The sequence below is a fragment of the Eptesicus fuscus genome, chromosome 16 (genome assembly GCF_027574615.1).
Source record: "Eptesicus fuscus isolate TK198812 chromosome 16, DD_ASM_mEF_20220401, whole genome shotgun sequence".
Lineage (NCBI taxonomy): Eukaryota > Metazoa > Chordata > Mammalia > Chiroptera > Vespertilionidae > Eptesicus > Eptesicus fuscus.
This window is the reverse complement of record NC_072488.1, coordinates 42,967,119-43,089,014: the sequence shown is the minus strand read 5'-3', so window position 1 is coordinate 43,089,014 and position 121,896 is coordinate 42,967,119. Positions and strand designations below refer to the sequence as shown.

At 38.7% G+C, this 121,896-nt stretch overlaps 1 protein-coding gene and 1 non-coding gene across 2 annotated transcripts; one reads left to right on the top strand and one right to left on the bottom strand.

Moving 5' to 3' along the window:
* Nucleotides 1-10,985: 10,985 nt before the first annotated feature.
* On the bottom strand, nt 10,986-97,083 carry ZNF638 (zinc finger protein 638). The gene is made up of 28 exons (XM_008147479.3): nt 97,075-97,083; nt 80,881-82,396; nt 76,534-76,595; nt 71,024-71,062; nt 69,498-69,790; nt 65,608-65,873; nt 63,224-63,370; nt 60,652-60,774; nt 54,200-54,249; nt 53,934-53,986; nt 49,767-49,817; nt 47,646-47,717; nt 45,410-45,496; nt 45,076-45,144; nt 44,649-44,692; nt 42,137-42,268; nt 41,593-41,721; nt 39,897-39,938; nt 39,548-39,682; nt 37,489-37,614; nt 29,217-29,254; nt 23,864-25,064; nt 23,212-23,277; nt 20,561-21,512; nt 19,669-19,776; nt 13,526-13,627; nt 12,657-12,775; nt 10,986-11,348 (listed from the first exon to the last, which is right to left on the bottom strand). Exons 2-28 carry the CDS (start codon nt 82,192-82,194, stop codon nt 11,277-11,279), a joined length of 5,892 nt encoding a protein of 1,963 aa, XP_008145701.2. The 5' UTR covers nt 82,195-82,396; nt 97,075-97,083; the 3' UTR covers nt 10,986-11,276.
* Nucleotides 97,084-98,274: 1,191 nt separating this feature from the next.
* On the top strand, nt 98,275-98,382 carry LOC114233739 (U6 spliceosomal RNA). Its single transcript, XR_003619889.2, has one exon. It is a non-coding gene; the product is annotated as a U6 spliceosomal RNA (small nuclear RNA).
* The last annotated feature ends 23,514 nt before the right edge of the window (nt 98,383-121,896 follow it).

Below are 121,896 nucleotides of genomic sequence, written 5' to 3'. Positions count from 1 at the left end.
AAAGAACATCGTGACTACGGTGCAGATTGGGAGGGGGGAGGGGGGGAGGAGGTGAGGCTGTAGAGCAGCAATTTTCAACGCTTTTCATCTCATGGCACACATAAACTAATCACTAAAATTCTGTGGCACAACAAAAATATATTTTTGGCCGATCTGACAAAAAATAGGTACAATTTTGATGCATTCACACCAGACAGCTATTGTTATGTTGGCTGTCTTTTTTTTTTTTTTTTTTACAATCTAAGGGAAAAGAGGTCAGTGTCCCTAACTAAATAGTCAGGTATTGTGTGTTTTAAAAATTCTTGTGACACCCTGATTGAACATCGCTGCTGTAGAGAACCAGCAGGGCCGATGGGAAGCTGTCCAAGGCCTGCTAAGTCCATAGGAATAATAAGAACCAACTTACTTTTCAAAAGCTCCCTCTGGCTGCTTTTTTGGAGGATGAAGTGCAAGAGGCCAGAGTAGAGGTGAAGAGACCAGTTAGAAGCTATAGCAGAGGGTGAAGGCGAGACGTGATGATGACTTGACCTGCGATGGGCAAAGTGGGGATGGAGCTAATAGAGCTGGAGGGAGTGAGAGGGGCATTCTGCAGACCAGGTGGAGTAAATCAAATATCTTGCTGCCTCACTTGGCCATTACTAGTATGTGTTGCTGGATAAAGTGATTGACTAATTGATTCATTCACTCATTCATTTAACCAAAATTTATAGGGTGCTTTGTATGTGGCAGGAGTTTGTCAGATTCAAGTTTTAGAGAAGGTACCAAGTAGGGAGTCAAATTTAATTTCATTGGGAAGAAGGGTAAGGTCCTGTTGATCTAGGGAAAGCCCAAATTATGGTCTATTTAAAAAAATACATTTTTATTGATTTCAGAGAGGAAAGAAGAGGGAGAGATAGAAACAGCATTGATAAGCAAGAATCATTGATCGCTGCCTCCTGCACGCCTCCTTCTGGGGATTGAGCCCCAACTTGGGTATGTGCCCTGACCTGGAATCTAACAGTGACCTCTTGGTTCATAAGTCAACGCTCAACCACTGAGCCACACAATTCGGGCTGGTCTATTTTTAAAGTACAGTTTGACTCTATTCAGATGCATAAAGTAATATGAACCTGCTTTAAGGCAGAGCTAAAATTGGATCTAAGAAGCACCTAGCTGCTTGCAAATATGGTGTGACTAAAGTGGTTTGAAAAGAACCAGTCTTTTTTATAAGTTAACCATCCCCCTCACAACTTCTCTGCATCATTTATTCACACGGTAGGTTCCCTTCAAATTCTTCATGCACAGAGCCCCATCTGTTCAGAAATGAGCCCCGGTGAGAAGGCACCTGATTTCATTCCTCTATAAGTAGGACGTGTTTGGGGTGTCTTCTCTACTTAAAAGAACCACGTTCTCTGAGACCACCCCCTGGCAACAGGAAAAGACATCTGATTCAAGCTGAACCAATCTGACGATCTCTCCCAGGAATCTGGAATGGAGACTGTGAGCTGCTAGCCTATGTTTGGCTGGAGCTGGGATGAATAAAACTGGGGGCTCAGAGGAACCATGTGCATGAAATGGAGAACGTTCTGCAGTCAGAGAAAAAGAGATCATAAGCAAGAGATGGGGTGGAAGGAATAGAGAAAGGTTGTTCCTGGATCGCATTCCTCATGAGTCTGTCTATGAATTCTGAGGTGGTGGTCATTTGGGCTCTCAGCTTTCTACCTCTCCTTCACAAAACACCTTCTCCCCACTCCTCGTGAGCAGTTTTTGGGAGCAGAGGTGCCTGCTTCTCTCTATGGACGTTTCAGAGAGCCAGGGCCCTCTCCCACCACTGTGCAGCATGGCCCAGACTCAGCCAGTTGACCGCTCTCCCGGATTTGAAATAAGTCTTTAAGGAGCTTCAGGAAGTCAGATGTGGCAGCTGCAGTGACTGCCAGTGACCAGCCTTTTCCTGCTGCCCTGAGTCCTGTCCATCTCCTACCTGAGGCTGCCATTCTGTGAGCCCCCAAAGCTCTCCTGTAATCCTCTTTTGCCTCAGATATCAAGGCTAGCAGCCAAGAATCCAACGGACTACAGTCTTTCTAGTGCAGTGGTCGGCAAACTGCAGCTCGCGAGCCACCTGTGAGCCGCGGTTTGCAGCTCTGTTGACTAATGAGTTTGCCGACCACTATTCTAGTGGATCCCTTCATAGTTTGCTTTGGGTAACTTGAAGCACAGTCGGTTTCTTGCTGTAAAAGAACCTCATTATGACATTCAAGATGCATTAAGCACCACTATCATCATATATTTCTCCTTGGGGTTATGGTCGGGATCAGTTCATGAAGGAAGAGAGGAAGTGAAGAGTATAAGGAGTTAGAGCTCTGATGTAACCCAGAAAACTCCTCAAGAGGATGAGGTGAGGGGTTTGTGTGTGTGTGTTTTATTGTCAGGGCAATTTTTATGTGCTGGGGTCCATCTTTTACTTGGGGCATCATGAGAGAATGACCAGGGCTGCTACGTGTGTATGCCGCGCAGGTAGTATACCGAACAATGAATGAGACGTGGTGACCCACCTAGACTATGGCAGCGTCAAAATCAGGATCTCTAGCCGGAGGAACTACACAGGCAGGCAGTCAGCTTCATCTCAGGAAGGCCCTAGAAATGAACTCTACTCTGTAGATAGCCTGGCCAACATGCAGAAGATATATATCTTCATGTAGTTAAATGTATTAGTCCTTTCCTTGTAGCTTCTACCTTTGTTGGCTTGATAACTGTTCCCTGCCTAATCCCAAGGTTATAAAAAGACTTACATAAATTTATCTAGATTTGCTTAGATTTTACCTATATTTACCAGTTGAGTTTATTCAATTCTTAAGACTCTCTAGAGTTACAATTTTGTTTCTTTTCTGGTGCCAGGAACCAATTCCAGCATGTAATAATTACAAGAGTTTCACCAAAAGGTTGGTGAAGCTTGGGGGGCTCAACAAGGGTGAGCCACATATGTAGTTTACCTGTGGGAACGGCTAAAACGGCACTCCCCTCAAACCTGAATAGGATTGTCTGCTGCCAGACAGCTCAGGGCATTTTATTGACTCCTGTTGGCCAAACACCTGAACAGCTGTAGGCTATTCCCCAAACTGACAAAGCTTCTGTAAACCCTTTTAAACCTTACCCTTTGAAGTGTATATCTCCAACTTGCCTTAGGACAAGTTGTGTTAAATAAATAGCACAGGGTCCTTAGACAAGTTAGTCTTCAGCTCCTTTAGCTGAAGATCCTCTGACCCCCAAAGCCTTTCAAAATCATCTTTCGTCTTTGGACTCCTTCTTGAATCTATGCATCAGCCCCTTTCTCCAGAATGCTGAACCCTTTGTAACACGAGGAAAAGAACCCTGGCATTCTGGGGACGAAAAGAAATAAGTAGAGCACTTTCCAACGTTAGCAATTTACAGAACTATTACTTAAATCAAGTTTAATACATTTTTGCTTCTGTGAGCTCAGGTCTTCTGGGACCACATGCCTTGTGTTCTGGGTAGAGGAATCTGGTGGGTCAGGATGTACTGGGGGCAGGAAGTGGGGGTGGTAACAGTGTTAGATCCCAGTTACCATATGACCATTGACAGATTTAACATCTCTGAGCTGTGGTTTCCTCATCTGAAAGGTGAATATAATCAGTGTGTGGTGAGGATAAAATGAAAGTAAAATGTATGCCAAGCACTATTTCAGGGTCTTCCAGAATCAGGGATGCCTCTCTTCTCTGGCCTAGATAAGATTTTTATTTTATTTTTTATCATAGCTGGTAAGAAATGACAGCACACCAAGATATAGAAGCTGATCAAAATATTTTATTTATTCTTTATTTCCTATGAAATTCCAAAATGTCCACTCCTTTTCTGCCTTCTGCTTAAAGTGAGGGTCTTTAATTCTCTGTATGGTCCAGGGCTATGGGATGGGCTTGTCTTGCTTGATCTTTGGGGGCTGACAACACAGGGTACCTACTTCCCACAGCCAAGTGTAGAAGGCAGAAAAATGCCTCCACAAAGATATGTTCACTTCCTAAGCCCCAGAACCTGTGAATATTACTTTATATGGCAAAACATGTGATGAAGTTAAGGATCTAGAGAGGAGGCATTTATTCTGGATTATTGCACTGGGCCCTAAATGCAATCACTTGTATCCTGGTCAGAGAGGCAGAGGGAAATTAGGCAAACAGAAGGCGATGTGAAGATGGAGGCGGAGATTGAAGTGATGGGGCCACAGGTCAAGGAATGCTAGGCAGCCAACAGAAACTAAGAGGCAAGGACTGGATTCTCCCCCAAATCCTTTGGTGGGAGTGTGGTGCTGCTGACACCTTGATCTTGGACTTTTGGCCTCCAGAACTGCAAAAGAATCAAGTTGTTTTATTCGCCACATTTGTGACAATTGGTTGGAGCAGCCATAAGAAATGAATACACCAAGCCTCTGATAGCGCAACCAGATCCTGTTGAAGAGGGTCAGCTCTCCAACCTCACTGAGAAATCAAGGGGCACGTTTTGATACTGATTTCCAATAGAAAATAGCAGCAACAGTTTTGTTTTGTTTTGTTTTGTTTTTACCAGATGATCTGAACACCCGACATGATTTTTTGGTGAAGCTTGCTAAGAACCACAGACCCTGGTCACACTCTGGTCATCTCATCTGCTTCCCCTGAGAAGAAGAACTCATGGTAGTGTCAGAGTGTCAGTTTCTTATGGAAGGGGGCTTCCTGAGAATCTACCATAATAAACATTCAGTAAATACTCAATAAATAGAAAAGTGTTTCTTTTTGTCTGTTCAGGCCTGGCTGCTGACACAGCAGAAAGGAGTGTGCTCAGAAAGGAGGGTTGGGGTTCCTCTGGTCTGAAATTCCCCCTGACTGAGCAGGGAGTGGAGAGTGGCCTGTCTGCTGAACTGCAGGGTGAGGTGCTTTGGGACTAATGCAGGACGGTCCATCGGCTGCACAGTCCTCCTTTTGAATTAATTCTAGAGGATGAGGAGTCTCTAGACAGGGTGATGAAAAGTGTGTGCGCATGCACACAGGCTGGGAAAGACAGAAGGAAAAGCAAGCTCATGCTTCTGAGGAAGCAGGAAGATTCAAACGAAGGTGATGGAGTGAAGGGCAGAACAGGAATTACACTTTCTCTAAAGTGAGATGATCTCATCTCCTGGAAGAAGTCACAACATCCCAGGATGCACCAATCTTAGCAAATGTGAGGAAATTTGTTCCGGGCCCCAGCAGGGGGAAGAGTCAGGTCCTGGTGATGGATGGGTCTCTGCTAAGGTGCAGGGTGAGGGCACAGGCAGGGCTGATGCAGATGAAGGGGAGCAGGTCTGAGTGGTCCCTGCTGTGTCAGGGTGGAGATGAGCCAGCGAGCTTCCTGAGGCTCACATACCAAAGGACTCCCGTCAATTCAGGAGGAGATGCCACCAGAAAATGCCTAGAGAATATTCCCAGGAGTGAAGAGGATGACAAATGGTGGCATTTACAGTGTTTCTTCTTTGGCACTTTGAAAATGAAAGGAAACCAGAAGAAGTGAATATTTGACTTATCAAGTTTCTTAGTGTGGCCAATCTGAAGGTCTCCTGATCAGAATCTTCCTGTAAAAATTAGAGACACCGGGGCCCCTTCACTCCTAGACCTACTGAATCAAAATCTCTGCAAATGGCCCAGGACTCTGGCTTTTAAAAGCTTCCCAGTTATTATGCAGAGCAAAGACCATGAACACTGACATAGGTATTGTCAAAGAACAGGCTTCGGCTCTCTGGATCAGAATCTAAAACGCCAGGTGAATGTACTTGTGAATCCAGATGGAGTACATTCCAACAGGGACCGAGAAGACTGTTTGTCTGGAAATTGGCATTAAGTGGAAAACATAGCATTGGGAGGAGTGGGGAGAAGGTGAGGGGTATAATATTCAGCTAAAAATTGTAAAACCAGCAGGACTAGAAAAGAACAATGGCAGCAGTGTAAAAGGATGACTCTGGAGTTGGACCACCTCAATTCAATCCTTGGTTCTCTTTACTAGCTATACGGTCTTGGGCAAGTTACTTTATCTTCCTGAGTCTCCGTTTTCTTATCTGTAAAGTGGGGACTATAAATATATCTGCCTCATAGGATAAGTGCTTTGGTTAACTCTCTGTCAACTTGACTGATCTAAGGGATGCCCAGATAGCTGGTAAAATATTACTTCTGCATGTGTCTGTGAGGGTGTTTCTGAATGACATTACCATTTGAATCAGTAGGTTGAATGAAAATCACCCTCACAATGCAGGTGGGCATCATCCAGTGTTTTGAGGGCCTGAACAGACTGAGTCAACACAGCAGAGGAAGGGTGAACTTGCTCTCTTCTTGAGCTGGGACATCCATCTTCTCCTGCCCTCAGACACTACTGGTGCTCCTGGTTCTTTGGCCTTCAAACTCGGACCAGGACGACACCATCAGCAACCTACTCCCCCACTCCATCCATCCCACCCTAGTTCTCAGGCCTTTGGGTTGGAACCGGAACTACACCACCAGCTTTCTGGGCCTCCAACTTGCAGAAGGCAGATCATGGGATTTCTCAGCCTCCATAATCCAAGAGCAATCCCTCATAATAAACCTCTGCATTTATATATATCCTACTGGTTCTGTTTCTGAGGAAATTTCACTAATAGTGCTTGACACACATGATAAGTGCCTGGTGCATAGTGAACATTCAATAAATATTAGGTATTATTATTGGTATTGTTATTACTGGAATGTGTAACTAGTATTTCATAGAATTAAAACTTTAGAAATGAAGCCACAGATATTTATGGTCTCTGACATCTGTAAAAATGTTAAGCTTAGAACATTCAGGCTGCTGTAACAAAAGAACCTAGACTGTGTGGTTTATAAACAACGAACATTTATTTTTCACAGTTCTGGAGACTGGAAGTCTGAGATCAGGATGTCAGCATGGTTGAATGAGGTCTCTCTTCCAGGTTGCAGACCTCTCACTGCATCCTCATGCAGTGGGAAGGGGCTAGGAATCTCTCTGGAGCCTCTTTCATAAGGCACTCATCCCATTCATGAGGCTTTCACCCTCATGACTTAAGCACCTATCAAAGGCCCTACCTACTAATACCTGGTACTATCACCTTTAGGAGTTAGGATTTCAACATATGAATTTGAGGAGCCACAAACATTCAGACTATAATAAAAGCATTTGAGGTTTTAACAGACGGGGTATTTATAAAAATCCAACAAAGTGATGAAAGATAATCCTTGTTCAAGGAAGCATAACAACCAGAAAGCAGGAGACTGCAGATTAAGAAAATATGCATTTGCATGGAAATCCTCATCAAGACTCGTGCAAGAAAGGCTCTATGTGCGTATTATAGGGGAAGGAAAAATGAGAATGATGATTCTAGTGCAAGGGCTAGCTGAGGTTGTGAGGACAGACTTGCACTCTCTGGACATTAAGTTACGAGACTAGCTCAAAGACAAGCATCTGGGAATGTCTTGACTTATCTAAGGAACAATCCCATCTCTCAGAAGTTGAACTCAGAAAGAAATCTGCCCTAACTGGTTTGGCTCAGTGGATAGAGCGTTGACCTGCGGACTGAAGGGTCCCAGGTTCGATTGCGGTCAAAGGCATGTACCTTGGTTGCGGGCACATCCGCAGTAGGGGACGTGCAGGAGGCAGCTGATTGATGTTTCTCTCTCATCAATGTTTCTAACTCTCTATACCTCTCCCCCTTCCTCTCTGTAAAGAGGGAGGAGGGGAGGGAGGAAGGGAAATCTACTACATGGAACCTAATCCTGACAAAGAAAGAACTGGTTGGAAAGGCAAGGGCAGACGGGAAACCTGGAAGAATCTTCAGGTTGTATGTTGGCCAGGGTGATGACCAGTTTTCAAGACCCAAATGCTGTGATTTCCACAACATGCTGTATTAACCAGGCTCCCACGAGCCTAGGAAACCTATTTAATTCCCTGACCCTGGCAAATACTCACCCCTTCCAAAAGCTTTCTTTCTAGAGTCAGCTGAGGACAACCTCTTGAGAAAACCAGGACTGAACCAAGGGCCTTGCTGCGACAACAGGACAAAGCATGCTGCAGTGTTTCCTACCCAGAGTCCCAGTACTTCACAACTGCTCTTCTCTTGGCCAGTCATTGCCCGATGTCTGACGCAGTAATCAGGTCCTACAGATAGCAACATTTGAGAACTCTTTCCCCTCCAAGGTGATCCCCTTCAAACCGAGGCCCTGAGGTCAATCTTTATTCATATTCAAGTCTTAAGTCATTTTAGAATTGGGTACTTGTCAGAGCATCCTGTTTGTTACACCCAGCATAAAACATAAAGGGAGGGTTAAAAAAAATCATACCAGCCCTAACCGGTTTGACTCAGTGAATAGAGCATTGGTCTGCGGACTGAAGGGTCCCAGGCTCAATTTTGGTCAAGTGCATGTACCTTGGTTGCTGGCACATCCCAAGTGTGGGGTGTGCAGGAGGCAGTTGATCGATGTTTGTCATCAATGTTTCTAACTCTCTATTCCTCTCCCTTCCTCTCTGTAAAAATCAATAAAATATATATTTTTAAAAAATCATACCAAATGGTTGCTACAGTCCCAACGTCTGTATCTGGTAACAAGGCCTTTGTTGATAATCACAGTTGAATTTTTTTATTATTCCTTCCATCTTCCTCCTACCCTCTGCCAGCATAAAGGCTGGGGAGATCTGAGTCTTTGCTGGTCTTGTCTTGACTAGATTGCCACATTTTCCATTGATGAGGACTACTGGGCAAGAGTTGTAAGGGGCACTCCCATGAATCTTCTGGGTTACAAATATAGTCCTTCTTGTCCCCAATGTGTAGAAGCATTTCATGTTCTCCCTGGTAAACAAGACCAATTATCCCACTGGGTATAATGATCTCTTTCCCTTCCTATTAGTTCGTAACGTCTATAGACCATCTGTAGAAGTGTCTATTCAGGTTCTTTGCCTATTTTTAAATTGGATTGTTTTCCTGGCATTGAGTTTTATATTATATATTTTGGGAATTAACCCCTTATCTGATGTATCATTGGCAAATATGTTCTCCCATACAGTGGGTTACCTTTTCATTTTGTTCATTTCTTGCTATATGGAAGCTTTTTAGTTTGATGTAGTCCCATTTATTTTCTTTGTTACTATTGCCCGAGATGTGTCAACGAAAACACTAAGTGAAATGTCTGGGATTTTACTGCCTGTGTTTCCTTCTAGAATTTTTATGGTTTTGTGACTTACATTTAAGTCTTTTATCTATTTTGAGTTTATTCTTGTATATGGTGTAAATTAGTAGTCTAGTTTCATTTTTTTGCATGTACTTGTCCAAATTTTTAAAGTTTGGTTTCTACTTGCTTGTTGTCAGTATATAGAAAATACAATTGACTTTTGTGTTAATCTTGTATCTTACTGAAGCCATTAGTTCTTGGGAGTTTTCTATGTAGACAGTCATGTTACCTGCAAATAGACAGTTTTATTTCTTCTTTCTGATATGTGTCTTTTCTTCCTTTTTTCTAGCAGTGGTTAGAACTTGTAGTACTATGTTGAATAACAGTGGTAGAAGTGGACACGCTTTCATTGTTGCTGATCTCCGAGGAAAAGCATTGTCTTTCAAAATTATGATGCTGGCTGTAGTTTTTTATTTTTTGTAGATCCTCTTTATGAGACTGAGGACTCTATTTTTAATGTATTGAAGTTTTTGTTTTTATCACAAATGGGTGAATTTTGTCAAATGCCCCTTTTTCCTGAGTTTTGATATCATATGGTGGATTATATTGATTGAGTCTCCAATATTGAACCAGCCTTGCAGATCTGGAGTCAATCCCTCATAAAATGAGAAGTAATCTCTCTTCAATTTTCTGGGAGAGACTGTATAAATTAATTCTCTGCTTTTTAAATTCTCTGGTTAAATAGTATGGGCTTGGAGGTATCTTTTTTTGAAATTACTTTAATTATAAATTCAAATTGCAATTATTCAGGTTTATTCAGATTCTCTACTTCATCTTGGCTTAGTTTTTGTGGTTTGTAATTTGTCCATTTCTTCTAAATTGTTGATTTTGAGCAGAGTTGTAAATATTTCTTTATTCTTTTAATCCTGCAGAATTTGTTGTAATATTCCATTTTATTCTGGATATTAGCAATTTGTGTCTTTTTGTTAACCGTGCTAGACAGAGGTTTATCTATTTTATTGATTTAAGGGACTAGCTTTATATTTCATTAATTTTTTTCCATCTCATTTTCCCCTTTTCAATTTCAATGATTCCTGCTTTTATCATTTTCTTCCTTTTGGTTGCTTTGGGTTTGTTTTGCTATTCTTTTTCCAGTTTCTTTGAATTGATTTGAGCTCTTGTCCTTTATAATGTAAGCAACTTCACTCCACTCTTGCAGACTGTGTGGCAACTCTTGTGCTGTGATGAGAAAGAAACCTAGAAATGTAGTATCTGTTCCCTTCACTCACCCTCTATTATTGGTGCACTCTAATCTTGGAGGAGCCAAAATATCAGGTACTAAAATAATTCAAAGTCAGCAGGCTTATTTTTAAGCATGGCCTATTCTAAAATTTATAGTACTGGGCTGTATCCAGCATTTAACAACGCACTGTATTATTATTTTTTACACCCTTATAATTTCTTACAAACCTATTCAGTAATAATTCAAGTGTTTAAAAAGTGATCCTCGTGGTGCACAGAAGTAAAGGCTGCTTTGTCTTTGTGGATTCAGGCTAATATTAAATTACTTGCAAGGAGCTACCTTAAATGGGTGTGAAAGAAATAGTAGATATATCCAGAAACAGAAAAAGTATCTTCCCAACACATTAAAAAAATCAAGTAGAATTTTATTCAAATCTACCTGGGCCAAACGTGCTGCAAACTAATTTTAGCCAGCAAAATTGGGAGTTTTAAGAAATCTTTGACCTGTACATAGATAGCTGGAGAAAGGTTTTAACACATGAAGAATTCCCAAACATCCCAAGCCATAATGGTCACAGAGAAGAAGCCTATCTGCAATCAGATGTAAGCAAGTCTTTAATAAATCAGACACAAACACAAGATGGTATTTTAAATATACAGTAGGAACATTTATTTTAACACTTCTAAAAGATATTTCTCCATGCCTGATGATTTGATATAAAAATCAAACACATCATACTTTCCCCATCAGTCTCTCTACATCAAGGGCAATCAGAAATTTGTACAACATGAATTATTTGCTTCTGAAACAAAAATTACAAATTAATGATAACAAAAATACACAAATCAACTGGACCCTAAACAAATTTCTAACAAATTTTTCTCCAATCACCTAGAGCTTGAGCTTCTTTCTTCAACCTCATTCTGCTCCTTCTCCTTTCTTTGCTTGGCCATGAACTTCTGTTAAAATCAATTTGTAATATACAATATTTATTACATGTTGTTTTGCTGTGCATACAAACAAATCTAATCTATTTCACTGTATTTACAATTTAAAAGAGCCTGATCCTATAAAATAAAGATTTGAAACACAGTGCCTTTCATTAACATTCCTTCCTTCCACTCATCAGTCATCTGATATTAATGATTACCAGGCATCATGCTTTGTGTTTAAGGACTCAGTGGTCAAAAAATAGGTAAGGCCTATCTCACAAATCTTACATTCTAGTGGAGGAAGAGAAACAATAAAAAAAAATAATAATTTTGGATGGTGGTAAGCCCTATAAAGGAAAAATTAATAAGGTAATTGATTAAGGTTGACTCTTATGGAGGAGAGAACATTCTACTTTAGCTCGTTCTTTCTTGGGCAAAAGCTTTTCTGGAAGCTGATATTTAAGTAGAAGCCTAAAAGACGAGGAACAACCAGCAATACAAGTGGGACTGGGAGAGGGCAAAGGAACAGCAATGTAAAGGTGCAAAGGCAGCAACAGGCCTTTTGTGTATGAAAAATAAACAAAGAGCTAAAAAAAACCCTAGAACATAGCAATTCAGGGTTTAAGTCTAGAGTAAAACAAAGCTTAGTTCAAATCATAGGTCTGCCATTAACTAGCTATATGACCTTGGGGTTAGATACTCGTGTTTAGGTACTCTTTGAGACTGTTTCCTCATCTTTAAAATTGAATGATAGCACCAACCTCATAAAGTTGATCAGAGGGGATTAAATAAGTTCCCAGCATGTAAGAACTTAATAAATGTTAGGTGAGTGTCTGTGCCACAAATACAACATGGAAAATGTATAAAAACAGGAGAAACTAGAGCTATATGGCTGAGGATAATTCTCTATAGCACTCCCTGAAGATGTGTATAACTTGGGAAAAAGGGAGGGGCTATGATTAAATCAGGTTAGAAAATGGGCTAATAATTAAGCAGTTCTTTCTAACTAGACAATTTGGAAACTTTAATATGCTGTGTGTCAATGACTCTGCAAGAGTGCATCAGAATACAACTTCCTACACTTAATGAATGAAGTGTCACATGGGACTAGTGATCTGCAGAATCCACTCAGGCAAATGCTGCCAGAGGAAAGAAAGACTAGAAGTTATTGGCAAGGAACAATGAAGAAGGAATAGGATTCCAAACTTAAGAGAAATCAACTAGCGCACACCTTCAGTTCTCCTAAAGGGAAAGAATGTACATTTTGTGTGGACACTTAAGTAGTTTGACTATAATACCATCACCTGAAAATTTTATGGGGAGTTAGAAATTTACCTCTGTATTTTGCTTATGACGTGTACTCTTGCAGTGATTTATCATTGCTCTTTCACCTGAGTAGAAGAGGGAACAAATTGGACAGAAGAATCCAGGCTTCGGTACAAGAAAGTCTAAATCTAGAGGACAAAAAGCGAGTTGGAAAGAGAAAGGAGGAAAATTTATGATACGTCATAGCTATGTTAATCAATTTATCTAAACATAACAAAAAAACCAAGCACAGTATATACTTATATACAAACATAACATACACCTAGGATTGCTATATATCTAGGGATCAAGAGCAATTAAGCTTTTAATTAAAAAAATGATGTTATTTCTTTAACAAATTCTATAACATTCCAGAGCCTCCAGGAATGCCAGGGAAATCCTTCAGAACAGCAATTCATGGAAAAAGAATCGCATAGAGATTCTTTGAAATAAACCTCTTTGGAATCCCCTATTAAAATAAAACAGGAAAGAGGCAAATGATGGGCAACTGTCTGCTTGACAAATAAGAAGCCCCTTCAGATCATCTTAGCTAGCCATGAACAAAGTTGGTTAGCTAAGCTTTTCAGTATATTCTACTTAAATGAAATTTCTGCCTGGGCAAGTATTAATTCAATTATTGCCAGAGCAGTAAACAAAGTGCCAGAAATAAAAAGAGACATATCCTAGACTTCAAGAGTGCAATCAATAAAATTCCTTCCTAAGTGAAAATAGTGTAATAAACTTTACAGAAATGTCTATGTGCAAAACTTGCTAATTTCCACTTTAAAATAATCATCTATTGAATGAGTTATTGTTACTCATCTAACCAACAAAACCTTCATTATGGCACTAAATTTTATTTCTCATGGGTTAGGAAAAAAGTGTCATTATTACTTTACCTTCAGAGACATCAGCTGCCACTGGTGTCCCTAAAGAAGAGTCCTCAATCTTCTTGCGTTTTCGTTCTGGTTCTGAATCCTTAAAGTCAGATTCTTCATCAACTAAAGTCATTAAAATTTTTAAAGAAAAAAAGGTTATTTAAAATAAATTTACAGACTTTGTAAAGCTTACATTAGATAATCCCTTCCTTCAAAGATTAATTTATGGCTCACCTTGTTTAATCCTACCTGACCACTCTTCTAAGCTTCTTTGATGTTAGGACTAAATAGGTAAATCTGTTTAATCTTATTAAATGAACTAGCCAGGCCAGTGGAGCACAGCGGTTGAGCATTGACCCATGAACCAAGAAGTCACCGGAACATGCCGAGATCATGAGCTTGATTAACAGTAGGGGGTGTGCAGGAGGTAGTGATGGATATTTGTCTCTCTCTATCCTTCTCCCTTCCTCTCTCTCTAACAATCAATAAGAACATATTATATATGTTCTTTTATATATATATATATAAAAAGCTAACAGCTCATTTTTTAAATAAATTGTTCCAGAAATAATTTAAAGGGTAATGAAAGAAGTTCGATCAAGTGTCAAGAGTTACCACGTGTATGAAAAGTGTTGGATTGGGGGAAAGAGTGTGGATTAAGGGGAAAAGGACAGGAGCAGAGAATAATTCTGATGCTCTGTACTGAGGCCCTCTGACCATCAAACAAACAAACAAACAAAGAACAGAAAAACAAAAATAACCCAACTGAGCCAAAACTGACAGACTAAGACCCTTGTTAGACAGAATCACAAGTGAAAATACAAATGTTAAAGCCCAGCAGAATAAATAATATGTAAGAAGCACTTCATGTCAGCAGACACTGCATAATATGGTCTTGGGGGAAGACAAAGACAGAACTGGTTCCAAGCAATCTTATTTACTACCCTCAGTAGCTGAAATACTTTACACTGTTGCATAGCACTTGACAAATCCCTTTCACATACACATCATTCATTTAGCATTTATCTCATGTGTAGAGAGGCAAGTCAAATCATTATTATTCCTATTTCTTCATAGATGGAGAAAGCAAAACCAAGAGAGGAAGAAACTGACATGCCCAGGGTTGCATGGATAGTTAAGTGATAGAGACTAGAGCCAAGACTTGTGACTTCAAGTTCAGTGCTCTCTCCAGGAAACTGGGCTACTTTTACTAAATCTGAGGAGACTGCTAGGAATTATGATAGCATTTTTTATTTTTCTCTTATTCCTTGCAGTTTACTGGTTACCAAATCCTAAAGAATCAATAAAAGAAAGACTGTATCCCATTTCTTGACTTGATAGTTAAAATAGCCTCCAGTATCTTCCTACAAAAGTTTATTCCCTTATCAAAGGAATAAACTTTTTCAAACACATTTGCTCCTGAAGCTCCAAAGACATTTATCTCATAATCCTATCTAATAAAAGAGTAATATGCAAATCATCACTCCACTACACTCACAAGCCACACCCACCAGCCAATCAGAAACGGATATGCAAATACATCAACCAAGATGGCTGCAGCCTCGGAGAGTGGCCATGGTCGGAACTGTGCAATTGGAGCCAAAGATCAGAGGGGAAGAGAGGAGCCAGCTGGGGTCCCCTGCAGGCGATCAGAACCAGCTCGGGGTCCCTGCCCAGGGCCTGAGCCTCAATCAGAGGCTTGCAGCATTGGCTGGGGGTGGAGCCTGGCAATCGAGCCAGCTGGGGTCCCCTGCCAAGGGCTGGAGGCTTTAGGCCTTGGCAGGGGTGGAGCTGGAGATCAGAGGAGATAGGTGTGAACTACAGAGAAAACACCTTTTCTGACCGCTCATTGGCTAATCTCCCTGTATGCCACTGGTAATATTCTTAGTAACTTGGGTATAAGAATCCAAAAAGGTGATCTAGGGCTTTTCCACCACACTCCTGGGGAAAAAAACGAAGGTCCACTGCTGGAGGGCTAAGAAATGTCATAACCTGCCCTACACGGTTTGGCTCAGTGGATAATGCCTAGGTTTGCCAACTGCAGAGTCCAGGTTAGATTCTGATCAAGGGCATGTACCTAAGTTGCAGGCTCCTCCCTGGCTGGGGCCCAGGTCAGGGCTCATGCAGGAGGCAACCAATCAAAGTATTCCTCTCACTTTGATGTTTCTCTCCGTCTTTCCCTTTCTTTTCCACATTCTCTAAAAGTCAATGGAAACATATACTGAGGTGAGGATTAAAAAAAAAAAAAAAAAAAAAAAATAAAGAAATGTCATATCCTATGAAAGACACATCTTGAAAATGCCTAAAGAAAGTTGTCATTTTTTCTTGGTGAAGGGACTGGAGTCCGTGTTGATGAAAACACGTTGGTGGCTGCGGTGACTGGCAGTGGCTCCAGCAGCGGGGTGATGGGGCTGGTGCCTTTCCCTGATCAGCCCAGTTGTCTCTCACAAAGGGAGGCCAGACTGCGGCTTAGGCCCGCTCTCCTATGGACATTCCCTGAGGGTTCCCAGTATGTGAGAGGGGGCAGGCTGGGCTGAGGAGACCCCCCCCCCCCCCCGCCAAGTGCATGAATTTCGTGCAAAAGGCCCTTAGTAATAAATAATTATATAATAATTTAAATAAATTAAAACAAATATTTTAAGTTTTAAAAATGAAGTCTTAAGCTAGAAAACATATTGCCAAACATATTGTCTCTGCATTAATGGAAATAAGTTGTTACAGAAGCAGTAATTAAATCATCCTTTCTCTATTCTTCATTCTTCAACTAAGCCACTAACTACGGCTTGGTATCAAGGAGAGGTTATACAGAAGAGACAGACAGAGGAGTAACAGTTTGGGAGAGAGCTTCAAGAAAGAGAGCATGATCAGTAGTAACAAATGATGCAGAGAAGTAAAATAAAACTAAATTTAGAAGGAAAAAAACAACCAAGTTTCACAACAACCCAATGGAGGTTCTCAATACCAATTCAGGAAGGTGGTTACAAAAGAAGCCAAAATATATCCAGTTCGATAGGAAATGAAGAACAGTGGATGTTCTTTCTAAATGCTTTGCTGTAAAAGAAAGGAGATAAGATGGCAGCTAGGATTCTAAAGTTAAGGGCATGGTTTTTTAAAGGGGAAAGTCTTGGGCATATTTTAAGTGTGAGGAGCCAATATAGGTAAAATACAAGCTGGCAGAAAGGGGAGATCGTTTATTTGCTCTGGTAAATAGAAATGAAAGCAAGGTTATATAGTGGGAAATGGACTAGGCGATGCAGAGGGGAGAAAAAGGTTTACATTACAACTGGTTAGGAAAAATGGGAAAGGAAGGAGGCCTATAGATTATGGAGCAACACTGAAGGGCCAACTAAGATCAGATCCAATGAACTTGGACTGATCACAGTTAGTTTTTCCTTAGAAAAGCAAGATGGCAAGAAGGGTGCTGTGAAGAGGATGGTGCAAGGGCTGTATAAGTCACTGGGTAGTTGATGTTTTGCTTGAGATCTGGAATAGTATGCTTTTTTTTCCCTACCCTTTTTAGCATTTTGCTACGAACATAATGGACACAATGACAAATACTTGTTTCATGCTTAGAGAACTCTCTTACACTTAGACAATGTTCCCTATTTGTTCAACATAGTTTTATTAATGTTAAGACATCTGAATTCACTGGCTGGTTGCTTGGCAGGATCCACAAAGCAACAAATCTGGTCTACAAGTAAGAGCTAGTTAATAAATGATTTCCACTTGATACTGCAACATGGTCAGAATAACCCCTTTCAGGGATCACTTCTATAAATTTGTCACATCCTATCTAATAAAAGAGTAATATGCAAATTAACCACCACCCAGCTACACCCACAAGCCACGCCTACCAGCCAATCAGGAGCGAGTATGCAAATTAACCCAACCAAGATGGCTGCAGCCACAGAGAAAGCAGGAGGGAAGCTTGGGTTTCTCTGGCAATGGAGGAAGCCAAGCTTTCTACACATCCTGGCCGGCCCAGGCCTCCGCTTAACGATACAAAGTTTCAATTATAGAAGATAAATAAACCTCAACAGAAATGATGGCAGCCATGGAGCGAGCAGAAGGCTTGGCTCCACTCGAGGCTACAAAGTTTCAATTGTAGAAGATAAATAAATCCCAGATACCAGGGCGTCTGCTTGGGTCGCCGGGGGGCGTGGGCAGCCTGCAAATCACCACAGGCCCCTCGCCCAGGCCGCCCCACACCCCAAGGGAACCCCCACCCTGATCTGGGACACCCTTCAGGGCAAACCAGCTGGCCCCACCCATGCACCAGGCCTCTATCCTATCTAATGAAAGAGTAATATGCAAACTGACCATCATTCCAACACACAAGGTGGCTGCCCACATGTGGTCAAAGATCATGCCCCCATGTGGATACAAGATGGCCACCGTAAGATAGCCAGCAGGGGAGGGCAATTGAGAGGGACCAGGCCTGCAAGGGAGGGCAGTTGGGGACGATCAAGCCTGCAGGGAAAGGCAGTTAGCGGTGACCAGGCTGGCAGAGGAGGGAAGTTGGGGGCAAACAGGCTGGCAGGGGAGCAGTCAGACATCAATCATGCTGGCAGGGAAGTGGTTAGGGGTGATCAGGCTGGCAGGCAGAAACGGTTAGGGGCAATCAGGAAGGCAGGCAGGCGAGCAGTTGGGAGCCAGCAGTCCTGGATTGTGAGAGGGATGTCTGACCGACTCTGGTGGGATCGGGTCTAAACGGGCAGTCAGACATCCCTGGAGGGGTCCCAGATTGGAGAGGGTGCCACCGGGCATGAATTTTGTGCACCGGGCCTCTAGTTCTATTATAATGGGATTGCCTACTATTCTATTATCCCATCCTACCTAATAATAGACAAATATGCAAATTGACCATACCTCCAACACACCCACAGGCCACACCCACCATCCAATCAGAGCAAGTATGCAAATTAACCCAACCAAGATGGCTATAGCCACAGAGAGCAAGGTTTCCTAGGTAACAGAAGAAGCCAAGCTTTCCACCTGCCCTTGCCAGGCCTAAGCCTCCACTCAAGCTACAAAGTTTGAATTATAGAAGGTAAACAAATTCAAACAGAAATGGAGGCAGAACAGAGCTTGAGAGAGCAGTCCAGGGTTGCCAGCGGCAACAGGGGAAGCAAAGCTTTCCGCACACCCTGGCTGGGCCCACCTGCTTAAGCTACAAAGTTTCAATTATAACCCCAACAGAAATGGCTGCCAGCTGCGGAGGGAGACCCAGGCTTGGCTCTGCTCCAGGCTACAAAGTTTCAATTGTAGAAGGAAAATAAATTCCAGATACCAGGGCCTCCACTTGGGTTGCCAGGGGGCGTGGCCGGCCTGCAAACCACCACAGGCCCCTCGCTCAGGCCGCCCCACGCCCCAAGGGAACCCCACCCTGATCAGGGACACCCTTCAGGGCAAACCAGCTGGCCCCCACCCCTGTACCAGGCCTCTATCCTATCTAATAAAAGAGTAATATGCAGATTGATCATCACTGCAACATACAATATAGCTGCCCCCAGGTGGTCAAAGATCCTGCCCCCATGTGGACACAAGATGGCCACCACAAGGTGGCCAGCAGGAGAGGGCAGTTGGGAGGCACCCGGCCTGCAAGGGAGGGCAGTTGAGAAGGACCAGGCCTGCAACGGAGGGCAGTTGAGAGGGACCAGGCCTGCAAGGGAGGGCAGTTGGAGGTGATCAACCCTGCAGGAGAGGGCAGTTAGGGGTGACCAGGCCGGCAGAGGAGGGAAGTTGGGGGCAAACAGGCTGGCAGGGGAGTGGTTAGGGGGTGATCGGGCTGGTAGGCAGAAGTGGTTAGGGGCATTCAGAAAGGCAGGCAGGCAAGCAGTTGGGAGCCAGCAGTCCTGGATTGTGAGAGGGCAGTCGGACATCCCTCGAGGGGTCCCAGATTGGAGAGGGTACAGGCTGGGCTGAGGGACAACCCCCTCCGTGCACGAATTTCGTGCACCGGGCCTCTAGTTTCATTATATTCCACTATCTCTCTAAATTACAAAAGTAAAAAAATCTTTATTCAGATCTAATCATTATAAGGTTATGCCCCTCCTCCCCGCAACAAGCTATTTCACTGTTTTTCTACTTTTCTTCTTCAGTGGTAGATCTAAGACCCCGTGCTGTGTTACTCTCTTGTCCCCCTTCCATCAATCCTGCTTTACCTTCACTAATTTGGTAGGCCTCTTCTTCATCTTGCTCTAGTTCTGTCTCAATTGTGTTTTCCAATGGTGGAGTTGTCCCAATTCTAACTCTCTTGGTTGGCATTTTAGCTTAAAAAAAAAAAAAAGTCTAATTATTATTTACAATAACAATATTTAAATTGCTTTTAATTCTAAGTAACAATTTTAAACCTTTTTTGCAAACAAGGTAATACTCAAATTTGGGAAGGAAGCTCATTTCTAATATAAGAACATTTTATTTAAAAACACTCAGCATTAGTCTAAACATTTTTATTTTATTTTCTGATTTATCTTGTTCCAAACTATACCTTCCTACCTGTGTTCCCTAAGAAGGCTATACATATTTTTCTATTTTGTTCCACAAACCTGTGGAACCTTCCTAGTATTTTTTCTTCTTAGCATGGATAACTCTTTCAAGATTTCCTTATTGGATATTATTTTGATCTCCCTCAAGTCCTGAAGGTGAGCTGACCTATTATCCTATACCCTCAAAATATTACTTAACAGTGAAATGGTACCTTCCTGAATTCTTCTAAATCCAAAAGTAGAAGGGTCTAGTATAAACAACCTTCTACTTACCAAAGCTGGTTTTCCCCAAAATGCAAATATACCATTTAATTCCAATTTTAATATTGGTACTCTAGTTTGCTTTTTGGTTTTGGTATCTTTTCTTGAGGTATAATAACTTGGGGCAAGGGCTACTCTGTAAGAGAAATCTGTGAAAGCTGTATACATTTCCTTGGCTATAACTATTTGTTGGCTTCTTTTATCAATACAGAGTAAAAGTATTAGAAATGCTGCAACATATTTAAAAAAAATTTTTTAAATGTAATACCCTCATAAAAGAGAAAAACAACTGCTTCTAAGTATCTACCTGCTAAGTGCCTTTCAATCATGGTGTTCAGATCTTCTTCCATAACATTCACACTTATTGGACCCACTTGGGACAAGGCTTCAAGTTTTGTCTTCCTTGTGTCCACAGCTCTCTTTTTCCTATCCCCTCTTTTATCTGTGGGATGGTCATTTTTGCTTTGTGCTAATACAACTTTTAAATCATCTCCATCTTCCTCTTCTCCAACTTCATCAACAGTAACAAAATTAAGCTCTTCTTTAAGGTTATTAAAATCTGCCACAGAGTCTTCATCCTCTTCATTTACTTCATCCAAAGTCACTAAGTGCAGATCACTACTGTCATCCTGTATTTCATCTACAGTAACCAAAGTAGAAGGGTCTTCAGGCATCTGGGAAGAAATGAAGCCAATGGAATCACTTCCAGTATTTCCCTCATTTCCTTTAGTATTTAAAGTGGCAAAATTTAAGTCTGCTGATTCATTTAAAGGTAGCTCCTCTACTTCTCCAATTTCATCCACAGTTACCAAGCGTTCCTGTTTGAGAAGATCTTGTTCTTCAGCCACCGACAGTACTGTAACATCTTTAGGTTCACTGTGGGATATGCAATCATCTTGATCAATTAACTCATCTAATGTAAGAAGTGAATTTGAATTTTTTACCATTTCTTCCATGTTTATTTCTTCTTCATCAATAACTTCATCTACAGTGACTAGAGCTTGTGCTAGGTGTGCAGCTCCATCTTCCTCTTCTCCAATCTCATCCAATGTTACAAAAGATAATTCTCCCTCGACAACATGAGGGGCAGAAGTTTTCCCTTTCTTCTTCTTTACATTAAGTTCAGAGGAAGGGATATTTTTGAGAGCTTCTTTCCTTTTTCCCTTTAGTGGATTCTGTTTGGCTTGCGAAGGATTCACTTCTTCTATAACCTCATCCACAGTAACAAATTCATCCAAATTAAATGGAAATAATGGTTCCTGTTGGAAAGGTAAAAAAAAAAAAAAAAAAAAAAATCAAAGAATTGTGAATAACTACTAATAAACTGACTACATTTCAAATAGTCCCAGTAAATGTGCATGAAGTATCATTTGTGAGAATTTCAGTGCAGAGAAGTTCCCTAAAGGTTGAAATTAGTTATTTTTAAAAGTCTGACAAACGAATTAGCTGTGATTCACAAGGTAAACAATGCCAAGGGTAAAACCCTAGTAATTATTGAATCCCACCTTCACTTAATTTCAATAACACTACAATTAATTCCTAAATAATGTACAAGTTTTGAAACAATGCACAAAAATACTACAAAAGCATTTATCAAACAATATAATATAAAGAATTCACTGTTTCATATGTTAACTATCACAATGAAGCTAGAAAGTAAATAGCTACCAAGATAGTTCCATTGACCAGTTTATATGTAATATATATTTTAAGATATGCAACACTGAAATATAAAGTTTACATATTGATAAAGTTATATGGAAAATTACTAAGACCTGGTGGCAAGAATTACTGCACTTAAATAATGCCAATAGTAAAGAAAATAAATTCCCAGCAGGCTTTTCCTGTAACAGTGGTTGGCAAACCGCGGCTCGCGAGCCACATGCGGCTCTTTGGCCCCTTGAGTGTTCTAACGCCACTTCTTCAAAATAGACTCGCCCAGGCCAAAAACCGACTTCTGCGCATGGGCCACGAAGTTTCAATTGCACTGTACATGCGCGCCTGCACGTGGCATTTTGTGGAAGAGCCACACTCCAGGGGCCAAAGAGCCGCATGTGGCTCTCGAGCCGCGGTTTGCTGACCACTGCCCTATAACATTTAGTATGTTATCAATGATAAATTATTAGTACATATAATAATGACATTTGAATATATACCCAGTAATTTGGGGAGGAAGGAATCTGTAAGCAGTTGTATTATCAACTTATTAAGCCAATGGAATAACCATATCCTTACCTCTGTTTCTTAAACTAACATATTCCCTTGCCCCAATAAAATAGACTCAAATTCTTCCCCTACCAGAGGAAGTAAATAAAATGATTAGAAAAAAATTTTTATGAATGGTGGAATCCTAAAATAGCAAACAAACATAAAATGTAGCTGTATGTTTGGCAGTGCAACTGAGTACCAGAAAAATAAATCATAGAGCCCATCCATTTATCAAAATGACCACCTTTTTGGAAATGTCGCAAAATAAGGGGAAAGCTCCAGTCAAGCGCCAGTCTCCTTTTCACATATCATTTTATTCTGTGTTTATAACCTATTCTTGTCAATATGAGATTAAAGGCATTTTCTTACTCTAATTCTCTTTCTGTCCCTGGGTTAACTTTTTGCCTTGCATCAAGAACACAAACTAAGGACTTGTATGCATGCATATAAATAAGGATAACCAATGGACACAGACACCACTGGGGTGGGGTGAGGGTGGGAGGGGGGAGGGCATGTGCCAGGAGATAGGGAAGGCTGGGGGGAGGTCAATGGGGGAAAAAGGATACATATGTACTACTATTTGTAATACTTTAAACAAGCAAACAAACAAACCAAAAAAACAACCACAAACTAGCCTAGTTCAAAGTAAAAAAACAAATTGGTAATGAGGTCCAAAGAAAAGAAAACATTTTATTCCTGTCCTTTGGATGGATAGAACAGAAGGGTTTGTTTTAATAAACTATTTCTCACCTCTTTAGATTTGGAACTTCTACCAGTGGTGCTTTTAGGATTCTTAGTGTTTTGCCCAACCAAAGTCTGAAATATTAAGTAAAAAATATAGGGGAAAAAAAAAAGAATTTACAACTAGGTTATTAGTGTTCTTTAGAAAGAGAAAGCGAATTCAAACAACAAACATTATCCAAACACATTCATTTATGCCAGTATTTACCAGGTATTCCAAACTAAGTCACCAGTTAATAACAGTATAGACGTAATCTATAAGTTGTAGTTAAATTCAGTTTTACTGACCTTTTCCAACAATGTCTAAGTTGGGCAATCAGTAAGCTGATAAATAAAGCTTCAAAGTTTCCCATTCAGAAGCAGAGTAGTAAGTCACTTCAGGAGACTCACTGCAGACTTTATTTTTAAACCACAAAGTTAAGTTTCTGACCACATTTTATTCAAATAATGCTTTCCAAACCTATTAATAATTATGAACTTGAGCTTATTATTCTAAATGTCTATCAGCTTAGATCAATGGAACCAGAAAGGGAAATGGAAGCTTGGGAGCAAAGTGAGGAGATGAAAGTATAAAACAAGATTACATCTCCTACTCCAAAGCTACAACAGGAGAGCTAATCACTTCAAAAACACACTGAGCCATTCTTCCTACCCTCCTCACCTTATTGTTGCTGTCATCCCGTTTCATGATGGAAGGTCTAGCCTCTGTTTCCTGAGACTGTTTTGTAATATCCCTGTAATCCAGTTTAGAATCCTTGTCTTGCAGGGCTGAGATCCTTCCACTGCCTCCTCTGGTAATACCGCTCTGAGTGGATTTGATTTTACTGCTGCTTTCAGCCAACCTGGCACTTGCAGGTTTAAGACCCAATTCCTTGGCTGAAAGTTTCTTTTCAGCATTTATTTGATCTCTGAGTACAGATTTTAGAAAACTTTTCTGGTTTTCAGATTTGGAAGCTGTAGGTTTTGCCTTTGGAGAAGAGACCATACCAGCCTTGATGCTTGATTTACTGCTAGGTGCATTTGATGTAGCCAGCATACTAGTTTTACTAGTTTCATCAGGCTTACTGGCCTGGCACACTCCTTTATTTGGGTATGCCTTGATCCCAGTGTTTTCTGCAGGCTTTTCTTTCATTGGCACCACAATCTTTTCCACCTTCTCTGCAACCATCCTAGCATCATTCTTTTCAGCCTTCTCTGTTCCTATTTGCAGATCCATTTTGGTTTCCTCATTCTCCTCCTGTTCATCCATGTTACTTTTTTCAGAAATTCCCTTTTTGCTCATTGTCTTCTCATCCCCAGTGGAAATTCCTGGTACCAGGGTCTCAACAGAAGTAGATGGTACTATTTCTGAAACAGTTTCATGTTTGTCCACTTCAGCTATAGCTTCTATCATAGCCTGTGTAATCCCAGAAAAGAAGTCTTCTGCTTCAGATGGAGATTCTTCTAGAATTCCTTGGATGTTCCTTTCTTCTATAAATGCACTGTCAGATGTTGCTAATTCTGTTTCAGAATTAATTTCTGCCTCTTCCTTCCCAAAGTCACTGGTATACACCTGCTGATTTAAAACGGACTCCTCTACATTTTCGGTGAATAATTCAATACTGGTTGGAATGGATTCTACAAGAGGAATTTCCACTTTGTCCTCCTCTCCTTGAGTTTCAATTTCCAAGGTTTCAATAGCAAAGTCAGAGTCACACAGTATTTTGTCAGGTTCTTCCTCACAAAACTCTTCCTGCTGTACAGAAGTTTCTGTTTGAATGCTGGGAATAGTTTCTTCTTCAACCTCACTAGGTTTAACAGAGGGACTATCAGCTGCTGTTTGCACCTCACTTTCATCAACTGGATTGTTTTTCAAGTCAGGGCTAAAAGTATTTAAAAACAAACAAAAAAGAACACAAACAAAAACACAAACAAAAATCAAACTATGATGAGAATTCAACCATCATAAATAATCCTGTTGATGCCAATTGTTAAGACTTCCTGATGCATTAATAATAAGCATAGGGAAATCCAGCCAATCGGCATTAAAATGGTTAAGATGTTTTGATGTAAATATGTAAACAATATAAAAATTTTAAAGAGATCCTTCAGTGCATTGAAGATTTCTTTTTAGTTCAAAGGAAATGGCAAATTATAACCATTGATCGGATCCTTGTACTCATTTAAGTTATAATAATTTTCCTTCTGTGTTAAATTTGCATCTTATTATTAGGTCCCATCTTTCTAACAGTGGTAACTGAAATAATATATGTATAGCTCTACAATAAAACTAATAATCTACGCATTGAAATCTGAAACCTTACCTAAAAGGAACAACATAAACAGAAACTGATAGTAAGTCACCTCTTTCTTTTTTGGGGGAATGACACAGATTTGTTTTTAATTTCCCAAGAACTGTATTTATTACTAATACTTAAAACATTCCTTGGAAGTTTTAATACTATGTTGGATATTTAAAGTTAGAGATGAAACTGATAGTAGTATCACCCTAACATAAATATGAAGTTTTATTATAAAATATGTACCTTTGGCTATATTATGAGAAGAAATATGTTAAGAGAAATATTTCCAGTTATAGAGAATAATATACAATTCCAATACGTAACTTAAAAATGTAAGTAAAATTATTCAGAATAAATGGAGGAAATATATGTAGTTGATCTTATTTCATCGTGGTCTTTCCAAATGAAAAGTAATCAAAAGTGTGATTCTATAATTAAACTACTTTCATCGAGACAGAGACAGAATAAACTAGATTAATGCTCCAAAGATCAGACGTAATCTTGAAGGGTAACAAGGAACATCCAAGCTTCTGAAGACAGTGTCCAGCATGTTATCAACACAAATTGAAGTACAACAAATACATTCACTTAATTACATCAGAAGCAGCAAGTTGGAGGAAGAGACCAGAAAGAAAGTGATCATGCCACATCAATACCTCATAGTAAAGAGTATCTACATTTTCCCCTACTTTAAAAAATAGGAGGTGATGAGACACCCCCTATAACATGCCTTGTAAGAGGTGGCCATATATCCTTTATTGAGCACAAGATAATGAGTATCTGTGTCCTGACACGTTAATAATACTTTAGAAGTTTGGAAAAAGTAAGTGCTACACATAAGGTTCTAATAATTGGAGCCAATAAACTAGTCCTCTCCCTAAAGTTGGTAAGTTTAAACTTCCAAAGGAGAAAACCTTTTTTTAAGAGATCAGAAAAATATATCTTGATAAAAAGTGTAAAGGCAAAGAGGCTGAGGAATTCAAGTTAAAGAGCCAGTAACCATAGACCGTAATCAATACATATCTTATTCATTTATATAAGCTATAAGCTACCCTTCGCACTCTGAAAGAGTTTAAATGTTATTTTAAATAATTCACATCCCTTATATTAAAAAACACCAATGGCTGATTTTAAGTGTACCAAATTCTTAGGACTAGTCAAAATAAAACTTGTGGTCATGCACAAATATGACAAAGACAAGAAAAAGTTGTGACATTCAGTTACAGCAGTTACATAAATATGATTTCTCAAAATATAAACTTTTTGTTTTTAAATCACAAGACTCATTTCCAATGATAAGGATTAAATTCAAATTCCTGCCTCATTACAGAACTGTGTATTAACTCTAAAGCCTTTACAAATTAAGGCTATTACAAAAACACCAATCTACTGGTCTAGAAGACTAGCAATGGAGATTTTGATTCCTGGCTCTAGAATACAGCAAGTCCTTCCCCTTTGCCATATTTAAAGTTTGTCAATTTTTAAAAAAAGCTATTATCTTTTCTATAAAATGAATCACTATGCAGCAGTTCCATATTTCAAACAAAGAGCACAGACCTATTTGGAAAATGGCTCAAATCCTATTTGTTCTTGTGCATTTTTATTTTTTTTTAAATTACGGTGCTCTCTTCAAAGAATTCATTTACCAATATCTAGTTTTCTGGCTAATATGGGTAAAAACCTCAATATTCATCCAGTTAGCTTAGAAAGTCATTTTGAAACATCAAATACATGTAATTATTAACATTAGAAGTCAAACAACCAGTCTTTCAGAAGAACAAAGGAAAACAATCATATTCTGGGAAATGGCACACAAAATTGATCCCAGGAAGGCATTCAGGATAGATTAATTTCCCACCCTCTGTCCCACCCCCCATCCCCCACCCCCCATAACACCAGAGTGTCAAATCTCCAGAAAAGGCATACAATAAAAGCTGGGCATGAGAACAAATGGTAACATGATATCATACAATTTACAAGAAACTTTAGACTGAGACTTAACAATACTGAAGATTAGTATTTATTTCAGAGGGCCACCGGATACTTCCCAACATTATAAATGAATTGATGAAAATCTTATCTTGTATCCTTATTTTGAGCCTTAATCACATGATAAATGATGTTACATGGGGGAAGACGAGAACAGGCAAAATGTAGACTTATTATTAAATTATTAATATATCCATGTGAGATTTCCTTTTAGTAGAAAACATATTTAAATATTTCAACTATAAAAAACAGGCAAAAAAGCACCCATGTTTTCTCAGAATCAGTTTACTCCAATAAACAAATGTGAAGTATTTGGGCTAAAATCCACATCTTTTTCTCTAATGTAACATGAGTCAGAAAAAAAATTGAGTGCAAAATGGGAATTAAAAAGTTATTAGTGCTAGAATTTTTTTAATTGATTTTTAAGATTAGACAATTATCTCTAAATTCATTAAGAAATATATTTGATTTTTAAAGTCAAAACAAGAGAGAGGGAAAAAATGACCAAAACACAGATGAAACCTATTCCTGCAGACCTGAAAGAAATTTTGTCAGATGAAATATATAAAACAGAATTTTCAAAGAACCTACTTTACTTACCAGCCAGAGTTACTGTGGCCAAACTATAGGTCTATCTTTACTACTACATGTGGCATTCTTACTTTATTAAGCCATTTATGGGCTTTTATATCAAACATTGCTTTTGGTATTACTTCTCAGGCATATGAATATAATTGGTATGATGTACAACTGAAAGTCTGTGCTGACACATACATCAAATTTATTGCTTCAAGTCACCAACATATTTTAATGTACTCATAATAATCTTTATCATTTAAAAGTCTCATTTTATAAATATTAATTACTGAGAAGAAAAATCGGTAAAACTTCCTATTTTTCTGTTCTTCAGGCATCTTAAAATTAGTTCATCAAATAAAATAACCTCTCCACATTTTAAACACTTTCAAAATGCTCTTTAATACTTAAAAGCTCTTACTACATTAATTCCAACAAATAAGGGTAAATTACTTTAACTGTGTAAGGGAAGAAAAAGTTTAAATCAGTAAATCCCAATGAAAAGTAGTAATAGGGAGGTTATTCATTGGTGGGACAAAGGTGGTGATATGAGTGGATTCATCAGGATGAGAGAGTGACTAAAAAGACAATGTGGTCAAAACAAAGTCACTACTTAGTGTAGATTCTGAAGAACAAACTTTCATTCTCTGAAAATATAAAGCAGCATACATATTACTGTTTTACAAATATCCTTTTCCCCACCCCAGTTGTTTTTAAAAAGTATCAAAATACACACTGAACATTACCTTTTTGGTTTTAAGTCTAAAATTTTTAAAAATTATGCAAAAAGAATAAAGTTTTACCATTGTAACTATGTTGGAAAAGAAAATCTAACATGAAGCATATAAAACTGATCCCAGAGTCGAGTTAAGAGTCTTAGCAAAACATTTAATTAAGAAGTCATATTTATATATTTAACTCAAACTGTGTTTATACAGTTTTTCTAAACAGAAATCTGTAAATACTGAGACAAAAAATAAAAACAAAAATCACCCCATTGGTCAACAAAGCCAAAAGAGAAAACCACAACACTTATATATATACAAAATGAACATGTAAAATAAGAATTTTTTGGTACAGGTGAATAATTACTACAAAATACAGAAATGAAATGCAGTAATTAACTAAATACTAGATGAAAATGTTAGTAAACTTAAAGCCACATACCTTTCTTTTCCTAGTTCTTGGTCTTTCTCAGCTTGAGCCTGTAACATAATTCCACATTTTAGTAGAGCCTATTCTACTGAACTTTAAATATTTAACCCATCAATGCAATGGTTTCAATTCTTAAAATCTAAGCAAAAAAACAAAAACAAAACAAAAACAAACTACACTTAAAATATATTAAAATAAATGTTAATTTTCAGTGTCCACATAACTATCAGGTTCTACAACTTACTTCTATTAAGGTTAGGTTATAGAGAAAAACTAACACATAGCAACTAATGAGAAAAATAAGTTTCCTTAGTGGTGACATAAATAGGAAATAAATTTTTAACTTTAAAAGCCTGGAAATACCACCTCTTTAGCTAAGAATAAAAACAATCAATCTGAAATATCAACATCTTCATTATGCAATTATTACTGAAAAAAACTCCTATTCATAAGGGAAACTAGTTGACTTGAAAAAGTCTCCTACTCGAAACACCTAGAAAAGTTGGACAAAATTTAACAATACTAGTAATCTTTTAAACACATGTCCGAACCACCAAGAAAGCAATGTTTGGGGCCCAAAATGGAAGCAGGAATTAAAATTCAGTGTCTATGTACCAATCACTGGGCTAGGCACTTAGGACACACCACACTGAGTAAACAAAACAAGCAAAAATATATGCCCTTTATTTTATTTCCTTTTAGTTAATTGAATTTATTGGGGTGACACTTGTCAACAATAATATACAGGTTTCAAGTGCACAATTCTACAAGATATCATCTGTACACGGTACTGTGTTCACCACCCCAAGTCAAGTCTCCATCCATCACCATTTATCTCTCCTATACCCTCCTCCATCTCCACCCTACAATCACCACACTGTTATCCGTGTCCATGAGTTCTCTTTTTTTTTTCTCTCAATCTATCCACCCCCAGCAACCTCCCACACAGATGTCAGCCTGCTCTCTATAAAAATATATGCCCTTTAGAGCTTACACATGCTAGCTGGAGGCTTTTTCTGTGGGAATTGTGTTCTCTAAGTTGAGAATTATCTTTCTCCAGATTTTGTCAAATTAAAAACTGAGACTTTTATTTAAAAAAAAAAAAAAATTGAGTAATGTGACCAGAGAATTCCTGGTGTGGGTGTTGGGAGTCCCAGAGATAAGGCTTTCTTTACTGGAGTATCTGGTGGGGTATCCAGACTATATCATAATGATTTATGACTGAAATTAAAAATGGCAGTTGATAAGCTCCATCCAGTGTTTCCATACAGTTTATATGACAGTAGAGGAAATCTATACCAGATACCTTTAACTAGCTAATTTGCTTCTTTATTCATCTACACTAATAAAAGAGAAATATGTAAATTGACCATACACCCACCTGCCAATCGGGAGTGAGTATGCAAATTAACCCAACAAAGATGACAGGGTAATTTGCATATGCAGGCGTAGAGCAGCCAGGCAGGACGGGACGCCTGCTATGAGGGGGAGGGCAGGGGGCAGAGGGAGCTACAGGAGCGGCACTCTGGCCAGAGCGGAGAAGACTGAAGGCTCTGGCCAGAGCAAAGACTGAAGGCGGCGGCCAGAGCAAAGGCCTGGGTCCTGGGTGCTGGAGGAAAAACGGTGCCAGCAGCCAGGAGAAGAAAGGCCTATTGCACAAATCTTCTGCAATGGGCCTCTAGTAAACAGATAAAAGAAAAAACATATAAATGCACACAAGTGTAGGGGGTGGCTATAGGGCACATGTGGCGTCCAACGTGGGGCCTGAGTTCGGGGGAACTACAATTGTCAGGTGAAAGGATGCTCCAGTGAAGCACGTGCAGAATGCAAAAAGAAGGCAAGGAGCGGAATTTAGCAATAACTAGGTGTAAAACATGGGAAATTGAGGATCGCAGGGAAAGAATTTATACGTATCCATGCTTAAGGCTATGCTCCAAACACGGGGCTGTTGTGTGAGGTATCAACAGTTTCTCGATTTACTGGATTTTGTAAGTAAAACCTGCCCATGGTTTCCTGATTAAGGAAAGGTACTCACTGGTCAGCAGAAAAGGAAAGGGGGCTGCTTTAACTGTGATAAACTAGGGCATTTTGCTAAAGACTGCAATACTAGAAATGAAAGTCAAAGGCCTACAGGGAGTGGAAACAAGCAGCCTGGATTATGTTCAGGATGCAGGAGAGGAAAGCATTGGGCAAATGAATGCCGCTCCAAGACTGATGTTGATGATAATCTAATGCCCCCTAGGCAGGGAAACTTCAAGCGGGGCCAGCCCCGGTCACACCAGACAGTAGGGTCCTTATCCTTGACCCCACTGCAGCCTTTCCAGCCGGCTCAGTAAACCTTTATCATGCCACCCCGGGAAGCACAGGATTGGCAAGCTCTCCCTGGGGTGATAGATCAGGACTCAGGCAATAGCAGAAAGAGCCAATTCTACTTTTAAAAAGCAACTATAAAAACAAAAAAAAGGGGGGGGAGAAGAATGTTATGTGTTACATTTTTTGAATGACAATGCAGAGAGTTGTACAGCGGCCGAAAGGCATTGGGCCTCCTGTACAATAGCCTCTGCGGGGTTAGCCTGGTGGAAGGATGCACAAACTGGACAATGGTTTGGACCAGATCCAATAATGATGTGGGGAAGAGGTTGTGTTTGTATCTTTCCAGAAGGAGCAGCGCAGCCAATTTGGGTGCCAGAGCGTTATGTGCTTCACCACAATGGAACCAGAGAAGCTCCTGGTCCCATCATTCAAAAGACTGAGAGTTGCCCCGATGACAGCAAAGCCGAAAAGGAAGATGACAAAGGGACTGAGGTGCCAACATGGGGTCAGCTGAAGAAGTTAACAACTGAGGCCCAGCAGATGGTAGAAAAGCAGGAAGTGGAAGCTACTCCCTCAATCATGTTTCTGGCCATGCTAGCATTGGTTAGCTGCCAGTCTTCTGCAAACTCTTTCACAGCCAAGTCCGAGGACTCTGAGTAAATCAGCAAAAGAAACTTTAATTTAGTAGAAAAATGTTACTGTAGTTTGATTTCTCTCTTATTTCTTTGTTGCACTGGGATTCTTTTGTTAATAGCAAGAGTTTTGTTCTTGATGTTTAAGTTTTAAAATGTTAACATGTCTGTAGTTTGGGGTTTACATTGACATTGTTTTGTTATTGTTTTAATAGCCAGAGTTTTGTTCTTTTATTTATTTATACATATATATATAATTGATTTTTTACAGAGAGGGAGAGGGATAGACAGTTAGAAACATCAATGAGAGAGAAACATCGATCAGCTGCCTCTTGCACACGTGCTACTGGGGATGTACCTGCAACCAAGGTACATGCTCTTGACTGGAATTGAACCTAGGACCCTTCAGTCCGCAGGCCGACACTATCCACTGAGCCAAACCGGTTAGGGCAGAGAGTTTTTTCCTTGATGTTTAAGTTTTACTTCCATTATAGTGGCTTAAAAATTAAAAAAAGGGTGAGATGTAGGAAGTGGCTACAGGGTTAAGCCTGACCTGTTGGCAAAGCCACAAACAAGTCCCAGCTTAGAGGGCACAGCCCTCTTAGAATAATTAAGCTTGATCTTATGATGCCCCTTAGCTCTTATCTGGGTAGCTAATGGGCTGTGGGAGATGCAGCAAGTGCTGCCAAAACAAGTGAAACTCACAAAAACATTGTAACTACAGTGACCACTACCTTGTTTAGCTCTGGCTATAAAATAAAGGCTCAGCTTGCTGTCTGGATCTTTTTCTGTGGCCTTAGCCAGGCACAGGAGATGCACCTAGACCCAGCTTATTCTCTTTGTCTGTCTGTTCTTCAATCCTTCACCGCCCTCCCACAGGCTTGCTGAACCCTTGGCTGTGCTGGCATGGCACACAAAAGTGAACAAGTATATAAAAATGGCTGAATGTATTATAGACAATTGAAGAGCTTTAAAAACACCTCTAAAGAATATCCTCTCTAAAGATTTTTTTCTAAGAAAAATTCAACAGGATATATAGCATCTGCAAAATTGGTATAGGTGTTATTTCCAGAAAGACAGAACAGTAAAACTGAAGATAAGAAAAAAAATCAAAGAAATAATAAGAGGAAAACATTCCTCAGATCCAGGAACACAGTAATCTTTAGACTTTCACAAATTCTTTCAGTCCTGTAAGAAGGACCTAGAAAATAAGTCCCAAACCAAGATAAAACCTTGCTCACTGCACTAGCCCTATGATCGCCCCTGAAGACTTTTGACTCACCAATGTTCTTAACACCTTTGCTCTTCTAAAAACCTCTTGATTTATTCATGGCATTTACTTCCTTCAGATCTCTCACCTAACTCTACCCCAGGTCTATTCCTGACCACTCTAAAATACACATATTCCCATCCATCACTCTCTATCCTTTTATCTTGATTTGTCTCCATAGCACTTCATTGTACTTTTTACCACTTGACATTATGTATAGTTCTTATCTGTTTATAGTCCATCTCCTCCACTAAATAAGTTCCTTGAAGACTGGGACATTGATTCCTCTGTCATCAATGTATAAAGTATGCTGGCACAGAAAAGGAATTAGACAAATATTTGTTTAATGAATAAATGCTAAAAGCTTTCAAAGAGAAAAATAGAATATATAAAGGTATGGTTACACTCAGCCTGCTCAGCAATACTGGTTAGGAAATAATGAAAGAAAAAAACAATCTGAGCATAGGATTCTCCACCTAGGCAAACTATCAATAAAATATGTAAAGGCAAAATAAAATCAGCTTTAAATATGCAGGGATTCATATTTAAAAGTTTACTGCCCACACATATTTTCTGCAGAAAATCATTTGACAATGCACTCTAGCAAACAGTAAAGTAATCCAAGAAAATGGGAGATACAGAATCCAAGAAATAACAAAAATAACTCAGAAGAGCAACAACAACAACAAAAAAATCAAAGATGTACCATTGCATTAGCTTCCTCACTCCCAAGCTGCAAGGGCCGTTCCTTTACCTTTATAACTTTTTCCCTAGGTCCATTCCTTCTACAAATCACTTTTTCTACCTCTATGATTTTATAACTAAATGTTTTCATATATATATATGGTTGGTTTACAAAGAAAATGGCAATAAATTTAGAAAAGAGTTCAGAAGAATAGCTTCTATTTAAGTTATATGACCTGAATGACAAAAAAAGACCATCTTCTTTCAACAAAAAAACAATTCCTAAACTATACAGGAAAGCCATCCTATCTAATAAAAGAGTAACATGCAAATTAACCATCACTCCACTACACACGCAAACCACGCCCATCGGCCAATCAGGAGTGAGTATGCAAATTAACCCAACCAAGATGGCTGTGGCCACAGAGCAAGCAGGAGGCTTGGGTTTCCCCGGCAATGGAGGAAGCCAAGCTTTCCGCACACCCTGGCGGGCCCAGGTCTCCACTCAAGGCTACAAAGTTTCAACTATAGAAGATAAATAAATCCCAACAAAAATGGCTGTGGCCATGGAGCTGGAGAGAGCAGGAGGCTTGAGTTGCTCCCAGCGATGGAGGAAGCCAAGCTCCCACAGCCCTGGCCTCTGCTACAAAGTTTCAATTACAGAAGATAAATAAATCCCAAGAAAAATGGCTGCGGCCACGGAGCAAGCAGGAGGTTTGGTTCTGCTCAAGGCTACAAAGTTTCAATTATAGAAGATAAATAAATCCCAGATACCAGGGCCTCTGCTTGGGTCACCAGGGGGCGTGGCCGGCCTGCAAACGACCACAGCCCCTGAACCCAGGCCACCCCACGCCCCAAGGGAACCCCTACCCTGATCCGGGACACCCTTCAGGGCAAACTAGCTGGCCTCCACCCCCACCCGTGCACCAGGCCTCTATCCTATCTAAAAAAAGAGTAATATGCAAATTGACCATCACTCCAACACACAAGATAGCTGCCTCAATGTGGACACAAGATGGCTGCCACAAGATGGCCAGCAGGGGAGGGCAGTTGGGAGAGACCAGGCCTGTAAGGGAGGGCAGTTGGGGGCGACCGGGCCTGCAGGGAAGGGCAGTTGGGGGAGATCCAGGCCTGCAGGGGACAGCAGTTGGGGGGGACAAGGCCTGCAGGGGAGGGCAGTTAGGGGCAAACAGGGATCGGGCCTAACCGGGCAGTCAGGCATCTCTCGAGGGGTAAGCTGGGCTAAGGGACAACCCCCCCTCTCCCCCCTCCGTGCAGATTGGAGAGGGTGCAGGCTGGGCTGAGGGACACGCCCCCCCACCGTGCACGAATTTTGTGCACTGGGCCTCTGGTATTCTAAATAATGAAGAAAACGAAAACAATGTCATTTTGGGAAATGATTTGGAATATAAGTCACCTCCGAGCATATAAGTTATAGACATGTATTTCCTTCTTTATAGATCCCCTCTTGTCACTATGAATTCTGAAGTAAATCTATATATATATAGAATCCTAAGCAACCGTTTGACTGGTTGCTATGATGCACACTGACCACCAGGAGGCATACGCTCAATGCAGGAACTGCCCCTGGTGGTCAGTGCGTTTCCACAGCATGAGTGCCACTCAGCTGACCAATGGGTGCCAGACACTGGGCTCACAGCTGGTAAACACAGCTGCGGTGGCATGAGCCTCTCCCGCTTCCAGGGCAGCGCTACCACGACAGGTACAGCAGGGCCGGGATGAGCGGGAGCGGTGCCCAGACCGGTCGCGGGCTCCTCCCCGGCCGCCTGCCGCTTCGTGCACTACTACATCCCCCGAGGGGTCCCAGATTGCAAGAGGGCGCGGGCCATGCTCAGGGACCCCACCGGTGCACAAATCTGTACACCAGGCCTCTAGTATCTTCATAATCAAGATGTCAAAAAAAGTAGACATTAGTTTTCAGTACTCAGAATTAAGCTTTCATGCTTCATATACTTGAAACTATAATTACAGAACTAAAGACTGAAATGTACTACATATAGAAGTAACTTACAGATAACAGAAATGGGGAGGACCATTTGAAGACAGGGTAATATAAGAATGTTATAATTCATTATAAACATGATAAATTAAAAACTATTATTTAAAAACTCTGGGTGCAGGAATCATTTTAATTTCATAGTCTAATCCCTAGCTTAGGGCTTTCATTATTATACTAGAGGCCCAATGCATGAAATTTGTGCAAGGGGCTTGGTCCCTACCACTGCAGCCCCTGCTGCCACGGCTTCGTCCAGAAGGACGTTTGGTCTAATTAGCATATTACGCTTTTATTATAGACCATTACAATACCTTGAAGTCTACCTGCCTCTACTATCCAATATGTCTTTTATTGGATAGATAAAATAGACACTATGTGTGACATGCTCAAGTCACAAGGCTAACTTATTAGTGATGTATCTAAGACTTTTACAATAAGCCAAATGGGATCTCCAATCTACTAAGATGTAAGAATAAGATTATGAGTAAGGGTTCAGAAAGTAACGTAGCAATGTTGGCAGAGGTTTTATGTAATTACTGAACTTAGTTGAACAAAGAAATAATTTTAAAATGCATAAAAATAATTTTAAAAACACAATGTTCTGTTGAGAAACAAGAACTAAAAATTTCCAAATTTTTACTGAAATAACCAGGTTAAACAACTCCTTCAATTTGTGCTTGGTCAGTACCTATCTGATGCATTTACTTATAGGTGCTCTATTTAATTTGGTTTTAATGTGAATTTTCATTTTCTTGAGCTACACAAGATTTTTGGCATATTAACAAACAAAAAACATTCAGTCACCAAATATAAGCCCTATTGTTTATCCACTGCTACTGATACACATACAATGAAACTGTTAAAAAACATGAATTTGAATTTCAAAGGTGGACTATTTGTAGTGTTCATACATGTATTATTACTGCATAAGCCAAGAACCTGTAAAATCTTATTTCTTATACAAGAGGAAAGTTTATAGTAAATACAATTTAAATAAATAAAAGAATGAAAAAAGTTCTTTATACCAGGGCAAAGCCAAAATGAACTCAAAGTAGTCTCTGAATTCTGGAGATAACAATATCACACAAATGGAATCACTCTACACATATGTCCAAAATAAGTTTTATGCTAACTTTCCAAAATTACCTCAATTTATTCTCAAATTTATACTGCTCCGTAACACAAAAATTGGCAGTGATTGCAAAACAAATTTTTAAATGAAAGAATCTAAATGCAAACCAGTTTGATTACTGTCCAAGAATATCATTTTTGAAATTACCTTCAGTGTATATCACCTAGCTTTGGGAGAATGACCTTTATGCTTTATTTTCTAACAGCACAAAAGTTGATACAAAAAAAAAATCTTACCTCTAATGAGTCCACCTTTGGAGATAATGTACAGGTCAATACATGGTCACCTATGTTCTGTGGATTTTGTTTCAGAAAGCTGTACATTGACTGAGCAGATTCAGGACTATCTAACTGAAGAATTGCCTTTAGAGAAGATAAAGAAAGGTAAGAATAGTTCCTAAAAACATTAAAAAAAGAATTACCGTATCACCCAGCAATTCCACTATTTGGTATATATCCAAAAGGATTGAAAGGAGGGACTTGAACAAATATTTGTATATTGATGTTCGTTATTCACAACTAGAGGCCCGGTGCACAAAATTCGTGCATGGGTAGGGTCCCTAGGCCTGGCAGGCGATCAGGGCTTTCCTTCCCTGGCTTCCCTGGCTGCTGGCTGGGGCCTTCCTTTGTTCCACACCGCCCCCTGGTGGTCAGCACATGTCACAGCGAGCAATCGAACTCTTAAGTCTCCTGGTTGAACTTCCAAGGGGACACTTTGCATATATATATATATATATATATATATATATATATATACACACACACACACACACACACACACACACACACATACATACATACTAGAGGCCCGGTGCACAAAAGGTGACAGCAACCCAAGTGTTCTTCCACAGTGTGGAATATACAAACAATGGAATATTATTTAGCCTTAAAAAGAAAATTCTGATATATGCTATAACACATGTTGGGAGACATTATGCTAAGTGAAATAAGTCAGTTACAAAAGGACAAATAATGTATGATTCCACTTATATGAGGTACCTAGTCAAATTCATAGAGACAGAAAGCAGAATGGTAGAATGGTGGCTGCCAGGGGCTAGGAAGAGTGAGAATGTGGAGTTACTATTTAATGGAAAGATGGATAGTGGTGATGACTGCACAATGTGAATATGCTTAATGCCTCTGAACTAACATTTAAATATAGTTAGGTAGTAAATTTTATGTGATTTTACAATAAAATATTTTTTAATTTTTAAAAGTATGAATATTTGTTTTTCCAGATTTCAAACATGTGATTTAAAAGATAAGGTTAATCCTTATTTCAAAGTAAACAAGAGAAAACAATCCTTAAAACGTTGCCAAGTCAAGGCAAAATGAAAAGGAGTGTGGCTCAGTTGGTTGGAGCATTGTCCCGACACCTATTGGTTCAATTCTGGGTAAGATCCCTGATCGGGGTGTGTGCAGGAGGCTAATAAGAGAATTCAAATTTTAAAACAAAAAGTTAACTGAGCAAAGTAGGGGATGAAGAAGAACCGAGAATTAAAAATGTCTAAAGTAATTATTTAGAATTCCTATGCCATCTGTCATCTCCCTTCCATCCTATATCACTATTTCTAAAGTACCAAACATGTTCTATGTATCAGTTAGAAGCAGGTCAGAGAAATTAATAAGTAGTTGTTGGTCAATCAGCTACTTTTTATAAAGCAAATATTTCCAACTTTCATATGAAACCGTAATTTTCTAGGTAATATAAGGTTGATCAAAATCTACTTTTAATGGACATGTATCTGAATTAAACATTAAAAACAGAGGGCATAACAAATGTAAAGAAGCTAATGTCTTTTAAGGGAAGAAGCCAAAGCATAGAAGTAAAGAATGATCATTTTATACTTCTTTCCATATAACTAAACAGAGAGACCCAACTCTTTAGGTGTTTTAGGCTGGAAGGGACTTTAGAAAATACCTGGCAACACCCTTTCATTTTACAAATAAAATGTGTAAACCAACTTAGCCAAGGTATAAAGGTGGTTAAAGCTAGATGAACTCAAGTCTAAAACTTCCCCATAAGTTAATGCTCTTTGCACTATTATCTTTCATTTGTTGTGCAAGTTTTATTTCCCCTTAAAACTAGGTTCTAAGAGAGAGAAAGATCCTCTTCCTTCTTGTCACAGCCCAAAGAAAATACACTGTTCTACCATAATTCTGCTATGAGGCTGAGCAATGCTTATAGGTGCTTCAGTTCAGAAGCTGAATTAAAAGTTGCAGACCATAATAATACATGATTTAGTTTTATATTCTTTACAGAACATACAAATAAAAATAGAAGGGACTTCGTTACCTTGTTTTTATTACTCAAGAATACATGGTGATCCACTTTTCCAAACTGAAGTCCAACACAAAGTATACACTGAAGTCCATCTTCTGGCAAGTTATTAAGATGTATAAATCGATTGTATATTTTTTCTATGTTTGCCTATAATATTTTTTGAGAGAGAGCATAGGAAAAGAAAAACAGTGCTGAAGTATCAAATGTATAATGTAAGTATCAAATGTATAACATAGATTAACAGCATTTAATTTTAAAATTAGTGCTAAGGTTTCTTTTCATTTCTAGCAGGTGAACACATAAACAACCAAGGCTTCTATCAATTAAACAAGTCTAGGAAAGCACTTAATGCAAAACTCACCTCTGGATTATTTTCTTTAATCAAGGCTGTAAATATAGCTTCCTAGGAAAGCAAAATGGAACAAGGTTGAAGGTGTACATCATTCCTCATTCATATTTTTAATTAGTCAAGATTTATAATAAAATAGCATTTATGAATAATCATTAAGCACTGTTTCATAAAATTAATTCAGCAAAAGTTCTGTTACTTCCACATCTTTCCTTCTTCTTAAAACAAGTTATGCAAGTCGCAACCTACCCATAAACCTAATTTATCCTATTCCCCTAAGTAGTACAATAAAGATTAATAAGGTTGTACCATTTAGGGGAGGACATTCAAATTCACAGACAAGGAATAAGATATTTAATTTAGCAGATAGTAAGAGATTCAAATTATAAAACAAAAAGTTAACTAAGCAAAGTAGGGGATGAGGAAGAACAAAGATGTAGGCTAGTAAAAAAAAAAATACCCAACAAAACACAGAATATTAAGTGTATAGCAATTTGGTGCTAATTATAAAAAAGCCAAGAGTGGCGTGCATGAGACAAGACGGTCAAGCTAATCGAAGGCTTACATATACAAGAAGGGAACTTTATCTTATGAGACTATGGTTTTTAATACTACTAACATGTATAAAACAATCCCAGTAATTGCACCACATTAAGTGATTCTCAATAGAAGGCTTTTTCAAAATTAGATGCATTTCTACCTTTCTCTAGAGATTCTAACATTTCTGCCTCATGCCTCTTAGCAATTGATAATAGGCCACACAGAAACAACGAAGAGTTTCTAAGTCAGTTAAATTTGAACAGATTCGAATTTTATGTCAGTCTTGGGACTTTGTGGAGAAAGATTTTCAGGGAAACAAAAACGGAGGTAGAGCTAAGTCCTGTGCACCACAGGGTTGTGGTTCCATCACCGGCCAGGCACATGCAAGAGGAAACCAACCGATCAGTGTTTTTCTCTGACATCGATATTTCTCTCTCTCCCCCTCTCCCTTTCTAGAATCAATGAAAAACATATTTTTGGGTGAGGATTAAAAAAAAGGGGGGGGCCTAGCAGGTTTGGCTCATTGGATAGAGTATCAGTCCACTGACTGAAAGGTCCTGGGTTGTAGGTTCGATTCCCAGCCCAGGTTGTGTGTGGGAGGCAACCAGTCAATGTGTCCCTCTCACAATGATGTTTCTGTCTCTCCCCTTACCTTCCACTTTCTAAAAATCAATGGAAAAATATCCTCCAGTGAGGATTAACAACAACAACAAATGAAGGTAAAGGATACAAAGAACTACTTTACTAGGAGGTTTTAAGAAGTGAAGCAATGGTGAAATGGTGAATGGAACAAACAGGGAACAAACTCCAGAAATGTTTAGAATTTAAGAGACAAGATTTAGTGACAAATGGTTTATAATAAATGAGAGAAAAAAACTGAAGATAACTCTGGGTATGACAGATAATGGCAGAGATAAGGATCCAAACAGTGGTACAGACAATACTCTACAAACAATAGTTCACCTTCCCCCCAATCGAACATACAAGAGGAATAGGAGTCCCTCAAAATGGAAGTAACTCTAAAATAGTGAGATGGCAGGCACTGGAAGGACAGAAAGATTCTTTCTCACTGTCTGAGAGAAAATGTGAACCAAAGAAAAAAACTAAAAAATATAATAGGCTACAATAAATTTAATAAAAATGTAATTTAAATGATACTATTATTTACCTCATCTTTTACACTCATGTTTTCAGGAGCCATACTTATTGAGAGTTGATTTCCATCCACTGATATTGGGAAGCAGGTATAAAATTTTATCATAGAATCTGCAGATTTTCTATTTATTTCTATAATTGCCTTTTAAAACAAATTACAAGAATGGAAAAAAGTCTTATTTAAGTTACTTATTTAGTCACTTTTTCTTGAAAATATTTAATACTTAAGGAATCAAATAAATTGAAAAACTTAGTAAATATTTTGAAGATAAAAAATGCATTCCTCAGAAACATGAGGCCAATAAATTCAGTATACTACAACCATAAGCAAGAAATAATGAATAACTGAACTCATAATGCAACACTAAAGAAAAAAACAGATGACATTCTAGTAAATGGCATTAAGAAAAACCTTATTTATCACTTATTATAAAAATTCCTTACCTTAAAACAACTTAATTATTTTGAGGTACTACTTTTAAACCTTTTCTTTGTGAACTTAATGTTTTTCAAAATATGCTTGAAGAGAAGAACAGCTATCTGTTATCAACACTTACCTTTTTATGAGATGATAAAATCAAAATATCCTTTGTATCACCAAACGGTTTTACTAGGTTGTAAACTTCTTCTATAGAATATCCTTTATTTGGCAAATTAGAAATAAGTACCACACACATTTCCTCTGTTTCCTTCAAAACAAATTTAAGAACTGACATTAAAAAATTTTTAGCTGCTTTTATATTTACCTAAGCTTACATTGCAGATAATGTTATGTTAGTATTTAAGTTGCATTTATTATTAAAATTGACCAATTCTGAAAGTTGGTCTGAACTTCAAATTAAAATCAAATTTCCTATCTTCAAGTACATAGAATAATTTCAGCCATACCACCTGTCCTCTAATCAAGATCTTTAATTCTTTTTCTCAATAATGGTTTAAAAACACTAATTTGTCTCTGACTACACTTTCTTCCTTTTAGCTACATATCCTTTTATCTTACTGAATAAAATAATCACTTTTAGACAATATGAAAAAAGCTCACCTGGTCTTTCAGCATCCTTACCCCATAACCCAACCTCCACTACAAAGTAAATACTTTCTTTTCTGCATTCTCTTCTATCAGATCTATTTTATTCTTCAAGATGACTCATCAATGCCAATATTTCCTTTAGTAAATGTTGGGGAAATCCCCAAAGATTTACAATAGTAAATTTGCCAACTTTTGACTTTTCTTTTGGAAAAAAGGTGGGAAGTTATAATTTTCATAAATGAGTTAAGAATGATTTTAACTAGTATGTCAACTGTGTTCATAAATGGTTTCTTCTAAAGTGCTTTAAGTAAATTTAAAATACTCTATTAGTGCTTTAAAATATTCTTCCTAAAACAAAATAGGAAGACATACTACTTCCTACTTGGAAAATGGATCTATCAGTCAAAAGTAAGCTTATGCTTAGCACCTGAATGATCACAAAATTTTAACCAATAAAATCTAAATTAATGAGATTTTAATATATTCATAATACCAGATGTAACTACAGGAAAACAATTAATGACGACTTGATGCACTTCAAATAAAAGTGCAAACCCCACTTGCTCCTCTAAAAACACAACAAACTAATATCCTATCTAATAAAAGAGTAATATGCAAATTGACCATCACTCCAACACACAAGATGGCTGCCCCCATGTAGTCAAAGATGGCTGCCCCCATGTGGACACAAGATGGCTGGCACAAGATGGCCAGCAGGGGAGGGCAGTTGGGAGGGACCAGGCCTGCAAGGGAGGGCAGTTGGGGGCAATCAAGCCTGCAGGGGAGGGCAGTTAGGGGTGACCAGGCTGGCAGAGGAGAGAAGTTGGGGTGACCGGGCCTGCAGGGAAGGGCAGTTGGGGGGGGGGGACCCCAGGCCTGTAGGGAAGAGCAGTTGGGGGGGACCAGGCCTGCAGGGGAGGACAGTTAGGGGTGACCAGGCCTTCAGGGGAGGGCAGTTAAGGGCAATTGGGCTGGCAGGGTAGCAGTTAGGTGTTGATCAGGCTGGCAGGGGAGTGGTTAGGGGGTGATCAGGCTGGCAGGCAGAAGCAGTTAAGGGCAATCAGGCAGGCAGGCGAGTGGTTGGGAGCCAGCAGTCCTGGATTGTGAGAGGGATGTCCGACTGCCAGATTAGACCTGATCCCACAGAGATCAGGCCTCATCGGACAGTCAGACATCCCTCGAGGGCTCCCAGATTGGAGAGGGTGCAGGCTGGGCTGAGGAACCTCCACCCCCGTGCACGAATTTCATGCACCGGGCCTCTAGTTCTAAATATTAACATATCACCCTGGCTGGTATGCTCAGTGGTTAGAGCATCAGCCTGAGCATTGAAGGGTCTCAGGTTCCATTCCTGGTCAAGGGCAGTAACTGGATTTGCAGGTTCGTCCTGGCCCAGTCCACCCAATCAGGGCTAATGTGGGAGGAACCCATTCGCTTGTATAGATGTCTCTCTCTCTCCCATCTCCCATCCCCTTCTGTTCTCTCTAAAAAACAATGGAAAAATATCCTTGGTTGAGGATTAACAAAAAATAATAAAAACTTGTATACTTATTAATATTCTGTTCCTAAATTTTTAGGACTTAATCTGCAGCTCAAGCTTTTGAACTCAACCCATATTTTAAAAGTTTTTCTTTTTCTTTTTATAAAGTGGGGTTTTTTTCACCATGCCAAATCATGCACATTTTTGTTGTTGTTAATTGTCACCCTAGGATATTTTTCCATTGATTTTTAGAGAGTGGAAGGGAGAGGGAGACACAGAGACAAAGAAACATTGATGCGAGAAAGAGACATCGATTGGTTATCTCCCACATGCACCCCGACCAGGGTTGGGATTGAACCTGCAACCGAGGTATGTGCCCTTGACTGGAATTGAACCCCTAACCTTTCAGTCCAAGGGCCAGCATTCTATCCACTGAGCCAAACTGGCTGGGACTCTTGTACATTTTTATGTGGATTTATAGTAAAAGAAAATATACTGCGTCAAAATTTCCTAAACTTTAAAAAAGGTGAAAGATAAAAAAAAGTGAAATATGAAAACTGACCTTGTTATTAACTGTTTCATTTTCTGTGACCACCAAAGCAGCTTCTTAAAATACAAAATAAAATAAGAATTCATGCAGCTGTATTTCATTTATCAAGATCCTAAAATGTACTACATAGTAACTACATGAAAATGTATAAAACTGACAAAAGAGTAAAGAATTTAAGTAGGAAGTAGCTACAGCAGTAACAATGGGTTTTAAATAATACATTTAGTTTTATCCCAAGAACAAAATTTCAGAATAATCAAGAGACAGGGTACAGAGCTGAATCCTAATAGTATTAATTTCACTTAGCTTATGACCGTGGTATTTAAAAGTATACATACATACATACATATATCACATGAAATTAAACACTTTATTTTCTTAAAATTTAAATTTTCTATCTTTAACGTAAGAGAACAAAATAAAATTTCTATTGGCCTACCTGAAGTAGTTTCTTTAGCACTATTTTCAGTGGCTTTGACTTCCATACTGGTCTTTATTTCAGAGTTTTCTGCATGAAACAGTCTGCTTTAATAGTCTAGAAAAACACACTAATATAATTAAACTAATGAATCTAAAAAGAAACTTAGGCTATTTTTATTTTGTCACTTCAACTCTCTTTAGGATGACCTGGTTTAAGTCAAAGCTAACACAAGTTTCTCTTTGAAAACAAAACAATCCCTTTCAAGATTTTTAAACAATAATTTCAAAATATACCTTGAATGTACACCAAGAGGATCTAAAGAAAACATGAAATGACAGCATTTTAAAGTTACCTTGTACAGTCAGAGGTTTATTGGCATCTTTGTTTTTGACAATGCCAGCCTTTTTGACTTCTAGAGACTTCTTTCCACTGGACTTTGCTGTCAAAAGCAAAATTGAACCATTATTCTAAGGGTCTGTTTGGTTATTTAGTATGTTTCACACTAATATATTAGTAAGCAAGTAGTGCACCTTAATTATAAAAGCAGTTATTTTCTACATATTTACTTCCATTTATTTATTTTTTATTGTTTAAAGTATTACATATGTCTCCTTTCCATTTATTTTCAATAACTGTTTACCAATAAGATTTAAAGCAAATGTAAACTGAGATACAATTTTTGTTGATGGCCATTAATGAGCCACAAATTTAACCCTCAAGATGACAGAGGCACATTATAATCACACTCACACAAATCATATTTTATAACTTCTACAAAGGTTCTTTAGTCTATTTGGAAAAATAGTAATACTAAACAGAGCATGTTAAACATTATGTTTTGTTTTTTTTTTTACAGAGAGGAAGAGAGAGGGACAGAAAGCTAGAAACATCGATGAGAGAGAAACATCGATCAGCTGCCTCTTGCACACCCCCTACTGGGGATGTCCCGCAACCAAGGTACATGCCCTTGACCGGAATCGAACCCGGGACCCTTCAGTCTGCAGGCCGACGCTCTATCCACTGAGCCAAACCGGTTTCGGCAACATTATGTTTATTTAAAACTAGAGGCCCAGTGCACGAAATTTGTGCACTCGAGGAGAGGGTGTACCTTATCCCGGCCTGCACCCTCTCGCAGTCGGACATCCTTAGCAATACTGCAGAGGCGGGAGAGGCTCCTGCCACCTCTGCTGCGCTCGCCAGCCGTGAGCCCGGCTTCTGGTGCACTGACCACCAGGAGGCAGCTCCTGCACTGAGCATCTTCCCCCTGGTGGTCAGTGCACATCATAGCAACCGGTTGTTCCTCTGTTTGGTCAATTTGCATATTAGCCTTTTATTATATTATTATATAGGATAGTGTTCCATTTCTTTATAAAGGAAATACATTCTTGTAACATGGAAAGAAAAAAAAATCTTCACAGTAATAAACATCAGAACTGTACAAGCTAGGGAAGGTAATATGAAGTGATAGCTCTAAAAAAAATAAGGAAAACAAAGATTGAACAATTTGTAGGGGGGAAGTGGCAGAGCAGCCTGTAATTATAAGGCAAAATAGGCTTATAGTTGTCCATATGGAAAATAATACAATACTTAATAAATAATAATATAAACATGACACATGAAATTTTTGACCCTGTATAGCTGTCAAAAATGTTTCAATAGAAAATATGTCAATGGTAGAAAATGTCAAAGACCAAAGTACCAAAAATTTAAAGTCCTGTATGTTTTAGATTTTAAATACTAAACTTTTCAAGATGTTATTAGGTACTAAAAGCTATATAAATTTAAAACTTGTGTATTTAATTTTATTGTTGACAGTATTACATATGTCCCCCCATAACTGCCCCCCCTCCCAGGCCTTCACCACACTATTTTTTGTGTCCTTTGATATCATTGTATTATATTCTTTTTTGAAAAAAATATTTTTATTGATTTCAGAGAGGAAGGGAGAGGGACAGAGAGATAGAAACATCAATGATGAGAATCATTGATTGGTTGCCTCCCACTGGGGATCAAACCCGTAACCCGGACATGTGCCCTTGACCAAAATCGAACCTGGGACCCTTCAGTTCGCAGGCCAATGCTCCATCCAATGAGCCAAGCCAGCCAGGGCATTGTATTATGTTCTTTAAGACAGTTTAAGAATATACTTAAAATGGAGCCAGAAAGAGACTTTGCTTGGGGCAATGGGTGCACCAAGCAACTATTATATGAACATTCTCGCTCTGCCTGCCACTAACAATGATATTTGCCAGTTCAACACTGCTTCCTTTCCTTTCTACCATTATAGGGAAGATGCAGTGTACCAATGATGTTTTATTGAGTTGTACGCTTGAAACACAGCCAATGTCACCCCAATAAATTCAATAAAATGAATAAATAAAATATAGTTTGAAGTAGGGAATATAGTCAATAATATTTTAATTACTATGGATGGTTTCAGGTGGGTACTAGACTTACTGGGGGGAATCACTTTGTAAGTTATATAAATGTCTAATGACTATGCCGTAAACTTGAAACTAATACAACATTGAATGTCAATTGCAAAAACAAACATACTTAATAACACCTCTCCCTCCCAACAGTCTTACCTGTTTTGATTGAAGCTTTATTAGCTTTAGCAGCTACAGTTACCACAGATTTTACAGAACCCGCTGATTTCCCTAAATCAGAAAAAGTTGTGGTCAAAACTGGTTAATTTTTAACCAATAGCAACAGTCCCCCCAAAAATTCACAAAGAGCGAATATAAGAGCAACAGGCTATGTTTTATCCAAAACATAAAATGCTATCACCTATTGGCACACGGCCTTATTTATTTATTTAGTCTCACCTGAAGATATGTTGTTTTTTATTTATTTTTTAGAGAGGAAGAGAGAGAGGGAGAGGGAGAAGGAAAGGGCGGGCAGAGTGATGGGAAGAGGGAGAAACAGTGATGTGAAAAACATCAATCAGCTGCCTCCCTCAGGTAGGCCCCCACCATGGATTGAACCTGCAATCTAGGTCTGTGCCCTGACCAGGAATGGAACCAGCACCTTTTGGAGTACAATGCTCCAAACAACTGAGCCATCAGGCCAGGGCAACACAGGCCATTTTAAAAAATACAGCAATGATAACCATGTCTTCAAGAAGAAAAGCATCACTGAAGCAAAAATTCAGGAACAAAAAAATGGCATTCAGGCAAGTTAAATAAATCTCTGAATATGTGGATCAACTTGAAGCAAAATTACTAACTGCAAGGATATAAAAATAGTCCCATGTAGTATTTATTTATTTATTTATTTGTCTGTCCGTCTGTCTGTCTGTCTATTGTTAATCCTGTTGCTCTTATATTCGTTGAGGATATTTTCAGTTGATTTTTTTTGGTACTTACATTGCTCTGACCTTTCTTTTTACATTTCCATCTATAACTGCTGCTTATTTTCCAAGATGATGTTTATAAAGACTATGATTATCAAAGTGTCACTAAAAAGATCACCACAAAACCCTTTCCATTCAGAAAACAACAGGAAATTTAGCTCTGAAAATTAGGATTCATAACAACTAGCAAGGTAGTATGAGGGAAAAGCCTAGATCAGAAGCCGGTAGCTCCAAGTTAAATTCCAAGTTAAGTTGTGAAGACTTGGGGGCATTAATCGGTTTCTGTGCACGTTTTCCCATTTATAAATAAGGATGGTAACTGCCGTAATTATCTAACAGAGCCGTGTGAGAATATGAACATGCTCAGAAAAGTTATATAAAGGAAAAGTATTGACATCCACAACAACCAACTGAAAATAGTTTATAAATTTACCCGTATATCCAAAGACAGACCTAATCTTTGCTCAAAAAGAACAATACTAATCCTTATGAATTGTCACTTGTCATTAAAAATATTGTCACACTGCAGTAACCTGAGTACTAATGAGCCCTTAAATTATTTTTCACCTATCTCTATGTTATTACAAGTCAATTCACTTCACTACTTCTAAAGGGGACCAGAATGTAAGAAAAATATCTAAAATTAATTTCCAATAGTTGAAAGTGGCTTTAGCATCCACTCGCCTAAATCCCCACCAGTGACTCACATATACTTACTATCAAAGCAATATCAAGCTGTTTGCTAAATAAATGCATCTTCAAAACAAGTTTTCTAGCATTCCTGGCATCCTCAGGTTACTGCTTCAAAGCAACTATTATATGAACATTCTGGCTCTGCCACTAACAATGATATTTGCCAATTAAACACTGCTTCCGTTCCTTTCTACCATTATAGGGAAGAATTTAATACACTGACCTCTATCCACTTAATTAACTGGCATTTAGCAGAAATGGGATGGAAAATAATGCAAGGGAAAAGAAAAAAACTACTTTATAACCCATGATAGCCCATAATAACTGCAAAGAGGACATAATTTGCAGTAAATTCATCTGGATTATTTTTTATAAAATAAACAGAAGGAAGACTTAAATAAAAGAGAAAGAGGAAACTATCTCTGATAACCATTATGAGAAATACTTTCCCAGTCAAATGATCTTATTTTTATAATTACCGGAAGGGAAGAGCATTATCTACTAAATCTCATTCCTAAAAATTTCTAGATGACTATAAATTTCAAAGATTAGTATACATTCAGCACATACCATTTCACATGAAATCCAACACTACTGCTACATACTTCTTAAATGACTTAAAGTTTACTAATATGTCTAGAATTCTAATAAAAAAACATACCTGAAGATTTATTCCCTTTGCCTACAGATGTCTTAGCTTGTCCAGTTTTGGCTAAAATAACAACAAAAAATATATCAATAACACATTACAAATAATATCATTTAGATTTAGGAGAAACATAACCTGGCAATGATTTTGAAAAAACACTGCAAGAAATATCCTTATACTCATATTTTTATACACATGGAACAGTAACTACAGGTAAATTCTTGGACATAGACTTGCTGATACAAAGGCATAGATTTAAATTTCAACAATATTAAATTGTCCTCCAAAAAGGTTGTACCAATTAATATCCCTATTAATAGAACATAAGAGTAGGGCTTCCCCATTACCACACAAACAAAGTATATAAAAAAAAGTTATTACTCACTCCAATCTGGGATAGACACTGGTATAATTTTTGTTGTCTTAATTATGAGTAAAGTGTCAATTTTCATATGTGTAATTCATCTCTATGATTTGCCTACATTTGTCAATTTATTTTGGGGACTTGTTGAGGTTTTTCTTATTATTTACTAGAGCTTTTTATATTAGCTTATATCACAGAGATAACAGAATATTTCTTCTGTACTACTGATCTTCTATTTATTTATCCAACTATATGAAAACTAGAGGCCCAGTGCATGATTGAATCATGCACATGTAGGGTCCCCTACACGCTTTCGCTTTCGATCGCGGGGGAGCTGGGTGCCTGTCCGCTGGTGCACCAGGCCTTTCAGAAGCCTCCGGCTTGGCGGAGGCTTCTGAAAGGCCTGGTGCCGGAGCAGACAGGCACCCAGCTCCCCCACTTTTGATGGTCCGCTGCGGGACGTGAGTTCACTGCCGGACGTGAGTTCACTGCCCCAGAGGCCCCTTCTGTGCCGCAGCACAGCCATGGCGCAGACGCTGGCTCAATCGGCTACCCCGGCCACCCCGAGTCCTGCCCCATGCTGGCCCAATCGTGGGTGTAGCGGAGTGATGGTAATTTACATATTACTATTTTATTAGGTAGGATATTTTGAATCTTTAACTGTATAATCCTATACAATAAAGAGGTAATATGCAAATTGACCATCACTCCAACACACAAGATGGCCGCCCCCATGGTGGTCAAAGATGGCTGGCCCCATGTGGACACAAGATGGCCACCACAAGATGGCCGGCAGGGGAGGGCAGTTGGGGGCAACCAGACTGGCAAGGGAGGGCAGTTAGGGTGACCAGGCCAGCAGGGGAGGGCACTTAGGGGTGACCAGGCCGGCAGGGGAGGACAGTTAAGGGCAATCGGGCCAGCAGGGGAACAGTTAGGTGTCAATCAGGCTGGCAGGGGAGTGGTTAGGGGGTGATCAGATTGGCAGGCAGAAGCGGTTAGGGACAATCAGGCAGGCAGGCAGGCGAGCGGTTGGGAGCCAGCAGTCCTGGATTGTGAGAGGGATGTCCGACTGCCCGTTTAGGCCTGATCCCACCGGTGGGATCAGGCCTAAACGGGCAGTCGGACATCCCTCGAGGGGTCCCAGATTGGAGAGGGTGTAGGCTGGGCTAAGGGACACACACATCTTCCCTTCCCCACCCCCCGTGCATGAATTTCGTGCACTGGACTTCTAGTATATTATAACATCTGTTAGTGCTAGTCCATCCTACTCATCCTTTGCAGAACTTTCCTGACTATTCTAATGTTTTATGTATAAAAAATACCAACTTATAATAAGCTTACATGTTTTTTAAAAAAAATCTTATTGGTATTTTACTAGGTTCATAATATTTATGTTTCAATACATGAAAAAAAGGGAAGATTCTAACGGTGAGGCTTTTTATCCAAAAATGAGGCATTTTCTCATTTAATTTCTCATTTTATGCCTCTTAGTAGTATTTTAAAGTTTTCTTTTCATAGCTTTTACCTTTTTTATTATTGTAAATGGAATATTTTATTAAATTACATGTAAATTGTTATTCTTATATAATAAATCAATTAAAGCCTTTATTAATTTAGAGAATTAAGATGGCTAATTATATTAATAGCATTTCAATATTCTCTTGGACTTTCCATATAAACTTGAGTTTTCCACCACCCTTCCTATATAATAAAAGCCTAATATGCAAATTGTCCCCTCAAACCAGGAGTTCGGCCAGGGGGTGGGGCCAGCTGGCCAACCTCCTGCGTCCCCTCCCCCTGGCCGCCCCCGCCCTTAGTTGGTGCCCCCACCCCGATTGAGGGCAGGGCTGGCCGGCCAACCTCCTGCATCCCCTTTCCCTGGCTGGCCCAATTGGCTCCGATTGGGGCGGGCCGGCTGGACCCCACCTGTGCACGAATTCATGCACTGGGCCTCTAGTACATACACATTTGCAAATAATATTGTATCCTATGTTCCAATTTTTATGCCTCTTAACTTACAATGCACTGGTTGGTGGCTATTATATTTTAGAATAATATTTATGTAATTCATAGAAATGAGTATTCCTTGTTTCATTGCCAATTTTAATGGAAACACTCTACTGTTTCATTATTAAGCATATGCTGGCTTCTGACTTGATATGTGTGTATATGTTTCTATGTATATGAATAAAAGTATGAATACACACATACACTATCATATTAAGAAGGTAGTTATCTACTTTAAGAACTTTTTTCAATGCTAGGAATGAATGAATGTTAAACTTTACTAAATTTTTTTTTGCAGCATTTATCTTTCTCTAATATGGTAAAATGAATTAACAGATTGCCCAATTTTGAATCATCTTTATACTTCTGATATGAGCCCCTCTTGGACACAATATAGTATTTCTTTAATGTGCTCCCAGACACTATGTGCTAATATTTTACTTAAAAGTGTTATCAATATATTCATAAGTAAAGTTATTCTACATTGAATTTCAAGAGATCCCATATGACCTTCACCCAGTTTCACCTAATGGTAATATTTTGTATAACTATAGTATAATATCACAAACAAGAAATTGATATCGATACAATCTACCATTATTCAAATTTCCCCAGTTTTACATGCACTAATTAATGTGTATTTAGTTTTATGAAATTTTATCATAGGGTGTAGATACAGAACAGTTTCATCACAAGGATCTTTTCTAATACTCATTTTAGCAACAGCCACCTCCTTTCCTCCCCTCAAACCTTTGACAACCACTCATCTGTTGTTCTCTATCTCTATTAACTTTATCATTTCAAGAATGTTATAGAAATGGAAGATTATAATATTAATGGATCAAATTTAAAAACTTCCAACATGTATCTTCAAGGTATTCTATAAAGTGATTCCTCAATTCTGTTACCTTTGTTATGTCATCTCCCTAACTGAAGTATCTTCTGCCTCTGTATGTTATCTGTTTTCACATTCACATTTAAAACTTTAGTCAAAATTTACTGCCCTCCAGAAACCATCCAGAGTCACCTTCACTAACTTCCAATTACTTCAGTATATTATCCAACTAAACATGATGGACAAATGAGATATTCTATAAAACCCAATTTTCTAGTCACCTGAATATCAGTTTTCAGAAAACTAATTAATCTATTCTGAATAGAAATCCAGAACACTCTATACACCTGCCTTTTCAAAAGAGAGCAATTTAATATTCTGAATATATTTTATGTCTACTTCATTTTAGCTTTTGTGTCTTATCCTTCACTACCAAGGTGTTTATTCTCCCTAGACTCGAGTATATATTTTAGCAATAACTTCTTTGTCTCCACCTTTTCAATCCTAAATGGAATAAGAAAAAAATGTAATCTAGTTTATTAAAATTGTATGAACAATTTATTTAGCTAGATTCATAAAAAAGGCCTGAAGTGCTCTCCTGTGTAAAGAAACAACTTTTACCATGTGAATACAATATTTATTTCCATTTTGTCTCTTTTGTGTTACTTTCAAAAACAAAGTGGAACAGACAAGAAATCTTAACATACTTTGTTTTGTCTTGTGGGTTTATTGGGAGGGGATAAAGAGAGGCATTGCAAAACTAAGTAAATAGCTATTCACTACAGAACTGTGATAGGTACTTCAGAAGAGGTCCCTTAACTACATAGTAAATAGCCTAATATAGGAGCCAATTTGGGTCCCTACTACTAAAGCACAATAAATAATGTTTTCCTATCATCATCTTGCAAGAAGTTTCTAGTAAAATGACAAAATACACATATTTGGAGAAGGAATATTAAAAATAACAACTTACTAGCAGAAGCTGACGTCACAATTTCAGCAGCTTTGGAAGCATCTGTATCTTTTCTATTTAAAAAAAGAAAAATTTAGCAAATTCTAAGTTCTAAAACTTCTAAAGATGTAATTTAAATCTAAAAAAGTTTAAAATAATTCAATTTGAACACTGTCCCATTTAAACTAGAGCCAAAGTAGTAAAACATTAAAAATGCAGTTGTAAAATTGAAAATTTTCAATTCATATGTACATTTATTCTCACATGAAATTACAGAAATCACTTACTTTAAAGCAGATGTTTTCTTTGAATCTATCTTTTTCTTCACCTCTTTGTTCTATGAAGGAAAAATATTTTTAAGAAAAATTTAATTTTTCTGTTCAAAAAACTTTAGACAATACAGAAAGCGTAAGAAAATTTTAAAAAACATTAAAAAAATCTTCCTACCCTAAAGTGTAAATGCATATTACCTTTCTCTAATTAGATAGAATAAAAATATTCTCTTCAACCTGTAATCACATATGACATAATTTTACATCCTACCTTTTACCATCTACATCTTCTTATCACTATCTTTTAAAACATTTCAAATAGCACTATGATATTCAGATGTATAACTATCATGCTGATCCAATCTACCACCATCTTTTGCTTTGACTACAATAACCTTATAACAGTCTCTCTGCTTCTGTCCTTGCCTTTTTACCCCCCCCCCCCAATCTATTCTCAGTATATAGCTTGCCATTCCTAGACTCAAGACCTTTCATCACACTCAGAAAAAAAGCCAATACTTACAACGGCCTATAAGTTTACTCCACATGTTCCACACACCCCCAAGCCCCAAATCACCACATACCTCTTCATATACTTCTCTATTTCCAACCCCAAGCATCCTTTATCCTCCTTAAGCAAGCCGCATATGTGCGGATCTCAAAAGCCATTTGAAGTTGCTGTTCTTTCTATCTGGTATGCTCTCAACCCAGAGACTGGCTTGCTCCCTCACCTCCTCCTTCAGGTGTTTGCTCTTCATAGCTACCTTATTGAAAGTTGCACAGTGCCTCATTCCCCAACAAGAACACTTCTATTCTCCTTTTCTGTTTTCTCCACAGCGTTTGTTGCTAACAGACATAATATGTATACATTCTTAGTTTCCTTGTAGTCTTTCTCTCCCTACCCCTTGAAGTTAATCGGTGACAACAGATTCTTATATTAATTACTCTCCCCAATGCCTAAAATCGTGCTTGGCAATTAGTGAACATGCAGTATATATATATGTTAAATTGATCTGAACTTCATTTCTTTTGCACTATATGGGATTTTATGTCAATCACCTCCCTCAACCCAATGAGTTAGATGATATTCATCCTTCAATTATTTTATTCTACTAGTGGTTAGTTTCCATTTTTAAAGACATCTGAAACTATAGACTTCTTCTGTATAAATTTAAAATTTCAGTCCCTACCCTTTAGCTACATACCAATTTTTTATGATATATTTTTTCTGTAATTTTAAGTAACATTTTTGCAATTGTTATTTTATAAATACATGCTTACTTAGATTTTGTTTAAATGGTTTCAATGCTCATTACCAATCATTTTATATCATAGTTTCTCTATTTCTTAATGTTCTGCATTTTTATAACATTATTTTAGGAAAGATGTAAAGATGAAATACTTTATGAGCCCATGCAATACTTTATGAGTCTGAAAATACTGTCCTAGCTCACAACTTAGTATTTGACTTGATATAGATGTATTGAACTACAATGAATCAACTTCTTCCGATTCAACCTTGAGAATGTGGTGCTCTGCTACCTAAGGCTAGACTCTTCCTTTTTATAGTTATACCATTTCTGGCTGAACCAATATAGGATATCTTCCATAAGTATGAAATTTAAAATCTTCACCAGTATTTAAGTGGTGTCCCCTTTCCATAATTCCAGTTAAATGCAGTTTGGATCTCCTATTCACCATGTCTTTCCTCTTTATCATGTTAGGAGTTTTAACCTTCTAAATAGACTAACCTCCAAGAAGGCTGAAAGCACATCTGTTTCGTTCACCACTGCAGCATCTACAGATACCACAATGTCTGACACTTAACAGATGTTTAAAAATAGTTTTTGATTCAAATGAAATTGAACGCTCATCTGAATTGATTGTATCTTTTTGGTTTTATGTCCTGTTACTCACTAGATTTCCCATAATGTTCCCCAGCATTGTTTTTCATTTCCATGAAATCTTGAACCTTAGTTAACTGTTCTAGGTTTTGCATGTAATGTTCCCATGAATGTTGCTAAAAACATTAAATTAAAATTTTAAGTCTTGAATTTAGTTGTTTGTTTTTGCAGAGGGTTGAGCTGCAGCACTATTTGACAGCTGCAAAGGTTTGTTGTTTGTGGGGAAATCTGATCATACTTTTTCCTAGATCAAGGGTTCTTGCTTCTTTAAGGAAAATTTTGTAAGTATGGCCATGTGTCCATTTCTCTGGGAAAAATAGAATGCTTGCTTTCATCATATTATTGATAGTGGTACTGGAGAGAGTAACTAAAAAAAAAAAAAAAAAGGATAAGAATCACTGTGAAAGACTGATGTTTAGGCTGGCTTGTAATTAAAGAACAAGGTAACTCAGTTTCTGTCAGACTGTGTAGACCCATACTTTAATCCTTCAGGTTTAAATACAGGGATGTAGGCCCTAGTCGGTTTGGCTTAGTGGACAGAGCATTGGCCTGGGGACTGAGGGTCCTGGGTTCTATTCCAGTCAAGGGGACATGCCCAGGTTGCAGACTCGATCCCCAGTAAGCAGCCGACCAATGATTCTTTCTCCTCATTGATGTTTCTCTCGCTCCCTCTCTGAAATCAATAAAAATACATTTTGAAAAAATAAAAATACAGGGATGTAGGAAATTTTTTACATTTTCTGTAACATTTCTTTATTGATTCCAAGAAGCAACAAAATGGAGAGCATGTTTTGTGAATCACTGCCAGAGTCAAACGCAGTCCCAACAAGAAACATCAAATGCAGGCAGAAAAGTTTTTCTTGGTTTTGACTATTCATATCAAAATTATTATCTGACTAAGAAAGCTATAGCACTACTCTTCTTTTTCCTAGTTTGAAATTCCAGCTTCTTCTGGACTTGCTCTGGCAGGAAAACTTGATGTTGTCTCCTATGGTTTAACAGGCTAAAAAGGTTGTCCCCATATACTTCCAACCTGAAGAAGCCATAACCAGAGTTCTGTTGCCGGTCTCCCTCCAGTCAATCCCTAAGTCATCTGATGCTCTATCACAGCAAGGAATCTTGAGTTAGCCTTCTAAGGCTCCTTTAACTGAACACCATCACAAATCATATTTAGCTGAAGAACATCAAAGTTTCTGAAAGGTAGGTGGCACGTTTTCTAGTTTCCAAAGCTTATACTTTCCACTATGCATTTTTATGAAAACCAGAATAGTACTAGTAAATAAGGTTGGGGTCTTGGACTTACATTGCTTCCTTACCAATCTCATCAAAAAATCGTACAAGAGAATATTTTACTCTATTTGAAATACTCTAAGACCTTAAATGTAGCCATACTCATCTATTTTCCCAGATTGAACTTTTCAGAATTAAAAAATTGACCTTTCTTCCCAGTTCTCCAGATTTAATGATCAGCTAGGTCTTGCTCATGAACCACTGGTATAATCTGTTTCTCCTTCCTATTCTCAAGGTCTACCTAAAACTGTTCTATTATCACAATAGATTGATGACTACATGAGTTGTCTGGACTTGGGTGATCTTTTCTCTTCTCCCCTTCAATCAATTTGCTAAGCTTTCTTTGCATTGAGAGTCAATTGCCCCAACTAATTCATTCTTCCAGATGAATCTTTCTAATCCATTTCATTATACCTCTACTCAAATAATGTTTGTCTACAGGATAAAGTTTAAGGTCTTAAATTATGCATTTAATTCTTGCTTCTCCTTAACCTCCTCTGTAACCAGAGGTGACTATGTGTCACAGTAAATCAAATATGCGTAAAAGTTGCTCATCGTTCTCAGAAGAAAAATAAAATAAAATCAAAACCCATTTTGCTCTTGATTTTTATTCCTTTCTTCTGCTTAGAAGATAGAAATTATGCTAGAAGGTACAACCATCTTACAACTGAAAAAAAGTACATGCTGAAGATGGTGGAGCTAATAAATAAAAAGGCTGGGTTCCTAAAGATAGGGAGCTCCTATACTGGATAGGGACCACCTACCTGAAGATTTCCTGCTATGGGTAAAAAACCTCTTATTTAATAAACCTGGTCGAAAATAAAAGAAATTTTAAATGACAAAGTTGGTAATGACTAGGATTACCATATAATTGCTTATTAGAATCAGGACAATGGGAATAAATGGATGGCATGTAGCAGGTATAAACTAGGATGAGGGCTACTCTGATAGAAAATGAGAAATAAAAATCCTTTCTCTAACCCAGCTGGTGTGGCTCAGAAGTTGAGCACTAACCCAGGAACCAAGGGATTGCTATTCAATTCCCAGTCAGGGCACATGTTTCTATCATCCCTCTCCATTCCTCTCTAAAAAAATAAAAAAATAAAAAATAATATTAAAAAAGTTAAATTGAAGTCCCTTTTAAAAAAATCCTTTTTCTAATGGCAATTTAAATACTCATAATAAATACAAGTAAATATAAGAAATAAATTTAACATCCCCTCCAAAAAGTACAAGAATGTTATGGGGAAAAAACAGAAAACTTTCAGAAGAGATAAGCCATATTTTTTTTAACAGAAATCAGTATTATAAAAACATCAATACAATTTCAATAAGTATTGACTAACCTCCCAATAAAATTTTTCAGAGAATTTAAACTGATTCTAAAATTAATATACAGGAGTGAATGTTCAGAATTAAGCAAAATAAATTTAAATAAAGAACAAAGAAAAAGGATTCTACTAGAAAAATAGGCAAATATTATAAATTTTATAGTTATAACAAGTGAAATCACACAGCACTGGCACAAAAATAGACTGATATGACAACAGTCTGAAACATATCTATGTATACAAGGTAATTTACAGACATGAAGTTAGCTTTTCAAATAAACAGGGAAAAACAAATTAGGCACGTGTTAAAAGTGTGGCAGAAAGTCATGCGACAGACAACCAAATCAACTACCCATAATGTGGCTAATCATTCGCCAAAAACTGTTTATGAGTGGCAACTCTTGGATTAAAATATGTAGACTATAGTTGTAGATATGTAGTATTTATTTATGTCAGGGAAACTACTACAGTGTTTTTTCCAACATGTGGCCTTTTCGATAAAATTTGTTAAAAATAACAGTGAAATAACAACAAAAAATAACCTGTTAATTTAATTCAACTATGGTAGAAATAAAGTTAGGGGCTACTTATGGGCAGAAAGAAGGGTTGTAAGGATTTGCAAGAAGTATGCAAGGGGCTTCCAAATGTTTTCAATATTATGGTTTGTGACCAAGGCAGAGGTTTCACAAATATTTCCTAATTTTGTTAAGTATTTTCTCCTAGTCTATTGTTCACCATTTAATACTGTGTATGAGCTATACAGTCATGCACCACATAACAACCCACATATATGATGATGGTCCCATAAGAAGAACCCCCAAGAAAATTCACAGTGAATGGATTAGCAAAAGCTTTTGCAGATTTCAACAAGCTCCTTAAAAAGTTTGAAAACGTGGACCCTACACTGAAAGGTTTCATGGTACATTATCTGATTACAAGCAAATCTATGATGAAAAAAGGAAGCAAGCAAACCATCATAGACATATTCCTGAAAAAAGAGACACCTCCTCAAGACGAGCCTCAGGCAGGTCCTTCCGGAGGTATTCTAAAGAAGCTAAGTGTTATTACAAGAGTCCAAAAGTTTAAAATTATAAAGGTTGTAAAAATGTTACAGTAAGGTTAATTTATTATTGAAGAAAAATATTTTATAGTGTAGTCTGTGTGTACAATATTTATAAAGTCTACAGTAATGTACAGTAATGTCCTAAGCCTTCACATTCACTCACCACTCAGATTTATCCTGAGCAACTTCCGGTTCTGTAAGTTCCATTTAAGTAAGTGCCTTAAACAGATGAACCATTTTTTATCTCTTATACTGAATTTTACTGTACCTTTTTAATATACAGATATGTTTAGACACACAAATATTTACCATTGTGTTACAATTGCCTGCAGTATTCAGTACAGTAACATGCTGTACAGGTTTGTAGCGCAGGAGCAATAGGCTATCCCATATAGTCTAGATCAGGGGTCCTCAAACTTTTTAAACAGGGGTCCAGTTCACTGTCCCTCAGACCGTTGGAGGGCCGGACTATAGTTTAAAAAAAAACTAAGAACAAATTCCTATGCACACTGCACATATCTTATTTTGAAGTAAAAAAACAAAATGGCAAAAACACCCGCATGTGGCCCGCAGGCCGTAGTTTGAGGACGCCTGGTCTAGATGTGTACTAGTAAGTGCACTGTGATGTTACAACGATGAAGTGACCTAGTGACATATTTCTCATAACATACACCACTCTTTCAGCAAAGCATAATTATATATGCACATATTAAAGTTATTGATTTCAGTGTATTTGAATCTATATGTGTACAATGTTATGTAAACATCTGCTTTATGCATTTTTCTGTATGTGTCAAACTTAAGCAAAAACAAAAAACCTTAAAACTAATACAATAATGAAACTTAAACAATAATGAAACGGGTCTAAATCCATTTTACCTGTGCTTTTTTCCTTCCTGGAACAGATACTTTCACATTTTTCCCATTTACCAAAAGAGGTGTTGTTTCAATATACTTCATGACTGCAGTGACTGCCTCCTTAAATTCCATTTTCAAGTAAGCCTAAAAGAAAATATATCATTAGTAAAAAGAATAAAACTTAAAATTCTCTGCATGACTTAATACTATTTTGTGTAACATAAAACTATGAAATTACCTCAAGTCTTGATTTTACCTCTTTTTTTTTTTTTTGCTCAAGTGTAGATTGATCTAATTTAGGATGTTTTCACACATGAAATGGACTTTTAACCTTAGACCATTACAAATGGACCTTTAACCTTATACCATTACAAAAACAATTAAAGGGAAACAGCCTTCCATTTTAGGCTCATAGAACAATGAGAAATGGGAAGACAGGGATCAATTAAAAATCAATCATAAGGCAGGATCTGCTCTAGCTGCTTTAAGTCTGACTTTTTAAAAATCCTCACCTGAGGGTATGTTTAGAGAAAGAAAAGGGAGAGAGAAACATGGATTGATTGCTCTCCACACAAGCGCCAACCAGGCATCGAACCCACAATCAAGGTATGTTCCCTGATGGGGAATTGAACCCACCACCTTTTGGTATACGGGATAATGCTTGAATCAACTGAGGCACCTAGTTAGTTTGATGAACTTTATTATGTAAGTTACAGGAATACAACCCACATATAAAAAAAATATTTACTGTACAAACAAAGTCATTTGTTTTAGTATAAGCTTACTGGTATGCTAAAGCAATGATTGGCAAACCAAGGCCTGCCAACTATTTTTTGTTTTGTTTTTAAATCCTCACCCAAGGATATGTTTATTGATTTGAGAAAGAGAGAAGGAGGGAGAGACAGAGACAAAGAGAAAAACTGATATGAGAGAAACATTGATTGGTTACTTCCCATTTGTGCCCCAACTGGGGATCAAATCTATAACTTAGGTATGTGCCTTGACTGGAAACTGAACCCACAACCTTATTTTTTAATGTAGGGGGCAATGCTCCAACTAACTGAGCTACCTAGCCTGGGCTTGCCACCTGTTTTTTAATTTTTTCCTTAATACAGCCATGCTCATTCATTTATATATTACCTATGACTGTTTCTGTACTACAATGGCAGAGCTGAGTAGTTGTAATCCTATGGTATGCAAATTTAAAATGTTAATGTCTAGCCCTTTATAGATCGTGTGTGCCAACCTGTCCTAAAGAATATTAAACAGTGTTCTGGGACCTTAATTTGAAGACAGATATTTACATAACTTTCAATTAACAATTTATGTATGTTACTAGAGGCCCAGTGCACGAAATTTCGTGCATGGGGGGGAGGGTAGGTGTGGGTGTGTTTGTCCCTCAGCCCAGCCTGCATCCTCTCCAATATGGGACCCCTCAAGGAATGGCCGACTGCCCGTTTAGACCCGATCCTACTGGGATCGGGTCTAAACGGGCAGTCGGACATCCCTCTCACAACCCAGGACTGCTGACTCCCAACTGCTTGCCTGCTTGCCTTCCTCATTGCCCCTAACCACTTCTGCCTGCAAGCCTGATCACCCCCTAACCACTCCCCTGACAGCCTGATTGATGCCTAACTGCTCCCCTGGCAGCCTGATGGCCCCTAACTGCCCTCCCCTGCAGGCCTGGTCACCTCCAACTGCCCTCCCCTGCAGGCCTGGTCCCCCCCAACTGCCCTCCCCTACAGGCCTGATCCCCCTCCCTGCCAACTGCTCTTCCCTGCAAGCCTGGGTCCCCCCCAACTGCCCTTCCCTGCAGGCCCGGTTGCCCCCAACTTCCCTCCTCTGCCAGCCTGGTCACCCCAACTGCCCTCCCCTGCAGGCTTGATTGCCCCCAACTGCCCTCCCCTGCTGGCCATCCTGTGGTGGCCATATTGTGTCCACATGGGGGCAGGATCTTTGACCACATATGGGCAGCCATCTTGTGTGTTGGAGTGATGGTCAATTTGCATATCACTCTTAGATAGGATAGAGGCCTGGTGCACAGGTGGGGGCCAGCTGGTTTGCCCTGAAGGGTGTCCCAGATCAGGGTCGTGGTTCCCTTGGGGCGTGGGGCCTGTGGTGGTTTACAGGCAGGCCACGCCCCCCGGCGATCCAAGTGGAGGGATCTGGGATCTGGGATTTATTTATTTTCTGTAATTGAAACTTTGAAGCCTTGAGCAGAGCCAAGCCTCCTGCCTGCTCCATGGCCGCAACCATTTTTGTTGCGATTTATTTATCTTCTATAATTGAAACTTGTAGCCTTGAGTGGAGGCCTGGGCCCGCCAGGGTGTGTGGAAAGCTTGGCTTCCTCCATTGCCGGGGAAACCCAAGTCTGCTCGCTCTGTGGCCGAAGCCATCTTGGTTGGGTTAATTTGCATACACACTCCTGATTGGCTCGTGGGCGTGACTTGTGGGTGTAGCAGAGTGATAGTTAATTTACATATTACTCTTTTATTAGATAGAATGTTATAGTAAAAGTAGCTAAAAGATCAAACAATGATTTTTTTAAAGCAATAACTTTTTATGTATTTTCAGAACAGACTGAATGGCTCACCTCTTTTCTATATGGAACAATTAGGACATCATTAACTTTTCCAAATGGTTGAAATAGTTTTTTAATGTCTTCTTCAGTATAGCCATCCTCTGGTAATTCAGATATAAGAAGAACTGAACCGTAATACAAAGGTTGGTCTTTCCGAGGCTATTTTGGGAATGAAAGAAAATTAAAATTAAGCCAAGTTATGCACAAAGTACAGTAATAATAGTTCCCAATATAAATTCTTCTACCATTAACCTTACTTCTTTAAAGTCTTTTCTAAATATTTTAGCACAAGTAAAAATAATTTTTAATGCTAAAAAAAGGTGGTATTTCCACTCAAACCCAACAGTGATGATGAGTTTATAGGTAACCAATCACAGATGCTCTTTTCTGTTTAGAAGCATTTTATAACAAGCAAGATCAATGAAATGGTCCAAAACTATTAAAATTTTTCTATATGAATCTGCATGGTCCATCACTAATGAAGTGAAATTACAGCTTTGTTCACTGTGTTCTAATAATTGACAATATCTTAATATTGTCTTAATATCTTTTTTAAAAATTTATCTTTATTGTTGAAAGTATTACAAATGTCTCCACTCCCCTCCCCCGGCCTTACTCTCTCAACCTCACTCCGGCAACCCTCCCCAGACCTTCACCACACTATTGTTTGTGTCCATGGGTTATGCATTCATGCATATATGTTCTCTGGTTAATATCTTAACATCTTAATAGAGCCCGACTTCAAACCAGGTATGTGCATGGCCAGGAATCGAACCCTCCACCTTTTGGTGTACGGGACAATGCTCCAACCAACCAAGCCATGCTGGCCAGGGAGACTCACTCTATAGCTTACTAACAAAGATAACAAAAATATTAATCCTGCTGCTGATTACATTCACTTTCCTAATAAGAGAGCAAAATTCATCATGGTCTACTTATGTGGCTAGCCAAAAACACCAAACCACCAGAATGTTCTCCTTTAGTAGATCAAATGCCAAGCCTCTAGGATTTGTAAACTGTAAAATTTTGGATTATTGGACTTTTATTATATTCACTAGAGGCCCGGTGCACGAAATTCGTGCACGGGGGTGGAGGGGTGTCCCTCGGCCCAGCCTGCACCCTCTCCAATCTGGGATCCCTCACAATCCAGGACTGCTGGCTCCCAAATGCTCGCCTGCCTGCCTTCCTGATTGCCCCTAACTGCTTCTGCCTGCCAGCCTGATCACCCCCTAACCACACCCATGCCAGCCTGATTGATGTCTAACTGCGCCCCCTGCCAGCCTGTTTGCCCCCAACTTCCCTCCTCTGCCGGCCTGGTCACTCCTAACTGCCCTCCCCTGCAGGGTTGATCGCCTCCAACTGCCCTCCCTTGCAGGCCTGGTCCCTCTCAACTGCCCTCCCTTGCAGGCCTGGTGCCTCCCAACTGCCCGCCACTGCTGGCCATCTTGTGGGTTGGAGTGATGGTCTATTTGCTTATTACTCTTTTATTAGATAGGATAGGGTCCTGGTGCACGGGTGGGGGCCGGCTGGTTTGCCCTGAAGGTTGTCCCGGATAAGGGTGGGGGTTCCCTTGGGGTGTGGGGCGGCCTGAGAGAGGGGCCTGTGGTGGTTTGCAGGCCAGCCACGCCCCCTGGCGACCCAAGCGGAGGCCCTGGTATCTGGAATTTACCTTCTATAATTGAAACTTTGTAGCCTGGAGTGGAGCCAAGCCTCCTGCTTGCTCCGTGGCCGGCAGCCATTTCTGTTTAGGGTTTGTTTACCTTCTATAATTGAAACTTTGTAGCCTTGAGTGGAGGCTTAGGCCGGCCAGGGAAGGCAGAAAGCTTGGCTTCTTCTATCACCTTGGAAACCCAAGCCTCCCTCCTGCTCTCTGTGGCTGTAGCCATCTTGGTTGGGTTTATTTGCATACTCGCTCTGATTGGCTTGTGGGCGTGGCTTGTGGGTGTAGCAGAGTTAGGGTCAATTTGCATATTACTCTTTTATTAGGTAGGATAAGAAAAACCAATAAAATAATCCATACCAATAGATTTTAACAAGTCATGATTTCAGCCGAAACCAGTTTGGCTCAGTGGATAGAGTGTCGGCCTGCGGACTCAAGGGTCCCAGGTTCGATTCCGGTCAAAGGCATGTACCTTGGTTGCAGGCACATCCCCAGTAGGGGGTGTGCAGGAGGCAGCTGATGGATGTTTCTCTCTCATTGATGTTTCTAACTCTCTATCCCTCTCTCTTCCTCTCTGTAAAAAATCAATAAAATATATTTAAAAAAAAAAAAAAAACAAGTCATGATTTCAAACTTTTGGAAAATTAGAATAAAAAAATTCAGACAACTCTGTTTTCTCTGTCATAATAGTAAATGTATGCACACACTTGCACTAACAAATTAAAGAACTACTGACCTTACGCTGGCCAGAAACAGCTTTATCAGACATCTGTTTACATTCTGATAAGGTGGCATCTTCAAGATTCTTTGATTTGTAACGAGTAGAATTTGAATCATTCTTTGTAGAGCTTACAGATTTAGCTGATGGCTTTGATCCACTTCCAGTTTTAGCCTTTTGTGCTGGTAACTGTCCTTTATCAACTGCTTCAAAATGCTTCTCTTTATTGGATTCTGGCACATGCCCTGATCGTTGTGCTACATCTTCTAATGCTCTTTTTCTATCTAGTGAAAAGGATATAAATACTACTTTAATTAAAAAGAACTTAGGTAGAACCATTTCATCACATTAAAAAAAAAAAAAGATTAATCTCTCAACTGCCCAAATATTTATCACATAGAGCCACTGTCAGGCCAAACAGGGAGCATATATACACAAAAAATTCTTAGTCTTTAATCCTTCACTCAAAAGGCTTTTACATGAAATTCCTTTATTCAGTGAGCTTCTACTACACCAGCTGTCCTCAAACTTTTGTTTTCTGTATCCCTCTACACTCTAAAACATAAGGACTACAAAAAGTTTTTGTGTTAAGTTTATCAATATTTACCATAAATGAAATTAAAATATTTTAAAAACACTTATTCATTTAATAATAAAACTCCTGTGTTAACATAAATAAATTTTTATGAAAAACTAGAACTGCCAAAACAAAAATTACTTGAGTAGCACTGTTGTACATTTTCCCAAACACTTTAATGTTGGGCTTAAGAGAAAACACCTAAATTCTCATATCTGCTTTTGCATGCATTCTGCTGGTTACATTCTGGTTGAAATATATAAAGAAACTACATGTCACATAGACATGTAATTAGTTGAGAAAGGGAATACTTAGCAGATCTCTGAAAAGACCTCTAGGAAAAAAAAAAAAAAATATATATATATATATATATTATATATACGAACTATTTCTGTAAAGATCACTAAACCAATAATTATTAACACAAGTTCAAACATGAATAATTTCAAAAAGCTTTTAAATTAACTCACAGAAAATTTATAATAATAAAAGGGTAATATGCTAATTAGACAGGATGTCGTTCCGGATGCCCTTCCTGATGAAGCCGGGGCCTGAGGAAAGCCAGCCCAGGTCCTGGGTGCTTACGGGTGGCCTGAGGGAAGCCAGCCCGGGTCCCAGGTGCCAGAGAGAAGCCGGTGCCGGCAGCCAAGGGAAGGAAGGCCTACTCTTGCACGAATTTTTGTGCATCAGGCCTCTAGTAAGTCTATAATCAATTATTAAGGCAAGATGTTTGTATATCCTTGGTTTTTAAAATCGATGTTGGGTGGATATATACACCCCTGCACATTTCTTCTAATAGTTAATAAAGGGAAGAAAAATAAACTAGGTTGAGATGTGGGTCAGACTTCATATAGCAATTCTAAAATTTAATAAAATAAAATACTTAATTTCTTAAAAAGTTTAAAAAGAGCTAAGGCAAATAGCTCAGATGTCAAATTTGTTAACCCTACCAGACAGCTGTACTGATTTTTCGGTAATTTCCGAATCTGCCGCTATACCGCTGTACCTAATTTTTGGTAGTTTGCCTAGTACGTGAAAAAAATGCGTCACAAACTAAAAATAACTAACCAATCGTGGTCAAACCTCATGGTTAGCCATTGCAAATGTCTGCCCCCATGTGTTTGAATTGACTTTGTGTGGTTTGACGTGAAAAAATTCTGAAAATTCACAATTAAAGGAGCGGCTGATGAACCAAGCACTTCAACAGGAAAGCGAAGTAGGTCTAGGCTTATCACAGTCCAACAGGTGATCGATCCTTTGGTTGATTCAGACTCTGAGGAATCAGAATTTCATCAAGAATACGTTTCCAGTTCAAGTGACATAGACAGTGAGAGCTCGAGTGATGAGGAGAATCTTGAACCTTATAGATCTAGAGCTAGATTGATAGTAAGAGAAGGGGCGCGTGTCCCTCAAACAGCTGATGGGGGAGATCTAGGTGGTGATGAAGGTTGGACAAGGAATTTTGTATCACCAAATACAGATCTGAATTTCAATGAGGATGGAAAAGGCCCAGTGAACATTCCTGGATCTATCACAGAGGAGAGTGAACCGATTGACTTTTTATGCTTGTTTTTGGATGATACTTTCTGGCAAAATTTGACAAAGAAAACCAACCTCCGGGCCCACCAATTGCATATAGCAAAGCCCAACTCCTACAATGCCAAAAATTTCAAGGATGCCACAGTGGAAGAATTGAAGGCTTTTCTTGGACAGAGGATCTAAATGGAATACTTATGTATAAAGCCCAGCTATCAGGGTTATTGGACAAATGAGGGCTCTGACTTTGTTGGGTTTACTCCTGGATTTCGAATGTTATGACTCGAGACAGATTCTTGGCCCTTTGGAGTTTTTTACACATAATTGATGAGGAAGACACAGATATCGATAAGACAATATATAAAGTTAGGCCTTTCTTGGAAAGTCTGCTCCCCAAGTTTCTCCACTTCTATCTGCCAAAGCAACATTTGAGCCTAGATGAGGGGATGATCCCGACAAAAAACCGCTTGGCCATCAAGCAGTATATCAAGGATAAGCCCACAAAGTGGGGCATCAAGTCTTTCCTTTTCTGTGAAGGTGAGACTGGCTACATTTTGAATGCAGAAATCTACACTGGTGCTGCACCAATGCCTATAAAAGACTTGGGCGCAGTAGGAAATACAGTCATTCGTCTCCTGACCTCATGTGCAATGGAAAATAAATCTCATGTGCTTGTCATGGACCGGTTCTACAACTCTGTAACCCTTGCTAAATATGCACTGTCAGAATTACACACAGGAATTGTGGGAACCCTGCAGCAAAACAGGAAGCAGTTTCCTAAGTCGCTGAAAAGTGTAAAAAAACTTGCTAGGGGTGACAGTCGCTATCAATGTCAAGAAAGTGTAACATGTTTAGTTTGGCAGGATAGAAAGCCCATCACATTTATTTCGAACTACCATGATCCAGCCCAAAATGTAGTAATAAACAGAAGAAATAAAGATGGCAGTGTGCAAGAAATACAGATGCCACAGCTGGTGAAGGACTATAATAAATATATGGGTGGCTGTAACAAAAATGACCAGATGACCCGCCTTCACCGGTCTCGTCGTCATTACCGCTGGCCCCGGCGGCTTTTCATAAAATTTTTTGTGTGTGCCAGTTATAATTCTTATACCTTGTATGCTTCAAAGCAGCAAGCTGCTTCAAAAAAGCCAGCTTATTTCACCAGATAATATTCAGAAACTGCGTGCAACTTATTGGTGGATACAGGACATCAGCCCACTGCCACCCACAAAAGGAACCCTGCCCTCAATGGATGACCCCAGGCAATCATTTTCCAGAGATTCCCCCTGGGACATCGTCTAATCATATCTGTGTTGTGTGCATGGAAAAGCACTCCAGCTACAACAAGCAAAATCCTGGAGTGTCTTACAAAGACAATCCATGCAAGAAGGTGAAGAGCAACATCTGGTGCTCACTTTGCAAGAAGTACCTCTGTGTGAAACAAGGCTCATCCTGATGGGTGGATTGGCACACAAAGGTGGAATATTGGCGCTAGATGAAAGGTAGACCTATTTTCTACAATGTCTCCCAAGTTCCATCTTATTCTAACCACTTGTTTGCATATAACTAACATTTTTCTATTTCATGTTGATTTTTTCTCTTTAATGCTCAGGAGCCCAGGTATAGGGGACAGTTAGGTTCAGGGCCTCAGGACTGGTAGGGTTAAATCTTAACAGTACATAAATCACCATTTCAAACTTATTAAAGATATACAAATATAAAAATTCAAACAAATAAAAAACCTAAAAAAAATAGTCAAAATAAGTAGACTTATTCATGATCATAAGTGTACCTGATGATCTCACTGATCTCCTTGATATCCTTTCAGGGCTAACTGATCGATAGCTTTTTGGACTACCTCTAAATGGATTTCTCATTCGATATGGTGAACGGGACCTGGATCTATATCTGGAAATGAAACGATGGCAAATTCTTGGACTTCGACTTCTTGGTCTATATATATAACGTGTTGGGCTTCGAGATCGATGGAATCTGTGACTTGAGCTTGATCTCCTAGAATGTCTAGGACTGAGGGAATGAGAACGTCTTCTTGGAGTTTCATTTTCTTTTCTATTGCCTTCATTTCTACAAATGCGAAAAGAGACACACAAATTCAGCTATTTAAATGACAGAAGTATATTCTTACAATCAGACTACTAATAATACCCAATTCTGATACTATGTCTTTATTAAAAACAAAAACTTGTTTGTTATGATCTGATTTAGCCTTGAGACAAATAAGAAATAATCAGAACAGATGCCCAGCCCTCTAATTGCTTGGATCCCTCTGTTTTGCTAATTTACAGAATATTATCATCATCAATTTCTTGGGCTTTTCCTGTATCACTACTATATACAAACTAGTGGCCCAGTGCACAAAATTCGTGCACGGGGTGGGAGTGGGGGTGACCCTCAGCCCGGCCTGCACCCTCTCCAATTGCAGCCTCTCCAATCTGGGACCCTTTGGGGGATGTCCAGCAGTCGGACATTCCTTCTCGCAATCTGGGACCGCTGGCTCCTAACTGCTCACCTGCCTGATCACCCCTAACCACTCTGCCTGCTGGCCTGCTTGCCCCCAACTGCCCCCACTGCCAACCTGATCGCCCTCAACTGCCCCCCCACCCTGCTGGCCTGATCGCCCCCAATTGCCCTCCCCTCTGGCCTGATTGCCCCTAATCGCCTCTGCCTCAGCCCCGCCACCATGGTTTTGTCTGGAAGGACATCTGGAAGGTCTCCCAGTCTAATTAGCATATTACCCTTTTATTAGTATAGATATGTTTTAAAAGTATTAAGTTATATAAAAAATTTAGGACAAAAAATTTTAGGAAATGATTTATATCAAGAAATGCTTTTCAACTTTTTTTCCTAAAAGATTATGCCATTTACAAATACTTCTTTGACTGCTGTATTTGTATATATGCACAATGAATAAGGACCCCTCCCCCCCAAGGGAATACAAAGCTTAATAAAACCATTCCCATCCTTCAAGGCAATTTATAATCTAAGATTCCACAAGTATAAAGTAATAATAAAAGCATGAAGTATTTTTTAAAAAGACTAAAAAGTAGAAGAGGAGAACTATAACATTTAAGCTGGGGTAATTAAAACTGGACTTAGTTCAAAACAATACCTTTTAAAAAAAGTACTTGCTTACTTCTAAAAAGAAAATTGTTTCAATAATATTATTGCTAAAAACATAATTACCTTCCATGGTGATTGTGGGGGTGGGGATGTGGGAGAAGGGTGGAGATGTAAGAGGCCATAGAGGGGATAAACAGCGGTGGAAAATAATAAAATAAATTTTAAAGTAAGAATTACCTTCTTGATGGGAGGATCTCAGGATTCCAATCAGGATACCTATTTTGAGAATAAAGAATATTAATTAACAATCAAAATAAGACTGTAAGGCTCCACTGATCTTTCTCTGCAATTTATTTGTTCAAAACCTATGTTTACATAGTAATTTACTAGTATATTAAAGCACAAAAATTTTCTTGGGAAGAAAATATTTTGAGTGTGTAATTCAGCAATTTTCAACCAGTGTGATGTAAGAATTTTAAAACATGCAATACCTGACTATTTACTCAGGAGCACTGATCCCTTAGATTGTCAAATTTTTAAAAATGACAACAGCCAATGCAACAATAGTTGGCTTGTATGAATGAATAAAAATTACATCTATTTTTTTTTTTGTCAGACTGGCCAAAAATGATATATTTTTCGGTGTGCTGCAGAATTTTATTAATTACTTTATGTGTGCCATGAGATGAAAAAGGTTGAAAATTGCTGGTCTATAATCCAATCAAGTATTATGCTAGTAGACAATTCAGAGAAAATAAACAGAAACGCCATACTTTATAAAGACTTCAAAATTTTTAAAAGTTGAATAAGGAGTACACATAAAAGAGGTACAGAAGAGGTCAAAATATAAGCTCATGTAGAGGTTAAAAGAGGGAAGACACTTCACATACTTTGCAGAATTCCAGGGGACACTATTCTACATTGCACCAAGTGGTCCTCAGAGAGATAAACTAATCTGGCTGAAGCATGGAAATGACGAAAAAGAATTATGAAAGGGAAAAATGTGGAAAGGTATCTCAGAGACCAACTGTGAAGGTCCTTGAAATCAGGTAAAGAGGGTGCATATAAATAAATACATTTCTAAAGTGAAGAGAATATAGGAATGTTTTCAGAATAATCAGAAACAAATATCTGGAATGTGGGGGGGGGCGGGGATGAGGGTTGAGATACTTAGAAATCAGGCATGTAGAAGCTATGCTATAGTACTAAGAGTGAGAAACTAACAAAGAATGGGAGGAATCTGTAGGAAAAAAGAGGGCTGAGAACTTAAGAGATTAAGGGGTATTCGCAGAAAGGAAAAGTAGAACAGTTACATCGTAGAAGCTTAAGAAAAAGACATTTTCTTCCTTAACTTTTCTAGAGAATGTGGACTCTAAAGGTTCATTGGAAATGGTGATTAAAATAAAACATCAGAAACCACCAGTATTCAAGAATATAATTTCAGTAGTAAAAAAAAAAAAAGAGCCAGGTAAGGAAATGGAAGCAGCAGACTCAGCAGTCACCTGGCAGGAAAATGAAGTTAGGTCAAAACCTTACTAAATGTAAAGCAGGTGTTGTTGCCATTGTTTTTAAATATGTATTTTTATTAATTTTAGAGAAAGAGAAAAGGAGAGGGGGGGAGAGAGAGAGAAACATTGATTGGCTGTCTCCTGCATGCCCCCTACCGGGGATCAAGCCCACCACACTGGCCAGGGCTAAAGTAGTTTTTATTTATTGTTAGCAGGTTAACTTGACAGCTATTCTCAACTCCTTTTTACCTTGCCTGCCTCTACTACAAAGGCTAACAAAGCTAAATATTTGTTTTCCCAGCTTCCTTAGACGATAGCCAGTGGTAGATTCTAACCAATGAGACATAGGTACAAAGCAGACTTCTGAGAAAGCTTTTGCTCCCTTCTTCTTGCTTTAAAGTACAAATTATGAAGACAAAAAAAAAAAAGTTGACTTTAAATTCAATGTGTTCATCACCTAGCATCAACAACTGTCAAAATATGGATACTTCTGTTTCCTCTACTCCTATACTTTTTAAAACTTTCGTTACTCTGTACCACCTAAAAAGATCCATTTCTAATTTTGTGGTATAGTGTTTTAATGTAACATCTTTGGAATCAAACAAAGTTGGATCTAAGTGTAGGTGCTGCTATTTAATGGCTGTGTATCTGAAAGCTAGTTACTTAATATGTTTAAGCTTTAGCTATCTTGTATGTACAATGCTGGAAATTACAGCTGGTTGTCAACACATGCAAGTTACTGGATTTCTAGAGCTTTCCAGTTTATGTTTTCACAGAGCTTGAAGCCTATTATTCAAGAGTTGGTAAATAATGTTTAGTTCTTCACTAGGCTGACTGCTAGAATGCATGTTCTTGTCTCTGCTGCCTAGAGCAGAAAGATAAAGCACATAAACTATTCTGCAAGTAGAGTTTGGACTGTCTATGTATTACCTATCTAGTTTAAAATGTGTTTCAGAGGCATAATACTCTTTACCTATGCTGTATAATATAATGGCTAAGAACATGAACCTAAGTAACTAACATTATCTGGGTCAATGTGATGATATAATAAGCATATACATGAAAGTTGTGAGTAAAATGTTCAATCTGAATTTAACAATGAGGAAACAATCAGAAGAAAGTACAGAATGTAGTAAATGCTACAAGACAATTTTCTTGGATGTTTCAAAAGAAGTCAACATCATGAAAATATCGCCAAAAATAAAGACCACAGGGTGGACTGTTCTAGACTAAGAGACTGAAATGCACAAATCTTAATTTGAATACTGAATTAACAGTGTGGATGGGGGGAGGAGGAGAGAGGCAGGAATAGTTATAAAAGGCATTTGAGAAACAGCTAGAAGATAGATGCTGAATTGATCAGTGTTGTCAAACAGTTCAAAAAATATATATAATGATATAAATTAGATATGGCAAAGTTTAATAATTGGTGAATAAAGATAAAGAATATATGTCTATTGACTTCAATTTTTTGCAGCTTAGAAATTTTTCAGAATAAATTGTTTTGGGGGGCAGGGAGGAGCAAAGATCCATGAACTAAACAGACTAGTTGTGTCAATTATTTGTTGTGTGAGTATGAAATTTACCTCCCTGTGCCTCAATTTCCTCACTGGTAAAATCACAAATAATCATTATACATCTAGCTCATAGGGTTGCCTTGAAGTGTAAATAAATTATGTAAAGCATTCAGAATAATGCCCAGCAAATAATAAGCAAAGAGCTATTATTATTTATTTTTAATATTAAAACTATGATGCACTATATCTTTTCTCAAGGTAACAGTGCAAATATTGTGTCCAGAAAGACCCAATAAAGACACAGTGAATAAGAAAAGAGTAAGAACCTAAATATACATTAGATGAGGAATGACTAAATAGATGAAAGTATATAAACACAATGAAGCTTAAAAAAACACACACACAAAGAATAGAGTACCATATGCTATTTGGCCATGGAAGGATCCCAAATGCCTAATCAAATTTAATTTATCTGTTAATATTTTGCAGTGGAGAGAAAGCCATGAAGGAATTATTCAAGAACATGTAACTTGAAAAAAGGTAAAAATGTAGGATAGAGTATTAAAGTGGCAGGCATAGAAAGCACATGTTTTAATAATATATGTGCACGGCCCTGGCTGGTTTGGCTCAGTGGTAGAGCGTCGGCCCACGGACCAAAGGGTCTGGGGTTCGATTCCCGGTCAAGGGCACGTACCTCAGTTGCGAGTTCCATCCCCGGCTGAGGTCGGGGCACATGCACGAGGCCAATAGATGTGTCTCTTTCTCGTCGGTGTTTCTTTCTCTCTCTCTCTCCCCCCCTCCTCCCTCCCTTCCACTCTGTCTGAAAAATCAATGAAAAAAAATATCCTCGGGTGAGGATTATAAACAAATAAACAAACAAACAAATAAAATATGTGCACGGAAAAATAGGCATATCTGCAGAAAAGGCTTTAAAAATCCATGCCATCTGTTCTGGTAAATTACTGACAGTACATGTAACTAGAATCCTGTTACTGCCATTAATGCCTATCTACAGCAAGTAACCCATTCCTACCTAAATCCCTGAGTAAATAACTCATTCCCACCTAATTCTCTCACCTTCATAAAAATTAGACACCCCATTGGGTATCTGTGGGAAAATTTGTGGCTTAGAGATTTTCCATTTACAGTGGCAAAGAAGCCTATCAGGTAACAATTATATCTATATGATAACCTATGTCTTTCTACACAGCATCTATATTAGGAAGCAACTCCAATCTCCATTCTTATTCTTTATGATTCAAGTAGGGCTTGTATCATACATAACACCAGGAGTAGGTATGACAATAACTGAGTTAGAATACTCTCTTCCCACAATCATTATAATTGGTTCAGAGATGGACAACTAACCCAGAGTAGACCAAAGGAATAAAACCAGACTTCTGCAGCAGTTACGAGGAACGAGGTGTTTACTTTTTTTTAAACTCCTGGAATTTGTTAGCTATACAGATCACTTAAGTCCAGAACCTGGGAGTCACTTTGCTCTGTGAAGAAAAGAGTGCCTGAGATCTCATAAGGCCAAAGCAAAAGAGAACTGCCAAGAAACCAAAATATTTCTCACACTTTGATTTTTGTTAAGCATCCAATTCAGCTGCTTTGAAACCAGAATCACTCTTTAAGCTTCCCAGTTAAATGAGATATTAAATTATCATACTTTATTAGTAAAAACTACTTTGAGTTAGATTCATCACTTACAAATAGAGTTCTAAATAACCTCAAAAAAAATTGGTGATGTTTTCATAAAGAACAACAACAAAACCCACAAAAAACAGCTGCCACATATCTATTTAACCAAGAACATGTTACTGCAAGTCTAGTGATAACAAACTTGACATCCAACTGTATCAGTATGTTTAATGATGCTAGGGGAAACATTTAATTTTATGTTACTCCCAGGGACATAAGAGAATACTGTTAAAATCACACTTTTCACCTGCACAGGTACTCTGTCTTAAAGAAGGAAAAGGTGCAAGAATTAAAGAATCAATTTGAGCCCGGCTGGTATGGCTCAGCGGTTGAGTATCGACCTATGATCCAGGAGGTCATGGTTCAATTTCCGGTCAAGATACATGCCCCCAGCTGGGTGCATGCAGGAGGAAGTAAATCAATGATTCTCTTTCATCACTGATGTTTCTATCTCTACCTCTCCCTTCCTCTCTGAAATAATAATAATAATAATAATAATAATAATAATAATAATACAGAGCTATTTTAAAGAATAAATTTGAGGAACCAACACATCTAGCTTATTCATCTCCTACTTAAGGTTTATTCTGAAAACAGGTTCTAAGCCAGAGGAAAGCTTTAGGCCTGAAATTAAATACTGGTATTTGGGATGGGTAGTTTTTAGTTATTCATCGTGGTTTATATTTGGAGCAGGGAGGTGGGTAGATAGGAGAATGGATGACTATCTACTCAAAAATAGATAAACCTTTACAAGGAACACAGCCAGCAAGGAATGAACCAATGATATTAAAATATATACCTGAGATTAAATTAGGAAGAAGTCAGAAGAATGATCATACTGAATTCCTTTTGGGAAAAAAATTAAATACACTTCTATAAAATGAACATTTCAAATTGGCAATAGCTTTCTAAAAATATTTTTCTCCAAAGCACCACACGAAAGGTATTAAAAGTTATATCTGAGCATTAACTACTTTTATAAATTTGCTACCTCTAAAAAAGAAAAAACTGTTCTTACTGTTGACGTAACTGTCGACAGCTCTCAATATGAGTAGATGTATTTTGATGCTGAATCCAATCCTATTGTAAAAGAAGAAAAGTGCTGAAATTAGAATATTTCTCATGTTGAATTATGAATTAGGCTTTCTGGGTTGATACAGCATACTTCTTCCCCCTCCCCCCCCGCCACACCCCCAATTAAACAAATTTAATTACAGATAGCATTTGGCTATTCAATAAAATCTTTTACAACCAAAAATAAAGGCTTCCAAACAAAGGCAATTAATACCATATCTCATTTATGCCATTTTAAACATTTAAGTATTTTTTAAAAGATCATACCCACGGATACTCATTTTGAAATAAAATATATAAACTTGGAGAAAATAAGTGCATGGATCAGAAATAATTCATCTCAGATACAAAAACAACACACCAGAGAACACCAAAAACCCTATAAATAAAATGGTATCTGAAATGGCATCTTCAAAACATAGACTTTTACCTCTAAAATTCAAGCTAATAATATTAACAATAAAAAGTCATACCTCATAGGCCAGTACCATTCCAGACTATATTGGCAAAGAATAAGATTAGTAAAAATATGAAGAGATGATGATCAAATCTAATTTATTTTTAAGATTTAAGGGAAAGTAACACCAATTCAAAGACACAGTATCTCTTACACATAGAGCTTTACAATAAACAAAATGCTTTCTTATACATTACTTCCTTTACAAATCTGCCCTAAAATTACATTCTGTACCCATAAATAGCTCCTAGAAGATACATCTGATTAAAAAAAAAAAAAAAAAAAGCAATACAGTTTTCAAAGATACAGTCCTCCAAGTGACAGTTAAAGATAACATGTATATTATTTAGTGTTTTATTGTTTTTCCAGCATTTGGATAGGCAGAAAACTTACTAAACAGTTCTGTATTTGAAAACTTTTCTTAAGAAAAATGTTACTCATTTCCATTTCAAAAACACTTTATTCTGTTATTGCTAAAGATGAACTAGAAATTTCTAGTTAAAACCACAATTGACACTATTTATAAAATCTGCCTTGTCAAGAACTATCTGAAAATAAGTGAATGCTATTTACAATACTCAACAACAGGTTATGACAAACCCTAAACTATTTCATTAAGCCATGGAACCAACTGTGCATTGCAAAAAAGAAATGTTTGCACATCTTGCTCAGTGATACAAGGAGAAAGCTCGTAGAGATTGGCAACTATCGAGTCTCTAAAACTGCTAAACCCATGTCTTTGACAGTAACTGGACACTGTTTACATCAAAGAGACACACTGGCAGTAGTGGATTGGGCATGATTTATTTGGACTATCAAGTGTTTTATATGAATAAGTTGCCAACATTTAAAACCCCAGAGGTTTTACCCCCAAATCTAGATTCCCAGCTTTTCTTAAATAAATAAATAAGTAAATAAATAAGGACATAATATTGGACATGTATTCTATATAGCAATTATCAGCTGATGTTGATAGCAGCCCTATTTAAAGCATATTTTCTCCAGTTCTACACACACACATATACATATGCCCCCACTCTCTTTATTTTTTAATAGGTCCACTCACTTGCTGACATTACTTGCTTTAAGCTCAGTAAGTATATCTATGCCACCCATTTTGAGACTTCTAGTAACAGTATGAAGATTAAAAGACGGTCCCAAAGCAGTACTGCCTCTCCAAAGAGTGATAATTATCTAACGAAGCAGACCATGCTACAAGGACTATAGAATTGAGAGGGCCCAGAATAAAACTGAAAATATCTACCGGTTCAGAGCTCACTCACTATCCTCCAGCTACCTCAAAAATCTTTTGTCAGTAAGTCCTTTCTCAACCGAATTATTTCAGTCAGAAAGACAGCTTTTAAACCAAACACAGCCTTCGGAACCATGGATAGTAAAACAAACAAACATACCTTCTAAACCCAGGACAGCTCCTCCTCCAACATCTAAATCCCAATTTAGAAATAGAAATACATTTCATGTTATATAGTTGCCTTTTTCAGGCTACATTTTTAAAGACTCCAGAGGTGGGGAGCATCTTGCCAGATGTTACTTAGCAAGAAAATATTTGCTATTGATAATTAATATTTATTTGCCACATATTCGTAATGTCATATATATGCACTCATACAAGGCAATAAAATATATCACAGAAACAACAGAAGTAAGTAGTTTGTATAAGTCCATGTTTGTTCACAAATTCCTATCACTTAGTCATCTAGTAGTGAAACATTCATTGATTAGATCTATTATGCTGTTTTGACTGTTAAAAGGTGTTTGTCTTAAATGGCAATCAATCTCAGTGAACTCCAGTGATCACCAAATGATTTCTTTTCCACTCTAAATTTTATTTTTATTATATTAACCCAGTCTTTCACTAGGAAAGCCTCAAATTAGTGCCCTGCTCTATCTATTCTCATTCCCATTCACACTGCACATGTCAAACAGATACATCTCCCTAAAATATACTTTTTACATATCAAGAACCTTAATTAGCTTCCTAATGCCTCTCACCTTAAGTCTAAACTTCTTAGGCTAGCTTTTCAAATCCCTTTGTACTTTTATTTGTTGCTCTCATTTGAAATGTAATAATGTAATTCCTCCTCCCCCAGGTACACTGAAGCCTATTCATCATTCAGGACCCATCTTCAACCTATTCCACGAAGTCTTCCCTCCCAGATCATTAAAGTGCGGAAAGATTTAGTGCAGCTAGTCACCATCACTCAATTAGTCTTATTTAACTAAACTATACAAGTTTCTTGATGTTAAAGAATACTTCTTTTTAGTTACAAAGTGCTAAATACATAATAGGAAATTAGATAATGCTGGCCTGAATTGATATAAGCCTGAAATCAAGATAAAAATATAAAGTATCTCTCCCTTAAGCAAATCCAAACAAGATAAAAACAATCACCAAATCATTTGTTGTCCTGTATTATTTTTTAATTACTGAAGTAAGTAATTAGGAGGCAGTGAGATTCTATAAACTGTACCTTTTCTAGTCTACAGAATAAAAATGAAAACTTTTAAGTTATTTAAGGTATTTTCATTGGATTCATCATGACTAACTGAAAGTTCAAAATAAATGGAATACAGAAAGCCTAACACTCAATTCAGTACTTAGGCCAGGAGTACTTACAGATTATAACTAAGTGTTATAAATTATTCTGAGATTTTTCAAGACTTTGCTATCCTCTTTGGCAGGATCAGGCAACTATTATCTTATTAGAACTCAGCAAATCTGGCTAAAATGAGGTAGAATGCTGCTTTCCTTTGCTGGAGTTAACCTTATGACAAAAGCATCAGCTCTAGGTATCAGATTCTTGTTGGCTGAAACCTGATGAGTGGATAATAGACAATAAAAGGGCAGCATTGGAAGGAGAAAAAAAACAACAAGAGAATTAATACCTATAGATTTTTAAGCCTATTCAAAGTATACAATGCTATGGCCTTGAATCAATGCTTATTACCATGAGAAGTACATTTCTTCTTGGCCATTTATGATATAAATTTACAAATCACATTTCTTCCATCAGTAAATGGAAGAAACAGTGGTTTCCAAATATATATAAGTAAATAAAACATACTTGGAAATTCCTACGCAAATCTACCAATGATTTCTAACAATATATTCTACATTACTCCTCAGCACCTCTATAAAACGCTTCCTTCTAACTGTACTAACCATGAAGATACCTAAGGCTTCTTTATTTTAAAAATATTTTTCTCTAAATTTTTATCATTTTACACTCTATTTGTTGAACCCACAATTGGTCTCCAAATAACTCGTTGACTCAGTTTTTGCTATGATTAAGTTATTTTAGGAAGCTCCTTCTCATGAAACACTAAAAATCCTAGTCCAGATAGAGTCAGAAAATGATTAAATTGACATTAACTGTCTTTAGCCCAAGACACGTAAATACATGCAAGGCTACAACACACTGTCTCTTCAAAGTGTATAGTACAAATGTTTTATTCCAACTTTTTATTTTTATACTAACAGATTCTTATTTAAAGTGACTCATGTGACATTGTCTTGTAAGAATACAGTTTATGTTATATAAATTTTATGCTGCATAAATTTCTGGGATAACTAATCAAAAAGTTCAAAATAAATGGACGAATCATGTGTTGTGCCCAGTCACAGGAATACAGAAAGCCTAACACTCAACTCAGTACTTAGGCCAGGACTATTTAGATTACAACTAAGTGTTGATGTTGCAATCAAAATTAACTTCTGCCATTTCCTAATGCCTAGTTAACACCAATGTACTTGAGAATAGCGGAAACTTGGGCGCTGTGTATCATTATACAGTGATGTTTAAAAACACTCACCTTCAAATGACTACATTCTACGTTACAGAGAGAACAGAAATGTGGAAATATTCTTGGAGATGCTGCATAATAGTCATTCATCATAGAAGGAGTTGGGAGTCTCTTCATCTTTTGGACATCAGCATGGGAAAACTTGGGGAGCCAGGACGCTTTCACAATCCCAAAGGGAGACCGAATGGGGATGTCAGCCTCCGGCTGATAATTCTTTTTATTTCCTCCAGGTCTGTGGACATTAGATGAATTAATCACAGGCTCACGTGGGATCCGCTCTTGCTGGCTTACAGCTGAAATTAATTCCGATGAAAAAGGTTGCTGGTTCATAGATGGAGGAATCAGAGACCGACTCATTGCCTGGTTAACTGTTTGGCTAATGGACTGGCTGACACATTTTACAGGTTCAAGGACTGGCTGTCTTCCTGAAATGTGTAAGCCTGGCATCTTAGTTCCACTCTCAACTGGGAAAAAGGACTGATTACTGGAGGACTCACTGGGGAAGTCCATCTGTCGAAACACATCTTCAACAGGAAACATAGAATTACAAATCACATTTGGTGCAGGAACAGATGCAGAAATGCTCTGCTGTGACCGAAAATCATTCTTGACCTCATCAGTTGGAATTTCAGGATCATAAATACGTACTTCAAGTGGATCTTCTGTATAGCCATATTTGCTTGCATGGCCATAATCAATCACATTACTTGAAACTGCCTCACTACCAAGTGTTTCTTTATTCCTGCTCTGAGAAGGTAAGTTAGGTAATCGGCGCCCCATTTTTCGCATTCTTATATCCCTCAGAATTAATGGCATATTTTCAGGAGTTAGCTGTTCATCAGGATAGCGACTGAGTTCTTCTAAATCTTCATTAGATAATCCAAAACTTGCTAAGATACTTGAGGCACTCTCTTTTGTATAACGGCTCTGCACTTTAGGACTCTGCTCTGTAACCTGTGTTATAGGACTCTGTTTCACTCCCACTGATGCAGGTATCTGAGACTCATCATCCCACCGGCTACCATGAGGTTTCTCTTTCTTTTGTTGTGCTTCATGAAAATCCAATTTTTCTTTGGTCAATCTTGGATCAGTTCGGTGCTGAGTTACCTGAACATTCATTCTCTGTGGTCCCATGTTCTGATAAGATTCATGGCCAGCAAATCTGGGTGGAATTCCACGGGCTCTCCCTGCTGGGTAAAATCTTGGAAGACCCATAGCTCCAGGCCTCATAAATGGTCCTGGAGGCCTCATCCCAGGAGGGTTAGGTGCTCGTGGCCTCGGAAGCGGAAAGTTTCCTCGAGGATTAAACCTGGGTCTCGACATGGCTATTTTCGAGAAAGCCTGATTTAATAAAGTATAAGGTGGTGTTGAACTATGTGAGGCAACGGCATTCAGCTGCTGAAGCGCCAATTGAGTCTTAATCTGAGCAAAGTGCAAAGGAGATGGGCCCAACAGAAGTGGGTTTGCAATGCCCAGGTTCAAGGAATTCACAAGTGGTGCGAAATTTTCCAAGAATAACACAAAGCTGAAAGTTAAAACACAAATATTAGATCATTTTAACTCAAACTACTTCATGAAGTGGGTCTACAGCCAGTGTAAAACATTTTGAAACAAAGCCATGAAAGGATTCTGCATTTCATACACGTTGAGATTAAGTGCTTACGAGGATTTCCCAAAAACTTTCCCAAAAACTTTCTCTTCTTTTCTTCCTGAATGTAGAACACAAACCCAAACAAACCTCAAGCCAGAGGTTCATGCATACTGTTACAATGGGTGCTGTCCTAGGTGCTGAGCGATAATTACAACTCCTAATTAATCTTGAAAAATAGGATGATTTCATGCTTTAATACGAGGAAAAAAAGATGAAAGCATTAAAATACTTAGAAATGCACACACACTTAATATTTATGTTATCAGATGTACAAACAATGAAAATAGGAACTGTAAACCTAAAATTTTACAAGACCCATTTCTCTAAGACACAGCTTCCTTGGAACCACATCTAATTAAATTCCATATAGCCATTAGACTATGCTTAAGGTTCTGCTGTTAAACAATTGTTTCTTTTAAGATACAAACTTGTCACCAATAAATTGACTACAGAGTCTGACAAAATAGTGTGCAATAAAATGTATTTGATTATAACATACAGACAAATATGCAAACCAATCATCTTTCTCTTGGATTCCCTCCAGGATGAGTGTTAAAGACAAATATAGGGTGGGCAAGTTTTGAATACATGAAACAGTTTATTCTTGTATTATTATTAGTATTATTACATTATTTATGTGTATTACATCTATAAGCCTACTTTTGCCTACTCCTGTATATGTGGACAATGATTAACTATAATGTTATACAGTAATGTACATGTACTTTACACAGACTGATTCATTTCTCACAACAACCCCATGAGATATGCACACTTTTATGAGGAGGATACTAAGGCACAGAGAAGTTAACACATTGTGGACCAGTAGTTTCATTGCTAGCTTTACCCAGTGGCCAGATAAGTTTCTATTGAACAAGTACAAAAAACATTTTACATAAATGTTAAAGGAACGCTTTAAAATTAAATACCCATTGCATTTTGAAGTAATTTATTACATGTTCTTACAAGCTAATATCTTTTTAAAGTATACTTTGTAAAACACTATGTAATATGAAGCAAGAATTCTCGTGATCTGTCTGCAATGTGTTAAGTAACGTACATAGATAAGTGGCCAGGCCAAGATTTGCATTCCAAGTATTTTGGCCCCATAATCCATGCTCTTAACTACCAATAGATGTGAGCAAGAATATCTTGCAGTTCCCAGGCATTGTATTAGTTAAAACTGGTTGCTGCCCAATCCTTCGGAATGCAGCATAAGGCACTCCAACCCACTTCTCAGAGAAATAGCACTTCAGCTATCATTCAGGACCAAGGTCAGCAGTCAAAGGACTTGCTGGCTCTTTTAGTTAAAAAAACAAAAACAAAAACACAGACCATGCCTATTTCTATCAAGTCCCCCTACTTTGATACCCAATAGAAATGCAAGGTGGGAAACATACATAATGTTAATGAAATGGAGATTCAGCTGAGATATAGATTTTATCTGATAACACTCTTCCTTCCAACTATCTTGCAGGCTGTCACTACATTTAATTTTTATAAAAGGACATTCTTGCCACATCACCCTCTATTAAAAAATCCAAGAGAATCTCATTCCCTTTATGTCTTAGTTTTATGTGGAAAGTATAATCAACCTAGTCAATTTCTACCCTCCTAATTTTACAAACACTTATTCCAACTAGGCCATTGCTCCTATTTCTGTCTTCTTACCTCCATCTCTTCCAATCAAAACACATGAAGGAAACAACTTTGCCTTGACCTGATTTATTTGATTTTACTCATTCTTCAAGGTCAGTCTCCATTAAACCTTCCTTGACCACCAAGGCTCAGAGTGAGTCTTCCAACAAACTTTATTGCTTATACCATGTTGGGACTCGTATCTTTTACTATCGTTTTTGTGTTCATATCAATGCAGTCTTTTTCAACAACCTAGTCTCAATTGAAGGCATGGTCATTGTTGTCTTATCTCCCAAGGATATAACTCTATTCCTACTTAAAATACCCTTAAATATTTGTTAAGCTATTTGAATTATCATATCCAAAGTCCTCATACTTGACACAGACTATTTTCAAAGTATAATAAACACAAAAATACAATAAGTATTATGCAGGCTTCTAATTCACTAGAATTAGAAGGTGCAAGCAGCAGACACTAGTTACTAAACAATGATACCCAAATTTTCTGTAAATAATGTTCACTTATCACAAATTCCAGGTCTTTTTAAATAATCATAAATCATATGATTATGAAATAATCATAAATCATATGAAACTGTACCTACCTTCTACAAAATAAAAATACTTCCAAGAACAACTATGTATTGACCTAGTCCTTAAAAATAATCACTTATGCAAGCAGTTTGTCATCTATTTCTGCACTATTTTCCTGAATTGGTGAAGATTCCTTTCACGACTGCAGAAGCACAAACTTTTCCAAATACCGTTTCTCCCCATAATAAACCAAAAAGGAACAGATATCAATCAGTCATCTAATTACCACATAGAATTATGAACATATATCATTAAAAATACCCACATTTTAAGTTCCTTAACAATAAAAAAACCTATCCATGCACGTTAATATTCCCAGCACCGTCTTAACACTGATGTAAATATACATTAATAGACTGCAAGAGAGCAGCCCTTCATATGGTGTATTCTGCAGAAACCAGTGTCCTGTAAAATTGTAGGTCTTCTACAAAGGAGTTTCCTGGTCAAGAGAGTGTGAAATGCATTCATGTGCAGCCCTTCTCAGAGGGGCACAATAACTATTGCATATTAAAGGCTCTGAGGTGCTCTGTTGTTTACCAAAACATTTTTTTCATTTTGCACTTCTCAATCTTGAGTTTTCCTACATGCATATACCCAGGAGTGATATTTGGAATATTTAGTAATTAGTAAAGCACAAGCAATGAATAATCAACAGCAATTTGAGCCCCTCCTTCATCCACTGGCCCTTCAGTTTTTAGTTGCTGTGCATAAGATGATGGTAGGGCGGTCCTCAGGAAGGAAGTACTAAAGTGGGGAAAGTAGAAGTCTACCTTTGGGATAACAGCTAATTACAAATCATGGCAAAATTATTTCAATATTTTAACAACTGGCATATCTGTATCAGTGTGTAGTCTCTGAAATCAGTCCTGAAAAGACACATCTTTCACGCAACAGTCTAAAATATATACGAAGTGAAGAATTAAAAGGCCTTTTCCTAACTAAAGAATTTCAACTATCAATAAGCAGAGGTTTGGCTTGTTTGCTTTTAGGAGCCTTAAAAAGATCACACCGGATTCCCCATATTGTTAGTCCATTGTGAAATCTAATATAATGAGGACAAAATTAACAGTCCTAGCTCCCCAAAGAGACCTCTTCCATCTCTCGGTAAGACAAATTAGAGGCGTGGTCAGCCATAGCTATTTATTAAGCATTCTGATACCAGGACCTGCTAGCTAAAGATACGAAAATTTCTCTCTTGGCATGAATATTGTGGAAAATCCATCATTATACCGCAAATGTCACATTCAACATGTATCCTCCACCAACCTCCTTTCTGGAATAAGTTTCTTTAATCCTCCTGTACTTTAAGCCAACACTTCTCCTAACCTTTATCCCAAGACTCCTTCCAAATTTCAGACTTTTTTATTTCCTTTAAGTTTGTATTTAGTAACATTTTCAGACAGTAATCCACTAATACAGAATCATCAAACACCTTCTTACGCTACACCAGTGGTTGGCAAACTCATTAGTCAACAGAGCCAAATATCAACAGTACAACGACTGAAATTTCTTTTGAGAGCCAAAAACCGACTTCTGCGCATGAGCCGCGAAGTATCAATCGCACTGTACGTGCGCGCCCCACACGTGGTATTTTGTGGAAGAGCCACACTCAAGGGGCCAAAGAGCCGCATGGGGCTCGCAAGTCGCGGTTTGCCGACCACTGCGCTACACCATATCATTTCTAATCCTGGCAGAAGAGTTTCCGACAATGTTGTTCATCAAAACATTACTAATGAGAAATTATATAGCTATCTGCATTTCTATTCTCACTACAATGATTTAAATTTTAAATCAAAGCATGAAACACAATGTTGGGCAATAGCAAGAACTGACAAATACATTTTTGAAACTCTAATAAAAAGCCAGCCTACAATCTATATTTCAAATAACACTATCTTCAATGGGTTAAAAAAAAACAAAAAACCTAAGTAATCTTCTAATTTCTTTGTGAACGGAATTTAAGTATATTCATATTTCACTTGCATTACTCTTAAAGTGTAAAGCACATTTTTAATCATTTAGGTAAGTTACCGTTTAACCTTCTTACAGCTATCATTCACATTCACTCCAAATGCTTAAACTAAAAAGATGTTTATATTTATATTTCAACCTTTCTATTTATAAGGCATTATAAACTTCATTTTGCAATTATATAATTCTGAAGCCTTATTTCTTCAAATCGAATTTAAGGCAAGCCCCACACCATCAGCTTCCTTTTGTCACATCTTTTCTCCCCTTTCTCATGTTTAACCTTTAGACCTATCAATGATGCCCCAGCATAAAACTACTTAATGCAAATACTAACACCTGATAGAAACAGAGGAATTTATAACATTCTCAATTGATCCATGGGAATAAAATTCCAAAATCAAGTATCAGATCATTAAGGATATCTTTTAAAAATACTAAAAAACTTAAGAGGAAACTATCCTCTTAAGAATAAATATATCAGAGTCATTTCAAATCCAACTGTTACTCATACAATTTGAAAAATTGTTTTAGGTGAGGAAGTAGGTTAGTAAACCAGAACAGATCTCTTCCTTCATAGAACTAACACTTAAGTTTTAAAGATGGAGCTAATATCTCATAAGAGTTAAAGAAACCAAAATGATAAAATATAGTTAGAAATCTCCTAGAATTTTCCCTTTTCACACTTTTGTAATTAAGAGGGTTAGCAGAAACTGGAAGTTGGATGAATAAACTAAAGTATATCCAATATTATGCATGTGTAAAAAAAAAAAAAAAAAAAAGAATGCTACTATTCATCCCTGTTAAGATAGACCTTAAAGGTAAGAACTAGTGGATGAAAAAACTCAAGTTATTTATATTAGCATATGAACAAGAAATAAAATAAAATGCTGTTTAAAGATGAAATGCCCATACAATGGTAGTACATATGTAAATATGTAAACAGTATTGGTTCACATCACCTATGTCTACAGTCAAGTTGGTGTGAGTAATGTAATAGAGTTCTAGGTATTCCAAACCTATTAGAAGTAAAGAAACCAAAGGCATTTTTGCCAACAAACTAATTTGATAGTAAGTTTAAATATTGTTAATATCACAGAATTTATACAAACAAGGTAACAAATGATAGTTATATACTCAGAACACATGCTTGATACAGTAAATATCATTTTCATTATCCAGAACTATTAAAGAATATGCCATTTTCTGGATAACTAATAGCTAAAAAAATTAATCCTTTACATTTCAATTTAAATTTTTAAAACAAATACTTCCTAACAATGTGCTACAATAAGGAATTTTGAATTTTTCTTATTCTTCCAGCCATGCAATATACAGAAATACTGCCTTAGGGAGAAATACTGCTTAATTTTATTTTATTTTTTAATTAACTGAGGCTCTAAATGAAAAATATTTTTAAGACACAGAGCACAGGTCACAATATTGAAAGGCTTTTAAAGATAGGCTTGGGAAGCACACGGAAAAAAGGATGTGTGTCTGAGTAGGGAATAGGAGTAGGTGGTGGGTAAGGAAGTTTGATGAAGCAGTACTAGCAAACATATTTGCTGTGCAAGCTGAATGAGTTTCATAAGGATTTATTACCTTTCCTCTCTACGTTTTAACATATTTGAATATTTGCAAAATAAAAAGTTGAAGTGCTAAATATTAAGTATTACATTAATAGAAAACAAAACAGGAGTATAAAACCAACACAACTTCATACTTCTCAATCTAACATTATCACACCAGCCTAACAAAAGCCAAAATTAGTCATAACTTGTTATGACTAATGTATAAATAACAAATGCAGACTTAAGTAAAAAATCTCATTTTAGTTAATAATTCCCTACACCTGTCCTTCCCACCTAACTTACTGACTTACCCATTACTAAACAGTTTCATATGCTACTCTTTTTGTTTCATTATACCTTTTTGGTGAACAAAACTAATTTGTGAAACAAAGAAAGTAAAATTAAGCAAAACAAGCAAATGGTTCTTCATAAGAAATCTCTGATTAAAAATTAGGTTATGCCATACCCAAGAAAATAAACCCTCTCTGTCTTTTGAGAATATTGATATAACTTAAAAACAATGTGAGGCAACAGTAAGACAAAAAGTAAATTTGGCATTAACACCTGGAAAACAACTGAAATAAACACAACCATTCATTATTAAGCCTTTTTCATTTAACTCCAAAAGCTCTGGCCATAAAGAGGTTTATTTATCTAAGGAACCAACTTATGAACTTGGAAAAATCTGGGTTGAGATCTGAGTTCTTAATTAACTCCTTTGAAAACAATTGCAGTTAAGTAGTATTAACCCTTTAAAATAAACTGTATTCCTGATGACATAAGAAACATAAGCTTGTTACAGAAAACAATAAAAAGTAGTAAGAAATCCTTACCAATAAAACCATCACCTAGAGTGAACAAATATTTTGATATGTCTTCTAGTTCTGTGTACATGCATGGATGGTAAGGGAAGGAGGGCACACCAAACTTTATTGTATGAAATTAGAACTATACTATTTACCATTTTCAATCAACATTTTGTTTTCCTGTATTTAATATTTTTTAGGCCCTAGCCAGGTAGCTCAGTTGGTTAGAGCATCATCCCGATTCACCAAGGTTGAGGGTTTGATCTCCAGCCAGGGCACATACAAGAAGCAACCAATGAATGCATAAATAAGTGGAACAACAAATTGATGTTTTTCTTTCCTCCCTCCCACTTCTGCTCTTTCTCTAAAATGAAATAAAAATTAATAAAAAATTTCAAAAACAGGACATTTAATAGCCACAACACATTGTGAACTCCTGAAATTTGTTTTATTATTTGACAAGTTAAAAATTCTTTTTTATGTTCTTTTAGGACCTAAAACATATCACATTAAAACAAGAAATATTCAGTAAAATGCCAATCATAAAAATTCTTTCAGAAATACCTAGTAGAAACTGAGTTCTTGAGACAGACATGAAAAAATAGTTTGATGGACTAAAAAGATATCACCATTAGGTCCCATGAGGTATTTCTGAGTTATACAATCAAGAACCGCCTGTTATTTTGATGCACTGTTTCAGAAGAAAAAGAATCCTTAATTTTCTTTAGATATTGGTAAAAAAAATCTAAAATCTATAAATCCAAGTGTTGTCAAAAATTAATCAGCTAGATCATAATGGCTCCATTGAAATAAAGAGATTTATAGCAAATCCCACACTTGAACTTTATAGCATGTCATGGTTTAAAAAGCACTTTAATATTCATTATCTCATTTGAGCCTCACAACAACCCTGTAAGCAAGGGCATCCCAGTTTACAAATTAAGTAAGGCCTTGGAACCAAGTGGTAACATTATAACTAGAACCTTACCCTCAGTGTTCTTTCCAAGCTGTGTTCTAGCTATTTTAAATTTATTTTATAGCTTTGCTTTTCTAATTATAAAAAATATATGTTCATGACCACCATCCCCCAAAAATAATCCTCAAGACATACAGAAAAAGGACAAAAAGTTTTGTATAATCTTACCACAAACGGAAAACTATCATTAACATCACTTTTCTAGGTATATACCCACATACCTCAATCAGTACTGCTTTGTTAGAGCGACTGTTTACCTCAGAATAGATAAACCCATGTTCGCACCTAAGAATGCAGGTATTACACTAGTTAATAATACAGGAGTACATATCTTCTATGCTTTCCTCAGTTTAACTGGCACTCAATCTGCTAATTTCTTCTAGTATATAGATAGATCCACTTAGCTAACTCTTTTCTACCATGTTTTGTAACGTGATCTCAGTTTTGGGGTAGCTAGGAGAAAGGGGAGAACTACAAAGTGTACATCAATCACAAAGGGTATGCAAATTATAATTCTGAAGGTGCCATTAAGTATGCATATAGTATCATGCTGTATATTAAAATGCCAAAAGTGTGGTGCCTCAAGGAAATTGTCTAAGATACAATAAGCAGACAATTAGAAACATTTGGTAACATGAAGAGCATTACAAACTTCACTACCTGGAAAGATTGATAAATACGATTTCAGATTAGAAAGGAAATGGAATATTAACTTGCTAATGACAGGAACAAATTACCACGAGAACTATGCATTAACAACCCCATAGCAATGATTTAATAATTAATTAACATTTCCAGGAAGACAACTTTTTGATAAACAGGATAAATGAGTACAATCAGATATATACTTTTTTTAAGGATCATCTTAACTGCATACATAATTGTATTCATAGTAAATAATGCCCAGAGATGTGCACTGGTCCTGCTAACTTTGCTACCCTCAACAAATATAATACACTAGAGGCTCGGTGCATGAAATTCATGCATAGATAGGGTCCCTAGGCCTGGCCAGCAATCAGGGCCAGTCGGGGCCTCCCTTCATTTTGTGCCATTCCGTGGTGGTCAGCGCACATCATAGTGAGCGGCTGAACTCCTGGTTGGCTGAACTCCTGAGAGGACAATTTGCATATTAGCCTTTTATTATATAGGATAAGTCCAAGAGAAACCACTTGATCTGATTTTTAATAAAGAAATCTTTCACCTTAGCCAGTTTGGCTCAGTGGATAAAGCATCAGCCTGTGGACCAAAGATCCTGGGTTCGATTCCCGTCAAGGGCATGTACCTCAGCTGCAGGCTTCTCCCTGGCCCAGGCCCTGGTCAGGGCTTGTACAGAAGGCAACCAATTGATGCTGTTTCTCTCTCATCGATATTTCTGTTTTTCCCTCTCTCTTCCACTCTCTCTAAAAATCAGTAGAAATATATCCTGGGGTGAAGATTAAAAAAAAAAGAAAAAGAAATCTTTCCTGGGATTTTTAAAAAAATCAGGAATGGGAAAAATGATGGATGCTGATAAAACTCAAATGTTGTTGATAGCATATTTACTATTTTAGTGAGAAAGCACAAAAGTGAAACAAAATGTAGTCAATACAACAGAGGTAAGCAGGACCAAGAGATAAATACAGTACTGAAGACATCCAACTACCCAGTTCCAACGGTTCCTGAAGCCTAACTGCATGCTTGCCGTGCCTGCCATTTGGTTATTCACTTCTTTCATGAAATGCACAATCCAAAAAATGTTCCAATTTGCCTAAAGTAAGTTTCTAAAATCTTTAATTATGGATAAACTGCCAAATGTCTTAAACTCTTTACAAAGTACAAAAGAGCATATTTAGTATGTTATTTTTTGTATAAGAAATATTTGTTGCCGAAACCGGTTTGGCTCAGTGGATAGAGCGTCAGCCTGCGGACCGAAAGGTCCCAGGTTCGATTCCGGTCAAGGGCATGTACCTTGGTTGCGGGCACATCCCTGGTAGGGGGTGTGCAGGAGGCAGCTGATTGATGTTTCTCTCTCATCGATGTTTCTAGCTTTCTATCTCTCTCCCTTCCTCTCTGTAAAAAAAAAAAATATATATATATTTGTTTATGGTTACAAAACACACACACACACGCATAGGTAGGATAACAGAAAACAATAAAGCTGGTTACCTGTAGAAGTAACTGAAAGGCTTTTTAAAAAGGGGGAATATTTCATGGAGTACATCTTATTACATAGTTTTGACTTTTAAAGTATGTTAACAATCTACATTTTTTAAAAATTAAAACAAGAATGGGAAAGAGGGAAAATCTAAAATTAAAAGCATACTAATTCAATCATTTAACCCACTGAAGGGGAAAAAGAAAACTAATGTGCCTGGGCAGTGTGGCTCAGTTGTGGCTTGAGCATCAGCCCATGCACCAAGAGGTCACCTGTTTGATTCCAGGTCATGGCACATGCCTAGGTTTGGGACTTGATCCCCAGTAAGGGGTGTGAAGGAGCCAACTGATATTTCTATCTCTTCCTCTCTAAAATCAATAAAAACATTTTTAAAAGATCTAATGCAAGTGTTATAAAACCTATATTTGATTTATATACCCTCAATTTAGGGGTAGCTAGGAGAAAGGGGAGAGCTACAAATTCTTACCTTTTTCAGTTTTTTGGGTGGGATTTGGATTTGTTTTGTTTTGTTTTGTAGTGGTATAGGTAAAATAATTCTGAAATTACTTTAGATATAAGACTGAGTAAGTAAATGTGTTTGTTTTTTTAATTTATTATTGATTTTTTACAGAGAGGAAGGGAGGATAGTTAGAAACATTGATGAGAGAGAAACATCAATCAGCTGCCTCCTGTACACCTCCCACTGGGGCTGTGCCCGCAACCAACGTACATGCCCTTGACCGGAATCGAACCTGGGACCCTTCAGTCTGCAGGCCGACGCTCTATCCACTGAGCCAAACCGGTTTCGGCTAAAACGACTTTTTAACCCAGGAAAATCTTATATGCCCAGTCGTCTTATACGCCGGAAAATACGGTATATATGATATACTAGGTCAAAAAAAGGGACTGGACTATAAGCAAATATGGCAGTAGGAAGAAAACCTCCAATATGGTAAAGAACATAAGCCTTAAGCAAATGTCTGGATTTGGCCCTTTTTTCCCTCCTGCATCATGCTCACTCTCTAACTATTGACTGTCAGTCAGCCCATTATGCAATACATAATAATCTGATCTTTGGGGAAATTTCCAATGATCTGAAGACACCCGCCCTGTAGGAGGGTGCCATTGAATGACTTCATGCAAAAGTGGTTAACTCCCATAAATAAAATTTAACACTAATGTAGCACAGTATTTTTAAAGAACATAGACCCTAGATTCAGTGTTTTAATTCTGTTGCTTGCTAAAAATGTCACCCCAAGCAAATTAGTTAACCCAAGCCTCAGTTTGATCGTGTGAAAAATGGGAATAAAAACAATACCCACTTAAGAATGTTAATGTAAAGAATAATTAAAACTATACCTCCTGATACCATAGGTGCTCAAAACATGTTAGACAGTAAACAAAATGCTTTATTTAAGAAACAGGTAGGAATCTGTTCCTTTTATTAAGACTCAGATAATTTTTGAAATTTCCAATATGGTAGTAAAAACAAATACATTTATACACACACGTGTGTGGTATATGAGACACACTGGGAAATCTGACTACTGATTGATTACCTAACATTAAGGAATTATTTTAGGTGTGTTAAGCATTTTTTTCTCTAAATATTTAGAAAAAACTTCTGAACTACAAATTTATGAATATGGGATCTGCTTTTAAAAAATAAGGTGGAGAGTAGAGACAAGATTGACCATTATTAGCTTGTAATTTTTAATGCTGGATGGTAGGTATACGGGTAGTGAATCATTGTATTATGTTTTAGTATATGTTTAGAATTTTTCCATAATAAAATGTTTTTTTTTAAGTAAAAAAATTCAAAACAAAAGGAAGTTGGAAATATTTGCTCATTAGCAGGGACAATAGGGCAATTAAAGTTTAAGAAAATGAAGACTGCAGAAATGAGGCAGAAAAAAGATAAAAACTTTAACAAGACTGGAACAGTATACATATTTTGGTATTTAAGGGGTTCAAGATTTAAAAAATAACCCAAAATGTAGGTACCCCAAGGTCACCACTAAGAAAATATCAAAATATATGTACCTAAAAACTTTCTATGTTCCCCAAGTCTTTTCTTTCAAAACAAAACCTTAGAGATCAGTGAGGGAATAACCCTAAAATGTCTTTCCACAGGTCAGTTAATTCAAGAAGGCGGGTGTGGGGGGAGAAATCAAACCCTCACTTATCTCTATAGCTGTGCTTTATTTCTAAAACCTCACTTTTTCCTTACTGTCTTCCTTTTCATTAATCTTTTTATCTTCCATATATCTATTAACCTCCCATTTTAATTTTCAACCACAAATTCAGATCCCAGTAAATAAAACTGAAGCAATGAGAGAGTCAGTCAAGCTGGATACAAAGAGGTGCTTTACCAGCATTCCACAAATATAACTACTTTCCGTTTTTGGAGGACCTCTAAACTACATTTCAACACTCAATAGCTCATTTTTACACAAAACAGCCCAAATTATGTTACCAGGCACCCATACTGGAAGCACTGTGTCTTAGTATGTACAGCATTTTATTAAGAATTTGGAAAGATTTATCTAAACCTTCAACAATATGCATTTAGTTATAGAAGGAGTAGAATTTGGACTCTAATAGTCTGTCCTGTGTTCTTATCCTGCCTCTACAACTACCAGCTGAGTTCATTCACTCTAATTGTGAGCATCTAATACATACCGGACACTGGGACAGATACAAATGTGAACATAACAATCACATAAATAAATGGTTACAATGTTTTGATAAGTGCTCCAAAATTTTATCAATTTAACCTAAATTCCTTAAGCCCCTTCTTTTTAATTAAAAGGGAGTACCCACAGGTTGCAATTTTGTATCAAAAGACCCTAAAAATCTGTAATAAAAGTAACAGCTGACATTTATTCAACAGCTCCTATATGCCAGGAATAGGAGCTTTCCATACACTGTCTCAATCCTCACAACAATCCCAAGTAGGTAGTATTAATCACCATTTTACAGATAAGGAAACAGAAATTCAGAAAGACTAAAATAACTTACCCACAATCTCACACATATATTAAGAGGAAAAACAGGGATTCGAATCCAGATCTTCTGATTCCAAAGCCTATTATCTCTCCACTAAACTATTTCTCTCATTTTCTTTCACTACAGGAAAACAAAATTTCCAGAGATCACCTTCTTAAGAGCACAGAAGAGAAAAATCTTTAAGACAGCCATGAAATACAAAGTAATCACCCATCATAAGAAGTGTTTTTTTAAAACAAATTATGCGACATATACAGTCTCCATAATGAAAGATGACATGCAAGAGATTGAAAAACTATTAATAACCAATATTCAAAGTAATAGACATGTGACATAACTAGTTAATACAAATGAGTATGAAATTTTGTGATTTCTTCCAACTGTTTTATCTTTACCCTTACTTGCTTGAACACAAACAACCAAGGAGGAAATGGCCCAGCTTACAGTACCATGTTGAGCCCATATAAGAATTTACAAGGGCATATTACAGGGTATGAAAATACAAAATAAAGTGTAATGAAATGCGGTCAAATATTTTTAAATGCAACGTAAGCTCACTAAGTGTCGAATAACTAAACATCAACAAAATTTAAAGCTTTGTTGAAATAATGTAAATTATGCGTTTTTTTTCTGTATGAACCTCATTAATCCTTTTTTAAAATCTTCCTCCAGTTTATCAATTTGAATGGCAAATTTGAACCAGTGTTAAAATAAATTAATACTTTACATCAAATAAAGAAAAAAAAAACCAACATTTTTTTTGTGTGTGCACAATTCCAAAGCCCGTTAGCAAAAGAATTTGAACCAATATAAATCGCCGGATCCTGGTAACACATTTTTCTTCACAACTCCTTCCGATTAAAACAGCATTTCCCCCAGAATTCTGCCCAACAGTAAAATTTAAGCTTAACAAAAATTAGCTATTGATGCCGCCTTCATTGTCTAATCCCAACTCAAATTTTGTAGGGACCTGTCTCCTTCGTTCGCATTCACCTCCCACAACAAAAGGTAAGTTTCAAACGTCCTCCAAGATCCATGCCTGTGGTTTCCATCTGCCCCCCACCTTTAACAGGAAGGGGGCCCGCGGTGGGAGTCACACACAAATAAAACACGAAGGAGCCGTATTCGAGACTCCCCTGGGAGATGTGGGAATAAACATCGAAGCCACTGACGCGCCCTCCGAGTCCCGCACCGAGGTGACAATTTATTTGCTTTCAAACCCGCACAAGGCAGGCGGTAAGGAACACCGACGGCCAAAGCCGCTGGATCCTACCATTTCCCTTCCGCCCCGACTCCCGCAGCCCCGGCCCCGGCCCCGACCATGCTCTCCTCTCGCCGCGCTTCTGGCACAAGGTCGCGCGCCCAAAGGCTCGGCTCAAGCTCCACGGCCTCTCTGCAGGCCCCGGGGGAAGATCACGCCCTCCTCGGCGGGGCTCGGCACCGCTCGCTGCGGCTGTCAGGCCTGGCGCGCTCCCGGCAGGCCCGGCGCCGATGGGGAAGGGGCCGCCACGGCCTTGCCCAAGGGTTGCTTCTCGTTCCTCCGCCCAGTGCAACGGCGTCAAGGCGGCTCTTTCCGCAGCACGGTCCTAGCACGGGTGTCCGACCCGGCCCTCCGGGGCCGTGAGGTGAGCCGCCGGGGTAGTAGGGCTGCCAAGCTTCCCTCCCCATCCCGGGGGTCCCCCCCCCAGCCTCCTCCCGCCCCCGCCGTCTGCTCGCCGCCATTTTGTGCGCAGCCGCTGCGACACATACAATAGTGGGCCAGGATCTCCCCAGGAAAGGCTCAGGGCCCCCACGCTAGGGGCTCCCGCCTTCCAACCCCCTCGTCCCCACAAGGCAGCGGTCCTACCTATGCCTACCCGACTAACAGCCGGATCCCATTTGCGCCCCACACAGTTTAGCTCTCAGCCTCCAGTCCCGACGCCGACGAAGCCGCCGCCTCCACAGCACTGCACGCATGCGCGCCTAAAGGGCCTCGGCGCTCCCTTCCCAGCTCCCGGCGCCTGCGTACAGCCCGCACCACGCTCGCCCCGAGGCACGAAAAAGGAGCTGGGTTCCAGAAGGGGTCGCTCTTGCATCTGCTCAGGCATCTTGCACTAGGAAAACTAAAGCACCAGTCGGTATCAATACCTAGGCCTGTTCCTGTGGTACCCAAATCACGGGCATCTCTAACCTGTATTGTCTCACCTCTCCATTGGTCTTCCTGGATTATTGTTGCCTTCAACTACATTAAATTAGATAATATTCACCTGGCACTTAATGTCATGCTTTACATGGTTAAGATTTTACGGGCCTTTATCCTTTCCCCTTGTACTTTGCTTTTGTTTGTTTGTTTGTTTGTTTGTTTTTGCATCCCTATGGCACATATCAGAGCCACTCAAAATGTCAGGAAATTAGAATTCAATTAAAACTTATCCAGTTAAGAGCTTAACACTCTCAAAGTCCTTTCATATGTCATTTCACAATAAAAATATGAGTGGTAGATATTTTCAACCTTTATGTTACTGACGGAAAACCTTGGGTTGAGAGAATTTGAGTAATTTCTCGAGCTCACTCTACTTACCACTTCAACATAAAATCAATCATTGAGGAAAATCTGGGGAAACTCACAAGCCCTGCCTTATGAATAGCAAACAAAATACCACCTACCCGGAGTCTCATGGGTCAGTTTTACCTAGCACCAAGTTGATGTATTTCTTTTATTCACATTAGAAAAAGGCTGAAAGAAAAGTCTTTTATAAAATGTATTTTATTGGATTTTCCTTTCAAACTACAAATCCTGCCTAAGGTAACAGGCCAAAAACAACAAAGAAAAAACCAGCAAGCTCTCCCAAAACTCCAAATAACCAATGTTAAAATTTGTAAAAACCCAGTGGGGTGTTTCCATCCATACATGTCTTCCTATTCATACAAATATACACAAACAGGCTACCTATAAATATTGGGAAATATTCTTCATTCTTTTTTCCAAAAATTTACATGCTAGGCTGTATTTGCTTTTCTGATCACTGGTGTTTCTCCACAACAACTATACATCCTCTCTTTCTAAAATTGTGGCAGTGCTCGCTTCGGCAGCACATATACTAAAAATTGGAACAATACAGAGAGGATTAGCATGGCCCCTGCGCAAGGATGACACGCAAATTCGTGAAGAGTTCCAATTTCTTATTTAAAAAAAAGAAAGAAGAAAGAAAAAAAAAAAACAAAAAATAAATAAATAAAATAAAATTGTGGCATAAGCCCGGCTGGCGTTGCTCAGTGGTTGAGTGTCGAGCAACCTATCAACCAAGAGGTCACAATTCGATTCCCAGTTAGGGTGTGTGCAGGACACAGCCAATCAATGATTCTCTCTCATCATTGATATTTCTATCTCTCTCTCCCTCTCCCTTCCTCTCTGAAATCAATAAAAATATATTTTAAAAAATAAAACATAAAAGAAATAAAAATTGTGGCATAATATGCATAGTATGGCTCCATCATCAATTATTCAACCTGTTATTGAACACTGAAGTTTTGAGTAGTTTTTATACTACAAACATTGCTATATACAAACAGCCTTGTGAACTGATATTTTTATTTCTAAAGTCTAGAATCCTAATAGTGAAACTGTTTGATTAAAAGACATATAATGTAGCTCTAGCCAGTTTGGCTCAGAAGATAGAGGGTCGGCCTGCAGACTGAAGGGTCCCAGGTTCAATTCTGGTCAAGGGCACATGTCTGGGTTGCAGGCCCGATCCCCAGTAAGGAGCATGCAGTAGGAAGCCAATCAATGATTCTCATTATTGATGTTGCTATCTCTCTCCCTTCCTCTCTGAAATCAATAAAAATATATTTAACTAGAGGCCTGATAGTTTCCAAAGAGTTTATACTGTACAAATTCCACTAAACATACAGGAGAATGACCATTTTTCCACAACATCTCTTCTTTCTCTGAAATAAATATCATTGGAACTTGACTAGTTCTTTTTTTTCTTTTGGCCGGTTCTTTAAAGGTTTGGTAGAATTCAGCTCTGAAATATTTCCTCTGGTGCTTTTTCTAGGGCTGCTCTTGAACAACTTTCTCTAGATATTTTATGATATGTAATTTGATTAGAATTTCTCTTTGTCCTCCACAATCATTTTTGTAATATATATTCTCCTAAAAAAAGCATCCATGTCATCTAGATTTTCATTTCTCTAGAGTTGGGCAAAATAACCTCTTAAATTCCTTTCATTTCCTTTATGTTGCCCCCTAACAAGGATTTGTTTATTTCTATGGTATTTACCACCTTCTAACATGTCATATAATTTATTTCTTATGGTTTCTTATCTATTTCTCTCCAATAGAACATGCGCTCTCTGATGTCAGGGTATTTCTCTGTTTTCTTCACTGCTTTGTCTCCAATACCTAGAATGATACTTGGCACACAGTAAAAACTCAGTGTGTGTGTTTAAATATATAAATATACATATATATATATATTTGATTTAAAGAGGAAGAGAGAGGGAGAGAATGATAAAAACATCAATGATGAGACAGAATCATTGATTAGCTTCCTCCTGTATGCCCTCCCCCACCCCCACTAGAGATTGAGCCTGCAATCTGGGCATATGCCCTAATCAGGAATCAAACCATGACCTCCCAGTTCATAGGCCGACACTCACCACTGAGACACACCAGCTGGGCAAAACTTAAGTGTGTGTTTGATGAATGAATGAATGACCCTGATGGGTATAAAATTGTGTGTGTGTGTGTGTGTGTTGTGTGTGTGTGTGTGTGTGTTACGAAACTGTTGAGCATCCTTTCAGATCTACTAACCATGTGCATTTCCTCCTTTATTTTTTAAATACGTTTTTATTGATTTCAGAGAGGAAGAGAGAGGGAGAGGGAGACAGAAACATCAATGATGAGAGAAAATCATGGATTGGCTACCTCCTGCACGGCCCACACTGGGGATTAAGCCCGCAACCCGGGCAAGTGCGCTGACCGGGAATCGAACTGTGACCTCCTGGTTCATAGGTCAATGCTCCGGGCCATTTCCTCCTTTAAAAAAACTTTTTATTTTATTTTATATATTTTATTGATTTTTTACAGAGAGGAAGGGAGAAGGATAGAGAGTTAGAAACATCAATGAGAGAGAAACATTGGTCAGCTGCCTCCTGCACACCCCGCACTGGGGATGTGCCCGCAACCAAGGTACATGCCCTTGACTGGAATCAAACCTGGGACCTTTCAGTCCACAGGCCGACGCTCTATCCACTGAGCCAAACCGGTTTCGGCTAAAAAAACTTTTTAATATTCAATATTTTGTCTAAGTGTCTTCTGCTACTATAAAATTTAAAAGTAATCAATCTTTTTCTTTATGACTTCTTAGTGTTCCTTTTACCTAAGAAGTCATACCAGAAGCATATACACCAAGAAATTATACAAAAATTATCCTAAGCTTTTTAAATTTTTGTTTGCAACTTCACAATTTTCTTTTAATACTTAGATGTTTAATTAATCTAAAATTTATCATTTTTGTGATATGAAGTAGGGACCTAACTTTGTTTTCTTCCAAATGTATTAAATTAATCATTAATTTTCAGATACTAAGTAAACCACTCTTCTCTCCACTTTCATTGAAGTGTCTCTTCCCTTTAAAAAACAAGCAATAGCAACAATAACAAATTATTAAATCCCACATGGGAAGTGAATTTATAGTCATTCTAGCCTGTCTTGCTAATCTATTTCTCCACCCATGGGTCACTTCCATTTGTTTATTCACTAACTGATCCAATAAATATTACTCAGGGCCTACTCTGTGCCAAGAACTCTTCTGGGCACCAAAACAATTAGTGGCAAACCAGATGACAACACAAACTCCTGCCCTTATGGCATGTACAGCCTCGATGGAAAGACAGCTCCGAGGTGAAAGCCAGTTTGGCATACTTAGGAACAGCAAGAAGGCCAGAGGCTACAACAGCATGAGTAAGAGGGAACATAGAGAATGAAGTGATAGCAACCAGGAATGCTTACAGGCTGTATTAGTCTGCTCAGGCTGCCACAACAGAAGCTGGGTGCCTTAAACAACAGGAATGTATTCTCTCACAGCACTGAGGACTGGACGTCCAAGATCACGGTGTGGACAGGTTTGGTTTCTCCTGAGTTCCTCTCTTTTGATTGCATTTGGCTACCTTCTTAATGTGTCCTCACACAGCTTTTCTTTCTTTTTTCTTTTTTTTTAAATTGATTTCAGAGAAGAAGGGAGAGGGAGAGAGAGATAGAAACATCAATGATGAAAGAGAATCATTTATCGGCTGCCTCCTGCATGCCCCACACTGGGGATCGAGCCCGCAACTCAGGCATGTGCCCTTTGAACAGAATCAAACCTGGGACCCTTCAGTCTGCAGGCCAATGCTCTATCCACTGAGCCAAACCGGCTAAGGTCTCACGTGGCTTTTCTATGTGCATATGTATCTCTGGTGTCTCTCTCTCCTCTTATAAGGACACTGGTCACATTGGATTAGGTCCCACTCACATTGGTATTTCATTTAACTGGAAATACCAAATATATTCTAAGCTGTGCTGGGAGTTAAAACTTTATGAATTTGGAGGGGGGCACAATTCAGTCCATAACATAGGCAATTTTAAGAGCTTTGGTTTTGAGATGGGAAAGGTTTTGAGCAAGGAAGTGACATGTAATTTGACTTACATTACATTGAATACATAGTCTTTGCATTTTTTTTTAATTTCTTTATTGATTAAGGTGTCACATATTTGTCCTCATCCCCCCATTCCCATCCCACACCCCTCCCCACGGATGCCCCAACCCCCTGTTGAACTTAACCATTGGTTAGGCTCATATGCATGCACACAAGTCCTTTGGTTGATCTCTCCCCCCTCCCCCTCCCCTCCCCTATCCTCCCTCTGAGGCCCGATAGTCCGATCGATGCCTCCTTGTTTCTGGTTCTGTTCTTGTTCATCAGTCTATGTTGTTCATCATTTCCCCTAGATGAGCGAGATCATCTGTCACTAGAGATATACTTATAAGAACTGAATGTGAGACGAGCAATAATAGTTATGCTGACAGGCAAATGAATCAGTCTGTAGTGAGTTTCTTTCTGGACCAACAGTTCTTTTTGAGACCCAATTTCAATGTCCACCAGTTCCTTATGTGTACATGTCAGCACTGACCCCTCAGCTCTGGATGGTGGACAAATGGTGGTAATGCAGGTCCGACTCCCTCTGGTTTGGTCTCGGCCGGACCCAGGGGCACGGCTTCACCTGGACTCAGGGGCATGTGGCCTCACCCGGACCCAGGGGGCGCGTGGCCTCACCTGGACCCAGGTGTGCGCGGCCTCACCCGGACCCGGGACCCAGCCTCACCCAGATCCAGGGGCACACGGCCTCACCCGGACCCGGGATCCAGCTTCACCTGGACCCAGGGGCGCGAGGCCTCACCCGGACCCAGGGGCGCGTGGCCTCTCCCAGACCCAGGGGCGCGCGGCCTCACCCGGACCCGGGACCCAGCCTCACCCGGATCCAGGGGCACAAGGCCTCACCCGGACCCGGGATCCAGCTTTACCCGGACCCAGGGGCGCGAGGCTTCACCCGGACCCAGGGGTATTCTTTGTATTTTAAGTACTAGAAGATATGGCAGTCAACAAAAATCAAGTGACTGCTTTCATACAATTTACATTTTAGTAGAAAGAAACAATAAACAAATAAATATATAATGTGGTAACAAAATAAAGAAAATAAAGCAAATAAGGGTAAAGATGAATCAGCGGCTGGGTAATGCTATAAACAGGATAGTCAGGGAAGTCATCTCTGCTGAGGTGACATCTGAGCAAAGATATAAAGGAAGAAGGGGAAAGCCATACAGATATCTAAAAGAAGAGCTTTCCAACAGAGGACACAGCAAATGCAAAGGCCCTGGAACAGGAGCATGTTGGGTGTGTTGGGGAATAACAAGGCCAGCTCAGCTGAAGTGGAATGATGTGAAAGAAGGACAAGATGGCATGGCCGGAGTTAAGGTTGTTCCGGAATATGTCCAAAATTTCTTTGATACATTTCACTTCAAGAGGTCAGTGGTTGAGCGAGGATCTATGAACGAGGAGGTCATGGATCAATTCCCAGTCAGGGCACATGCCAGAATTGCAGGCTCGATTCCCAGTAGGAGGGATGCAGGAGGCATGCAGGAGGCAGCCAATTGATGATTCTCTCATCATTGATGTTTCTATCTCCCCCCCCCTTCCTTCCTCTCTGAAATAAAAAAATAATAATAATAATAATAAGTTTTTAAAAAATAGAAAGGACAAGATGAAGGATGGAGAAGTATCAAGGAACCAGATCATGCAAAGCTTTATAAACCACTCAAGGCAATATAGAACATTGCATAAAACATTGGATTTAGGAATCATAAGTGTTACTTTTTAGCCCCTGTGATACTAACCTCACTGGACTTCAGCTTCTAACAAGTGAAAAGTGGGGAAGGAAGGGGATGAGATTAATTAGCTTGCCCATAAGATGTGAGTCTGGAAACCTCCTGTAAACTGACAGATGCTCATAAATATGTATAGCATCCTAAGAAAAAAAGTTTTTTAACTAAGAGTCTATTATTCCATGTTACTCCAAACTTTTATGTTTTCTACTCTCCTTGGACCACTTTAGAAATTCTCATTCCCATCTAAAAATGTCAATATTCTTCAGAGAGAAAAAAGCTATCTTATTCCACATCCTCTGCTTACCATCACTCTATTCCACAATTCCCCACCCTTTTCTTTTACCCACTCTATTTTCTGACCAGCCAGACAAGTACTGAGCAGCTCAATCCAGAGCTCAGTTTCTGCCCACCTAGCAGTTACTGATCAACGCCTCAAAGTACTAGAAAAAGAACAGTCATCACAATCTGTTTCTGTGATCTGGTAACATATATGGGGTTTTTTGTCTCAATGACATCAAGAATCTCATCACCATTTCATCTCAAATGCAAATGTCCTAATAAATAGGATTTGGGGCAACCATTGCTCTCCTTCTGTCTTAAGAATCCAAATCTAACTTTTGAGATAGACACAGGGCTGAGATCCAAGTTTGAGAAGTAGCATAGCCATTTGATGTCCTGCATCAGAACATAAACATGAAGAAAACTTAGTTCTTACTGATATTTGCATTTTGCAGTATTTGTGTCAGACTATAAGGTGAAAACCCAGGTATAGTATACAGAGAAGTTTAGAATCTAACTCAAGAAAACGAACAGTTATTTGTCTGAGTGTTTATCAAAGCTAATACAATGATGACCAGAAATCAGTTAAGGTCGTTCCTGAATATGTCCAAAACTTCTTTGATACATTTCACTTCAGGAGGTGCAGCCAAAATCCACTCTTCTTGAATGTAGGTCAGACTTAGCAAACTGTTCCTAATGAACAGATTGTGGTGAAGTGATGCTATGTGACTTCCAAAGCTAGGCCATAAAAAAGGATACCTTTTCTGCTTGACTCGCCCTTCTTTCTCTTGGATTACTCACACAATAGAGAAAGCCAGCTGCACTGTCACGAGGACATTCATACAGCCTGTTGAGAAGCCTATAAGGAGAGGAATTAAAGCCTGCCAACAACTACCACCAAATCCATAGCCATCTCAGTGAGCCACTTTGCAGGCGGAACATCTAGCCTCAGTTACGCCCTTCAGAGGCTTCAGCTTAAGTCGACAGCCTAAAAGCAATCTCATGAGGGATTCTAGCAAGGACCGCCTAAGTCAGTGCTGAATTCTGGACCTATCTACACTAATAAAAGAGAAAGATGCAAACTGACCGTACCTTCGCGACGCCCACCAGCCAATCAGGAGTGAGTATGCAAATTAACCCAACAAAGATGGTGGGTTAATTTGCATACACAGGCATCCAGTGGCCAGGGGCAGGATGCAGGCGTTTCGCACCGCCCCAGCCGCCCTGGGCCTCTGGGCAGCATGGGAAGGCGGAAAGGCAGCTTCGGGCGGAGCGAAGGCAGAAAGGTGGCTCCAGGCTGGAGCAAAGGCTGTACCAGCAGCCAGGGTAAGAAAGGCCCATTCTGCACGAATCTTCGTGCATCAGATGTCTAGTACAAATGATAAAAAAAAAAAAAGCCCTGGCTCAGTTGATTGGGTGTCTTTCTGAGCACTGAAAGGTTGCTTGCTAGTTTGATTCCCAGTCAGGACACATGCCCAGGTTGCCACCTTGATCCCCAGTAGGGGGCTTGCTGGAGGCCACCAATCCATGTTTCGCTCTCACATTGTTTTTTTTTTTTTTTTCCCCTCTCTCTCCCTCTCCCTTCATCTCTTTCTCTTTCTAAAAATCAATAAAAATATTTATAGAAAAGGAAGTTTTAAAAAATGTAATGTACATTATTCATTTGAGCCATTAAGTTTTGGTGTAAATTTTTTATGCACCAGTACAAAACTAATGCATTTGCTATCTGAAGATTAGGGTCTCAATTCATTAAAAATACACATAAAAACATGATACATCAATCAGTGAACAATGATCTGGGATTTAGAAACAATAGAATTTTTACTAGAACTCTAACTTAAGTAATATTAATAGTTTGTTCAAGCATAAAATAAGAATAATCCTTACTTTCAGGATTTTCATCTTATAAATGCCTTACCCCTCTAGCACTGGGTGCAGAGTTTACACACTAACTACAACAACAATTCACAAAAAAGCTCCACTTCAAGAATGGAAGCATGAAGAGTTCTCCCCAGTGAACCAACCATACCAGTGAAAATTATTTTTAAAAAAGAACTACTTAAAGTCTCTGTAAATTGTCCAAAGGGCATACAGCAAGTAAAAAAAAAAAAAATGTATCCAAGAAAATCTACTAAATCTCAGTAGAGAGTCTGTAGCACTTAACCTGTGACCTACTATCTCTGTGTGATGGAAGTTCTATTCCAGTTAGTATCAATAAAAATATGAGGTTCCTTCTCCCCCTCACTCTTTTTTTTTTAATTAATTTTTTTACAGAGAGAAAGGGAGAGGGATAGAAAGTTAGAAACATTGATGAGAGAGAAACATCGATCAGCTGCCTCCTGCGCACTTCCTACTGAGGAAGTGCCCGCAACCAAGGTACATGCCTTTGACCAGAATCGAACCTGGGACCCTTGAGTCCGCAGGTCGACGCTCTATCCACTGAGCCAAACCGGTTAGGGCCTTCCCCTCACTCTTAAGAAATATGGTATCCCTCCAGAAGGTCAGGACAACAACTTTTCTTTTCCCTCCCAACTCCGTGTTACAGAAAATAAATTTCCAGCAAGTGCAGAGAGAAGTTCAGGGATCCCTTCTTAAACCAGCCCACAATCAAAAGTTGAAAGCTTAATCGCAGCTGAAGCAGGTCAAAAATATTGTGGCTTTGAGTGGCCTGCCCCAGCACATTGGTAGGGCAGAGGTTCCACTCCAGGAGAAGCAAGTCAAGAAGACCAGAGGCTACTGTCCCCCCCAGAGTCCTGCTCATAAGCCAGCGTTGTCGTCCCAAAAGAAGTGGGCCACTGTCCTGAAAATCGACTCTAAAGCAGTGGCTCAGAGATTCTGGCCAGGGAGAAGGGCGAGCCATAGCAACAGAGAGCTCTTAAGCTCTCCTCAGAAGTAATAACTTTATTGGAAACAGAGTGTAGGAAAGTTGCAAGCCCAAAAGCAATCTCAGATATAATGGAGAAATTGGGTAAGAAATTAAGAGAAAACTGGTAGCTTCATGATAACAAGCTAAACTAGTCCAGCAGGTTTAACAGAGAGAACCGGGAAAAGAAAAGGCTAGAAGAGCCTCCTGGGGACATAAAAAAGTGTCAAAAAGTATCCCAGCAAAGGAACCTAAACTAAATTAGATCAAACTGTGGAGAAATTTATGTCTTAGGGCCTGATCAGAAACAACAGAGCAATCAGCCTAAATACAAGTGTGATACCAATAGAGGCAAACAGCTTAACAGAGAGATTAGAGAAAAGAGACAAAGAGAGCTCTGCTAAAACACTGTCATCCCACAGTGCCTTATGCACAACCAAGACTGCCACCCATGAGGAGCAAGAACATAGGTTGCTCATTGCAAGGGCAATAGACTTCACTAAAATAGTTCAGGTAAGTCACTAAAAAAATAAACCAGCAGCTCTAACTGGTTTGGCTCAGTGGAGAGAGTGTTGGCCTGCAGACTCAAGGGTCCCAGGTTCGATTCCGGTCAAGGGCATGTACCTTGGTTGCGTGCACATCCCCAGTAGGGGGTGTGGAGGAGGCAGCTGATCGATGTTTCTCTCTCATCGATGTTTCTAACTCTCTATCCCTCTCCCTTCCTCTCTGTAAAAAAAAAAAAAATCAATAAAATATTTAAAAAATAATAAAAATAATCCAGCAAACAACAACAGAAACAAGTCTTAGGTGGGACAGATAATCAATATCCAGGTTTGTTACAATATATTGCCTAAATGCTCAATTTTCAACAAAGAAAATTACAAGATATACAAAGAAATAAGAATGTATGACTCATACACAGGAAAAAATATAGGCAAATTAAACTGCCTTTTAAATGATTGGATTTAATAAAGATTTCATAATTATCATTATAAATATACTGAAAGAACTAAAGGAAACCATGCTAAAAGAAATAAATGAGGGTATGACAATAAAATAAGAGAATGTTGCAATAAATAGAGAATGTCAATAAAGAGAAAGAAATAATTATTTACAATAACCACATGGACATTGTGGAGGTGAAAAGTACAATAACTGAAATAATTTTACTAGAGAGGTTCAATACTAGATTTCAACTGGCAGAAGAAAAAGATCAACTATCTTGAAGATAGACTAATGGAGATTATGCAACCAGAAGAACAGAGATAAAAAGGAATAGAGAAAAGTTAACCATTAAGTGCACCAACTTATGCATAATGAGAGTACCAGAAGAAGAGGAGAAAGGAGACAGAGAAAGGAGCAGAAACAAATTTTCAAGAAATAATGACCAAATAATTCTTGAATTTGATGAAAAACATTAATCTATACAGCCAAGAAGTTCCACCAAGTAGTATAAAACAAAAAGATACACACACAAAAATATCACAGTAAAAATGCTGAAAGACAAAGAGAATTTTGAAAGCAGCAAGACAAAAGTGACTCATCATAAAATGATTTCTCATCAAAAGCAGTGGAATGACATATTCAAAGTAGTGAAAGAAAAAACTGTGAACCAAGAATATTTTTTCTTTCAAAAATAAAAGTGTAATACAGTCATGTGTTGCATAACGGCAGGAATTTGTTCTCAGAAATGTGTCATTAGGCAATTTCATCATTGTGCGAACATTATAGAGTGCACTTAAACAAACCTATATGGCATAGCCTATTATACACGTAAGCTACAAACCTGTACAGCATGTTACTGTACTGAATACTGTAGACAACTGTAACACAATGGTAAGTATTTGCATAACTCAACAGGCCTAAACATAGAAAAAGGTACAGTAGATATACTGTATAGTATGCCCTGGCCAGTACTATATGGCTCACTTGGTTGAGTGTCATCCCATGCACTAAGAGATCACTGGTTTGATTCCTGGTCAGGGCATATGCCCTCTGGTGCAGACTCGATCACCAGTAGGGGGCATGCAGGAGGCAGCCAATCAGTGTTTCTCTCTCTATCTCCCTCTGTCTCTCAAATCAATAAAAACATGTTTTTAAAAAATACTGAACAATAGATTTTAAAAAGTGTTATGTGTTTGTGCACAGGCACATTGGGGAAGCAGGGGGAGGGCTGTGGAGGAAGTTACCCTCTCCCCTCGCTCCTCACCAACTCCAGGCCACAGCTGTGGGCAGGGTCAAGGCAGGTGGAAAACAGAGCCTTCTCCTCTATTTAAACCACCCAGGACAAGCAGTCCAGTCAACATTCGTAGGGTAGAGCCTTCTCTTTCAACACTGCAAGCAAACCTCTTGCTTATAATCCATTATATTCTTATGAAACCACCATCATATATGTGGGTCCATCATTATATAGCACATGACTGTAAAGATATTCCAATAAACAAAAACTGAGAGAATTTGTTACAAGAACACCTATATTACCAGAAATGCTGAAGGAAGTTCTTGAGGTGAAAAACAAGAGATCCCAGACAGTAACTCCAATCCTAATGAAAGAAGAGACACCTGTAAAGGTAATTATACAGGAAGATAGAGACAAGTTAGGAGGAAGCTACACTCACCTCCTCCCAGGACCAAACTGGAATTACATGTATGTTGTGGAGCAATCATCCTGAATAACCAACTGAAGACTAGCTGAAGAGAAGACTTACAACCAAAACCCAAAAATGTACAGAAGCCACACTGAGACTGGTAAAAAGGGTGGAGCTTTGAAAGGGGCTGGCCCTGCTTCCACAGGCTGCAGCTGAGAATGCAGAGGGCTATCTCAGCTGTGGGGGTGCACCCTGAGAAATGCGGGGTCTAAACTCCAGGACAGGCTCCCCAGCCCAGAGTGCCAGAGCCGGGGAAAAGGTTGCCCACATAGCATCTGACTGTCAGCCAGGGAGAAACTGGAGTCTACTGGAGACACAAGCACCCTCTTAAAGGGCCAACACACAAAATTTCATCTGCAGCCACACACTGGAGCTCTGGCAGAGGGAGGGTGAAGCAGACTAGAGCCATGTGAGAACAGTCTGGGATTTGTGACTCTGGGAAGAAACTCTCCTGCACCACAGACACCACCTTTCTTGGGTGTGGCACTCCACTCCAAAAAAACATCAGCCTGGGGAAAAGCAATAGCTCCACCTTCTGGACTCCCTGTTACCCCACCCTGTGGAGCTTACGCCCTGCTGAGGATTCAGCTGCCTTGGCCAGGATGCAGAGGTCTGGGCAGAATCAGGGGGTGTCAGTGACTGAGCTGTGTAGCTTTGGGGAGGAGGCCATTCCCCCCGCTTGCCCTATAAACCTGACTAATGCTTTCGCCTCACAAAGATCTGCTAAAACCACCCACTGGGCTTCCAGCAGACACACCCTCTGTGCTCTAGCTCCAGAGGTTCCACCCGCTTGAATCCTAGTGGCTCTGCCCTACCAAGGTAGGGACAAAATCTGAGACATACTCAGTGGTGTCGCTCTGGGCAGGGGCCACAATCCCCAGCTTCGTTGAAGCCTGACCACCCTGCTGAACTCCTCCTCAGGGAAGAATCTGGGACAGCCTGAGTGGTGTGAGTCTGAAACCGGTACCATTTTTTTTCCCCTCTCGAATGCCTGACCAGAGCAGAGATCTCCCTTCATAGGGCCAAATCTTAGTCTGTTTGGGACTGATAAACTGCTCACCTCACCCTGATGACTCCCTGAAACCCTGCCCCACCACAAAGGTGTGCAAGCACCCAGCGCGTGGCAGCTAGACATGGTATACACCCTGGGACAATTGCTAAGTGGCCTCAGACCCAACACTGGCACGGAGTTTGAACCTGTATCAGACTGGTGAATACCACTTGCCTTTACTTGGTGACTCACTGAGAACCTATCTATCTAATGCAAGTCAAGTACAGCCAGAGGCACTTTCAGTGACTAAGCCTAACAGGCAGCCAGCAGGCAGATGCAGAAAGAGGCGGAACGCAGGGTGCCTTGGGAGTTTTGCTGACCTGCTCCCAGGCTCAGGGCTGGTTAAAGCTGGTCGTGATGTGCAGCTTGGTTTCTCCCAAATTCACCAGGCCCAGAAGAGGCAGCCACAAACTGTGGATCACTCTTTAGCTCCAAACAGGCTGCCCAGGGCCAGTCACAGTTGGCATCTGACACTGGACTTCACCAGAGTCCTCCCAAGAGGCCCCAGCACACATACACCCCGTGGCCAGCTCAAGACAACATCAGATCCAATTAGCTTCACACGTGGCATCTCCAAAGGAAAATATCAGCAGGAACCAGACCCTGCTGAGACAAATTCCATTCCATGTGGTCAGCACCTCCACAGCAGCTTGTACCCTGTGGTCAGGGTTAATCCTCACAGTCAACTACCCCGAAGGTCGAACCCAAGCACCAAAGGGGCAATAGCAATAAAGGCTTAATTACAACAGAAGTGCTCACGTAACACATAAAAGAGACATTCCTGGAACACCCAGCTGAGATAAACAAGAAGACTACACCACTGAGTCCCACAGGTCACCCACTACATAAGGCTACCCCACCAAAACTGGGAGTCATAGCAGATCTACCTCATACACAGGAACAAACACAAAGAGAAAGCCAAAATGGGGAGACAAAGAAATATTCCCCACAAGAAAGAACAGAAGAAATCTCCAGAAAAAGAGCTGAATGAAAGAGAGGCAAGCAATTGATCAGATACAAAGTGAAAAAAAAAAAATGGTTATAAGAATGCTCAAAGAACTTAGTGAGAACTACATCAGCATAAAAAGGAACATAGAAAACCATAATAAAGAACCAGTCACTGCCAAAACCGGTTTGGCTCAGTGGATAGAGCATCGGCCTGCGGACTGAAAGGTCCCAGGTTCGATTTTGGTCAAGGGCATGTACCTTGGTTGCGGGCACATCCCCAGTAGGGGGTGTGCAAGAGGCAGCTGATCGATGATTCTCTCTCATCGATGTTTCTAACTCTCTATCCCTCTCTCATAATACAATATCTGAAATGAAGAACACACTGAAAGGAATAAATAGTAGGTTGAATGAAGCAGAAGACTGATTTAGCAATTTGGAAGACAAGGTATGAAAACATAACTACAGATATGTTCACGTGATATTTAAGTGGCCAGTCACTGGAAATAACTTGAATATCCCCAAATTACCAAAGTTATGTCTTTCATTTCACAAATATTTATTCTGTGTCTTCTACATGCCAGGCACTGTGTCTTCTATATGCTAAGCACTGGAAATACAACAGTACACATCAAGTTAAGTACAAAAATTGAGTGTTCAGAAACTTTCATACATTTGACAGCAGTTGCAAGTTGTTAAATCTAATAGGAATGCAACACTTGTGTTGCGCATATCTTTGTTTTTAATTTCACTTTTTTCCAGTAATTTATTTTTATTGTATTTTACAAAGATATTGGTCTGTGACCAATTGGAAATTTTTTAATAACTGGTCCTTCACAACAGATACTTTGAGAAGCACTGGTCTAGAGAATTTATAAGATGAGGTTCTGTTGGGTGCAGGAAACCAGATGATCTGGCCAAAGATCATAGCATAGACTAATATTGGTAGTGAAGACACTAAGAAATTGAAGGACTTGAGATATTTAGGAGAGAAAAATTGGTAATGCAATAGATATGGGAGAGGTGAAGAATATATCAGTGGTAATTACTAATTTTATGGCTTTGTCAGTGCAGCAGATGATCTTGTCATTCACTTAGATAAGGAACACTGGAAGACTGCCAGGTTTGGGGGAGGGGGATTCATTAGTTCTGTCTAGGGTGGATATGTAGAGTTTGAGGTGTCTTTGACACACGAAATAGGCAGTTAGATGCTTAGGCTGAGACTCAAAAGAGGCTTATAAGTTATAAATTTGGAAGTCACTGACTGGCTTGTATCTAATAATTGATGCTGTGAGCCATTAAAGAGATTACATGGGGAGATAATACTAAATGAGAAGAAAAGATGGTCAAGGCCAAGTGTTGAAAATAGGTAATATTTAATGACTATAATAATAGAATGAGCCGAAACCGGTTTGGCTCAGTGGATAGAGCGTCAGCCTGCGGACTGAAGGGTCCCGGGTTCGATTCGGTCAAGGGCATGTGCATTGGTTGCAGGCACATCCCCGGTGGGGGGTGTGCAGGAGGCAGCTGATCAATGTTTCTCTCTCATCGATGTTTCTAACTCTCTATCCCTCTCCCTTCCTCTCTGTAAAAAATCAATAAAATATATTTAAAAAAAAATAATAGAATGAGCTCACAGAAACAACTGAGGACAAACCACACAATTGTTTCTTACATCCATATAATAGAATATTATTCAACAAAAACATTTTTTAAATTTGCAAGATTAACTGAAAAAGTTTAAAGTATCCATTAACATATATATATATATATACATATATATATATATGTATATGTAATCATATATCCAAAAGTACGGTATATGTTATAAAAAGCCTAATGTTGACAGTGAGGGAGTTTGAGGGTTTTTCTTCCTGCATTTTTATATCTATTTCTACTTTCTTAATTTTTTTACTAGAGGCCCAGTGCATGAAATTCATGCACTCGGGGGCGGGGGGGCCTTCAGCCTGGTCTGTGCCCTCTTACAGTCTGGGAGCCCTCGGGAGATGTCTGACTGATAGCTTAGCAGTCAGACATCCTTAGCGCTGCTGCAGAGGCGGGAGTGGCGTGAGCCTGGCTTCTGGCTGAGCAGCGCTCCCCCTGTAGGAGTGCACTGACCACCAGGAGGCAGCTCCTGCATTGAGTGTCTGCCCCCTGGTGGTCAGTGAGCATCATAGCAACCGGTCGTTCCACCGTTTGGTTGATTTGCATACTAGGCTTTTATTATATAGGATACTGACCACAGTTTTTCCCTTGTGCCCAAACAAACTTATAAAAACTTATGTGTATGTCAAGATACACTTCCCAGATTTAAATTTTTACCTGCCTCACAGAGCATATATCAAAAAGAGTCCCCAAGTTTTGACTGAAGATCACCAAAGTCACATAAGGATTCTTTGAAAATACAAACTCTCAGGCATGCTGAATTTGCATTTTTTTCTGGTCAGGCACCTATCACAATTACATACTAGCACCATGGAAAGAAATAACTTACCAAAAATGTTCACAAAATCAGAAAGTATGAAGACAATATTAAAGAGGAAATGTATCTAGGAAAATATTTGTAACTCCTATTACAAAGAACTAGTTCAGCCCCGGTGTGGCTCAGTGGTTGAGCTTAGGCCTATGAACCAGGAGTTCATGGTTCAATTCCTGGTTGGGGCTAGAATACACCCTTTGTTAAAGAGAGAACTACAGGACTAAAATGGCGTCACTTGGGCTAAATCCCATGATATCAAACCTAGACTTAATATCTCACTTAATTGCAGTTTAGATTTTCACCGGAAGCGTAATGTTAATCAACCCATCTGGAATTTTCTGGTCAAGCACCAGTAAGGTAATCTACTATGTGGGCCCTTACCTTACCCACACACACACCCAAAGAAGATGCAATCTACAAAATAAAACCCTTGCCATTTGCTGTCCCCCAAAACATGTCCTGGCCTAAAAATAATTCTTTCTTTTCTTTTGCTAATAGCTCCCCCGCCCCAGCCTTCTTCCTATAACAAGCCTTCCATTTTGTACAACCCCTCTGAGAGGTCTTCTGGTTTCTAGACGGGTTGCTGCCCAATGAATAGCTTAAGAAAGCCAATTGGATCTTCACATGTAGTCAGTTTGAAATATAGACATTCTTAAACTTTATTTTCCTTGCTTCATCAGGAAACATCTGATCTCTCTCAAATCTAGATTTAAAAAAGAAAAAAAAAAAAGATATTTTAGAGTTCTTTTGCCATCTTGTGGTCTTTTATAGTATTGCTACTGAAAACTTGAAATGCCTCTGGCCTAAGCTCCAGAAAAAAAAATTGAATGCCAATCTTAGGGCTGTGAGCCATCAAAAAGATTGCCTACTTTTAGTTTTAATCACTTTCAAATTTATCTACATAGTTTCTTTAAAACGTGGTGACCAAAATGGGACACAATCCATTCAATTCCTGAAGTAATTAGACCAAGGCTGGTCACACCTTTCTGAGGCAAGCTGTTCCATCAAGCCCCTGCTCAGGGGAAGTCTGTGTGCCTTTTCACAGGTGGAACACTCTCAAGACAGTTCTTTATGCTGAATTCATTCTGAATTTCCTTAGTCTAATCCAGTAACACAGCAGATCTATGATTTGTAAATATTCCCCCCCCCCCATTCTACAGGTTGCCCTTTCACTCTGTTACTAATGTCTTTTGATGCACAAACATTTTTAATCTTCATTAAGTCTAATTTGTCTTATTTTTTCTTTTTTTTTACCTCTGCTTTTGGTGTCATATCAAATAAATCACTGCTAAATCCAATGTCGTGAAGCTTTTGCTGTATGTTTTCTTCTAAAAGTATTATTGTTTTAGGTCTTTCAGTTAGGTCCTTGATACATTATGAGTTAAATGTTGTATATGTTGTGTATATACAGTTGGAGGTAGAGGTCCAACTTCATTCTTTTGCATTGTAAATATCCAGTTTCCCCAGCACCATTTGTTGAAAAGACTGTCCTTCCCCCATTGAGTAATCTTGGCATTCTTGTATAAAATCATTTGACCATCAATGCAAGTGTTTATTTCTGGGTTCTCTATTCTATTCCATGGGTTTACAGAATGTTTGTCTTTATGACAACACCATACTGTGGGGGGGTTTTATCAATGTAGCTTTGTAGTAAATTTTAAAATCAGGAAGTATGAATCCTCAAGTTTTGTTCTTTATTTTCAAGATTATTTAGGCTATTAAGGATCTCTTGAGATTTCATATGCGTTTTAGGATGGGTTTTTCTATTTCTGCAAAATAAAATCATTGGCATTTTGAGACAGAGTGCATTGAATGTGTAGATCATTTGGGGCAGTATTGACATTTTAACGACAGTAAGTCTTGCAATCCATGAATATGGAATATGTATTCATTTATTTGTCTTCTTTAATTCCTTTCAGTGATGTTTTATAGTTTTCATTGTACAGTCTTTCACCCAATTCCTAAGTATTTTATTCTTTTGGATGTTACTGTAAATGGAATTGCTTTTATAATTTCCTTTCAGATGTTCACTGTGTATAGAAATGCAACTGATTTTTGTGTGTTGATTTTGTATCCTGCTACTTTGCTAAATTCATTTACAGAAAATTTTTAAATTAAACTTTTCAAATTAAACTTAGATTGTAGACTCATATGTAGCTATCTATATATATAAAAGCCTAAGAGACCATCACAACCGAACGAACGACCAAACAGGCTGCATGGGGCGACTAGGCCGGCAGGGGAGTTAGTGAGGGGTGACCAAACAACTGAGCAGCAGGCTGCGTGGGGCAACCAGGCCAGCAAGGGGGCAACCTGGCAGGGGTGGGCAGTGAGGGGTGACCAGACCAGCAGAGGGGGGCATGAGGGGTGACCAGGCTGGCGGGCAGGGCAGTTGGGGATGACCAGGCTGGCATGGGGGGCAGTAAGGGGCGACCAGACTGGCAGGGAGGCAGTTAGGGGTGACTAGGCTGGTGGGGGGGGGGCAGTTGAGGGTGACGAGGCAGTAAGGGGCAACCAGGCTGGTGGGGGAGCAGTTAGGGGAGACCAGGCCAGCAGGGGTGGGGGGCAGTAAGGGATGACCAGGCCGGCAGGAGGGGGGCAGTTGGGGGCAACTAGGCCAGCAGGGGGGGCAGTTGGGGGTGACCAGGCCAGCAGAGGGGGCAGTTAGGGGCGATCAGGCAGGCAGGCAGGTGAGCAGTTAAGAGCCAGTGGTCCTGTATCATGAGAGGGATGTCCGACTGCCAGACAGTCGGACATCCCCCAAGGGGTCCTGGATTGGAGAGGGTGCAGGCTGGGCTGAGGGGACCCCTTCCTCCCCGTGCACGAATTTCGTGCACTGTGCCTCTAGTAAGAAATAGTACTGAGCCCTAGCCAGTTTGGCTCAGTGCATAGAGTGCCAGCCTGAGGACCGAAGGGTCCTGGGTTTGATTCTGGTCAAGGGCACATACCTCGGTTGCAGGCTCCTTCCAGCCAGGGCCCTGGTCAGGCTCGTGCAGGAGGCAACCAATCGATGCGAGTCACATCGGTATTTCTCTCTGTCTTTCCCTCTCTCATCCACTCTCTCTCAAAAAAAACCAAAAAACAAAAAAAAAATCAATGGAAAAATACCTTGGATGAGGATTAAAAGAAAGAAATAATACTGAGAGACCCCTGGTATCCTTCATCTACTTTTCCCTAATGGTAACATCTTGCAGAACTATAGTAAAATATCACAACCAGGATACTGACATTAATACAGTCTATATAGAGAGCATGTTCATTGCCGCAGGGATCCCTGGTATTGCCCTTTTATATCCAAACCTACTTCCCTCTTGTACTTATCTCTTTCATCAGGAATATCTTATCTTTTTTGTTCTTTGTCTAGTTTTTGTATCAGGGTAATACTGCTTCATAAAATGAATTGGAGGGGGGAAAACAAATGATCACCTTAATCGATACAGAATGTACTTGACAATATTAAACATCTTTTCATAATAAAAAGACTCAACCACTAATGATTGGAAAACAATTAAAACTGTTAAAATGTTAAAAATTCCCCAATGATCTACATATTCAATACATAGGCAACAAAAGAAAAAAACATATAAATTGGACTTCATCAAAATTAAAAACTTTTGTGGCCCTGGCCAAGTGGCTCAGTTGTTTAGAGCATTGTCCCGATATGCCAAGGTTTCAGGTTCTATCCCCGATCAAGGCACATACAAGAAGCAACCAATGAGTACATAAATAAGTGGAACAACAAATCAATGATATATTCTCTCTTTCTCTCTCTCTCTCTCTCTCTCTCTCTCCTCTCTCTCTCTCTGTAAAAATCAATAAATAAAATTAAAAACTTTTGTACATCAAAGAATAGTATCAACAAAGTAAAAAGGTAACTCACAGAATGGAAGAAAATATTTTCAAATTGTATTACTGATAAAGTATTAATACCCAGAATATATAAAGAACTACTTTATATATATCTTAACTACTTCACACAAAAACAAAAAAATACTGTAAGCAATCCAATAAAAATAATGGGCAAAGGACTTGAATAGATACTAGTATTTCTCCAAAGATGATACACAGATAACCAATCATGAATAGATGCTCAACATCACTAATCAATGGGGAAATACAAACCAAAATCACAATAAGATGCCACTTTACATGCATTAAGATGGCCATTATAAAAGAAAAAAATAGATAATAACAAGGGTTGGTGAGGATGAGGAAAAATTGTAATCTTTGTGCATTTCATTGCTGGTAGGAATGTAAAATGGAACAATCACTGTAGAAAACAATATGGCTGTTTCTCAAAAAGAAAAAAACACACAAAATCATTACATGATCTAGCAATTCTACTTCCAGGTTTATACTCAAAAGAATTGAAAGCAGGTACTTGAACAGATATTTGTATACCAATGTTTATAGTAACACTAATGGCCCAGTGCACAAATTCATGCACATTGAAAGGAAATTAATTAGAAGAAATATTTTAATATCGCTATTAACCCTTTCTCTATAATAGAAGTGTCAACCAAATTCACAATCAACAATGACAGATCGAAACACACGCATGCGATGGCGCCAGTGAGAGCTTTTATATGTATCACGCATGCGTGAGTGAACTTAGTCTTTTATAGATATAGAACAAAATTGCTTAATTAGACCTGCTTTCTGATTTAGCTAAACTTTTTCCAGCCCAATGAAGCACCCCAACTTCTCTTTCAGGTAATTGTCAGCAACACAGCAGTAAATATCAACATGAAGCAGATTATTAATGTAGATCACACAGGGAGAACAAAGGGTAAAATATTTAACTGCAGCAGTGTTTGACTATATTCTGCACAATGCGAAAACCTGAAGTCATTTTCAAGGCCCACCATTTCTTACTTCTTTTCAGTTGGGTCAAGTTTCTAAACTTTCTAAATCTCTGTTTTCCGGCTAATGAAAAGAAAATAGGATTCCACCGAGTCTCCTATCTACCTACTCTAGGACTTCTGTGAGGATCAAATGAGATGAGGCACGGAAAAATGCTTCACAGACATTTGGTTAAAGTGTAAAATGTTTCCACCTGGCTATAATACAAAACAAGTCATGTTCCTGGACTGAAGAAACTGCAAGGAGGCTAGTCGCTAGGGAGAAGAAGCAGGGCATTGCTACGTGACACCATTACCTGGCGTCCACAGCCACTGTTTCCGGGCTGGGCTGTGGGCTGCATTTTGCACCATGGAGTCTTGACAACATCGGCTGCGATTTGGTGGGGTGTTGGGGCCTGTGTCCCACTTGTGGGAAGCTGAGTGTTGCTTTGTGGGCGCCAAGCCTGCGGTGCCATTTCTCTGTAAATGGCCAATGTGCATCACGGTAGCTCCTGTGTTGAGCGTCTGCCCTCTGGTTGTCAGTGCGCATCATAGTGACTGGTTGGACAGTTGGACACTTAGCATATGAGCCTTTTATATATATAGATTCTTCACAGAAGTCAAAAGGTGGCAACAATCTAAATGTTTACCCCCAAGTCAATGGATAAACAAAATGTGATATATGCACACAATTGAATTTTACTTAGTCTTTAGAAAGTATGAAATTCTGATATATGCTACATGTATGAATCCTGAAGACATTATGCAAAGTGAAAACCCAGACACAAAATGACAAAATTATATTATTCAACTTTTATGAGGAATCTAGAATAGTCAAATATATAGGGAAATAAAGTCAAAGAGTGGTCATCTGGGAGTATAGGGAAAGAAGAATGGGTAGTTATTGCTTAACAGGTACTGAATTTTAGTTTGGGATAATGGAAAAGTTCTGGAAATGATAGTGGTGGTGGTTGCTCAACGTGAATGTACTTAATGCCACTATATACTTAAAGATGGTTAAAATGTTACATTTCATGTTATGTACATTTTACCACAATAAAAGAAAATGATCCCTAGCCGGTTTGGCTCAGTGGATAGAGCATTGGCCTGCAAACTGAGAGGTCCCAGGTTCGATTCCAGTCAAGGGCACATGCCTAGGTTGTGGGCTCTATCTCCAGTGGGGGACTTGCATTAAGCAGCCAATCCATGATTCTCTCTCATCATGGATGTTTCTATCTCTCTCTCCCTCTTCCTTCCTTTCTGAAATCAATAAAAATATATATTATTTTTAAAAAAAGATGAACATACAACTTCACATACAAAGTCATATACTCAGACTTTTTCCCCCCCAGTAGATACTTACATTAAGTAACCAAGATGAGAATAACTGCTCTTGGCCAAGTCTCAAAACCAGGTTTCCTTCTGATCAATTGTTCCTGGGATGCCAGATCTAACTGACTTCTCCAGGAAATGTCCAAAGCATCTCACCCGTTACCTCAACAATCAGTAGTTGTCGCTCAAGGCATTAACTGACTGTAGCTACCACAAAGTCCCAACCAGCTGGGATAAAGGTCCCCAGTTCACCACAATATATATTCTAGCCCAGACTCCCAAAGTAATGAAAGGCAAGCAGGATGCGCTAAAGGAGTTTGAAAACTTTTATGGGTTTCCATGTACAAATCTAACATAGGCACAACTCAAGTTATATAAAGCACACTTTACATACATCAGAATCACCTGAAGGTTTGTTAAAACACAGGTTGTTGCCCAATCTTACTTCCCAAGAGTTTCTCATTCTGTAGGTCTGGGATGGGGCCCCAGATTCTGCATTTTCAACAAGTTCCCAGGCGAAGCTGAGGACTGTTGGCACAGGGACCATATTTGAGAACCACTGAAAAGCGTATTAGAAATATAACTCCCCAAAGAAGGACCAAAAGGGAGCAAGGGAAAGTGGAGAGCTGCCATTTTACCCCTTGATATCACAATTGCTTTAAATAAATATATTTTTTCTAAGCATTCACAATATTACAATTTAAACACCCATATAGACACTGAACTTTAGAGAGGAAAAAGGGCTATATTAACAGTGACAATTCAGTACCTACGAATTATTTAAGATTTACGAAAGCGTTCTTTCAGAAAAATGTGTTTCACTGGCCTCTTTTTCTCTATTTTCCTTGGGCTAATTTGGGAACTTTAAAAATAATTTTTATTTTTGTCATCTAAAAAGCTTTACTAGAGAGTCTTTACGGCCTATAATTCTATGAAAATGCAACACACAGCAAGCGATTGAGAAGGCAGAGCCATAGCTGCACCCGAGCCAGGGTGAGGATAGCACCGCCAGGGAGAGGGGAGCACCAGGCAGCTTCTCACAGCCGGCACACGGCTTTGCCGAACCAAAGAATTTCAATGAGGCCACAACAGAAACGCAGGAGTTACTGCAAAACACAGCATAGCCTCTGATTCCCCATCCGAACAGAATTACGTGTCTAAATAATCTGGGTGAACCCTCTGATGCTATCAGATCTAATAGCTATGATTTTTTAATGGTTTGCCCTGAAGCTTTCACAGGGAATTCTCATTGAAGATTCTACAGAAGGTGAGAGAAGGATCAAGGGGAAAATCTCGTTTCATGACGTGGGACTGTCTAACATGTACTTGCAATGTTGAAGTAAATAAGCAGGAATTTTCGATTTTCATTTCCTAAAACTGCCACCATGAAACAAGCCAACATGGAAATACGTTTACTGCCTAAGTTAATGAAAAGTGGTAACAGCATAAAATTAATTAGGAAGTTGTGACCACTGTATTTTCATAGGCACGTTCCCTAAGGATATAGCTAAGACAAGAGCCACAAACCCAAATACCTAGAGGGGCAAGCTGGTAACATAAACAATTGAAGTGATCAAGATAAAAGAAAGTTTAAAATCGAGAAATAAAATATAACATGATATAAGCACTTATGATATTAGAGATTATAAAATTGAAAATGGAAAAAAACAAATTAAAATATAGGAATACTTAATTATTAAATATTTCTTGTAGTTCATAACTCCTTTAATCTAAAGCAAAATCTTGACATTTTGCCAGTAGCAAGATGTCAATATAGTTCCATGAAATGTGTAATATAGAATTCAGACCTGAATCCTTGAACTAAGAGCAGTAAT

What these genes read in the sequence shown, in the direction of transcription:
- ZNF638 (XM_008147479.3), bottom strand. Translation starts at nt 82,194, where the DNA reads ATGTCGAGACCCAGGTTTAATCCTCGAGGAAACTTTCCGCTTCCGAGG. An exon ending in TGTCGACAGTTACGTCAACA is followed by an intron (nt 71,063 to 76,533) that starts GTAAGAACAGTT and finishes TTCTCAAAATAG; the next exon opens with GTATCCTGATTGGAATCCTG. An exon ending in GAGATCCTCCCATCAAGAAG is followed by an intron (nt 69,791 to 71,023) that starts GTAATTCTTACT and finishes TCGCATTTGTAG; the next exon opens with AAATGAAGGCAATAGAAAAG.